Raw genomic sequence first — 144,179 nt, forward strand, 5'->3', positions numbered from 1 at the left:
CACCTTTTATATTTGTATCGTTTTCTTGCCTTTAACTCTCTCACATCCACAAAGTACCCTAGTTCGCCATCCCTGGGCCCTCCCCGAAACCTAGTTTGAGGAAGACGCTCAAGTGGGGAAACAGCAGGGTCGTATGTTGTGACACAGACGGGGACACCGCTGGGGTCCTCTGAGCAGAGGTCTGCCAGGGTGCCAGGGATGCGCGCGCGGGATGCCAGACTCCGCCGCGGAGCGCACAGTGCGCACGCGCGCCGCCTGAGGCTCCGCGCGCCCCCGGGTCTGCGGGCCCGCCGCCCGCCGCGCGCCTCTCGCGCGGAGGCCCCGCTCCCGCCCCGAGCGCCGAGGCCCCGCCCCGAGCGCCGAGGCCCCGCCCCCGCCCCGAGCGGCCGCCCCGCCCCCGGGAGAGGGCGGTGGGGCGCAGCGAGCGTGCGCGCGGCCCGCCCCGGGCGCGGGCGGAGGAGAGAAGGAGGGGCGCGCGCGGCGGCCAGCCCGCAGACGCCGGGAGCCGCGCAGCAGAGAAGAGCGCTGGCCGCGAGCCTGGGCGAGCCGGTACGGGGCCCGCGGGCTCGGGCGGGGGACAGCGGGCGGGCGGGACTTGGCGCCGAGCGGGCCCCGGGGGCCCTGGCCGGAGCGGACGGCCATGGGCCCGCGCGAGCCGGTTCTCCAGAAACTTTGTGCCTGCGTCCCCCACCTGCTCCCGGGCGCTTCTCGCATCTTCTGGTCGGCGGGGAGAGGAGAGGCCCGGCGCCCTCCGCCGCGACCCCTCCTCCCCGCCCGGCCCCGCCTCGCGGGCGCTCGGAGCACCCCCTACCCCGGCCGCCCACCCGGCTGCTCTCCTGCTGCGGCGGCGCCCGGGCCCGGGTCCCGGCCCTCGGCTCCTCGCGAGCATCCTCTCTGCTCCCCTCCCCCTCCCTGACCCCTCTGCTCCCCGGTCCAGCCATGGCCTCTCTCTGCCTCCTCGCCCCGCCGCCACCGTTCGCCCGCTCCGAGCCTCGGGAGCGTCGGCGGCTTCTTGCCTCTTCCGAAGGTTTCTGGTGCAGTGATAGAAGCAACTTGACTTTGAGCAATGCCGAGTATTCAACTTGAGGGTTTCTCTACGGTGGTGGATTGGTGTGCGCAGTGCCAGCGTTATCTTTTTATTTCTCATAAGTACCCTTGCTCCAAAGCGAAGTTGAGTTCTTGTTTGTGTGCGAGAGGAGTTAGTTGCATGTTGTATGTAGCTGCCTTCGCTCGATTGTATAACTATATTTTATTTAGGTGGATGTTGCCCATGGTACCAGCTAGTGTTATGGTAACTGGGCATCCCAGAGGCAAGGGAAGGAGGTGGGACTTTAAAATGCAGTTCTACTGTGTAGGAATTTTTTTTTTTTTTTTTTTTTTTAAGTACCTTGTTCTTTTCATCCAGGAAGACCTCAGGGCATTTAGCATGTGTGAACTAGCTGTTCTGTGTAGTTTTATGAGGGAGGTAGGTAAAAAGCAGTACCATCCTATTTTACAGATGTGAACATGGAGGCAAAAAGTCAAGTCCTGATTCTTTACTCATCTGAAAGAAATATAGACCAGAGTTCCTGGAATTCCTAGTCCATGAGGGATTCTTAGTCAGAAGTGTCATGGAATGTTGGAACAGACTCCCTGAGATTGTACAGAGCAGTTAAAAGCCACAGAGGCTGGAACTGTCAGCATCTCCAGGCTTGGGACTCAGCGGTGTCACAAAGTGAAGTGATACCAGACAAGTCATAGCTGCTCTCCGTGTTTCCTGCTCTTTACAGCCAGAGGAACAAAGGTGCTGTATTCTTTCCAAAGTTACCTGAACGTGTCTGGAAGCTCCGCTTTTCTTGAGCTGCATTTGGTGTTCCGTGATTGTTCCTTGTTGTGGACTCCTAAAGGCCGCCATTCTCGGGTTGCCTTTACAAATGCAGGGAAGGAGGCACCCCTCAGAAGGAATAGCTGCCTCTTCTTCACTAGGGACCCCTGAGCCTTCACACCAGGTGCAGGCTGAGGCAGGGACCCTGACCTGGGTGGGGGCAGAGGGTTGCCTGGTGGAGGCAGGAAGGCGCCCTGCACCGGTGGCTTGACACATGGGCCCTATTCCTGCCTCCAGCTCTGACTCATCTTCTGACGCTTGGGGGAGGAGAGGTAGATGCTTGATATTTTTGGCTTTCCCCCCATAAAACGGGAGACAGTTTCCTTCATTCCAAGGCTTTTAAACGTCAGTGTCCAACGTGTCTATGCTGAGGTCTCAGTTGAACTCTCACAGTGGTTGAATGTACGTATGATTTCTGCAATATTCTTTAATACAATGGTATAAATGTATATTCTTATTATTTAAAAAAAAACAAAAAACAACTGGCCAGGTGTGTAAGTCCAAGAAATCCTTTAAAACTTTAGCATTTTAAAATATTGGTTCTTAAGGAGGAATCTGTGCTAGATTATTTTGCGATTGGGATTTTATCTTAAGGCAAGGTGGGTTACAAAGACTTTTTCCCAATACCACAAGAATTAAACATTCTGTTCTAAAAAATTAAAACTTTACAGATAAGATTAAAACTTTTTTTCCAGCATCTGTCCCCAAAGTAATTGCTATGTATATTTTTATTGGTTTATGTGTGTTCTTTCAGACTTTGCTAAGCATTTTCTTGAATGTTTGTACAGAATGATTCTTTTTTCTGGTTTGCATAGTATGAAAACTTCTAGCTTTTTTATTTTTTTTTTTCTGAGTGACATTTTTAACTATTTTATTTTATTATTTGTAAGTATTAACTTTAAAACTGTCCTGTTTATAGATACTTGGTTTCTGTCTAGAACAGGTAGCTATGTGTTTTTAGTCCAGTTGGTTGTTAAGTTTTACTAACCCTGATAGCACTGTTAGTATTTTCTCCAGACAATAGGCAAATGAACTTCAAAACAGTTAAATCATTAAGATCCTTGGTGCTACTCTTGGTTGCAAAGGAAAACTTTGCCATTAAAAAAAAAAACTTCATGTATTTGTCTTTGCTTATGAGGAGGCGTAAAAGGGAGTGGAAGGCGAAGGGAGTTGCTGAAGCAACAGTCCTGGGTGTAAACTTAGCGAGTGTTTAAGATGATAGCTTTAGTTATTTATGAAAGCCTCATTGGGGTGAAGACAGAGAAAGGAAAACGTTAATGTTTTCCTTGAAAACCGTTCAAATCAGTAATTTCAGAAGATATTTGAGCTAAAACAAAATTCATGTCAGAGTCTATGGCTTCCTGGTGGTCCAGTAGTTAGGACCCTACAATTTTCCTGCCGAGTCCTGGGTCCAGTCCCTGATCAAGGAACTAAGATTTCACAGGTTGTTGGGCATGGCCAAAAAAAAAAAAAGAGTCTATGGGTTTATGTGTTAGACATTTATTGAGACTTCTGCTATATGAAAAGTTAAGTGCTGAATACTGGGGTAGAAGGCAAATAAGGTCGCTGACCTCATGAAACTGACAGGGCAGTAGTGATATTCCAAGCAGAAGGAGTCTGTCCCCAGATTGGCCAGAATTGTAAGGCTTCTGAATTCCTGAAAACCAACACTGTATTTATTTAACCTTTCTTAAGTTGTGAATAGTAACACACAAAAGGGTATAAAACATAAATGGATAACTTAATTATTTTAAGGAAAACACAGCTGTAACCATCTTGCAGGTCAGGAACTACACTCTTCCAGTGACCACCTCTCTCCTCGCTCTAGAGGTAACCTAGCCAGTAACTAGCTTCATTTTTGTGAGAATCATTTCCTTTCTTTTGTATAGTTTTTATCACCTGAATATATGTGTATTTAATTAGTTTATTTCATTTTTGGCTGCTCTGGGCCTTTGTCCCTGTGTAGTCTTTCCTTAGCTGCAGCCAGCAGGGGCTGCCTTCTTCATTGCATTGTGCAAGCTTCTTGTTGCAGCTTCTCGTTTCAGAACTTGGTCTCACGGTACGCGGGCTTTGGTAGTTGTGGCACACGAGCTTAGTTGCCCTGAGGCATGTAGAATCTTCCAGACCAGGGTTTGAACTCAGGTCCTGTGTGTTGGCAGGTGGATATTCTTATCCACTGTACTGCTAGGGAGGTCCTATCACCTAAATATTCATCTCTAGACAGTACAGTTTCATTTTGCCTGGTTGTCATCTTTATGCAAGTAGAATCAAAGTAGGTATTCTTGTAAATCCTTTTGTTGGGGGTGGCAGCCAATGTCGTATATATGTATATATGTGTGTGTATATATACATTCATATATGTATGTACACACGTATATGATTTTTTGGTTTAAATTCTTGCTGCATTACAGTTTTTTAAGATTCGTCCGTGTTGTCACCTGTGACTGTAATTGGTTCATATTTGTATAACTCCCCCACAGGTATCTGTTTGTCGTCTGCTGTTGATGGACATCTGGGTTATTTCTGTGCAGGGCAGTTTGAGTACTGCTGTGTCAGACGCGTGCATCCTCAGCTTTATTAGCTGAGGCCAATTTTCAAAGTGGTTGTACCAATTTACATTCCTCCAGTGGTGTCAGCCTTGAATTTATAACCCACTGTGCTTGCTGTTTAACCACAGTATGTTTGGATATTTCCTGACTGAATGAATAAGTGTCACAGAGGTGGTTTGATTTGATCCCTGGCCCTTCCTGCACCACTGTATTTTTATATACTTGCGTTTAATTGTATGATTTGAACTCAACATAACACCCAGCGCCAGAGATGGTTTTCCACTCTGTGTGGCTGAGAAATACACAATAGAATCCTTCTAAAGATCTTTTTTTCTCAGATAGATGTGTAGTTATAGGGCAATTTAAATATTGCAAAAGGAAGCATTAGAAATTGAGGTGTCTAGTAGTCTTCTAAAGGTTTTGGAAGACTTACCACTTGGGCCACGAGATGCCTTGCGGTGGTGAGGTGCGTCGTGCTGGAGAGGACTTGCTTGGCGCCCGGCCCTGAACCTGCAGGCTTAGCGTGTGACGTGCGCAGGAGCCCAGGCTAGTCCTTGTGAAAATACCGTCTGAGGGAGGCTTGGTACTCACATGCTTGTGTACACGTGCGGATCCCGAGAGGCACCAACGCGGGAGTGCCCTGGCAGTACCAAAGGAACCACAGCTGCTTTGCTACGAGAAGAGATGCTTTTACCATCTTTGAAATGTCCATTTCTCGAGGTCTCCCTTTGTACTGGACGGTAGTGGTAGTTCACAGCTGGGTTTGATAGTTCCTGCTCCCTGAGTAACCAGTTGCTGGGTTAACTTGGATCACTTGTGTTTGGTGTTGCTAGCTGGATTTAAAACTGGTGTGTGTGAGAGAGAGAGGAGGGGAGAGAAAGAGGAAGGATAGGGAGGTCATGGCAGGACAGTTATTAAATTATTAAGTCCAGGTGTGTGTTGAGCATCTAGCGTACCTGGTATTATCTGCTAACAGTCTGTTTCTGCCCTAGGGGCAGACTTACAGTTTCGTGGGTTTAGAAAACACCCTTCAACTGTCACCATGAAATTGACTGATAAACTAGCATCTGGGAAAAAAAAAAAAGAAAACAGGGCTTCCCCGATGGCTCAGCAGTAAAGACTCCGCCAGCCGTGCAGGAGACATGGGTTTGATCCCTGGGTCGGGAAGATCCCCTGGAGGAGGAAATGGCAACCCACTCCAGTATTTTCCTGGGAAAGTATCCCAGTCCATGGGATCACAAAGAGTCAGACACAACTGAGTGACTAAGCACACACACACACAAGAATGTAAGATTTGCAGTACTTTTTTATTTCTTCTGTAAGGCATCTTGGAAAATGGCTAAGTTGGTCCATTTTCAGTCTTTACAAATCATGCATACTTTTTCACTCATATACTAAATAAAGGGTTTCCCTCCCCCCGGAGATTCTCTAAAATAACCATAATTTTAAAAAACTACTTATATATAAATTAGAATTTTTTAAGAAAAGATACCATAGGGGGAAGATGAAAAGTAGAGTCAGAACCTCTTAGTCGTTAGTGATGGAGGAGATATCTTATTTGTGTTTTTTGATACCCTTTTCCAAAGGATGTAATTTACAGAGGAACTGCGTGTTCCCCCTGTTGCAGGGAGGAGGAGGAGCTCTGGTGCTGAGGTCAGGGCCCTCCCCGCTCACCTCATCACTTCCCATTCCTGCCTTTATGTTGACAGAGAGTGACCTCCCATCCAGTTTGGTCAGCTTTCCGCTACCATCTGGAGGCCTCCGTGGACAGAAGGGCCCTTTTGAAATTCACATACAGCTGCTGGGCCCACTGGTGCCTTGTCCCAGAACAGTTCCATCGTCAGTGGACCGTGGCAGGTCTTTTTGACTCCTTAGGTCTTCGAGTTTGTGGAGTGGCAGGAAAAAACTCTATAACAAGAGGGTGTTGCTTCTGTTGACTAGTAAACAGTGACCTAGCGGATAGAGCACCACAGGAGCCTTCCAGCCAGCAGCCCGTGAGTCTGTTGCAGGATTCTCATGCAGGCTCCTTAGGGCCACTTGGAAAAAGATTTCTTTGCCATCTACTGTGATGGCTTTATAACATAATTTCAGGGGTAGGCAGTTTTTTTTTTTTCTATGAAGGGTCAGATAGTACGTATTTTAGGCTTGCGGGTCATACAGTTTCTGTTGCAACTATTTAACTTGCTGTTTTAAACTTACCTTGTGATGCAAAAAAGCCGTAGTTAATAGGTAACGAATGAGCGTGGCTGTGCTCCAGTAAAAACTTGACTCATGAACACTGAAGTTTTAATCTCATACAGTTTTTGTGGGCCATGGAATGCGGTTCTTTTGAGTTCTCTGTTCATGGTTTAGAAATGTATTAACCATTCTTAGCTCATGGGCTGTAGAGAAAGAGATGGCTGACCAGACATGGCCCGCCTGCTACAGTTTGCTGGCCCCTGATTTGAACAAGAGTAGAGTTTAGGTTCGGGGGGGGTGGGGTGGGGGGGGCTTCCCAGGTGGCGCTAGTGGTAAAGGATCAGCCTGGCAATGCAAGAGACGCAGGTTCGATCCCTGGGTTGGGAAGATGCCCTGGAGAAGGAGACGGCAACCCGCTCCAGTATTGCTGGGATAATCCCATGGACAGAGGAGCCTGGCAGGCTACAGTTCATTGGGTCACCAAGAATCAGACACGACTGAGCATGCACACAGAATGAGGCTCATAGGCCATTGGATTCTCATTTAGCATGTGACTAGTAGTTAGTAGTATAATCTGCAAAGAACTGTCTGTATTATCTTTTTATATAAGACTATTTTTTGTTTAGCTCTGGCTGCACAGGGTCTTGGTTGCTGTGCGTGGGCTTCCTCTGTTTCGGTGGCAGAGCACAGGCTCCAGGGGGCACAGGCTCGGTGGTTGTGGCGCTTGGGCTTTGTTGCTCTGTGTCATGTGGCATCTTCCTGGACCAGGGATTGAACCCATGTCTCCTGCACTGGCAGGAGGATTCTTTATCATGGAGCCAGCAGGGAAGCCCAAGATTATTTCTTTAGGAGACAGGATAAGCCAAGGGAATAACTTCAGGATACTGTGTTCTTTGACTCCTGTTTAACTAAACATTTGATTTCTCCCTTTGCTCCAGAAAGGCTCAGACACACAGTTGCCCTCAGAATTCGGGAAGCCTGCTGTCCTTTGGCAGGGATATAGGGGTGTGTGTGGCATTATCAGGTTCCCTCCCTCCAGCTAATGCGAGAGACCTAACCTGGTTATCTTGTTCAGCTCAGGAACTCTCATAGATGCAGCTTCCCTAGTGGCTCAGCTGGTAAAGAATCCGTCTGCAAGGCAGGAGACCTGGGTTTGATCCCTGGGTTGGGCAGATTCCCTGGAGAAGGGAAAGGCTACTCACTCCAGTCATCTGGCCTGGAGAATCCCATGGACTATACAGTCCATGGGTCGCAAAGAGTCGGACACTACTGAGCGACTTTCACTTTTGGTTTATAAAGAAAAATGGGAGGTTAATTCATCAGTAGTTTACAAATGAAGTTAATTTGGTATAAAAGTACTAAAAATGTGGAATTTGGCCAGGAGTATGAAAAAGAACTCCCTGTGGGGAGAAAGTTGAGGCTCACAGCCTGAGTTTTAAAGATGTTGATATATCCAGTGAGACGTCAAATGGTGAGATGATCAGAGTGCTCAACTCTTCACTCTTGAGCTCTTAGTCCTATGAACTTTGTTCTAATTTTTAAATTCATTTTTGTCTTCTTTAAATTAATAATGAACTTCTAAGTGCTGAAATCGTATTTGTGAATGGACCTGAGATTTCATGATTCTGCTTTTCAAGGAATTTTGAGGCAAACTTATACTTACCTTGGGTGTAGTTGCTGGTTGTGGTTTTTCTCTTTTCTTTTTAATACTGTGGGTCGGGCTTTCCTGGTGGCTCAGACAGTAAAGAATCCACCTACAATCTGGGAGACCTGGAAAATCCCCTGGAGGAGGGCATGGCAACCCACTCCAACATTCTTGCCTGGAGAATCCCTGTGGACAGAGGAGCCTGACAGGCAAAGAGTTGGACACAACTCAGCGACTGAACAGCCCAGCTGAACACTGTGGGTGCAGATGTTCTAACCTTTGGAAATCAGAGTTTACCAGTTAACCAGGAATCTATGATTCATGTTTACTTTTTACCCCTTACTCTTTGAAGATTTAAAAGTATTATTTGTATAGGCTGTGGCATAAATTGGTTTCCAGTTATTACCAAGCAAGCTTAAATGTGATTGTGGAAATATTGCACCCATTTTCTTGGTTCAAGTTGATTAGATTTTTCACACCCAAAGACCGTCTCATACCACTTAGCGGTTTGGGATATTTTAGATGAATATCCATGTTATAGATAAAGCACAATCAGACTGACCTTACATCCCATAATTTCTGTCTTTCTGTAGTTTTTGCTTTCTTCCCTGGTGAGATGTACATTTTGGTAATCTTTAGATCAGTCAGTCTGTTGTGGTCAGATTGTATGACTCATCAACAGATGAACCACTCATGGAGAAGGGGCTCTGGTTCCAGTGGGGGTACTCACTCTCTGTGCAGAGTCTGGGGAAGCCTCTTGGCGTCCGTTCACCTCTGATTCTTCATCTGGGAACCGTGGCAGCACAGTGATACTGATCCCGAGAGGCTGAGCGTGCGCATGTGGCTTCCACAAAACGCACTCAAGTTTGCCTCAGCAAGTCCATGGAGGCAGGTTGATGAGACCTGTGCTTCTGGCCCTTGAGTGTGTGTACAGCTTACCTGGGATCTTGTTAAGCTGCAGAATCAGATTCCGCAGGTGTGGGATGGGGCCCGAGATTCTGCATTCACGCTCCAGGTTGATGGCTCCTGGGCCCTGGACCACATTTTGTGAGCAGTGATGGGCTATAGAAAAGGGCTGGTGTTCTTCATTTGGAATCTCCAAATACGGAGACTTCTTGCAAAGCAAGAACGGAACGGCGCCTGCTTTAAATGGGTTGGAGAAAAAGCCTGATGGTGTAATCTCTGAGACACTTGCCCGAGAAACAGCTCAGGCTTTCAGCACCACTGGCTGTTTTACTTTGTCTTGACCCTGTGCCTTCTCTGCATTGCTGCAGCACCCACTGTTTGCACCACTCATTAAATTCACTTAATGTTAGCCTATCTCTTATTGATACTCACCTGTTTTATGTGTGTATCTTGTGTCAGCTCTTGAAGATGATAAAATCCTTGCACAGGGTGATGTATATCCCTGTTCTGGTGACTCTTGGTGCATAACACACCTTTCCAAAACTCTGGTGTAAAAGTCATTTTTATTTTGCTCACAGATTCATGTAGGTCAAGAATTTGAACCTCATGTAGTGAGGACAACTTGTCTTTGCTCCACAGTATCTGGAGGTGACTTGATGATTGGGAGCTAGATTCACTGGGGTGTCTTTTTAAAAAAAAATTTTTTTTAATTTATTTCTTTGGCTTTGCTGGGTCTTGGCTGTAGCATGTGGGATCTAGTTTCCTGACCAGAGATGGAACCCAGGCCCCCTGCATTGGGAGTGTGAAGTCTTGGCCACTAGACCTCCAGGAAAGTCCCGAGAATCACTGAAGTGTCTTGACTCACATCTTTAGTAGTCGATCCTGGCTGTCAGCTGGGACGTCTGCTCGGCCGCTGGCTGGAACTCCCACAAGTGACCTCTCCACATGGTGACTCTGGCTTCTTTGCGCTGCCTCACAGCATGGCAGCTGGGTTCCCAGAGCACGTCTTAGGAGACCGAGGAGAGGTGTGTGGCTTGTTCACGATCTAGCCTCAGAAGCGTCATTTCCACTGTTCTATTTTGATTGAGTTGGTCACATGGGATGCAGGGTGTTATGTGGCCATTTTTGGCAAATGCATCTGCCACAGTCCCCAACAGCACTTGGAATAGTGTGGAACACCTGGCATGAACTCAGTAAATACTGTTGTGTGAATGAGTGACAAATAGCTTAAACATCCAGGGGGATGAGGACCAGATTAAAAAACTCAGTTCCAAATGGGAACAGGTTGTCCCTGGTCCACATACATGCATACTTTCACCTTTTATAGGTAGGTATTTATAGTCTCTTCTTATTCTGTTTCCAACATGAGAATCTGTGAGTTAATCGGTGGAGCTAAACTTCTGAAGTCTGTGTCTCTGTCACCATCGGCATGCTTTTTCCCTGCTCTCATTGAGTGGACTGCTCATGTATTCCTTTGGACTGTGGTCTGTTCCTTACCCAGCAGCTGGCTAGTGTCTTAAAATGATAAGCTTTTGTTAGGCTCGGTTCACGAGCTGGTTGGTGGTCCGCTGGAGGATATCGAGATGTCAGCCAGGCCACGACTACACAGGCAGTTGCCCTATAGCTACACTCTAGGGGAATATCTGTGGCCAAACTATCAAAATGCTGATCCTCAGATTCCTTACTTCTCTGTGTGTTATGTATATCTGTCCTCTTCCCAGCCATCGCATCAGTTAAATTATATGGCAGGAAAAGCAAAAACAACCCCTCCTCCCAATCTAAGATGTTTTGGCAAATTAGCTTTCCAAATTTAGCTCTCTAGATAAGTGAGAACAATTTGTGAATATCTTTTATTTCGTTTTAACATGAATGCAGCTCAGTATTTATTTGAATTTTATTCTCAATGTTTTATCAGAAAAAATTTTTTCCCCTTAAATTTTGCCACACTGTGATTTTTATTTGTAAGAGTTCACTCCCCCCCCCCCCAGTGGAACACACTTCTTTTATTTAATGTTTTTTTGAATATTTATATTTATTTGGCTCCGCCAGGTCTTCGTTATCACACATGGGATCTTTAGTTGTGGCATGCGAACTCTCAGCTGTGGCAAGGGGGATCTAGATCTCCGACCAGGGATCAAACCCAGGCCCCCTGCATCAGAGCACAGAGTCTTAGCCCCTGGACCACTAGGGAAGTCCCCCCAATGGAACACATTTCTGATTTAATAATGAAATATAATGAGAAAAGTAGTATTTATTTACTTACAGCAATGTAGGCTAATGCCTCTATTTTGATGACTTTGAAGTGAAGTGAAGTAGCTCAGTCGTGTCCGACTCTTTGCGAACCCGTGGACTGTAGGTCACCAGGCTCCTCCGTCCATGGGATTTCCCAGGCAAGAATACTGGAGTGGGTTGCCATTTCCTTCTCCAGGGGTTGATGACTTTAAGGGTTTGTTTGTTTTTTTTGAAAGTAGACATTTAATGGGAGAAGAAAATGTGATTACAGAGGCTTTTCATGTATTAAAAAAATAAAAAGTATAGGCCTCCAGTCTATATTACAAACCTCTGAAATTCCTAAAGCTAAAAATATCTTAGATCATTTTAAAGGGTCATCACTGGCACTATTGTGGCCATTTTTTTCTGTTTGTTCAAAAGAAGAAGAAAAAGCTGTAGATAGATCAGTTCTTTAACTCCTGATCCTAGTGGTCTTCTTGTCCTGATTCTTTTTTAAAGGTAGCTCTGTGGCAGTGGGATGGGTACTGTGAATACTGACTCCAGGTCGCCAGTCTGCACCCGCTCCAGGTTTAGATCCTGGCGTCCACCTCCAGGAGTGCTCCAGTTCAGGGACCAGGCAGTTGTTACCAGCTTATGCTTTACTGAGATTACCGTCCCCCTAGGCAGACACTAATTCTGCATTTTGTTTAGCACTTAGCCCTTTGATGTTCATTATTCAGAGAGCAGCATCATCCCTGACATTTCTTATAACTTGTTAAGAAAAAACAACTCTCTGGGGTTGGTTTAGGACAGCTCCTCCTTTTTGTCCTTCCCCTCACCCCCACTCTGCTGGCCCAGAAAGCATTGTTCCCTCTCAGAAGTAGATGCAGCTGAGCGCTGTGAACATCAGTGAATGAGTTGAACACCATGGACAGCGACGTGGACCTTCTTCGGCGTTCTCTCTGGTCATCCTTGTCCCAGAGACCCGGGCGCTGCAGTGGGAGCGGTGCTGCCCTCAGAGGGCACCTTGGACTCCCCGATCCCTCAAACGTGGTCAGTCTGGTACTCTCCCAGTAGACATCCTGTCCTCCCTGCACACATTCACTGAGTTGATTTTGACACACCTGTGATGTCACACCCATGTTTTCTTTTATTCATTTTGATCAGAATCTGCTCATCTTAGACATGAAGCAGACCAGGGCTTCTTGCTCTGCCTTCCCGGGGCCTGCTCCTTGCGGGGGTTCCCGCCTCTGCCATCAGGAGGGCTCTCTGGGACCTGGAGGGTGCGCTGTCTATGGCCCTGTTTCCGTCTCCTGGGCAGGAGGAGAAGCCGGAGCGGCTCCGCCTGTCTGGGTCAGTCTTTTCTGCATGGAGCCTTTGGTCTGCTTAGGCTGAGCTGAGGCCCCCTCACGCCCCGAAGGCACTGGTGGTGTGGGGCGCTGGAAGGGCGGGCGAGGAGACCGCAGCCACCCCCTTGGGCACCGTGAAGCCGTCTGTGGGCCTGAGCCAGGAGCCCAGACACCTGGGGTCTTTTCTCGTGACGAGCCCTGCGCCTTGTGCCCTCCCAGCTGAAGTCACCTCACCGTTTCCGAACCTTGGTCTCTTCTGCCAGAGGGTTTGGGAGGCTTGGTCAGAGGAGCATCTGAATACCCGTGCCCTCTGAGTGATCTCTGGCAGAAGTTGTTTTTCTGAACCTTGGACTCAGCTTTGGCATTTTAAGCAGGTTTTTGGCATGAGGCTGACTCGCAGCAGCGGGGAGGGAGCATCCTGTCTGTCTCGCTTGGATTCTGCCCTGAGGATTCACAATCTGCTTGCTTTTCCCTGCAGCACCAACTACCCTCTCACTGCCCAGCGAAGGAGGAGCTAACTGAGTGAGCTAGGCTTTCAGGCCACCCATCCCTTACCCACGGCCCTTGACAAAGACCTTTCTGCTGAAAGGGCCAGTGAGCCTGGGACCCCAGCCTCAGGAGGGCAAGTGGCTTCCCAAACAGGGTGATTATTTGGGAGACAGCAGGACATGAGTCCCTCTTAATCAGACAGTAACTGGATCACCTGGTTGGAAATTTGATCAGCATCTTCCACATTGAGGGTGGAGTTATCACCGGCAGTTCAGAAGCCTTCCTTGGTGTGTTTATAGTCGCGTGGTGACTTTGCTTTTTAAACTATTAGGATTCTGCCAGGGAGAGACTTGGAAGCTGCATGAGACTGCGCTCTGCTGCAGGATGGGCTGTTCTCCCCAAGTTCTGCCCGTTTCCATGTACATCTAAGACTCACGTCCACACTCATTTCCTCACACAACTGCTTCCTTGTTTGTCTTCTTGATGTGATTTCACCTACACACGACCCCTGGGTCGCTGGTTGGCCGATGTGGGCCCCACACGAGGGCTGGTTAGCTTGGGGGAGGCACTCCCTTGGAGCGAGCAAGGGCTGTTTCTGGAGAGACGCTGAGGGGTCAGCAGCGGCACTCAGTGCCGCAGTCTGGAAGGGGAGTCGGGGCGGCGCACCGCCACATCACCTCTGCGGGGGTGCCCAGTGTCCCCGAGCAGCAGCTGCGGCATCACCTGGGAAGTAAATGCCAGCTCTCGGGCCCCCTGTCCGGAACCACTAGGTCAGGGACTCTGGGGCCGGGGCTTGGCAGGCTGCTTCAGCAAGCCCTCCAGGTGATTCTGATGCTCGCCACGTGTGAGAACCTCTGCAGAACGTCACGTCAGCTTCAGGTAGACCACGTAACGATTCCATGTCTGTACATACTGCACAGGGGTCACCACAGTAAGTCTGTCACCGTAGGGAACAAAGTTTCCTTGTGGCAAGAACTTCTAAGATTATTCTTTTAGCAGCTTTCAAATATGCAGTACACCCTGATGATGGTCACCATGCTATATGTCACATCCCCAAGACTGACTGTAAAACCAGAAGTTTGTCTCTGTTCACCCTCTTCATCCATTTAATCCCCACTTCTGAGAACCAGCAATCTGTTCTCTGTGGCTTTGAGCTCTTTTTTCTAAGATTCCATGTGTAACTGCTGCCCTGCAATAAATTTGACTGACTTCACTTAGCATAATGCCCTCAAGATCCATCTATGTTGTTGTAAATGGCAAGATCTCCTCTTTCTTTATGGTTCATTAATATTCCATGGTATTTGTATATAATACCGCGTTTTCTTTATCCATTCAGCCATGCATGGACACATCAGATTGTTTCCATGTCTTGGTGGTGAACATGGGGATGCATCTATCTTCTTGAGTTAGTGTTTTTATTTTCGTTGGATAAATACCCAGAAATGGAATTGCTAGCTCATGTGGTAATCCTGTTTTTAACTTTCTAGGGACCCTCCATATGGTTTTCTGTAGTGGTTGCACCAACTTACATTTGCATAAATAGTGCACAGGGGTTTCTTTTTCTCCACATCCTTGCCAATACTTGTTATTTCTTGTCTTTTTGATAACAGCCATTATAAAAAGTGTGAAGTGAGATTTTGGTTTGTATTTCCCTGATAATTAGTGATGTTGAACCTTTTCATGTACCTGTTGACCATCTGTATTTCTTCTGTGGGAAAATGTCTATTCAACCCTCTGTCCATTTTAAAATTTGATTTTTTTTTTCTGTTGAATTGCATGCACTTTTTATAGTTTGGATCGTAACCTATTGGTCAAATCATTTGCAAAGGTTTTCTCCCATTCCATATGCTGCCTTTTTGTTTGTTTAGTTTCCTTTGCTGTGCAAGTGCTTTTTACTTTGTTGTCCACCTTGTTTATTTTTGCTTTTGTTGCCAAATCCAAAAAATCCCTACAAAGACCAACGTCAAGGAGCTTACCTCTGAGGTTTTCTTCTCAGAGTTTTATGGTTCTGTCCTTTTACTGTTGTGTGTCACACTGATCGATTTGCAGATGTTGTACCATCCTTGAATTCCTGGGATAAATTCCACCAGATCATTGTGTATGATCCTTTTAATGTATTCAGCCATATAGTTTGCTGATATTTTGTTGAGGAGTTTTCACATTAGGTTTATCAGAGATACTGGTCTGTAACTTTCTTGTGGTGTCCTTGTTTGGTATTGGTCTTAATGTTATGCTGGCCTTGTAGGATGAGTTCGGAAGTGTTTGCTCCTCTTCTGTGTTTTAGAAGAGTTTGAGGATTGGTACATATTCTGTAGATGTTTGGTAGAATTTACCGGAAAAGCTGTCTGTATCTTAAACTTTTGTTCATTGGTGGCACGGGGTTGTGTGTGTGTGGGGGTGTCGATTAGGGATTCAATCTTCTTCCTCGTTACTGCTCTGTTCAGCTTTTTTATTTCTTCATGATTCAGCCTTAGTGTATAATGACTCGTAGTCTCTTAATGATCCTCTGTATTTCTATTGTGTATCAGTTGTGAAACTTATTCCTTCATGTCTGATTTTGAGTCCTTTGTGTATGTGAGTCTAGCTAAAGATTTGCCAATTTTGTTTTTCTATTCAAGGAGTGGCCTCTTAGTTTCATTGATCTTTTCTATTGTCTTTTTTGTTTTTGTTTTTTGATCTTTTCTATTGTCTTTTTAAAAATGTGTATTTGGCTGCTTTGGGGCTTAGTTGCAGAACCCGATCTTTGGTCTCCGTGGCAGCATCTGGACTCCTGTTGCTGCGTGTGGGATCACATGTGGGATCAAGTTCCCTGACCAGGGATCACAGCCAAGCCCCCTGCAGCAGGAGGGAGCTCGGAGTCTTAGTCACTCAGCCACCAAGGAAGTCCCTCTTATCTTCCATAGTCTCTGTTTATTTCCACTCTGGTCTTTGTTACTTCTTTCCTTTTACAAACTTGGGACTTTGTTCTTTTTCTAGTCCCTTGAAGTGTCAAGTTCGACTCTCTGAGATCTTGTTTCTTGACGTGCAGGCATTTATCGTTATGAACTTCTTAGGACTGCTTTTGCTGTCTCCCCTAAGTTTTGGTATGCTGTATTTCCACTTTCATTTGTCACGGGTATGCTTTTATTTCTCTTTTGTTTTCTTCTATGACCCATTGGTTGTTCAGTAACATGTTGTGTATTCTCCACCTATTTGTGAATTTTCCAGTTTTCTTCTTGTGATGATTTCTAGTTTCAGACTGGTGTGATTGGAAAAGATGCTTGATGTGATTTCAGTCTTAAGTTTATTAAGAGTTGTTTTGTGGCCTAAATATATGATCTGTCTTGGAGATTGTTGCATGTGCACTTGACAAAAATATGTATTCTGCTGCTTTTGGATGAAATGTTCTGTATATATGTGTTAAGGTTACCTGGTCTAATGGGTTTGTTTAAAGCTGATGTGTCCTTACTGATATTCTGTCTGGATGATCTGTTCACTGATGAAAATGGAGTATAAAGTCCCATATTATTACATTACTGTCTATTTCTCCCTTGAGGTCTGTTAATATTGCTTTATATATTTAGATACTCCTATACTGAGTGCAGAAATATTTACAAATGTTTTATCCTTTTGTTGACACCCCCCCCTTTATCATTATGTAATGCTCTTCGTTATCTCTTTATTTTAAAGTCTTGTTTTGTCTAAGTATAGCTACCCCAGCTTTCTTTTGGTTTCCATTTGTGTGGAATATCTTTTCCCAGCCTCACTTTCAGTGTGTATCCTTACATCAGAGGTAGGCAGCGTGTCTGTTTAAAAAAAAAAAAAAAATCCATTCAGCCACTTTCTATCTTTTGATTGTAGAATTTAGTCCATTTACATTTAAAGTAATTATTGATAAGTATGTTCTTACTGCTATTTGGTTAATTGTTTTCTGACTGTTCTGTAGTTTCTCTGTTCTCTTGCTGTCCTTCTTTGTGGTTTGATGATTTTATCTATTTACTTACGGCTGCACTGGGCCTCCATTGCTGCCGGAGGGCTCTCTCTGGCTGTGGAGCAGGGGCTGCTCTCAGTTGAGCGTGCGGCTTCTCGTTGTGGCGGCTCTTCGTGTGGAGCACCAGCTCTCGGGCGCTCAGGCGTCAGTAGTTGCTGGGTGGGCTCAGTAGTTGTGGCCCACGGGCATAGCTGACCCGTGGCGTGTGGGATCTTCCTGGAGCAGGCTTGAAGCCATGTCTCCTGCGTTGGCAGGTGGATTCTTAACCCCTGGACCACCAGGGAAGTCCTGATGATTTTCTTTAGGAGTATGTTTAGATTCTTTATTTCTCAGATCTTTTGTGAATCTCCCATGAACAGGTTTTTGCTTTATGATTACCATGAGGGTTACACATAACTTATTAACAGTCTAAGTTTCAGTCATTCTAAAACTCTACATTTTTACTCCTCCATTCCCCACATTTTTTTTTTTGTTACGTTTTACACCATTTTATCTTGTATATCCCTCAACTATTATATTTTTGCTAGTGTATTTTTTTATTCTTCATACTGGCTTTATGAGTAACTCATCCATACTACCTTTATGTTTTATTTTTCTAAATTGTACTATATTTACCTCTACCAGTGAGATTTATATTTTCACATATTTCCCCACTACTGCTTAGTGGCCTTTATTTTTCAGCTTAAGAAAGTTGCCTTAATTCTTGTAAGGCCGGTTTAGTTTTTGCTAGTCTGGAAAGCTTGTTCTTTAAATTCTGAATGACAATTTTGCTGAGTGTTCTTGTCTGGAAGTGTTTTCTTTCAACATCTTGAATGTATCATGCCACTCCCTTCTGACCTGGAAAGTTTCTGCTGAAAAACTTGCTGGTAGTCTTCTGGTGGTTCCCTTGTATGTACCTTGTTGTTTTCTTCTGCTTTTATTAAGGTTTTCTTGTGTTTTCACTTTTAACAGTTTAATTATAATATGTCTTGGTATGGGTCCCTTTGAGGTTTGTTTGGAACTTTCCAAGCTTCCTGGATCTGAATGTGTTTTTGTTCCTAGGTTAGGGAATTTTTCAGCACTTTTTCTTTCTTCTCATGCTGTGCTTATTTGCCCTGTCGTGTCCAACTCCTTGCTACCCCATGGACTATGGCCCACCAGGCTCCTCTGTCCGTGGGGATTCTCCAGGCCAGAATACTGGAGTGGGTTGCTATGCCCTCCTCCAGGAGATCTTTGCAGCCCAGGGATTGAACCCAGGTCTCCCACATTGCAGGCAGATTCTTAACTGTCTGAGCCGCCAGGGAAGCCCGGGACTCCCGTAATGTAAATGTTTGTCTGCTTGATGTTATCGCACAAGTCCCTTAAGCAGTCTTCACTTTTTCCATTCTTTTTTCTTTTTACTGCTCTGTTGGCTTGAGTTTCACTGCCCTGTGTTTGAGTTCATTAATCCTTTTTAATGTCATCTAGTCTGATGTTGAACTCCTCGAGTGTATTTTTCAGTTAAATTATTGTATCCTTCAACTGTGATTTCTTCTTGGTACTTTCTTATATTTTCTCTTTGTTGAAGTTCATTCATTCTTTTCTCAAGTGAGCATCATTATGACCATGATTTTGAACTCTTTAAGAGGTAAATCATTTATCTCCATTTCTGTAAGCACATTTTCAGAGGTTTTATCTTGTTCTTTCATTTGGAACGTAGCCCTCTGCTACGTAGCCCTTCCTTTCTGGCCATTGGATAAAACAGCCACCTCTCCCAGTTTTGGAGGAGTGACGTTTTGGTTGTCTCTAAAATCTTTGTGATTGTCTGAGTAGCCTATTTTTAGTGACTCCCAGTAGTTGCAGGTGGGCCCCAAACTGGTCAAGAGTTCTATCAGGAAAGGTCTCAGTCACCAGCTTTTAAAGTGAGTAAACTCACAGGCTTGTGTGACCACTGGCATTAAGTCCCACTGTCCACCACAGCCAGGCGATCTAGAGGTGTTCCCTGGGCCACAGTCACAGAAATTGGGGTACCAGATGAGTATACAAGTCCCTTTCTAGAAGATACCAGAGAGTTGGAGTGAGACCAAGGGAGAACAAAAGACGGTGTCTGCTGACCTCTGCTCCCGTCCCCAGTGCGTGCCGAAGCAGAAGTGCCCCTTAGGCCGAAGCTCCCAGACAAGCAGCCAGGCCTCACAGAGAGACTGGGTGTGTTGATAGCTGAGCAGTGCCCGGGGCTGGAGCCAGCCCAGAGTCGTGTTTGCCCTCAGAGTAGGTGGGCAAGGAGTGTCCCCTGGGTGGGTGGCAGCCGCAGCGTCCAGGGCAGCGCACACACGGGTGCTCTGGAACGCAGCAGAGGGGAATGGCGAAGGTGGTGCTCACCCTCTGAGGTCTTTGGGGAGGATTACGGTAGCCTGCCCCACAGATTGCAGGCTATAATTATTGTTTAGAAACTGTTTTAAAATGTAAAATATGCACATGTCATATGACCCAGCACTTCCACTCCCTGGTGCCTCAGCTGGTAAAGAATCCGCCTGCAACGCGGGAGACCTGGGTTCAATCCCCGGGTTGGGAAGATCCCCTGGAGAAGGGAAAGGCTACCCACTCCAGTATTCTGGCCTGGAGAATTCTGTGGGCTATACCGTCCATGGGGTCGCAAAAAGCCTCCGACACAACTGAGAGACTTTCTCTTTCCATTCCTAGGTAGTTAACCAGGAGAAAGGAAGGTGTATATCCACACAAATACCTGTACGTTAATGTTGACATCAACTTCACTTGTGCTAGTCTAAAATTAGTATCAATAGATGAAAGAACTATGTCTGCACAATGGAATACTACTCAGCAATAAAAAGAAAGGAATGACCTATTAATAGACACAGTTTCATGGGTGAATGTGAAAATAATTATGCTGAGTGAAAGCCAGGCCAAACAGAAAAACCCTATATGGAATGAGTCCACTGTATAAGTCTAGAAAATGTAAACTATAGTGACAGAAAGTGCATCAGTGGTTGCTTGGGAATGGGGCTGGAGGGTGAGGGAGGGAGGAATTATAAAGGAGCATGAGGACATTCTGGGGGGTGATGGGTATGTTTATTATTTTGAGGTCATGGTGTCTTGAGTACGTGTGTCAAAACTCATCATTTTACATCAAATTGTATGTCAGTTATAGCTCCACAGAGCTGTAAAAAAAAAAAAAAAAAAAATTGTGTGATGGTTACCTGGGAAAGCCAGAGGGACAAATAGGAGGGGAACAAACTCTTTTCCATTATATGCATATTCTTCTCCATTATGGTTTATCACAGGAATATAGTTCCTTGTGCATATGCAGTAGCACCACGTTGTTTATCCAGCCTATATATAATATTGATAGCTTGCATCTGCTAATCCTAAACTCTCAGTCCTTCCCTCCCCCACACCCCGGCCTTTGTGACAAGTCTGTTCTCTGTATCTGAGTCTGTTTCTGTTTTGTAGATACATTTGTGTCCTATTTTAGATTCCACATATGAGTTATACCATATGGTATCTGTTTTTCTGACTTCACTTAATGTGATGATGATATCTAGGTCCATCCACATGGCTGCAAATGGCATTATTTTGTTATTTCTTTTTTATGGTTGAGTAATATTCCATAGTGTGTGTTTACCACATCTTTATCCATTCAACAGCCTTGGTTGTCTCCCATGTTTTGGCTATTGTTAACAGTGCTGTGAACACTGGGGTGTATGTATCTTTTCAAATTAGTTTTGTCTGGATATATGCCCAGGAGTGGGATTGCTGGAGTTAGACATGCCTTAGTGACTGAACCACACACCAGGTGGTAACTCGGGCTTCCCTGATAGCTCAGCAGGTAAAGAAAGATACACAGGAGACCTGGATTTGATCCCTGGGTGGGGAAGATGCCCCGGAGGAGGAAACGGCAACCCACTCCCGTATTCTTGCCTGAAAAACCCCATGGACAGAGGCGCCTGGCGGGCTACAGTCTGTGGGGTCACAGAGTCGGACAGGACTGAGTGACTAAGCGCACACGGTAACTCAGCCTAGTGCTTTGAGGAACCTCCCTACTGTTCTCCGTCGGGACCATACCAGTTTACATCCCCCCAGCAGTGTAGGAGGGCTCCCTTTTCTCCACACCCCCTTCTGCATTTATTTGTAAACTTTTAAATTATGTACATTCTGACTGGTGTGAGGTGGTACCTCATTGTAGTTTTGATTTGCATTTCTCTAATAATTAGCAATAAGCATCTCTTCATGTGCCTGCTGGTCATCTGTATGCCGTGTGGTATCTGGTATTAAAGTCTTCTGCCCATTTTTGGGTTGGGTTTGTTTTGTTACGAGTTGTATGAGCTGTTTATATATTTTGGAAATTAAGCCCTTGTCTGTTGCATCATTTGCAAATGTTTTCTCCCAGTCTGTAGGCTGTCTTCTCGTTTTATGGTTTCCCTTGCTGTGCAAAAGCTTGTAAGTTTGATTAGGTCCCATTTGTTTATTTTTGCTTTTATTTCTATTGCCTTGGGAGACTGACCTAAGAAAACATTGGTACTCTTTATGTCAGAGACTGTTTTCCCTGTGTTCTAGGAGTTTTATGGTGTCATGTCTTCTATTTAAGTCTTTAAGCCATTTTGAGTTTATTTTTGTGTGTGGTGTTCTCACTTCATTGATTTGCATGTGACTCAGGATCACATTTTTAATAATGCTGATTGGTGTTCATATGGTTGCATAAATGAGTAAGTCAGAGGGCCAACATGGACAAGAAAACAAAATGAAAGCAATTTCAGATCGCTCTCCAGCACCAGCACCTCTGGGGCTGACGTTCAATGGCTGAGGCCACCTCTGCAGCACTGCTCCTTGTGGAGCTGGCTGGCTCCTGGCACCCGGCTTGGCTGCTGCACCCAGCCCCACACTGCCGGCTTGGCTGCTGGCACAGGGAAGAGACTTGAGCTTCCTGTGCATTTCTTGCAGGCCCCGTGAGCAGAGCCTTACGTTTCAATGTGCTGTCTCTGAATCCTCCTCTCAAAAATTCATCTTTACCATGGCCAAAAGTGCACTTAACGACACATAACCCGTGGTGTGAAAAATATCAACAAAAAGCTGAGACTTGGGTTGATAGTTTTTCTTCTTCAAAATGTTTACCTGGCTGTGTTGGGTCTCAGCTGCGGCACATGAGCATATGAACTCAATTCTTTAAGTTGCAGCATGTGGGATCAAGTTCCCTGACTGGGGATCGAACCCAGGTCCCCTGCATTGGGATCACAGCGTCTGAGCCACTGGACCACCAGGGAAGTCCCAGGTTGATAGGTCTCACTGGCACATTCTTTAAATACACATGGAGATGTATTTAACATGCTTTCCACTTCCTAGCTTTATTCCAGTCAAACCCAGTTTCATAGTAAAAAAAAAAAACCTGGAGGATTTCTTTTGATGTTCCTGATTGACCACATTCCCACCTCCTTGTCTTTCTACAGATCTGATTTGTATCCAGTCTGATCAGCACTCCCTCACTTAAGACTTTCCAGACCCAGGACTCCAGAGGAACCAGACACCTCACGAGTGAGTAGCCCCAGCACCGCCTCTGTCTGTGGACCGGGGATGCTCTTCTGACTGGAATCACGCTGGGCAGCCCTACGGGTCCCTGGGTGGGGGATATGCACACTTCTCAGGGCACAGACTAAAGTGGTGTGAAAGACTGCATAGACATTGTTAAACTTTATTTCCAACACACATCTTAAGCCAGGGGGGGGCGATACATCTCGGAGATTAGAAAAATCTTGGGCTGAGGAAAGTGTATTTGGCCACATCCAGGGTCAGGTCAGCTAAAATGTTCATTAACTTAGATGAGTGAATTTTTGCTACCATGGCCTTGAAGTTACCTGTGATTGTTTCCACGGAAATGTCATAGTACAGGTATTCAGATGTCACAAATAATAAATATGATAGAGTTAGCTCTTTTAAATTATAAAGAGCTAAGGTGATCAATGTTCCGGGCTTTTCTATAACTGATCCAATTCAGTATCTCTTTAGTCCACAAAGCCCATTCATTGGAATATAATACCTAAAGCGGTATCATTTTTACACCTTTGTAAGATCTCTATGTCTAGAGTTAGGCTTATGAAAATATGGCCATCATAGCCGTGGGAGGTAGGCAGGAATATATGATAGAGCACAGCCTTAGGTGGGATCGGAAATTCTGATCTCCTCCTAATTACCACCTAACACCACTCCCCTCAGTAAAGAGCAGGACCCCACAAAGCTGTTATTCAGGGATTAGCTACACTTGTTTCTGTCTTTAACATTCCCTAAAATAGAAAGACTTTCTCTTTAGTGCCTTTAAAAAAAAAAATCACCAGTGTACTGCATTTTACATTGATTTTGCACATTGGCATCTTTGACTACCTTTCCTGTTAATCAATGAAAATGATTTGTCTCCATCCTGGGAAGAACACGCTATTATAGAAAATGACCATCTCCAATCCTCTCACCATCCCATTCCGCAGACACTGTAGAAGGCTGCGATGAATCAGTAGCATTTAGAGTACTGATGGATACCTGTATCTTGCAGGAAGGTGACTGTAACTTCCGATTCCTTGGTGGAGGAAAACAACACACTCTGGTCTTGCTTCCAACGATGCAAGTGTGATTGCTGGCGTCTTCATGAGCTCCAGAGGTCACAGCACGCTCCCCCGGACTCTCATGGCCCCCCGGATGATTTCCGAGGGAGACCTAGGAGGCATCGCGCAGATTACCTCCTCGCTCTTCCTGGGCAGAGGCAGCGTAGCCTCCAACCGGCACCTCCTCCAGGCGCGCGGCATCACCTGCATTGTGAACGCTACCATCGAGATCCCCAATTTCAACTGGCCCCAGTTTGAATACGTTAAAGTGCCTCTGGCTGACATGCCTCACGCCCCCATTGGACTGTACTTTGACACCGTGGCCGACAAGATCCACAGCGTGAGCCGGAAACACGGGGCCACCCTGGTGCACTGTGCTGCGGGGGTCAGCCGCTCGGCCACACTCTGCATCGCGTACCTGATGAAATTTCACAACGTGTGCCTGCTGGAGGCCTACAGCTGGGTCAAAGCCCGGAGGCCCGTCATCAGGCCCAACGTCGGCTTCTGGAGGCAGCTGATAGACTACGAGCGCCAGCTCTTTGGAAAGTCGACAGTTAAAATGGTACAGACACCTTATGGCATAGTGCCAGACGTTTACGAGAAGGAGTCCCGACACCTGATGCCTTACTGGGGGATCTGAGCCACCAGAGCCCGCAGCAGCCGCCCCTCGAGCAGTACCAGCACCTGCTACACGCCGTCTGCTCCCCTCCTCACCTTTCTTTCCAAGTGGTGGACAAATGCTCCTCCCTGAAGTGTTTTTTTTACACTGGGTGTTCATGTTTTATTTTGAGAGAGGGAGCGGAGGGGAGGAAGACACGGGGAATGCTCACATTGCTACTAACATTTTTAAAACTAACATTTTGGAATAGTGTTTATGAAAATCTTGAACCGGCTTTTAATCATTTTTAACAGTTTCAACAGTTTAATAAACTGTTTGGTTCTGCTGTGCTCTCAACCCCCTGCCTCTTGGCATCATGGGAGGAGCTCAGTGCAAAAATCACTTTGGACCCCCATTAACCCTTTAGATACAGGCTTTGCCCAGGCTGCCGACCAAACAAATGCTTAGGGAACACTGATACCAGCATCAGTCTCCACTGGATCAGCCCTACTCTTTCCTTTCCTTCTATTATTTAGTGACTCTGTCTAAGTTTAAAAAAAAAGAGCCTTTATTATTTAGCTGTTAAATAATTATAATGCAATCTGCTGCAAACACCCTCTTGGAATCAATGTGCCCCAGGAGTATATTAGCATTATTTTTAATAAATACATCTGCTTAACATATTGGAATTTTTACTAATGAGAATTTCAGGGTGTGTGTGTGTGTGTGTGTTGATGGACAAAAGACAGCTTTTGAGTAACCATTAAGGGTATGGCTCCTGTGATAATTATGAACGCTACTTAAAACAGACATCCCCTTGAGTCATGTCAGCATTTCCCATCCTTGCAGATGGGCGGATATTAACATCATTCACCATGCTGGGACAGTAGAGAAACAGCATCTCTTGGTAACCGGAGGGCACCAATGCGGTGAGTCCTCCATGAAAGAAAGTGTTTTTTAACAAAAGGTATGCCCCTTTGCCTGCCTACTGACTTACACAAAAATGCCCTAAACCAAACCTCAGCACAATGATAAACTAACACAATGGCTTCCTTTGTTGAAACTTGGAAATGTCACTGCTCCTCGTTAAGTCTGACAAGACAACAGGGAATAGGTACTCGTTTCTGCTAGTGTCTCTATTCCATGCCCCCGGGAAGCCGCTGGGAGTTCCCAGGTTGCCCCTTCCTTTTCTAGGAGAGCCACTTGTCCCAGCAACAGCTTGCTTTTACTTCATTTGCCAGGTAGGTTGTAGCCTGCTTATCCATAGAAAAATTTCCTAGCTTTTGGGTTTGTGTGGCAAGAAGCCCTACGTATAATGCCAGTAGCTGCATATTTATATAAATCATATTCTTCAGATTTTACCTGGTTTGTGGCAGTGGTCTCCCTCTGCATTCTAATTTTAAAATTTGCCCACTTTAAAAACATGTGCCATTATTGTCTGCATGGGAAAATTAAAATGCAATTAGTAGTTTCTGTAGGAAATCAGAGCAACCCATAAATGCCTTGGCAGCAGATGATCAAAAATCAATCAGAAGACAAAACAATCTACGGTTGTGGAGGCTGGGCTCCGACAATATGAAGGCACTCTAGGTCTGGTGGTCTCTGGAGAAACATCCAAAAATTACCTCTGTACATAGGAGGAATACACCTGGTGACAGATGTTCTTTGTAATTAAGAAAATTTCTCTGTAGAAATCCTGGCAAACACCAATGCTGGGACGCAGCTCAGAGAATTCTTAACACTTAGGTAGTCTAACACCTTTCTAATCTAAATGTCAGAGTTTATTAGCTAAAAGTCACAAAGGAAGGTGTGTGGCCTCCAAGGTGTGAGGGGAATTTTTGTAGTGATCCTTATAAAGGCCCTATCATTTTTTCTAAGCTTAAGAACACACTAGTCATTAAATAAAAAGCAATTAGAAGGCACCTGTAAATAAATTACATAGATGCACACCAAATATGTTCAGATAATTGAAAATAAGCAACCTCTATGAACTGCTAACCAGGAGCCGCAGGAAAAACAAAGCATAGATAATACCCTGCTACACCCTCTGCTGCTGCTGTCTCAAGCATGTCCAGACAAAAACCGCACAGTGAGCCTTAGACATTTAAAGGCAAAACACACCACCAGAACAGAGCTTGCTAATTGCCACTCAAGCAGGAGGAGCAGCGGCCTGCACAGTGCATTGTATGGAAGTGAGTAACCTTGGTTACTGTTTCCAAGGACACTGGGCTCTCGGCTAACAAGCATTGAGGTGAAGCTGAATGCAGTGTTGACTCATTTTAATAAACCTGCGTAAAGGAAATCAACACAACAGTATTCCACACTCCCCACATCTTTATTGGCAGATCTAATAAAGCATTTCGAATACTAAACAAGATACTGAAAGTAGTGAATACTCTTTGCAGCAAAGGCTTTTCGTTGATGCCTGCTGTATTTTTCCTCTGGCACCTCCCATGAAGTGACTAAACCTATTGTACTTGCTAAGGTCAGCAGTAACTATACTTACGAGTTTTATCTGAGGCGTTCTGGAATACATCTAGAAATGGAAACCTATCTAGTTAACAGGTGAGCACTGTCATCAATATGGACCACTGTGACAGAATAATAGTCCACACAGCGTTTCCAAAAATGTCTCTGCCGTGGAAATTCTGTCAAACTGGGAGACGTTTCTTGTTGCAAAGGTAGCTTGGTGACCATGGTCTATCATGGAATGTATAAGACCAATGAGAAGGCTGCTTGAATTTTGGTGCCATGTCGAAACGCAAGGCGCTGCTCAGGCTGAAGTGGAGCCCGGGGGCCCCAGGCAAAGTTTACTAGAAACCGGCCCACTTGTGTCGTCACTAACACCCACTGGCCCTGTGGAGGGCAAAGGTAACAACTCAGAGACAGCTGTTCTGGTTATTAGCAGCTGGAGATGGTATCATCCGCAACAGATGAGAAAAAACAGATTTACCTCATCAACACTTGTCTGTGCATCCTGGCATGCAGCCAGGCAAAGCAGAAGCCTCAACAGCTCGGGAATGAAAACGTTCTCTACCTTTCTTGGGGAGGGTGGAAGTAAAAGATGTAAGATGGAGCAAAATCGAATTGCCCCAAGTTTTGTCCTGTGGCGGGAAAAATGATCTAATTAATTATGTGAAGCAGCAATTATACAGACAAAACCAACTTTTCCAGTTTACAAACAAAAACTAAGTCTATGTCAGCTTAAGCCACACAAAGTGAACCACACAAGGTTCAAAATTGCTTCATAAGCATGTAATTCACAACCAAAATGTGTGTCCTAGATTGATGTGTTCTTCCCAGGAACAACACAGTCCTTACTACTTGACTTTTCCCCCCCCTGATTTTATGCATTCAGTTTAAGCGGCAAAGAAAATTCCCTATACCAGAGAGTATGACAGAGTTCCCGGTGACCCAGTGGTGTGGACTCCATGCTTTCACTGCTGAAGACTCATGTTCAATCCCTGGTAGGGAAGCTGCGATCCCACAAGCTACACAGTGAGGCAAAAAAAAAAAAAAAAACACCACACAACAGACAGCATGAGCCTTTTCCTCCTAAAATTCAGTGCTGGTTCTGAACAATTTCCTGCCATTGCTTCTAAGTCACGTGCCTCCACCACAAAGACACACCTTACTCTTCTCCTTGCTGGGCCATGAGCTCCATTGTCCAACCCTGGTCTCTCACAGTCCAATTTCTAGGTCTCTCACAGAAAAACGGACTGGTCCCTGTGCAGGCGTTTTTGGAAATCTGGACAGAGGCCTTTGCAAAGAGATTTCATTCAGCTGCCTTCCCAAACCTTGTTTGAAAAAAAATACCACGTTCACAGTCTGTGTGTGAGGGACACAAGGCTTTCAGTGAAGACCCCCAAGGGCAACGATATTCATCCAGATAGACCAAGATTCAGGTCTTGGTCCAAATGAACGTTCTCCACGGCGAAGTCCCCAGGTGTGCTTTGAAAGTTTTCTTGAAAGCTGACAGTCTTACAAATGCACCAACAGAGTGGAGAACTGGTTCTGTCGCGACACTAAAGTTGGTAAATCAACCCTTACCCAGTGGAGGTTGAAGCAGAAATTTTTGTTGTCCACTGGAGAGCAGAAATTTTTCTATAAAAAGAACATCTGTTTAATCACAATTTCTCCCTTTCTATTCATCCTAGATATTAACACTCAAAATGTGGCTAAATGCATTCTACTTCACAGAACAGAAAGTGTTCCAGATACACAAACACTGGCTCAAAATCCTTCTGACTCCAGTCCTAGAGCAAGAATTTATTTTTCTTCAAATGTCAATTCTTCACAGTTTCAATGCTGCAGCAGCAAATTATTCCTTAGATAAAGGCAATTGTGGTCCATATTTTAAAACATCTTAAGAGAACTAGAGATAAATTAGCAAACTTCCAGTGCCACGTGCAGTTTGGGTAGGGCAGTTTGGCATGAAATTCCAAAGACTGGCCCTGGGAACTTGGGGGCAAAGGTCGTCTGTGGGAAAGACAGAGGCTGAACAACCCTCCCCCCACCTCTTGAGGCTTTCCTCCTGATGGGGGGGCGGGGCTCCACAGCACTCACATTCCCTTTATTGGTCCAGGTCACCCCGGGCGGTGTGGTGGAAAAAAACCAACCCAGCTGGGTCCGTCACAGAGGCGCTGTCAGGCGCTCTCAGAGCAAATCAGGCAGGATCAGGCCGGGAGGTTTCGGCTCCACACAGTTGATCCAGAAGTTGGCACAGCTGGCGTGATACTGGTGTCCCCCGTACGCCAGCTTGAAGCTGTCGGTTTCCGAGTTGAACGCCTGCCAGGAAGAAACAGACACGGAGGGGGAGTGGTGAGGCTCCCTCCACGCCCGGGCGCTGACCGGCAGCCGGCAGGGACCCCGCTCCAGGACACAGAGGCTGAGGCCAGACTGGCACACACACGAAAGCTGAGCAGGTGGCTACAGGAATTCAAGCGAGAAAAGTTTTGTGCCGCTAATTAAAGGCATAAAAAAACAATCTTTACTGTTAAACCCAGTTTCAGCAAAAGGAGGCCAAATCTTTCCTAGAAAAGGCACACACAGGCTGTGGGGGGTTGGCAGGGGTCATGAAACGGGAACGAAAATAGCCAAGCGCCGATCATTTTGATCTCTTTGTGAAGAAGGAAGCCCTTCCCTGAGGCTGGCATTTGACTGTTACATGCCATCCCTGCGGTCTTGGAGGCTCATATAGCCCTATCATAGAGAAAACTCAGATTAAAATGGGTCTAATGTCACTGGGAGCTGAGAGCCGAACTGACATCATTAGAATGTCCAAATAGGTACAGGTCTTGTAAAAAAGATACCAAACACCGAAGAATGCTTTCCAAATGAATAATGCTTGCAGGTAAATTACAGCCAGGCAGGCCTAACCTCAACCACTTCCTGGGGTGTTTTCTTTTTTTCTTTTTTTTCCATTTATTTTTATTAGTTGGAGGCTAATTACTTTACACCTGGGGTGTTTTCTAAACGTCTACAAATAAACAAAACTCTAACCTCCCTGGCTCCCCAAATTTGTTTCCGTCTGCTAACAGCCAAGTGCTAAAGCTCTCTAACCTCCTCCTGCGTCACGATGACCTGGTCTTCCAGAAGCTGCCCTTTCTGTTACCCTGTTCCTCCCAGAGGAAAATAACCGCCACACCAGAAGCCGATACTGAGCCACAAAGCATGCACACAAGACGGAAGTGACCCGTGTGGACACGTTAGTTGACTGAATCAGACACTGTGGGAATGGAAAGGACTCAGCAAAGCATCCGTGATTGGAACAGCTCAGGATGACAGTGGAATCATTGAATTTGCCCTCCACATTCAAAATTAAGATGGGAGACACTAAGGTAACGAGTAAGTGGTTCATACTTTTTTAGGACGCTCTTCCGCAGGCTTCTCTTCTTTCTGAAATAATGTTGAAACCATAAGGTCAACAACATTCCCAGCACAGGGCCTCTGGCCTGCAGACAAGTCCTTACAGGTCGACCCTTTCCCCCGTGCCACCTTGCATGCAGACGGGGCTGCAGGCAGAAGGCAAACGAGCCCGCTCCACAGAGAGGCAAGACCTGATCCACTCCTGCAACAGCTCCCCGCACCGCCCCTGGGAGGAAGTCTCTGCTTCTGGGGTCCCACTTCGGGACCTGATCAGCTCCCCGCCTCTGGTCACAGACCACGCGGAGAACAGGGCCAGGTGGGGTTGTGCCCCGGGTCCTGTCGGGGACGTGCTCTGCCTTGGAAGTGGTGTGGGGGGAGGCGGTGACTTACCCGGCTCCTGGAGTCCACGTTCAAGAGGCACACCCCGCAAGCCAGCTCCTGAGCGTTTTTAATCCCAGGCCGGAGCATACAAGAGGAAAAATCCAGTGAATTTTCATCAGGCTGCGAGGACAAGACAAACGGGTAAGGAGACAGCAGTTCCCCACGCTGCTCTGCTCGGCTCTCTGACCCCGCCTCCCAGCAGGTCCAGCAGCAAGTTCAGTGAGCGCTCTACCTCCGCCAGCACGATCATTCCATTTCCCTGGGGATGTCAGGATGCGTGAAAAACAGTCCCTACCCTCAGAGCTCAGTTCAGGGTTGGGGCGAGGTGGGTATTGGGCAACACTGTGTGATGAGAGCCAGACTAGGGGTAAGAACCGAGGGCCAGAGCAGAGCGTGGAGGGGCTGGGGCACTGACCCAACTCAAGGGGAAAGAAGTGGGGTGGCAGAGAACACGTCCGAGAACTTACAGTCATCGGGGCTGAGTCCTGAGGGGGGTTTGCTGGGGGAGGGGTGGGGCAGGATGGGGGCGGTATTTATGTAGAATAAGCAGCATGGGCCTCTAAGGCCTCTAAGCAGAGAGGGTAGGAGGAGAAACCTAGGGGTGGGAGCCGAGCTTGTGGACAGAGGGAGGAGAGGAAGCTGAAGCACGAAGGCCTTGAAAGGAATATGAGGGGCTGAGACTTCATCCTGGAAAGCCTTAAGGGTTGTCACTGGATGCTGACAGGATGCGGTCTGCGCTCGGGACAGACCCCTCTGGCTGCAGTGCAGGCGATGAGCTGGGGGACTGGGTCTCATTCCAAGGCTGCTGTAGTGAGCCAGGAGACAGGTCCTGAAGGTCAGAACGGAGGGAGCAGCAGTGGAGAGAAATGGACACACGGGGAGCTGTTAAGGCCACAGAATCAACAGGCCTGGAGGACTGGGCATCTGATAGGATCCAACCTAACGAGGCGTGTGAGAGGAGAACGAGTTTGGGGGTGGAGACGGGGGAGAAGAGTCCAGGCTGGGACAAGCCAAGCCAAAGCTGCCTGCGGGACAGCGGAGCTCTGACGCTACATGAGCAGGCAGATGGATGCACAGGTCTAGCGCTCCAGAAAGAGGGAAATGGACATTACCGGCTAGAGAGAGTAAATATTGCACTGGCCAAAAAGTTCATTAAGAGTTTTTCCATAAAATGTTATAGGAAAACCCGAACGACCTCATATGCCAACCCAAGATAATAACAGCTAATAAGTCAAGCCCCTACCTATCCTAAGTAGGAAGCTAGGCTCTTTATATGCGTTATTTTTATTGCTTACCAAAAAAAAGTATGAAATATGGAATGTGTAGACTAAAGGTTAAAGCTGTTAATATCTTAGAAGTTATAATACATATCTATCATATGAAGCTTTTAATTCCTATTTATTTAAGAGAAATGCAAACACATTAACAAAAATCTTGTATGACAAATGTTCATAGCAGCTCTATTCATATTAGCCCAAACTGGAAACAGCTTGTATCGATAAACAAGAAAATGGATTTTAAAAGAACACAGCATATTAATACAATGAAATACAATGATAAAAGGGGATCAAACTGATACACACAACACAGATGAATTTTTACAACAAGCAATGTAAAAGAAGCTGGCGTAAGAACATATATAGTGCATAATTTCATTTATATTAGGTTCCAGAACAGGCAAATCTAGGATAACGGAAAGTTATAGAAAATAGATGGTTGTTTTGGGACTCAGATCAGAGGACTGGGAAGGGGCAAAGGGAACTTCAGCGGGTGACAAAGCACTCCATGTATCGATCGGGTGTGGGCTACATGGTCATGTGCATTTGTCAAACCTGACCCAACCATACATTTAAGATAGGAGCATTTCATTGTGTCTAAGTTATTCTGCAATTATGAAATACACTGAATAATAAAACAAGACAAAAACAACCAAAAAGACAAAGCAGAAAAATGAAACAAAAAGCCAGAATGGGAGAAAATATTTGCAAACAATGTGACTGACAGGGGCTTAATATCCAAAATATATCAACAGCTCACACAACTCAACAACAAATCAACCAAATCAAAAAATGGGCAGAGGACCTAAATAGACACTTCTTTAAACAAGATATACAGATGGCCAGCAGGCACATGAAAAGATGCTCAACATCACTAGTTATTAGATAAATGCAAATCAAAACCACAGTGAAGTCCCACCTCCCACCAGTCAGAATGCCCATTATTAAAAAGTCTACAAATAACAAACGCTGGAGAGACTGTGAAGAGAAGTGAAGCTTCCTGCGCCATTGGCAGGAATGTAAACTGGTGTGGCCACTATGGAGAACAGTGTGGGTGTTCCTCAAAAAGCTGAAAAGAGAGCTGCCATATGACCCAGCAATCCCACTCCTGGCCTTACACCCAGACAAAACTATAACTGGAAGATACATGCACCCCTACGTTCATAGCAGCGCTATGTGGAATAGCCAAGACATGGAAACCCCCACTGACAGATGAATGGGTAAAGAAGATGTGGCACATATATACAAGGCAATAAAAAAGAACACTAAAAAAAGAACAAAATAATGCCCACTGTAGCAACATGGATGGACCTAGAGACTGTTGTACTCAGTGAAGTCATAAAGGAAAGAGACAAATACCATATGATATCACTTACATGTGGAATCTAAAATATGACACAGATGAGCCTCTCTATGAAACAGAAACACAGACAGAATAGTCTGGCGGTTGCCAGGAGAGGGGGGACCGAGGAAGGGACAGAGTGGGAGGCTGAGGTTAGCAGACATAAGTTTTTATACCTAGAACGGATAAACAGGGTCTTTCTGTACAGCCCAGAGAACTATATTCAATATCCTATGAGAAACCATAATGGAAAAGAATATTAAACAAGAATGTATATATATATATAAGTGAGCCACTCTGCTGTACAGCAGAAATCAATATATTATAAATCAATTATATTTCAATATAAAAATCTAATCAAGAAAACAATATTTTGGATTGTTAATGGGTAAAAGTTAGGTATACCTGAACTAATTTATATTTCTTATATATGCCCTAGAGCAGAGTTTCTTAAACTTGGCACTACTGACATTTTAAGCTGGTTAAATCTTTGCTGCGGGGCCTGTCCTCTGCACACAGGATGTTTAGCAGAATCCCTGGCTAATTTGGGGACAAAACTGCCTCCTTCCCTGCTCAATTAAGAACTGTCTTTCCAAAGAGGAAGAGGTATGCATGCACATAAATATATACATACACACAAACCCACACACGTATGTAAGCTTATTATAAACTCTACTGATATGAAGAATGTGTAGCACACATTTTACAAATAATAAAATATACCATCCTTTTATTGCAAATTTCATATAGTATCTTTTTTTTTTTTTTAACTGCACCACACAGCACGTGGGATCTTAGTTGCACTGACAGTAAAAGAATAGAGTCTTAACCACTGGACTGCCAGGGAAGTTCTTCCCCCCACCCGCCCGCCCCCTTACTATCTTATTCTCACAAAATGCGTTCTTGGGTTTTTGCCCAACTCTTAGAGCAACAGTCAATCTCTGCCTGCTCTCCTGGAAGAGTGTTACCTCTGATGTAAATGGTCATGTTACTTCTGATGTGAAGGACAGGAGCTAGAGTGTCACCACTCAGACACACTTTGGAACTTCATGTGTCTGTCAAATACGTGAGTGACTTCTTTGCTGAATCAGATAATAGTTTTTGAATGCTGCAGAATCTTTACCCAACTTTTGGTTCTACTCACAACATAAGGGCTACACAAAGAGCATACTTGTAAAGTTTAACCTACATTAATATTTTCTCTGTATCACTTTAAATCTAGAAAATCAACATGTCAAGCCCTGGTTTGAAGCATCTGTGGATTTCCATGGTATAAGTACTCCTCCACGGTTGATTCTGAGCTACCAGTGCAGTGTCACTGAACACAGGGGTGGGAAGAGACGTGTGCAGCACCATCATATAGTATTTCCACGTAAGAAAACGGTGGGCTAGGGTGACCAACTTCCTGGTCTGTGCAAGACTCTCCCCATTGTATGGACTTCCTGGTGGTCCAGTGGATAAGAATCCACCTGCAACGCGGGGGACATGGATTCGATTCCTGGTCTGGGAAGATCCCACAGGCCAAAAGGCAATGAGGCCCATGTGCCACAACTACTGAGGCCTGCACCCCGCGGAGCCCGTGCTCCGCGACTAGAGACGCCACCCAGACAAGAGAGAGTAGCCCCCACTCGCTGCAACGAAGACCCAGCACAGCCAAAAATAAATAAATGACTTCTAAAAAATGACTGTTCCCATCTTAGCTCTGAGGAAATCCCTTGGTCCTGAGCAAACCAGGACAGTTGATTGTCCTTGGACAGACAGGAATAATCTCAAATGCTAAGGAACATGCTTTGTCACATGGGAAAGGAAGTGAGAATGAAGCAAGGCAATAGGAACAAAGTAAAAGGGTCATCTGTCCTGTCTTGAGAACCAGAAACAAATCAAGAGTGAGAAAGGTCTTAAGCCAGCAAGCTGGGCTCAGAAACACGTCTGAGTTTAGACTGCCCAGGTTCTGCAGCTGGATGCTTGATAACAGTCCGGAGTGATCACGCAAGGGGTGGCTTCAGTGAGAGAGAGACAAGGGCTTGTGGTCCAGATAGTGACGGATCTGGAGCCTGGCGAGTTGGCTTTGGTTTTTCTTCAAGAATACTGAGATGACCAGGATAACGGCAAATTTGATGATAAAATAATGGCTACATGTTCCATAGTTTCTTTAGGCTGAACCACGGAGGAGTCACCATACTGTCTTTGTATTTGCATAACTATATTATTTTTTCCCAGGGGAAAAAAAAGGGCTTCTCTCACCAGGAAAATGTGTAGATTATATATGATAGTTCCCCATTCCTTTCGAATGTGCCAGGTTCCACAAACATCTCAAACTAACCTGAGCTAAATCCATTCAGATCACACTTAGGGAGGGAAGCATGATAGACAGTTCTCAAAGAAGAGAAAGGGAGGTGGAAGGTTCAACTGTATGAACCTACTCCACTTTGGCCAAGTCAGAGGATAACTCTTTTTCTTTCTTAGTGCAATCATGACCTATTTGGTCAAACCGAGAAGCAGGTGGCACTGTCCCTTGTCTGTCGTCCAATTCTGTCCTTTGTAAAATGGCAACAATTTCACATGCCCTCCCTCTCTCCTTCCACTGGTGTAAGGATCCTCACAGATACATAAAAAGGGCGTTGGAAAGGATCGAATACTCTAAATGATTATCACAATTATTCACTTTGATAAATAAAATCTAACATGCTCTTTGAACTGGTTGAAAACACAGTAGCATGTCTGTAATCTACATTATAGACATTTATCATGTTACTGAAGAAGGCCTGTTTGAGAAATAATTAGAACCCAAGGAAACTAAATCCTGAAAAAAAAAAGTTAATAAAAGCCCTTTAATATATGTTTACCAAAGGAATAAAAGAAGCAAATGAAAAGGTCATATTGTAAACTCCAGCGAAAATCATAAGGCTCTGCATAAATTACTTTGTAGTCAAATTAATCTTTCAAATGACAAAATTAACCTTTATAAATACACATCTGTTAGCAAGGGGATTACTGTAGTCCGCAGTAACAGTGTGACAGCAATCAAAAGCCCTAATTCTAGAAGGAGGCATGCCCTCTACAGGCCACCTTGAATTGCGTGTCACCTACTTTAATTGGCAAGTGTGTCGTGTATTTAGCAAAGATTAAAAACCAGCGATATTATACTTGACCTGTATGCACTGACAAGTCCCAGAGGCAGGCTGGGATACATTGATATAATCCTGAATCTTTAGCCAATAATAAACTACTAAAACGGTATCCAAGAAAATCACTATTAAGGAAGAAGAGTTTGGTAGCAATTAGCATTCCTTACCAACAGCCTTATTCTCCTTCTCTGTCCCTCTGAATTAGACACGGCTGTGTGACTTGTCATGGTGTTAAGAGGCTGAGGATAAGTAATATGCTCACTTTTGGAAGGAAGTCTTTAAGACCAATGTGCTATTTGTCCTGTTCCCTTGATCCTCTCCTGGCGACCAGCGATGTTCCACTCGGTGAAGCTCTCTCAGCCCAGATGCTGGCGTAAGGAGGACATGGCATAGAGCCCCTCCAACCTGGGATGGAGATGGGACAGGAGCCGGGAATGAAGCTCTGTTGCTCTACACGGCTCTATTCCTCTACACGGCTAGAGAGGGTGGTGGTGGTGGTGGTGTTTGTTACCACCAAACTTAATCTGACTGAAATAAATCTATTCTCTTATAGTTCTGGAGGTCAGAAATCTAAAATGAGTTGGCAAGACTGCCTTTCTTATGGGAATTCTAGGGGAGGACACACATCTTCGTCTTTTCCAGTGTCTAGAGACTGCCTGCACACTCTGTGGATCACCGTTCCACCTGCAAAGCCAAGAGTGCAGCATCCGCCAGTCTCTCTTTTGACTGTGACATTGCTTTACAGCCATGAAATTAAAAGATGCTTGTTAATGGAAGAAAAGCCATGACAAGCCTAGACAGCATATTAAAATGGAGAGATACCATTTTGCCAGTAAGGTCCGTATAGTCAAAGCAAGGTTTTTCCAGTGGTCATGTATGGATGTGAGAGTTGGATCATAAAGAAGGCTGAGTGCCGAAGAATTGATGTTTTCAAACTGTGGTGTTGGAGAAGACTCTTCCAAGTCCCTTGGACAACAAGAACAAACAAGTCAATCCTAAAGAAAATCAACCATGAGTATTCACTGGAAGGACTGATGCTGAAGCTCCAATACTTTGGCCACCTCATGCAAAGAGTTGACTCATTGGAAAAGACCCTGATGCTAGGAAAGACTGAAGGCAGGAGGAGAAGGGGACCACCAGGAAAGTCCTCTTGTCTTCCTCTTATAAGGACCCTTGTCATGCCTCTGGGCCTGCCGAGATAATCCAGGCTAAGTTTCCCATTCAAAGACCCTGAATGTAATCACATCTGCAAAGTCCCTTCTACCACCTAAGGTAAAACATTCACAGGTTCTAGGGCTTAGAAGATGAACATCTTGGGTGTGGGGAGGCGTTATCCTGTCTACCACATCTACTTTCAGTCAAATAAAGATAATCTTGTGGACACATGATGACAATTTTGTCTCTAAAACACTATGCAGATTGGCAAGATGATAAAAATGCTATCATTATTAAAAAAAATTAACTGTTCGCCTGACATGCCACAGCAACAGGAAGTACTCTGAAATTCATTGCTTATTTCACATTAAAAGGAAGCAGGCAAGAATTTTATTAGACTGAGGGTAACAGTGGAATCACAGAGACTGGGTGACTTTCAGTTGACTAGAGGTCAGGAGACTAACAGTCCTGTCTCTTCTCATAGATTTCATACGGCAAAATAGATTTGTTTTGTTTTCCAGGACTGAAGTCTTGGTTACAAACCTACTGAACTTCAATCCACAACCACGAGATAAAACCTCAATAATTCACTCATCAGACGTCCCCGGTGGCACAGTGGATAGGAATCCACCTGCCGGTGCAGGGGACATGGGTTCAATCCTTGATCCAGGAAGACTCCACATGCTGCAGAGCAAATAAGCCCATGTGTCACAACTACCAAGCTGCGTGCTGCAACTACTGAAGCCCGAGTGTTTCAGAGCCTGTGCTCGGCAACGAGAATGGTGGGCTTCTCCGCCAGCATACTGAGAAGCCCACGCACCACAACTAGAGCGGAGACCCCGCTCTCAGCAACTAGAGAAAAGCCCTCGTGCAGCAACAAAGATCCACAGCAACCAAAAAAAAAAAAAAGTGATCACCTCACTACAATAGAGGATTTTTCTCTGAGAAAAGTTTCTTCATATCAGTGCTCAGAAGTACGCTTTCGCCACAAGAGGGAGTTTTAGTCCATGGATTACGGGAGCATTAAACAGAAAGGGACATGTAAAACTCTGCTGCTAGCGTTAACTTCCCGCTTAAAGAAATAACAAGGAGCCGCAATTTGGAGGTTGAGACTTGTGCTCTGCTTCCCTTAGCCCAAGCATCACTACTGCACCCAGAACTTTTTCACCTGGCAAAAGTAATGCAGTTTCCTTTTGATGCAGAGTCCCATAGAGTCTTTGTGGGAAGAAACAAGTCATTTTTTAATACTTTGGAAGCTGGGACTAACACAGGAGGAAAAGTGGTTTTGGGCAATGATTTACATTCAAATCCCAGGTTTGTGAGTTTCAGGCAAGTTTCATCTTTTCTGAGCTCCCATTTCTGCACTTGGAAAACTGGAGATTATGCTGACTTGATGGGATTATTACCAGGATTGAATGAGAAGGAATACAGCACAATGTCCAGCAGGTTCTAGGTGCAAAAGAAATAGTAACTACTGTATCAGTGTTATTGGAACCAAAGAACCTGGCTGTAGTGATTCAGCTCATTAAATAAAGCACAGAGCACGGGGACCTCCAGGGACGTCCCTCAGGGAAGTTTTAAGGACCGAAGACCTACCAGTTATCAAGAGCAAATGACATAGTGTATATAGTCAGGAGAAATATGAGTGGGGAATGATTACTTTTCACAGCTAACCTAGTGGAAAAAACAATTGTAACTGGAAGAGCACGGCTGACTGTGGAAACATACTCAGCACAGCCACGATGTGCGTGTACTTCTGTGCTGTCTAGTGGCAGACAGCCATCCTCCTGGGCCTAAAATAAAGCCAGGTAAACTCACTCACGCATCCAGATCCAGACATGGATGCTAGAAACGGATGTTCCTAGTGGGAGTCTGAAGGCGAGGGCATGAATGCCTGGCCACTCTTCCCCTTCACCTCCTCTTTCGCCATGTGGAGGGATTTAAAGCCACCGTAAGTGAGAAGGCAATACTCCCGGGCTAGGTGGGTGACTAATTCACAAAATCACAAAACCAAATTCTATGGCTCCTTCAAATAGGTCTGGGCAAAACTCATCCTTCATGTAAAAAATCAGAACATGGCTTATCTCTGAGTGGGGCGAAGACAACAACGGAGCATAAGGAAAGCTTCTGGGAAGATGTGCTATCTTGGATCTTGACCAGGCATGGGTTATGTGTGCCATGCATCTGTCAAAACCACTGAGTGGTACAACTAAGATTTTTGCACTTTACTAAGATTTTTGCATTTTACTAAGTATATATTTTATTAAAGAAGGAAAAAAGAAAAAAATTAAAGAAACCCAGGAGGGGCAATCAGAATCTTGAAGGCAAGCCTTTCTCATGAGCAAGATGTACAAGGATGAAACTGGCTTCCAAGTCACCCCGACAGCAGCTCCCTCAGAGCCGTAATCAAGGCTAAGATTCTCCCCAAATATCTTTTGCTCCAAACGGAAAAGGGCTAATACATAATGAACCTGCTTAACACACTTGGTCTTTCGTGATATCTTTCTTTAAAGAATTCACAGCAAAAAAACAAAAAAAAAGTCCTGCAATTGCAGCCACCTTTTTCCAACAGTACCAGAAGAGAGATTTGTACGGCAGTCTGGTCTTCAGTGTCACTTACAATAAGAAACCAACTGCCATCAAAACAAAGAAGCTTAAAATCTAAGTGGCAGGGGTACTCCTTTAAGCTCCTCTGCAGTCCTGAGATATTAACCGGGGAAAAAGTACACAGGAAATAACTTGACTGTTTACATCTAGTCACTGCCAAGACAGACTTCTGGTGTTTCATCTCTTTAACCCCGAAGCTAAGGAACAACTCATCTTCCACAAGAAGGCTTTTGCCTTTCTGCTTTCACCCGTCCAATTTGCCCATTTCAAGGAGGCAAGAGAGCACTGTGGTTGAAAAAGCAGACTTAGGACTCTTTCAAACTGAGTCCAGGTCTCATCAATATCTCTGTGCTTCAGTATCTTCATTTAATCAGGGGAGAATATTATCATCTACCCTCAAGACTGCTGTATTCATTATATCCATGTAAAGAGTCATGAATAGGGTCTGGTACACAGTAAGCACTCAGTAAATGTTGGCTAATGATGCTGACGATGTTTAGACTTATTATGGTCCACAGGAGTAGAGAGTTAGGAGCAGAAGATGGGTGAATTAGGAGACACCCAGACCCGCATATTCCTAATGTGTGGCTGTAGATCTTGCTGTTATAAAAACATGGAACAAATGGGTGTTGAGGTGAGACCTTTGTGAGACTGAATACAGAGGCTCTGATGAACTTTGATGCTAACAGCGCGAAGGAGACACACTGGATTTTATGACATCCCTCTCCATCTCACAGCCTCAAGGGCACCCACGTGCATCACTAGCCAATCAACTTCATTTGTGACTGGAGTTTGGAAATACTTTTTTAAAACGCCAGGGTTGGGACTTCCTGGTGGTCCAAGGGCTAAGACTCTGAGCTACTAATTCAGGGGGCCAGGGTTTGATCCCTGTCAGGGAACTGGATCTCGCATGCTGCAACAAAGATCAAAGATTCTGGGTGCCACAAATATAACCCAGCACAGCAAAAAAAAAAAAAAAAAAAACAAACAAAAACCGCCAGGGTTTTATGACCCACACACAAACCTATTACCATTCTGGCATATTTCCTTCCAGCACTGTAATAATAGTTCTGTGTTATTTCAAACTTTGCAATCCTGTAAAAAATGGCTATGTAACATCCTACTATGAAGATTCACACAATTACATTCTCCAGACTTGGATTTTTAGGTTATTTTCAATTTTTCACTTTTACAAAGAACAACTTGTACATTTGAGCTGTTTCTTTTTGTGAGTTTGTATGTAGAACCCTCTACCTTAGGGAGTTTTCCAAAAAGTGGAATTACTTAATCAACTGCTCTGGAGGTGTGTAAATCTTTTCATTCATTCAGCGTTTACTGGGTATTGACACAGTGCCTGGCACGTGCTCAGAGCAGACAGATGACCAACATGCGGTCCTGGTCCTTGTCCTCAATGCATTCCCAGGTGGGAGGGAAAGCGTGCTGCCAGACACCTTTTCTGGTGCCAGGCACCAATTTCTTAATGAATTAATTCCTAATGAATTCTCTAAGAAGCAGTCCAATTTTACCACATCAACATGCTTATGGCTCAAATAAATAAACTGAATCCCAAACTGGGTTTATTAGGAGGTAAAAAAACACACACCTTGTTTTAACTTGAATTATTGTCTACTGATTAGCTGTGCCTCCTCTTTTATGAATCACTTCATGTTTTTGCTCTGACTTTACTGGAAGCTGGTGTATTTCGCACTGATTTATATATTTTCTTTACTGAACAAAGACTTGAGGCCACTGTCAGTAAGGACTGCCACACTTTTTTTTTCTCCTTTACCATTTCATCTATTTTGCTCCCCACTTGGAATGACTTTCACTTACTGCAGCTAAGCCATTTGATCTACAAGGAAAGATTTCCTAAGAAACTACTCAATGAAACCTATTATTTTCTTTACTGAAAGGATGATTTTTGAAGATAATGTAGATGATGTTAGTTTCCTCTCTACGAGAATCCACGAAAGAAGTTTCTTTCAGGTATGAGTACCAGGAATAGTTACGCTTCCTGAGTAGCGGGTTTATTTTTCTGTTATGAACACAGTGAGTCACGGAACTGATCACGTCTTCTGTACATCAGTGCCTGGAAAGGGTCAACGGTACAGCTCACCACTAGCAAACGCCAACACTTTAAAAGCACACATTTTTGCACACAACTTCATCCCTGGCTTTATTTAACATTTCCTGCCTTCATTTTCCCTTTATTTTCCTTACCCATTTATTAAAAAAATTTAAACCAGTTATTAAAATAATGAGGTTTAAAATGCTTATCTTGTTTGAAAATAAAGGTAAGGTTCAAAAATATAAAACAAAAGATATGAAGTCCCACTAATCGCTACATAAGGACATATACTTTATATATGATATCACTTACATATGGAATCTAAAAAATATGAATGAATGTACACACAAAATGGACCCAAAGACATAGAAAACAAACTTATGGTTACCAGAAGAAAGAGGGAGGGGGGATGGACAAATCAGAGGAACAGGAAACTAACAGACACAAACCACTGAGAGCTACATAAAATAGTTAAGTGACAGGATTTACTGTATAGCACAGGGAAGGATACCCAATGTTGGGTAATAACCTAAAATGGAATATAAAGTGTAAAAAAAACAAAAACAAAACAAATCACTATGCTACATACCTGAAACTAACACAATACTGTAAAATCAACTATATTTTTCATTTCTGGCTGAACTATGCATACGGGATCTCGGTTCCCTGACAAGGGATTGAACCCACGTCCACTGCACTGGAAGTGCCAGGGAAGCCCCAGATCAACTACATCTCAGTTAAGCCAACAGGAAGAAAAAAGGGACACAGTCCTGATCTTAAGGAGCTGAGAAGCTAGTGGACAAGAAATAAGGAGACACAATTACCAAGAAGCGTGGGAAGTGCCTCCCTGACCAGAAGGTGCCATGGACACACAGGAAGGGGGCATCTAGCGCAGACTGAAGGCCTCTTGGGATGACTGCTCGGGAGATGACGCAGAGTCCCGAGGGAAAAGCGACCTAACAGAGAAAGACAGGCCAGGGCAGCCCAAGTGATGGAAAAGACCTTACACACTGAGCTAAGGAGTTTAAACTTGACCCTGAAGACCACGGAGAGTCACTGCAGGATTTCAAATGGGATATAAATGCCACAATCAGATTAGCATTTTAGCAAGACCCGTCTGATAGTGGTGTCTAGAACACACTGACTGTGGATTAAAAAATGAGCCGGTAACTGCAGCTATGCAGTCAGAAGTGGTAAGGGCCTGAATGATTTACCACATTAAAAAAAAGAGGTTTCCATTTTTATTATATTTTATTCCCATTGTTAACATATGAGAATGTGGTGAAGTTTTGCCAAACTCATTAAATTTAACCTCTTGAATTCAGTTTTCTGGAGGCATTTCTTATCATCAAATAAACAATTCTATCTCTTCTTTTCAAATATGCATACTTCAATTCTTATTGTATTGGCCACAATAGTATTTTTAAAAAATAATTATCCAAACAGTATGATTTTAAGTTATAAATCAAAAAATGGCCCAAGGGAATAAAATGAGAGATTTCCGAAATGATTCAAATGCTTTTGGAACTTAATATTACAAACCACAAGCAATGTAACAATGGTGAGGATGTGCCGCTGATGACAGACGGGCTGCTGGGCTACGTGGAGTTCTCCCGCCCAGCAGCGCGGCACAAAGAGAGCTGGTTGCTCTTAGAAATGGGGCACCTGGTTCAGTGTGAGGAAAGAAGGAAAGAAAATGTAATTACGCATTTATTCCAGCTGTGGAAGGAAGATAAATTTTACTATTGTGAAATAAAGGATATTATCTGAGACAAACTGAATTTGCATGAATATATAAAAATAAAATAGCTTTGCCCAGTGAAATATTAAAAAAAAAAAGGTGGAAGAAATAGAAGAGGCAAAAATTAACTGATATCATCTTATGCACCTATGCGTATGTGTGAATAAATCTATTACAAATATGAAATGTGTATGGTCAATAACAATATTTCACTGAACATATGGCCAAACGGTCAAAAGAGAGAGATGATCAGCTTACACACAATGGAAATAAAAATAGTAAATAATCATTTGAGACACTTGGATGGTCCCTTGGGAAATGAAAGAAATTTAAAAAGCACTTTCAGGGAATTGCTTACACACTTTTTAAACTAAGAAATGGACAAAGCTAGAATACAATGTAAGGAAATGTATACTTTTATGTACTGCTGTCAACTGGCCTCTAAGCTACCTGGAAATCCATATAACACATGGAACAACAGTTATACGCAGGCAGGCATGTGCATGTGCAGCCATGCACTCTGATTTCTTAAGTCCACTGGCAGAAACTGTACCATCAAAAGGGGAAACAGTCATTTGTTTAACGATATTCAGAGTAAAACTATTCACAGTGGGAAAAAATGAAAACAAATCAAGACCTTAAGAAAGTAAAATGGCTCAATGAACCACAGGATAGCAACAAGATGTCTCATACAGTCTTCTGTTTTACTTGGTCTAAAAAAAATTTTTTTGGCAGTATAGCTGATGTAGAATATTATATTAGTTTCATCTATATAACAGTGATTCACAATTTTAAAGGTTATATTCCAGTTATAGTTACTATAAAATATTGCCTATATTCCCTATGCTGTACCATATATCCTAGGAGCTTATTTATTTTATACATAGTAGTTTGTACCTATTAATCCCCTACTCCTATGTTGCCCCTCCCTGCTTCCCTCTCCTCACTGGTAACCACTAGTTTGTTCTCTATATCTGTGAGTCTGCTTCTTTTGTGGGACATTCACTAGTTCATTGTATTTTTTTTTTTGATTCCACATATAAGTGACGTTATTCTGTCTCAGTCTTTCTCTGACTTCTTTCACTTAGCATAATGCCCTTTCAGTCCACCCACATTGCTGCAGATGGTTAAATTTCACGGCTAAGTAGTATTCCATCTTCTTCATCCATTTATCTGTTGATGGACACTTAGGTTGCTTCTATGTCTTAGCTGCTGTAAATAGTGCTGGTAGGAACATTGAGGTGCATGTACCTTTTTGAATTAATATTAACATTTTTTTTAAAAGGACACTAATGGGGAAAAAACTAGAAACACAAAGGGAGAAACTCAAATCAATGCTTTGCAAAACAGTGACTTAAGGATATAGATAGAGAATATTTTCCTACACTCTCATTTAGGTACAACGGGCCTGGAAACCAACCTGGTGCTATTCAACTAACAGCACAAATGTCATTAAGATCTCCTTCCTTTATAACATAACCGGGTCCAGTAGGGACCGTCATCCTCCAATCAAAGGAACATACAGTCAGCTTTATGGTTTAGGTTTTTGCAAGGAAAGCAACTGCTGAATTGTCTTGTGGGCTTACCGTGAGTGTGGCAAGTGACATGAAGCCAATTAGGTTATTCCATACTTTATCGATGTCCTTTAGCAACTGCTGGAGTTTCTCGCTGCACACCGCAGTGGCTTTTATCCCCAGCTCCACACGTTTCGTCACCCTGTACACCTCCACAACACCTGACAGGGTAAGAGAGGACAGGGTTAGGTGCTGGAGTCAAGAGAAAGAGATCGACAAGACACAGTGGCCTTCCTGCTGGCTGACATTCTAGGTGAGACAGGGGCTGCATCGGGACAGATGTGAGCTTATTATTCCTTGGGATCAATCAACTTTTTTTTGGCCCACAACCCCCGGCATGTGGGATCTTACTTCTTTTACCAGGGATTGAACCTGCGCCCCCTGCATTGGAAGCGTGGAGTCTTTGTATTCATTTATCTATTTTTTAAAAAATTAATTTATTTAATTGGCGGCTAATTACTTTACAATATTATAGTGGTTTTTGCCATACATTGACATGAATCAGCCATGGGTGTACATGTGTGTACATGGGTGTACATCCTGAACCCCCCTCCCTCCTCCCTCCCCATCCCACCCCTCAGGGTCATCCCAGTGCACCAGCCCCGAGCACCCTGTCTCATGCATCGACTGGACTGGTGATCTGTTCCACACATGGTAACATACATGTTTCAATGCTATTCTCTCAGATCATCCCACCCTCGCCTTCTCCCACAGAGTCCAAAAGTCTGTTCTTTATATCTGTGTCTCTTTTGCTATCTCACATATAGGGTCATCGTTACCATCTTCCTAAATTCCACATATATGCATTAATATACTGTATTGGTGTTTTTCTTTCTGACTTACTTCACTCTGTATAGTAGGCTCCAGTTTCATTCACCTCATTAGAACTGATTCAAATGCATTCTTTTTAATTGCTGAATATTCCACTGTGTATATGTACCACAGCTTTCTTATGCATTCATCTGCCAATAGACATCTAGGTTGGGAAGCGTGGCGTCTTAACCACTGGATCTCCAGGGAAGCCCAGGAACCATCAGCTGTTAACGCTGCAGGACAAACTCCCTGGTAAGAGCACAGACTCTAGACTACACCTCGTGGATTCAAGCCCAAGCTCTGCCACTTACTAGCTGTGTAACCTCAGGCAGAAAGCAAACCTCTCAGGACTGCAGTTTCCTCATCTGTAACACTGGGATAACAGTACCTTCTCAAAGGGTGGTTGAAGAGGTTAAACTGGTTAAAACTGTAAAAGGCTTAGAACAGCAGACATTAACCAAATGTTAGCTATTTTTTTTCTGGCTTCTTTATGAGTCCATCTGTTTGAATTTGGGAAATACAGTTATACTCACTGAAAATGGGGACATTAACAGTTTAAAAGAATCACAATGTCAGGATCACTATAACGCAAAGGCACACCTTGCTTTACTGCACTTCCCTCTGTTGTGGCTTCTAGATACAAATATATGAATTTTTTTTTTTTTACAAACTGAAAGTTTGTGGTAACTGTGCATCAAGCAGGTCGATAAGCACCATTTTCCTGACAGCATCTGTTCACTTTGCTTCTCTGTCACATTTGGTAATTCTCACAGTAGTTCAAACATTCCCATTATCATCATATTCGCTATGGTGATCTGTGATCTATGATGTTACTGCTGTAGTTGTCTGGGGGCACCATGAAACACGCAGCAGATGTTCTGACTGCTCCACTGACCTGCTCCACCCACCCATCTCCTCCTCCGGCCTCCCTATTCCCTGAGACACAACAACATTGAAATTAGGTCAATTAACAACCCACTGATAGCCTCTAAGTGTTCAAGGCCAAGAGGAGTCTTATGTCTCTCACTTCAAACCAAAAACTAGCAATGATTAAGCTTAGTGAGAAAGGCATGTCGAAAGCCAAGATAGGCCAGAAGCAAGGTCTCTTGTGCCACCTAATCAACTTTCGAAAGAAAGGAAAAGTTCTTGAAAGAAATCAAAAGGGCTACTCTAGGGAACACACAAATGATAAGAAAGGAAAACAGCCTTATGTTGCTGATACGCAGAAAGTCTGAGTGCTCTCGAGAGATGATCACACCAGCTACAACATTCCCTTAAGCCAAAGCCTCATCCCAAACAAGGCCCTGACTCTTCAGTTCTATGAGGGCTGAGACGTAAGGAACCTGCAGAAGAAAAGTTTAAAGCCAGCAGAGGTTGCTCATGAAGCTTAAGGAAAGAAGCCATCTCCATAACATAAAGGGGCAAGGTAAAGCAGCAAGTGTTGATACAGAAGCTGCAGCAAGTTACCCAGAAGATCTAGCTCAGATAATTAACGAAGGTGGCTATACTAACCAACAGATTTTCAATGCAGACGAAATCGCTTTCTTATTGGAAGAAGATGCCATCCAGAAACCTTCATAGCTAGAGAGGAGAAGTCAATGCCTGCCTTCAAAGCTTTCAAGAACAGGCTGACTTTCCTGTTAGGAGCTAATGCAGTTGGGGACTTTAAGCTGAAGCCAATGCTCATTTACTATTTCAGAAATCCTTAGGAGCCTGAAGAATTATGCTACATCTACTTTGCCTGTGATCTCTTTATAAGTGGAACAACAAAGCCTGGATGATAACACATCTGTTCACAACATGGTTTACAGAATATTGTAAGCTCACTGTTGAGGCCTACTGCTCAGGAAAAAGAAAAAAAAGAAAAAGATTAAAATATGACTGCTCAGTGACAATACATCTGGTCACCCAAGATCTCTGATAAAGACATACAACAAGATTAATGTTTTCATGCCTGCTAGTAATAGAACATCCATCCTGCAGCTCATGGGTCAAGTAATAATTTCGATTTTCAAGTCTTAGTCTTTAGGAAATACATTTTGAGAGGTTATAGCTGCCACAGATAGTAATTCCTCTGGTAGATCTGGGGAAAGTAAATTGAAAACCTCCTGGAAAGGATTCACCATTCTAGATGTCATTAAGAACATCTAGGATTCATGGGAAGAGGTCACAATATCAACAAGAGGAATTTGGAAGAATTTGATTCTAATCCTCATGAAGTCTTCCTCCAAGACTTCAGTGGGGGAAGTAACCACAAACATGATGGGAGTAGCAAGGGAATTAGAATTAGAAGTGGACACTTTAGATGTGACTAATTTGCTACAATCTCATGATAAATCTTTAACAATGAGCAAAGAAAGTGGTGTCTTGGTGTGGAATCCACTCCTGGTGATGACTGTTAAAATGACAGCAAAGAACTTAGAATATTATATAAACTTAGCTGATAAAGCAATGCAGATTTCAAGAAGATTGACACCAATTCTGAAAAAAGTTCTCCTGTGGGTAAAATGCTATCAAACAGTATTGCATACTATATAGAGAAATTGTTCATCAATGAGAGAGTCCATTGGTGAAGCAAACTTCATTGCCTTATTTTAAGAAATGGCCACAGCCACCTCAACTTTCAGCAACTACCACCCTGATCTGCCAGCAGCCATCAACTTCAAGGCAAGAGCCTCTACCAGCAAAAATTATGGCTTGCTAAAGACTCAGATAGGTGATGGCTAGCCTTTTTTTATCAATATTTTTAATTTAAGGTTTTTCAGACATAATGCTACTGCACACTTAATGGACTACAGTCATAAGGTAAATGTAACTTTTCTATGAACTGGGGAACCAAAATATTCATGCAACTCGCTTCACTGAGCTATAAGCTTTACTGCAGTGATCTGGAATCAAACCTGCAATATCTCCCAGTGAAGTGAAAGTGAAAGTCGCTCAGCTGTGTCCAACTCTTTGCGACCCCATGGACTTTACAGTCCGTGGAATTCTCCAGGCCAGAATGCTGGAGTGGGTAGCCGTTCCCTTCTCCAGGGGAATCTTCCCAACCTAGGGATCAAACCCAGGTCTCCCACACTGCAGGTGGATTCTTTACCAGCTGAGCCACAAGGGAAGCTCAAGAATACTGGAGTGTGTAGCCTGTCCCTTCTCCAGGGAATCTTCCTGACCCAGGAATCGAACTGGCGTCTCCTGCATTGCAGGCCGATTCTTTACCAACTGAGCTATCAGGGAAGCCCCAATATCTCCCAGGTCTGCCTGTAATTAGGAAATACTTCACTCTTCTGAATGCCCAAAGATTTACAAAGTTTGTGGCTTGATGTGTATCTTTTATACACTTAACGACACAGGATGGTTCTTTTCCTGTGGTCTCTGAATTACGGCTGAATTCTTCCAGCAAGGATGAGAGATGCCAAGGTCTCCAAAGACTAAGGACAGCTGCCAGGCATAACCAAACCCCTCCCCCAGCCTGTTCCAGAGAGAACTAGAAGAATGCCAGGGGGTCTTCAGTGGTACACGCTCAGCCTATACACACCATTGCAGCTTGTCCTTCCTTCCTTCCTTCCCCAGGGGAAGGTTAGGAATTGCGGCCCACTCTGAGCCAAGTGAGGGGGTTTCTGAGTCAATCTTTCATACCAGGAAACTACTAGAGGGAAAGACAGGCACCCCATGAGCTGGTAAGCATTTGTTTATGAAGCAGAATTATGCCTGTCCGAGCAGGAAAGAGGAACAAGAGCAGGAGGCAGGAATAAGGAGAGCTCACAGCCCTTCAGAGGCACTCACCCAGAGAGTATACACGAGTGGCCACTGTGCGCCCAGCACTAGGTGAGGGGCTGGAAACCCAGCTGGCAGCAAAACACACCCAAATCTCCCCCTTCTTGGAGGTAGAGACAGACAGATAATAGATACAAATAACAGAAAGTAAAACATTTAAGATAGTAAATGTGACAGGGCTAGGGAGAAAATCAAGTGGGGAGACGGACAGCAAGTGACAGGGTGGGGAGAGGGAACACGGTTTTGAGTAAGAGGGGCAATAAGACCTTGGAAGGTGACATCTGAGCAAAGGTCTGAAGGTTAGGGACAGTCTAGTGCCTGTGGTTCTGGCTACAGGCAAACCCTGAGCAGGAGACGACCACTGAGGAGGACAGGGACTGAGATTTCACGTTGGACTGGGATGTGTGAGAGCTGAAGCCGGCCAGGAAGTTAAGGAATCTGTGAGGCTGGTAAGGGGTAGAAAGGCAGAATTCAACAGAGCATGGTAGAACTGATTGGGGCCCCAATAATTTAATTTTCTTTTTTAAACCAATGATTTAATTTTAATGCCTCGTCTAGTTCAGACTCTTTGATAAACTATTAACATGTGACTTTACATTGTATATAACAAGGACTGGGAAACCTGGCCAAAGAGACCTTAAGTCAAATAGTTGTTCCTGGGTAGGATTTAAGTGTCTTATCTATAAAAGCAGAAGCTACTTAGTGAAGTCCTATGAGGCTTGAGAGATCTAGATTAAACTACTTGACATAGGGACAACTGAAAAGCCTCCAAAGTGTCATGATTTTGAAGAAGTAAAATACGAAAGCACATACCTAGTAAGTATTCCATGCCTTGAGCTGACTGAATTACTTCTGTGCATACAGAGCTACTACTGATTCCATTTAAGGTATCATTGGCCTTCTTAATGACCTACAAAGAAATGAAATCACATCACCTTACATAACCAGGAAAAGTCATTACAAAGCAGCTTACTATTAGTAGAAAACCCAACGGAAAGCTGGGAAGTGTGAAAACACATGACTGATTGATGTATGTAGATGACTATGCTGAAACAAATCTGAGAATTTAATTCTGACATTGACGAACCAAGCCTCCGTTTTTTTTGGAAGTGGAAAGACAAAGGTTCTTAAGCTTAAATATTATTTTAACTTGGGCAGAGATAATGGTATCATTTTGTTACATCTTTAACTCAGTGACAGAGAGGGCACCGTAAGTCAAGTGAGCGGTGTCTGCCACAACAGGTGGGAAAGAAGCCTCACTGAAGACGTGTGACTTTCCACACAGGTCCCCCAAGAGCAAGGCCATCGAGGCAGAGCTCGCCCCGAGTCCATCCAAAGGAACCCAGAAGGCAAGATGACACAAGAGGCATATGTGGACGTGTGAACACATGGAAGAGACAGACTCACCTCCAGAGCACTCCCCAGACACCGCTGCCATTCATAGGCATACCTCTCATTCTCCTGTGAAATTTATAAAAAGAACTGCGTCAAGCAGGCAAGCCTGGAGTCCTACTTGTGACTTCTGTCAGGTCAGAGTCCTGAAGACTTACTTCCGTGTTTATGAAAACCACTAATCCAAGTGCAGTTGATCTTCTGAACCCACTAATGATGATTTTTATTGATAGTTCCTGATAACTATAACTTCTAAACACACTTCTTGTAAATCAGAGGGAAATGGTTTTTAGTGGATTCCCTTCGTAAACGCTGCCTCATTCGTTCCATTAACAGTGAAAGCTTCTTTAAAGGTATGTACCACATAGGAGTCTCACACGAGAGCCAGTATCAAACTACAGCTTCCTGCTCCACAGTCAGGAAGCTATATGTGTGAGTGAGCGCGGGTCTGACAAGGATGGGGAGGAGGATGCTAAGAGTGTTGGCTGGAGGAGGAAGCAGCATGGGACGAACGTTAACCGTGAGAGGATCCAGCACATCTGCCCTCTCTCTCTCTTTTTTTAATGTGGGCCAATTTTTAAATTAGCTACAATATTGCTTCTGATTTTCTTTTTTTTTTTTAATGTCTTGGTTTTTTGGCCATGAGTCATGTGGAATCTTAGCTCCCTGACCAGCAACTGAATCCACATCCCCTGCGCTGAATGGTCAAGTCTTAACCACTGGGCTTCCAGGAAGTCCTCCATGCCCCCACCCCCAGCACCGCCTTTTGAGGTTTTAACCACTAAGATGATAAAGTCCACATGCTCAAAAAGAATTCCCTGAAGAAACACTTCCCTCCTTGTGAGGTCTCAGGAATAATTCCACTTTTAGGGTCACTAACTACTCGCAGTGATGTCACATCTAGGAGGAATCTTCACCCAGGGCTAAGATCACTGTGCTCTCGCTTTAGTGACACATCTCATGCCCGAGGCCTTGGGATGGTCTGCCCCGCGTTCCCCCAGGTGACTGAGGCAAGGATTTCTCTCGGGGCCCTGGGTGCTCAGCCCCCGGGGACGAGGAGCCCGCTCACCTCCACCTCTCCCGTCAGGTCTTTGTACTTGTCACGGATGACGGGCAGGGCAGGCTTCTCACTCAGTGTGTTGGAGCGGTCCCTGAAAGGCTGCTCCAAAGCCGGAGAAGGAGAAGAGCGGCTTATTTCTTTATCACCAAGGCTTAGGCTCCTCTTGTGTGACCCTGGGGGAGATGGATGGCACAAAGGTGCTGATTACTCAGCTTAATCCAAGCAGAGGCTCTTCCTTGCTAACACAACGCTCCTCTCTAGATCCTGGTGTCAGGAGGGGGTCAGAATCACTTCTCATCTGGCCTGTCTGGCAAGCGACACGTTGAACCCTTTCCCTTGTTCTCTCATGCCTGAGTCCCCTGCCTTTAATTTTCTCCATTACGCTTCTTTAATCTGTCACAATACTTCCATAATTCTGAGTGTGGGATCACTGGAGTCTGGAGGACTAGGGTCTTTCTAACTATCAGTGTGCAAGAGTGTGGCTGCTTTTCCAATAATCACCTGTGGATTGGTACTGACTTCCTCCATCCTTCTCAATGAACAGAAATCAATGAGCCCTTCTGTCAGGGTGAGATTAAAACCAAAGGGGCAAACTCAAATGCCTTCAAAGGGCAGGCGGGCAGAGGAAGTGACTGAAGCAGGTTAGCTGGAGGGAAACGTGGTGGGAATCACATCGTCTGCTGGAGGGATGATGCGACTCAGCTCCTGCTGGTCATCAAGACGTGGGAAAGCAGGCCTAGGACTGTCAGATATTATGCCTTTCCAAGAAAAGCCAGAAATCCAGGTTGTGAAGTGTCACGGTTTTTATGCACCGGCAATTGCTTCACACATTAGAAATCCTTCAGTGTGGGTCAATCAAAACAGGTCTGCAAACTGGACCCAGGCATCAAGAGAAGAACTCACTGGCCCACACGGCGTCAAACCATTTCTCTGGCTCTTCTAACACAGCACACTTCTCCCCAAAACAAGCCAACAAACTGACCATGTGCTGCACTTAATTTTAACCCCCAAAGCTGTCATCTGATGAATACTGGTTTCAGTTCAGTCTCAGGGAAACCCTTTAACAGTCCTTTGTCACAGACTCTCATTTTAAACACTGGAAAACAGATTTCCTGCTAACCTAGGGACCAACTTCTTATTCTAAGAAAGAACTAACACTTAAACGCAGTGGAAGAAACCATGATGTAAAATCTGTGTTGAAAGCTACTCACCTTGAACAGAAAGGTCAAAGGTTGCTAGCTCACTTTTGATCATTTCTTCGCTGGATTTCATTTTGCCTTGTGAATTGGCCACTAAAAAGTCAAATTTGCTGATTTTGGGCTTCTCACTCTGAAACTCTCCGAAGTCATCTGCACATTCCTTGGGGGTGTCGTGAGAAGTGCTGCTGGAGGCCGGGCTCAGGCACGCGGCCTCTTGGCTCCGCTCGCCTACAGGCAGGTCTTGTCTGGCGAAATCCCTGAAGTCCCCGCTTTCATATTCCTTTGGCTCGCTGGCCTGTGGGATCACGTCCTTAAAATTGGCGAAAGCTGGAAAGGTGGTCTCTGGAAGGGGATCCTCGCTGGCGAAGGTTGTGACTTTGGAGAGAGATGTCACGGTGAGGTTTTCGGAACTGCCGAATGAAGTCTCTTTCTTTTGAAGAACTGAGGCGGCTGACGAGGCTCCGCTTCCTGCTGAGAGGACAAATGGGGACAGTTTTCTGCCCTGAGAGGCATCATCCCTGTCTGACCAGTCATAGCTCGTAAGTGTGCTCACTGCAAAATTGCTACTGTAGGTTCCAAAAGCAGCATATTTTAAGTCCTCTATATCTGAAAGGGAAATAAGACCCCACAATTAGAGGCAAGCTCACCATGTAGGCAAAATGCCCTAAACTCTGCAGAAGCAAAATATCTAGAGTCTTTGATTAGTTTCATGTGATATTGGAATTGACTAAATTTAGAGCTTGTACTAAAATTAAAGGAGCTGGGCTGTAAAATCTGATCTTTAAAAACCCACATTAGCCTTGAGCTGGCACTTATATTTAGTAATAAGGAGTCCTTTTCTTCCGATACGACAGTTTCTAAAAAAAAAAAAAGACAGGAGGTTCGTCCACCAATGTATATACTGTTTGATAGAAGGATAGGGTCATTTAACAAAATGTCCATTCACTTGTAAACTTGAAAATGTATTTACAATACTCCCTACCCAAACAAGTCTCTTACATTTTGACTTCACTGGAACATGTTCATTTATAACATGCTCACATGACATGTATATGACACACTAATTAAAAATTGACTATCTTGAAACTAAAGTTAACAAAAAATGTTATAGCTAACTTTTAATCAATTACTAGGAGTTTCTGTCTAGGCAAGGCCAAATATGAGATTTTAATTAAGTAGTTACTTACCCAGTTGTTATTTTGGTCACTATGGACGTCATACTGCTGTGATGGAGTATGAGGGAAAAAAAAAATCAATCTAAGCTATGGAGTATGAGGGGAAAAAAAAAAAAATCAATCTAAGCTAACTTTTGTCTCTAAACAAACAGAATCAAAGGTCTGGGTCCTCTTGGGCTCTTGTTTCTCTTTCAGCTATGTGTAACCACCTCATTAAAAAAGGAAAAGAAAGAAACGCTGGGGCAGAAGACTCATTTTACATGCTTAATATATATTTAAATAATTTAAGAGGTGGCACCAAACAGCAAAAAGAATATAGGTTTTTAATTCAGACAGACCTGCATTCAACTCCCAGCTGCGCCACCTACCACTTGTGTGACCCTAGGCGAGCTATTTAATATCTCAACTTTGGCTTGTTTATATGCAAAAAAAGAAAAAGACCAGGCACGTGGCAGGGCTGTGCTGTGACATTAATGACGGCGTGTGTAAAGGGACCAGCCCAGAGCCTAGTGAAAGTGAAGTCGCTCAGTCATGTCCAACTCTTTGGGACCCCTTGGACTTGTAGCCCACCAGGCTCCTCCGGCATGGAATTCTCCAGGCGAGAATAGTGGAGTGGGTTGCCATTTCCTTCTCCAGGGGATCTTCCCGACCCGGGGATTGAACCCGGGTCTCCCGCATGGTAGGCAGACGCTTTACTGTCTGAGCCACCAGGGCAGTCTCACAGAGCCTAGTGAGCAGAATAGCAATTATGATACAGCACAGTTGCCACCAGCCTCAATGTGAAATTTAGCTGCCTGCCTTAGGGCTTAAATAGAATTGTTTCAAAGTAAAATGCGACAAGTCAACCCATCACTTTGGTCGTCTCAGTAGGGAAAATTTCTTGCCCATTTTCTTGAAGCCAAACCAGCTGGGGCTGAGTCACATTGGTGTGGAGAAGCCACCTTTCCAGCACTAGGGTCCATTCAATCTGTCCAAGATACATTTGGTCTCATTTTGGTCACTGTCTACCAGGTGAGAAGGCCAAATGCAAGACTCCCTCTCCAACAACCAAAAGCAGGGCTTATGAGGAAAACGCTTGAAAAGTTCTGTGACCCAGATTCTAATAGCTCAGTTAACAGGTGAGCCAACACTGGGCCTCTTCGTTTCTCTTACACAGTGATGCTGCCTGGTTTATGAAAGGGAAGGGATTCCTGACATTGCTCCTCTAACAGTGCACCCCAAGTTTCTCTCTCAGTCCTATTAGGAAAAGGGCACTAACTTAATATAAACAGGAGGGGGAAGAAAGATTTAGGTGAAAACGTACAGTTCAGAATGAATGAAACAAGACTTTAGACAGAATGCCTTCTTAGTCTCTGGCTGTAGTGTTTGTTTTCCCCACTATTGAAAGGGATCAGAGGGTTCCCTGACTCAAATTAAGTGAAATTCAGTCAGAAGGCAGATGCAGTTAAACACAAGATGAGTGAGTCTGCAAAGGGTTCATTCAGAAGAATGTGTCACAACATAAAATTTTATTAGATCCTACCAGAAAGCTCTTTGAAGAAGCTATGTTATGAACTACTCCTAGAATCTCATCTACTAAATTGGTAACTATTTTCATAGAGACCAAAGATACATTTAATAAAAAGTTAAGCTCTTGTTCAACCACAACTAAGTTGCTATGGTAATAAAAAAGATCCTTTTGTGTAATTATGCAACAAGAAAAAAAAAGTTAAAAAAAAACAACCAGAAATTATTGTAATATAATCAGGTAAAAGGCATTATAAACACTAAGGGAATACCTTAGTTGAAGAGCTTTCAAGTATTTTGTGTAATACTTAAGGTCTTCAACAAATCTTATTTTTATTATGAATGATAAACACAACATTTTGCCTTTTGGAACAACTCACAGAAATGACCAAACAAAAGACTAAAATGGAAATATTTTGTATTCTAAAAAATAATGAAGAGTAATTATACAGGATATATGAAAGTTAAACCTCAAGGCTGATTTTTAAATTTTACTTTTGCTTATTTACTGGCTAGACAGTGTAAAAAAAAAAAATAAGTTACTAAAGTGCAATTCATTTGGACACAAAAGGAAGTGCTGCTATTACATAAGGAACATGAGAACACTGAATTCCTAAACCATAGCACTTTATAAGCAATATAAAAATGAATTGTATTTCCTGGCATGGTGAATATTAGTAAACCATTTTTTTTAATGTGGTAAATCAGTTCACTAAGCATAGGTTAAACCAAGAAAATTCTTCATTTCCCACATTAACAGTTCTGTTTTCTAAGCAATCAAATGATATGTATTACTGTATGTTGGTCTTAAAAACATTAAAGATTCTGCAAAACCTACAACATGAGTGATATTGTAACCACTGAAGTTACTGTAGGTGAGTTTTCAATTTGACAGCTGAATTCTGAAAACTGCAAGAGAAAAAGGAAAACAAAACAGAATGGATGCAATAAAAGGAACAGAGAATCACTACTGTATTTTCAATTCTACTGGAAAACTCTTCGGCTGTGCTGGATTGAACTGCAATTGCACACAGATAATGCACCAAATTGTGTGCTTTAATATACGTATTTGTTTGCAACCAGCAATGTCCTATTACCAAGCCAGAGGAATAAACTACACAATCTGCTTTCCATCATGGGTCTCAAATCAAGACATGGATTTCCTGCTTATGCTGGCAAGTAACCCCATCAGTCTCTCCCATAACCTCTATTCAAATCCCATCTGAATGGATGTTGTACATGAGAACAAGGTATTTCCTGGAACAAAGAATGTGAGCTGCCACTATAGAATGCAGAAGGCCTCACTGTTTTCCATGGATCTTTTCTAAAGCTGTAAGCATGTGCCCAGGTGATTAAGAGTTGTTAGCTTCTGAGAAAAGCATTTAGAAAAAGAAAAAAAAAAAAGAGAGATATATGTGCAAATTCCGCCACTCCTCAGTGTTTAACCAGCAATAAAAATGTTCATTGATTGGAGTAAGGAATTTCCAATACTGATTTAGTCCAAACTCCATTTTACCAAAGCAAATCATGAAATATTTATACACTTAAACTTCTGTCCATTTCTGGTCTTACTCTTCCTTCTGAGATCAGTCATATTCACATTCTCTGTTACTTGTAGAACCTGGTCTGACTGTATTGTCTTAAGTATCACACACCCAGATGGTGTTGTTAAAGAAAACAGGAATGAAAGTGATCCATAAAATGCTGCTGTATAATCGCCTTCCAGTATTTTCTAACCTGCATAGAAACCTACCATTCTTCATCTGTACAGACCCATGTAAATCTAAGGTTCAAGCGCTGTCAGGCTATCAGTAAGCACCTGCAGGCTTCTGGGTCGGTGTTTTAAGTTCAATTAAAAAAAAAAAAAAAAGGTAATCCTATGGATATTTTCAGTTGGAGGAGGCAGAAGTCCATGGAACAGTGCCAAGACAAACAGTGGAACATGGTCATCATTAAAAACACATTAAATGAGCACAGAAGATGGCAATTACAACTGGAGCCTTTTGGCCACGCAAGGGAGAGAGCAGCACCCAGGAGAACCTCTTAAGTATATCACCCCATATACAGTGACCCTATACAGCCAATGGGCCAACATTTTCCAAAACAACTTACGAAAAGCATTCATTCAACTGATGGAAAAATGAAGCTGGAAGCTCTTTAAAAATAAAATGGCTTGATTTTTTTCAGTTACTTTAGGATTTAGCCCAGCTTCTTTGATATTGATAAAATTATCACCATGTTCATCAGCTACTTTTAAAAAAATCAGTAGGGATTTTAATGAGAAAAACAGAGCAATTGTAAAATATAAATACACCTGAATAATTTCTCAGATACCGAGGTGTGAAGTCAAGCACTAATCACATCTCACTTTACCTGGCATGGAGGTAAACAAAATAGTATTTTTTGGATTGCTGGAACTTACAGAAGAGAATACAGTCCTTCAACTCTTTGTGACTTTATATTGTTATATGTATTATCAAAACTTTCTCCCTAAAAAGTAGTGTTACTTTTATTAATTGGCTCCATTTATGAATGTGATTATGTTTTATGCACAGTTATGTTCATTTTCTACAGCCTGATTTAAAGGAGAAAGGAGTTAAAAGCAGCCCCAGATGGACCATTCTACCACTAAACTCCACTGACAAAAGAATTCCTTCACCAAAGCCAAAAGACTGGCACAAGAAAATTCTAAACAAAAGGCAACAGATATTGCTAGATAGAAACTACACCAAAATCTTTCTTCCAAATTAGTTAGCACATATTATAATTAAAACATAATATGATTACACAAGGTTTTGCAAACCAAGTATTATTCAACTTGCTAAAGCATTATGCTCTGGAAAACATGATATTTTGAAGTGTAGACCCACATTTTCTTAGTCTCAATATGCAATCTCCGTGCCTCCCCCCCCACATGGCATACTTCAGGTACTGAAAGTAATCTCAGAGATTCTATTCAAAATCTTCACCTTCAATGGTTTAATTTCCTTTCTGACTCAATTTTTTAAAAGGAAGAGTCAAAACATAAGAAAAAAAAAATAAAACCATGCAAATAACTCCTTTTCCCCAAAGTTTTTCCCTATTATTATACTCCAAAATGGTAAAAAAAAAAAGAAAACAACCAAATTTGGCTTACTCTTGTGGCTGACTTTCATGGGTCTTTCCAAAAAAAGAAATTCTTTTCTTAAAAATGCAAAGAGCTAAGAACTCGCCTCATGGACTAAGTTAAAAAAGACCAAAGGAAGGTGGCTTCATAATACATTCTGAAGCTGGAAAGGTAATGCACTCTACAGTTAGAGGATGAAGTACCCAACTTCAAACTCAAATCAAATCCAGTCCTGGAGACTCCCTAGTATTAACAAGAACACTTTCCGTTGCAGAGATCATCAATCTAAATTTGGTTCACATATACTCTGTTCAGAAGTCCATCTCAATATCATTTGATAATTTAATTTATAGATACTCAGAGAAGGCAATGGCAAACCACTCCAGTACTCTTGCCTGGAAAATCCCATGGACGGAGGAGCCTGGTAGGCTGCAGTCCATGGGGTCACGAAGAGTCAGACACGACTGAGCGACTTCACTTTCCCTTTTCACTTTCATTCACTGGAGAAGGAAATGGCAATCCCCTCCAGTGTTCTTGCCTGGAGAATCCCAGGGACGGGGGACCCTGGTGGGCTGCCGTCTATGGGGTCGCACAGAGTCAGACACGACAGATGTGGCCCTCTTTCCCCAACACTAAACTGAGGTCTTTCCTTTCTCTTCTCAGTTTAACTCCTAGTTGAGGCAGCCACCAAGATGTTTACAAAGCAATACATCTACTCAGTTTTGTCACTAGAGGTAAGGAATAAAATTTCTAACATGTAATAATGTAAGGTTTATACTTTTTAAATGTTTTAAGTTATATTTTAATCCAGTGCCATGTTAAATAGTTATATCAGTGGAATTATAATAAGAGAAGGCTAAAATGTACCAATACTTTCTTAGGAAAAAGGTGTTTGAGGAAACAAAATAAACAAAAAGGAAAAAACCCTCTAACCACAGGAGGGTTTAAATTTGACATGGACCAGGTATTTTACTTTGGTCTAACCCTGGAGAAGTATAAATTACACACATCCCCACACTTTCAAAATATGCCAAAGAATTATTTATTAACGTAGGACTTACAGATCACAAAAGAGAGTGATACAGAAGAGCTGGAAAAAAAGTCATCAGAATAAGCATGCAGATCAGTATTTGCAGAGGAATATACCAAAGCAAGTTCGAAAAGGCACATTCACACAGAAAATGTCCCAATTGAAAAAAAAAGACATCAGAAAAGCAGCCAAAAAATAATAATAAGGCGCTGATTAAAATACAAAGATTTTCAATGTCAAAGAAGAGCTACTTTACAGGTAGGTAAGTAGGGAGCTACAGAAATCTTGCCAACCCTTTGACAGTGTCATAAAGAGGGTCAGCTCTTGCTGCCAGCGAAACCAGATGATCTCAATGACTGCACATCAAGCTGCTTTAGTGCTGAGAGATTCAATTTAGTTGGGGGTGGGGTGGGGGGTGGGGACAAAAGCAGCCTAGTTGAAATTATATGCAGCAAGGGCTCAAAGGGTTAAATGTAATAATACGCAGAGAAATCAGGCAATGTTATTAGTATTATCTACCTTCCATACAAAGAATCATAGCAGGAGTTAAAAGAGACAGTATCCCCTTCAGAGTTAAGTTAGGGTTTCCAAACAGGATTAAGGTCCAGAGATAAACTACTAGGTCTCATTCTCTCTTCGTCCGCTCACTTCTTATTTCTCCAACAAAATGTACCTTTTAATCCACAATCTGAGAGAGCAAGAGCTACTGTGGTCAAGATGAGGATAATGTAAAACCAAACTGCACTGGAGAAGTCTGTCATTTACCTTCTCCAATACATTCACGCAGCAGTTCTGGTCAAGAACAATACAGCTCATCGGTCAGACATCAACCCCTTTTACAACCACTCTAAAGGGATACTGCTCCTTTTGGACAGGAGGTTTACAGATCAAAAGGAGAGAACAATCCGCTTTTAAGAATATCCTCATATTGAAGAAACTTGGCTTGAACATTACAGGCTCCAAGCTGGGAATGTTCCAAACACACATAAAAGGACATGAGCACAGAAGATTATTTTAACAGGTCAATCAGAACAAGCTCAGTCACGAAACCAATCTCCCCTCCCAAAATGGGAAATAAAAAAAAAAAAGACATCCATCCCAAACCCAGATTAGACTCATCTCATAACGACATCTAGTTTGGCACTGTGAAAGAATAGAGACTCACTTTCAGAAAAATAGCTTCTAATTCGTAACTTCAGAGTCCAAAAGGCTAGTGTACATGTTATGAGATTTTAAAATAAAAAGTCACTATTATTGTTCAGAAAACAAAGTGCTTTGCAACCGACTGCTGTAACTTAAGCAGCTCATACAAAAAAGAGAAACAGAATCTCTCCAGCAAACAAAGAGCAGCAAAAAAGAAAAAAGAAAAGAAAAACATCTGAAGAAAAGTACATTAAAAAAACAAGTAGACAAGCAGGGGCACAAGTTGCCCTGCAGACAGCCCACTGCACTTGGCAAAGGCCTCAGCAAAGAGCCCGTGGAACACAGCACTCCTCCAATACCTTGCTCCCGATTCAGCACCCTGTTTAAGACCATTTCCAACCTCTCAATAGCCAAAGGATGGATGTAATTTTGTTTTCTGACTTGACCAATTTGATGTATGCAAAAGCCGTCATACTTTACAACTTCTGCCTGAATCTGTAAACTTGGGAGTGTCTTGTGTGTCTCTCTCTGGTTAAACAACAATGAACCCTTCACACATGTATGCATTTTTCTGGAATAATACAGTAATGCTGAGATATTTCTCATTATTAAAGGCCACAAAATAGGTGTATCTTTCTATATATACATCAAAGAACAAAACAAAATAAAGACTAGGACACTTGGGAATCTAGCTTTTCTGACAGGAAGTTGGACTAGAGAATCAACTGCTACACGTAAATCCACATGGAATTTAAACAGGGTTCCCTTCTAAGATGTTCTCAAACGTTTTCTGAGGAAGTTAGTAGTTACCCCATCCTACCGTCTAAGGTCTGTTACAATTTAATACTTAGAGTCACAGCATTAGCACTGAAAACCTTACCTGAATTCCACTAACACCTGGTGCCCTTCTCCTTGCCAGGCCCTGGCACGCAGGGTGCCCACACACAAGTTCTTGCCCTCTTCTTCTCTGGTAGGGATGTGGCAAACTGCAGGATCACTGGCTAGACATTTTTACTTACTTGGCCTAACACGAGTTGGTTTCTGCAAACCAAAAAGAATACTCTATGGGCAGCTGACAAACATACCCCGGAGAAGAAAAAAGGAGGAAACCCTGACCTCACTCACAGAAACAGAGGGACATGACTGACACCGCCAACGTCTTTATAACACTTCTGGCAATGTGCGGCTCATTTAGCAGTGGATTTTGATGTGCCTCGAACACCAAGCTGGTGTCAGGTTTCAAACGTCAAACTATTTTAGCTATCCAAGTTTCACTGTATTCATGGTAACCACATATCCGAGTAGCCAGAGAATCAAAAGCAACACTGCTTTAAGGGGACCGGCAATGAAGAGGTTAATTATCAGACATTCATAAAGGTTAAGAGCCAGAGCCTTCCTCTTCTGTAAATGAACACCCACAGAACCACCTCTGACATCTGCGTCACCATCACCAGAGCAATCTCACCAATTCCTCACCTGCGGCAGGAGGATGCTGGCCACTAACTGTCGGTAAATCCAAAGAGCTATCAGACATGACATGCTTAAGCTCTCCTCCCACATCAGCCAGTTTCATGTCAAACTGAACAGAGAGTGCGTCTTCTGAGTCCTCCTTGCCGACACTGCTGCCCCCGATGGAAGGGAGATCGAGGGACTTCACCGAAGCAGAGTCTTCTTTGGTGTGTCTGAAAGCCACCGCTTTCTCTCCCAGGGATTTGTCCGAGTTCATGGAGGAAAATTTACTGGAGTGGAAGTCAGCAAAATCATCATCGCTCTTGCCCGAAGAAGTGCTGTCTTTCTGCTCTTCACCACCTAGTCCAGATCCCTCCAGAGAGAGCTGTTTGAAGACGTCGTATTTCGTGGATGAGGCAGCAGAGTTTTGTCCACTCTTCCCTGTGATGCCTGTGCTGCTGGTCAGAGGACCAGGACTAGCTTCCTCTTTAAGGGCCTCATATTTGTCATCTGCCTTTTGCTCTGACGAAACAGAACTATTACTGAAGGCCATAAAATCTGCAAAGTCATCCTGTTCCCCAACAGAGGCTGGACTAGAATATTCCCCGAAAAGGTTGAATTCTCCAAAATCATCAGCCAAACTAGCAGTCTTAGTTGACACCAATGCTGTACTGGGTGCCGCAGACCCTGCTGGCTGGGGTCGTGTGGAAACGGATTTGGATACGCTGAATGCAGCTGAAAAGGACAATGGTTTCTCACTGCTGCAAGTAACTGAGGAAAACATATCTAGATCTGCTAAGTTCAGAGGATTTTTCACTTGTGTTTGTGGTTTCTGTTGGGTAGCTCCTGAGGGGAAGGTGGCTGGAAAAGGCTTGTCTTTTGCTGGTGGCTCTAGTGGTGAGATACTATCGGCGGTTTTAAAATCAGTGAAGCCATCGTCAGCCCCTGCAGATCTGAATTCTGCAAAGTTTTCTCCTGAAAGAAAAAACAACCAAATACAGAAGAATGCCGAGCTGAAAGGCACACGATGCAAAACATGTTAAGAACAAGCACATTACAGATGTTTGCCTCACGGGCTTCACATTATTTAATCATTAGTTTGATAGTACCCTACACCATGTATCCCTTTTGTATCCACACTGAAGGCTAGTGATAGAGAAATAAATAAAAATCAAACTGAACACACGTATCATATCATTTTCATTTTCTCATTTCAGTGTGTTAAGTCTGTACCAGGGCCTTCAACTGGCCGAAAGCATTGCTCTCAGGATGTTTCCTCACTATGGCTACCCAGCCAAGCCTCCAGGAGAATAAGAAATGGGCGCTGGAGGTTACTGAAGAGGGGTATATTAAAATCATGGCCCTTCAAAGATAAAATGTGTAACACAGTGATCAATCAGGGGAAAAAAAATCATGGTACCTATGAAATATTACAAAGAATCTTGCGTCAAATATTTAGGATGTACAAGACTCTGCTCAGTTAGGCACATAAAGCTTATGGTTAGATACTATGTGGTTTTGCTGAAGTATACAGAGGCATTAATTTGAAGGAAATTTGGTGACTGGACTAGAATATTCCCCGAAAAGGTTGAAAAGGCATCTATTTACTTGCAAAGCATTTTTTCTCAGGGCATATTATAAGGTATTGATAGCTTCTCCCCACGCCATGCAACAAATAAACTGAATCTTACCAAAAAAAAAAAAAAAAAAAAAATCTATGAGTACTTGGGTTTTTCTTGAAATCAGCCATCTCACGGTACCAATCAGCTCTTGTTCTTATTAAAATTCAAAGGGATCTGAACACCAATTCTGTTATTAAAAATTTTGAGGGTTGGATTTAAACTTTATGTTATACTGGGCTACTCTGGAGATAGAGTTACTGACAGAATTTATTTTTTTAGTTAGAGAAAATAGGTACTAAGGTATTTCTCAGAAATAATTAAACAGATACAGTTAAGATACAGGTAAAAATCTGGATCATGGTTCTTAGTAGGGTTTCTGTTCTTTATTATCACAGTCATGTTATCACTCGGGCTTCCCTGGTGGCTCAGACAGTAAAGACTCCACCTGCAGTGCAGGAGACCTGGGTTCAATCCCTGGGTTGGGAAGATCCCCTGGAGGAGGACATGGCAACCCACTCCAGTATGCTTGCCTGAAGAATCCTCATGGACAGGAGGAGCCTGATGGGCTACAGTCCATGGGGTCACAAAGAGTCAGACACAACTGAGCAATAAAGCACAGGAGAGCATGTAATCACTCAGGCGTGACATTAGGACGTTCAAACAATTTCCATTTTCTAATAGCACCTGAAGATCTCCCATAAAATCCATCAGGTTATACCAGGTAATGAAAACCAGAGGTAAACCAATTATAAATATAGCTATAGTAACATCACTTTTTAAAATCATATTTTTCCCTAAAAATGAGATAAAGAAGCACATAAACTAGAAAAATGTATATAAAATCAAAATATAGTTCTGAAAATTATCATGAAAATAATACAGGCTTTAAATATTCTGTGCTTGTAATATGATATATACTTTGATATATCATATGAAAAAAAGCATGGAAAATAATGGAAGCTTATTTTTTCTCCTAATCTGAGATACTTAACCAATCCACCAGCATAATTTATCAACACAGAGAAATCTGTTTACTATTACTAGGGAAATTTTAGAAAGAGAGGAAGGGCATTCAGAGTGTCTGTAGTTTATGTTTTCATACATACCATTAATAAAACTAAAGTCAATTTCACAAACTGACAGGAGCAGCAGATATAAAACTTAAAAAACTGCCCTAGAATTTTAGGCAAGTATATCACTGATAATATTTATTTCTGTAAAATAAAAAGGTAACAAGCAGCCAATTTTGTCACAGCCTAAATTTTTGATGTGCTGCTTTAAAATATTTGTGAAATTGACAAGTTTTGCTTGGTTATTTTGTAAAAGAAATCACCACAGCAAACTAAACTTACTGATGAATTGTAAATGTTTCCACTAGAAATGTAAGCTGGGTGAAAGGGTTAAAAAGAAATAAACATGGGTGGGTTTACATGTTCAAAAACACAGGAGATTTTTGGGCAAATGAATCAGTCACAGTCATTGGACGCCTACTTATCAGGAGGTGCATAAAGCATATGACTTCGTGGCTACCTTTTCAGTCCACTTCTGAATCCTCATTAAGTTTCCCTAACTGCTACTTTCTAGGCGCTAAAGACATTTCAAAAGATATCATTTTTTGCTAAAATTTAAACAAAAAGTGTCACTTCTCTATATAGTGTATTTTCTGCACCTACTTTAAGTTTATGGTTTAAACTATAGGGGTAGTAAAAAGGAAATATTATTAAACTCAGTCATTTGGCCTTAAGAAACTACACCTCTGCAGTAATGAAGCCAGTCCAACTTTTTTTTTAGTGGTTATATAATCGAATGACAAAGAACTACTGAAATAAAATTGCTAAATTCTACACAAAACTGATTACCTGACTGATAATAATATTTTAACCCTTTGTGTTACTACCTTCAACCCTTTGTGTTACTACCTTCTGTATTAAGTATTTTAAAAAATCAATCCACCTAATCAGTTTTCTACAAAGTTCGCCTTTAACACAAGAGCCCTAGTCAACTGCAAAAGTATTATAAGCCAACAAAGTTTCATTCCATGAGAGTCAGATGACCTTCAAGGAGGGTTAATTAAACGTCACACAATCATCTTCCTGTTTTACTTCAAATTTTTGCAGTCCAATGTATTCTTAACAAGAGTAGAATTAAAATATATTCTCCCAAAATGAACAAAGTTGGCATCACTACATGGAGAGCCTTAAAGATAAGACGGGAACGCAAGCATGACGACAGCCGTCTGGGAGTCTGTCAGGAAGGTACTGAGAAAGCAGTGGGGCGCCGCGGCGTTCCCCAGGAAGGACAGACATCACACAACCCTAACACCAGAGTATAGAGAGAACCGTGATGTTAACCCACGCTCTGTACTCCAAACTTGCCTTGGCCCATGAGTTGATGATAGCAACACTAGGAGTAAATGCCACATCAACAAACCTACGGTTCCTCTGGGGTTTATCTTTGGACTCCTAGTACCTAATACTAGCACCGAGGAAGAAAGCTATTACATTCTAAAGGCTTGAATGAAACCCAAGGAAACAGTTCTAGAACCTAAGAGCTGTAAAATATTGAAAATTTTTGAGATATTTAAGCAGTATACTTTCTATCGATAGTTTAAATTTCACATGTACACCTTATCCTTCTTGTAATTCCCTTCACCTCCCCGAACCCACCCCGTTACTTGGAGAGATAATTAGAACAAACGACTGTGGAAAGATGTTCCAAGTTTGAGTGTCCAATACAAAACGGTAGAATGTGGTACTGTCCCCAGGAAGAACTCCTCAGTAGAGGATATGAATTTCACAGCATGCGTGGGTTAAGCTTTGAAGGATATCATTTGACCTATAGATTATCTAAATCCTACACATGAAGTTTCTATCATTTTGCCACAAATAAAACTTTCAGTCTTTACATATATGGCTCTCAAATTATCACTCTAAATTCCCTTCCACTCTATTTAAGTCCTTCTATTAGAGATGGGAACCACATAGGCACACAAACCCCTCTCACTCTTTTCATTAAATGACAGCTAATTTTGAAAACCTTGAGGCACATAGACTGGTTGCTGCTGTCTTTTGCACAGTCCACAGATTGCCGCACTGCCAACAGCTCCAGTCTTATCGAACGTTAAAATAACTGAAAGTGGCCACAGGAGCCTAACATGACTTGAAGGCTTCCAGTGAAAGGGAATGCACTGTCTTCAAAGGAAATTGCATCAATTTGGGGTCTGCCCTAATTTTTAGAAAATGATTTCCAATAACTGAACCACATTTTGCCTTCTTGTAATTTCCAGAGCCACAAAACAAAACAAAAACACAGCCACAAACAGTAAAATAAAAGAACGTTTGGGATGTTACTGAAAGAGTCGTAAAAATCTCATATTAAACAATGAAATAATTCATCCATTTAAGGAATCAAAAACTTACCCAAAGATTTACTCTCTGCTGTCTGTTCGAGCTCTCTGAAAGCACTATATTTATCACCAGGCTCTATGATGAAAAGACAGAAGCTCAATTAAGGTTAGGAACCTTGAGATCACAACTCAAGGACATTTATCATAAAAGGTCACCACTAAAAACTAAGATTTACATTCACAGGTTCATGAATCTGTGAACTGCTTTTACCTCCAAAGGGAACAGTATTTTCAGAGGACTTGTCAGCTGCAATTCCTTTAAACACAGCATATTTATCCGTTGAAGCTGATGCTTTAGTTCCAGGAAGAGGCATCAACAAAGAAGGGGCACTACAAGGGAAAAAGAAATATTTCTTAATGACTAGAACATTGTCTCCCTATCATGTCATCAAGGAAGAACTTAAGAGTTAAAATGGTACACAGATACCTAGTAAGAACTTGTGGCTCCCTGCTTTAAAGAAACTATATATGTACACCACATATGACCAAAGACTTTTTTTTTTTCCTTGAAAAAAATAGACTGAAACAGCATTCAAGCAGTAATTCTTTCCTTGATTATGTGAAGAGGGGTCAGATCCATGCTGACCATCTAAATCATCTTTAAGCCATCAGATCCACTGGAATGGGACTCTCTGGTGGTCCAGCGGTTAAGAATCCGTCTGCCAATGCAGGGGACACAGGTTCCACACATGCCGCAAGGCAGCAAAGCTTGTGTGCCTCAACTCCTGGGCCCGCGCTCTAGAGCCTGAGTGCTGCAACTGCTGAAGCCCACACTCCTGAAGCCTGCGCTCTGCAACGAGACGCCACCGCGGTGAGAAGCCTGTGCGCTGCGACCAAGGGTCGCCTCCGCTCTCCGCTACTAGACAAAGCCCGTGCAGCAAGGAAGACCCAGCATAGCCAAAAAATTAATTAATTAATTAATTAAAGAAAAAACCCACTGGAGTGGCATTAGAAATAATTATTATACAACAACGACCACCTGCAATTTTAGATTTAGATCCATAAATCTGAGAAAGTGAACTGCTCCAAGTATGTAAACCCAGTAGTTTAAATTATGTTAACCTTCATGTAAATTATTCTCTCAAATGGGTTCAGAATGCAGAGGCGGAATAGTTAAGATAAAAATCTATTTCTGAAATGCTGTTCAACCAAGATGCAAACTGTCCCTCTTGATCACACTACATAGCTTACTGGCAGGAGTTCCCACCTCTGATAAGCAGCAGTAAGAGTTAATAAATTCAATCTGCATTATTACAAGGATCACATCAAGAAGTTCCAGAAGCTATCTTTGCAGCAAAACAACAATCACTTCAAAATTAGATAAAGATACTTTTGCCTGTGGACACATTTCCCTGCTGAATGGAAAAACAGTATAATGAGTAGTATCTGTGTGGGTAATTCTTGGATGGCTTAAAGACAGACTACAAAAGCTTTGCTTTTTTAATTTTCCTTATCAGACACTGGCAGCTCCCTGGAAGAACCACCTTTACATATGAATGACTACATTCCACTACTATTTTGTGTCATTCAATACCACCATACATGGCAAGTTATATAAATGGATTTCTATTGAGTTCTTTGCCCTGGAGCAAAAATCTTTCCACAGTCATTTAAATCTTCTTATCAGTGGCCTACAAGCAAGGTGAAAACCCAGCTCATACACAGGTGTGCTAATGGGCACCCACAGTGCTGGAGGAGTTAGTGCTACCAAATACTGTCATTTCATTCCACTACCAGACACCTGCTACATATTTGATCCAGCCAAATCTGTAATCATCATGAAAATGTTTATGCCAGTCATGTAACATGTTTCATGTTCCAAACATGGAAATGGTTATTAGTATTGTTTAATACTAACAAAAGGCACTCAGCGAGAGCAGCCTATTTTCTTAAAATTTAAGAACCTGCATTCTATTGAAAGATGAAACTTTAAATGATTTAGTCGCCAAAGTTTTCTGCTTTTTCTCTAGTTATCATTTAGGTTTTACAGTTACTCCAGGCAGCTGTGGTAGATGATTTTACCTAGTTGCTCACCATGCTAAATAAACCCATTTCAAAAGCAAAAGAAGGACTTCCCTGGTGGTCCAGGGGTTAAAAATCTGCCTGCCCCTGCCAATGCAGGGGACACGGGTTCAGTTCCTGATCTGGGAAGACCCCACATGCCATCAGGCAACTAAGCCTCTGCACCACAATTACTGAGTCTGTGCTCCTCAACGAGAAGCCACAGCAGTAAGAAGGCTGCACTCCGAACCCAGTGAGTAGACCCCACTCGCCACAAACAGAGAAGGCCATGCACAGCAACCAAGACCCAGCGCAGCCAAAGATATATACATTTTTAAAATAAATGAAAATTAAAAGCAAAAGAAAATAAGCCAACTGAAAACCCCAATGTGCCTTAATCCTTCTGAACTATTCTAGCATCAGCACCTCATGTCTGCTTTGTTTTACCATATGCGGGTTCCCCAGTGCCTGGCACACAGCAAGTATTTTCCAAATGGATAAATGAATGATGTTTTTCCCTTCCAGATGCCCTTTCGTGCCAGCTCTCCAGGACTCTGACATCCAGTTCAACATTGAGTTCAACCAATTTCTCAGATAAACCCTTCTCAAAACCTGTAACTCTAAACTGAGAGCATCTCTCATCATCTCACAACAGGATTACCATGGAAGCTGCATTTATCCCATACACAGTAGCAAGAATCACTTTCACCATGCCACTTATTTCTAAAACGCTTTACAGATTATGTCACAGATCATAAGGCAGTCCATAACCAGTGCCTGCTCTTAACTAATGTCATTTTTTCCCCCACAGACTAACGATACTCTCCGCTCCAGCCTATTTCTAACACTTTCATCTTCTCAGACCAACAATGCCTATTTTTTGGTTATAAATACTGCCCAAAGTGGTCTTACCTAGGCTTAACTCTTTATTTCATTACTTAACAAATAACCTTTTAAAATAATTCACAATATGGAATACAGATCATCGTTAAGATAGGGAATTCATTACACATGAACATACACACGACTGAAGGAGCAATTCTAAGAGAGTTTTATTAGACAATATAAATACCCAGATAAAGCTAAGCATCTTTAGAGCAGGAACTGTGCCTTTTGCTTCGGTATTTCCAGTGACTATCCCAATGTCTGGCACACAGCAGATGCTATGTAAATGTGTCTGAATGAATAAACAAACACTGAGTGTGAATTCTTAGACATAAACAAATGTTTTCATGCAAGAAAAGCATAGTAGTAGTCAAGCCAGAATTGAAGAAGAAAAACCTGCAAAGTATGACTATACATGACAGTAAACTATTATATGGAGATAATGCCACACAAAACTGCTAATACCCTACTAAACAGTTCAAGTCAGGGTACCATCTTAAAACTTTCTATGCTCAAATTTCATCTGCTGAAGAGTTTTCTCCCAGAGGAATGAATCATCAATTAGATAAATTCAGTTTGTAACCTCCATACTACAATATATTCATCCAACAAACCTTTATGAACTACATATAGTGGGCTAAGTAATACACACAGACACATGAAATCCTGTCGTCAGGCACCTACAGCTGAGGGAGGGGGAACAGTCAGGTAAACCAGTAATGGCAGTTAGGGAACAGATATTCACAAGCTGCCATGGCAATAGAGGAGGAGACACCCTGAACTCATCTTGGAGGTGGGGACTGACGAAGAAGGGTTTGTAAAACCTTCCTGTATTAAATCGATTTTTGACATGGAACTAGAATTAACTTTAGAGAGAGCTTCAGATGGAAGAAAACAGGATGTAAGAGGCCAGAAGCTTGAGAGAGCATGGTTAGTTCGGCGGTTCAGGTGTGGCTGGAGATACGCTGTGGGGAAACAGCAACAGTCAAGAGGGCTGGCAGAAGCCAGATCACACAGGGCCTTTCCCACACTGAGCAGGAGCGAGGAGGGGGTCAAAAACATGTTTCTGATTAGGTGACTGGATATGTGATTTAACACATTTTTATTTAGCTTTATAATGAATTGTTTTATGCAGGTAATTTGAGATGCCTTGGGTGTTCAGACATGTTAGACAAGAGCAGAACAGATCAAATCTGTGGGATTTCTCTGGTGGTCCAGTGGCTAGGATTCCAAGTTCCCAATGCAGAGGGCCCGGGTTTGATCCCTGGTCAGGGAACTAGATCCCAAAAGTTACAACTAAAGATTCCACGTGTCACAACTAAGATCTGGCAGAGCCAAATACATATATATTAAATATATATATATATATCAATTTGTGCACAGGAAGAGACCTGAGAAAGAAGGATTATGTGTTTACCACGTTAATAATACGTGTGTGGCTTGGAACTCCCAGTACTTTACAGTCACATCACTCATATGTTTCTTCTATGTGTTATTTACAAGTGTTTGATGTAGTTTTAAAATTAGGAAAATAATTCTTTACCTAATTTGTAATTCTCTACAATGCCTATTCCTAAGTTCTTTTAGTGTCTGCAGGAAGTGCTAAGAGATAATCAATTGGTTAAAACAGAAAAGATAAGTGAAATTGCACAAACAGGAATATAAGAGAAAGGGAATATGTATCCTGACAAAAACAAGTTCCCAAACAACCAAAGAAATTCACACTGCTTACTCAAAGCCTCATATGTGCTACTCGGTGGAAGAAGTATTTATTAATGAATACTTTTAAAAGATGATGGAGGGACTTCCCTGGTGGTCCAGTGGTTAAGAATCTGCCTGCCAATGCAGAGGACATGGGTTCGATCCCTTGTCAGGAAACCAAGACCCTATGTCTCTGGGCAACTAAGCCCATGCATCACAACTACTGAAGCCCATGTGCCCGAGAGCCCGTGCTCCACAAGAGAAGCCACCACCACAAGAAGCTCAAGCACTGCAACTAGAGAAAGCCCACATGAAGCAATGAAGATCCAGCAAAGCCAAAAATAAGTAAATGAATTTTTAAAAAATAATGGAGGGACCTCCTTGGCCTGTCAGTGGTTTAAGACTTTGCCCTCCAATGCAGGAGGTGGGGCTCAATCCCTGGTCAGGGAGCCAAGATTCTATGTGCCTTGTGGCCGAAAAACAAAGGCATAAAACAGAAGAAATGTTTTAACAAACGGAATAAAGACTTTAAGAATGGTCTATAACAAACAAACAAAAAAAGTCTTAAAAAAAGATGGAAAGGTGTCGACCACATCCTGAATCAGTTACTATGCCTAAAAGTTAAACTAGTACGTAAAACATCAGAAAAACATTTACGCAACTGTGGCTCAGATGGTAAAGAATCTGCCTACAATGCAGGAGACCTGGGTTCGATCCCTGGGTCAGAAAGATCCCCTGAAGAAGTGAATGGCTACCCACTCCAGTATTCTTGCCTGGAGCATGGCAGGCTACAGTCTACGGGGTCACAAAGAGTCAGACACAATTGAGCAACTAACATTTTCATGCAAACAGAAGTCTCAAGGCCTAAAAGCCATTGATTTCAACTTAAACATAAGAGAGACATGAATTTTTATATTTCATGTCTACTCATATTTCATTTTGAAATATATATTCATTTCAATTTCTAAATGATTTCTGTGGATAGTATGCAATACTGTATTAGTATATAGTATAGATTAGCAATAATATATACTATATTGCAACATGTTAAAATATGTACCCTGTCTATAAAGCATTTCAGCAGCTGAAGACCTGAATCTAATATAAGAATACAAAGTCATCCTTGCACAAATACACTCAGTTGTAATAAATCAGGTTTAGCACAAGTAGAAAGAAATACTGTCAAGTAGGTGTATACTGGGAGGAACGGTAGAAGCTGGAGGTGGACGAGGGGGAGAGAAGTTTGGAGAACAAAAGTATGAATAAAAGTGGGGATCATCTAGAAATCATGAGACTAAGGAGTCTTAATTCTTTTATTTATACTTAGGCTTCTTATTGTGGACTGCCTCTTTCTCAATTATTAAATACTATATTAGCGATATGCAACTCTTTTCTACCTGCTTCCATGCTGAGAATTACTTGATTTTGAAGAAGCTGGCAACTCTTGGAAATCACTGAATGAGTCATCAAGTGACCCCGACTTGGAAGCATCTTGAAAATCCTGAAAGTCGTCATCTTCTTGTTTGACCACCTAGGTTTACAGAGGACAATGAAACAGAAAACATCCAATAATAAAAAGCTAAATAACAAATCTTTAACCATCAACCTCAAAGACAACCTTTTAAAATGCTCCCATTTCAGTACAAATATCTAATTTCAGAAAAATACCCTTTAGACATAACATCTGCTCAACTGCTTAAGGCAGGAATGCTGCTTAGTACTTATAAACACTCTTGTAAAAATGGTAAAAGGCTGGTTTAAACTTAATTTATATAATTTTTAAATAGCTGAATCACATTTAATAGATTGAGAAACTGCCATCTTTACGAAACAGTTTAATCACATTTGTATATGATACAGTGATACAAGCCTGTTTTAATCTATCACATACACGTATAAACTGTGAACACTGACTCGTAATCCCATGCTCTAGGAAGTGAACACTGTTAACAGTTCATTTGTTTTATTGAAAAACAAGCTTGTACTATGTTGTTTTGCACGTAAATGAAATTATTTAACATGGACATCTTTTTCATGCAGTATATGTGCATCCACCACATTTATCTGAATAATCCAATAGTTTACCACTGTATAGATAAGCCAAAACTTATTTAACATTTTTCTTCTGATTGATAGATATGCAGCTATTTATAATTTTCACTCTAACAAACAATGCTACAACAAGTATTCTTATATATTTTTGCTCATTTGAGTTACTAGCTCTATGAGATGGATTCCTAATAGCATGACTGCTGGGTCAGAAGACATGAATATTTAGAATTTTGATAGCTATTGCCAAACGTGCCTTCCAAAAAGGCTGTACCAAAAAATCCTTTATCCCACATTTTTACTAACACTAAATATATGTTTAAAAATTTTTTTTGCTAAACTGAGAAATGAAAAATAAACTGAAACATCTTAATCAGGTTTAGCAGCTTTTTCAAAAAAACAGCTTAAGGATTTAACTAGCTTTATTAAACTTGATGTTTAAAATATATATGATAAAGAACTACACATTTTTAGCCAAAATTCAAGTATCTGAAGGCTTCAGAAATTCTTTTGCTTTTTAAATAATGAAAAATTCAATGTTGTATTGTTTTAACACTGCTTAATTTCCACTGCCAGTGTCCATCATAATCCAGCAATCTTTTCTACATTTCTTGGAAAACACACTTGCTCAGATTCACTTTCAGAGATAACTTGGAATACACACAGCCTCTTCATCTACCTGATTTGCAGGGTAAGCTGACATGAAGCCGCTGGAAGTCTGGGCTGCAGCTCCCCCGACTGGCCCAACAAGGTTAATGCCCATGACTGGCTGCCCGAGGGTGAGGGGCATGGAGCCTCCAGGGCCGGATGGCATCCCTGTGGGCTGACTCACAGCAGCTGGCAAAGTCACAGGAAAGCCACTTAACGTTGGAACAGGAGCCGCTGGAAACTGATTTAAAGCATCGGGACTCATGGCAGGAACACCCCTCTACACAGAACACGAGGAAAATGGGAACAATTCAGGAAACTGCAAATGACATACAGCTCAAATCTGACACAGAGACCTAAATGTAAAATCTGTGGCCTGGGGTGTTCTACTCTTGACTCTCCCCAAACTCAGGAATTTGACACAAGAAAATAAGTTATAAGGTTAATGTAAATCTAATATTTAGCAAAGAAATGGCCAACACACACTCATTCTGACATTTTCACTCTCTGACAAGTTTGGTTAATTCACTCTAATCAAATCTTTTACAATGATTTTGTAATATGAGAAAAACGGCTGCCAGACCGAATACACTTTAAGGAATTTTAGACAAGGACTTCAAAGGACAGAGAGAGTAACTTCATCTATTACTAACTTTCAATCTCAAAAGGATTAGAGTTAGGTCAGAGAATTTTAATATATTAAAGTCTTTAAACAAGAGAGTATTGTGCTAGCATGCATATCATATAAACTGTACATTCTGAAGAACTCCATCCTGAAAACAACCTAAATTTTAATGTCCAAAGAGTTCTATAAGTTGTAGAAAAAAGGATTTATATTCTCTCAGTTTATATTGAAAGTATAAACCTAACCTTCAAAAGAATGTCTACCTGTGTTACTGCTATCATGGCAAGAACGGTATAAAGTTCTTCTTTAGTCAGTTTTCCAGGTGTGGTTCGATTAGCTAAGGCCCATATCTGTCCAAGAGTTTCCCTGGGAAGTCCAGATGACATCAGGATGGGATAAAGTTTAGCAGTGTCTATTCCAGTTGGAGTCATTGTGGTTTCTAAAATTTTCTTATAGGCATCTATTAAAGGAAAGACCAGATTACAAATGTAAACATATTGCAAATAATTCACCTTTTTTGTTGTCATTGATGCTTATACATGAATAATCCTAAGTCAAACTGCTTTAACAGAACTGAAGCCACATCAAGGGCTTGAGTTGCTATAAAGATATTCAAGTGGAAATGTCCAGCAGACAATTAGGGTCTGGAGCTTAGAAGAGAGGCTGGAGCTTAGTTCTACAGATGAAGATTTTGGGTTAAAGGTAAGAGGGAGTCTTCTCACTAGGAGACAGTAACAGCAGTAAGACAGAGGTGGTATAAGCAGATGCTTTGGATTTTAAAAAAGAAGTTGTAATGATGGTGGAACTAATCTGCAAATATTAATAGCAGTGGGAAGCACAAATTATACCCATATCACCTTTCTTTTGTCCCAGTGAATCAGAGGCTATTAGAGAAAACATCATTGGGTAAGGTGTTTGGGAAAAGAGCATTCAGAGGAAGACACAGTTACAGTTGAAGTGAGAGAGGAGAGTAAGTGTTTGAAAAAAGGAAGGGTTCACTGGGGAGGCTTTCACAATAAAACGGTTTCCAAAGGACAAAATGGGAGAAGCTGTGAGGGGTAGAGTTGCTGTATAAAATACAGGATGCCAATATTGCATGGGGTATACTTATTCTAAACAATCATTTGCTGTTTATATAAAACTCAAATTTAACTGGATGTTCTGTATGCAAATTTGCTGAATCTGGCGACCCTAGTTAGAGGAGTTGATGGATGAAAGTAGGCTTAAGGTAGACAGAGAAAAATGTTTAAAAAGAAATTTTACATATAGCATTACATACGGATTAAAGGTCAGCAGGCGTACCACACGAACATATGCTTTTTAAATTTGATTTATTTGGCTCTGCCGGGTTTTCACTCCTGCAGGCGGGTTTCTTACTGCAGTGGCTTCTGCTGCTGCAGAACACGGGCTCTAGGGCATGCGGGCTTCAGCAGCTATGGCTCACGGGCTTAGCTGCTCCGTGGCATGTGGGATCCTCCCAGACCAGGGATGGAACCCATGTCCCCTGCATTGGCAGGCAGATTCTTAACCCCTGGATCACCAGGGAAGTCCACGAACACATATTTTGGCTAGGAAATTATGCATGTGTTTAAAAGCTTCAGTTGCTAAGTCATGTCTGACTCTTTGCAACCTTGTGGACTGCAGCACGCCAGGATTCCCTGTTCTTCACTATCTCCCAGAGTTTGCTCTAATCCATGTCCACTGAGTTGGTGATGCTATATTTTGATAGTGTCTTTTAAGACATAGTAAATCTAAGACAACCTTTTAGAAATAAAAGTTATATGATGGTCATTAAAACATTACAGCAAAAGACTTTTCCTTCATTTATGTAGTTATTTCATATATGAGGCAGTCATAAACACTAGCTGTATTTAATTTTCTGTACTCTTTCAGAAAAAATAGTTGTAATTTCTTCTGCATATTCTGTAGCCACTAAATAGTAAACACTTACAACTACATTACAACATTTGAAGTAAAATATCTAGATAGGAATCTTGGGCAAAAAAGCTCTTTTTACCTGGAACCAAACTCTCATTGTAAATCCAAGGAGGCATTCTGGGCTGAACAGGATCCTGTGACGGAAATACCCCTACACCTAGGAGATAAAGAACATCACCTAATGTATGTAATGGTCCATGCAACAGAAGCGGAAATCACACTGAGTCATGGCTTTTTATGAGAAGAGCGCTGGCTGGAGACACTAAAAAAAAGTCACCAATTCAACTAAAATTTGGTTTCTAAGCAACTCTTGTACATTAACCATGTCCTAAGGCATAAACTAAAAACATAAAACAAACAAAACAAAACAAAAAACCCTAAATGTACCAAATCAATACTCTGGATCATATGAGGCTTGTGCCATTCACATATATTACAAATTAAAGGCAAAAACATGACAGGCAATGGTTTAAAAATTACGTGTACAAGAAAAAAATTGCCCAAGCTTCACTTGCAGCTTTTAATAATGTTTCTTTGCAAAGTCTTATGTTTTAAAATCTCGAATATGACACTGCTGCCTCAGATGTAAAGCATTTTTATTTAAATTTTTTGTTTTTCACTTTGTCCTTTAAACAGCCTCCAAATGTTTGCCTCCCAGGTTGTCTACATTCATCTCTGCAAATTGAGTTTACAAAAATGTGGATCTTCAGGCAGCAGTGTGTATGGTTTATTTCAAAGAAGCAAAACTATATTTTCATTGGTGACTTTTCCAGTTAAATTTTAACTTTTCAACCTTAAGGAAGAACAGAAAGGTTAAGAGGGGAAAAAGTTTTTATAAAGTAAAAGAAGAAATTTTAAACCAGGAATGCTTTTGATTAAAAAACTGGTTATCAAAGATTTTTTCAAAAGGAGTAACAGTGTCTTGAAAGAATTCAGAGCAAAATCGTAGGGGTTAATTACAGAAAAGAATGCATTACATATATTTTAAGCAAAATTTCAATTAGCAAAATCAAGCAGCATTCATTTTAAGATTAAGGCTTAAGGTGTTAGCATTTGAGCGACATTTGGTTAAATGAACTTTTTGCTGAAAATTTCATGAGCTCACCACTCTCTTCAATGGACAGGTTTTGGTCTGAAGTCTTTTCTGCCTCTGCGGTAGTGGTACCACTTACACGTCCATCTACAGCACCCCCATTATTGGCCATTAAACTGGGACGGTTCTTTCTGGAACCTCGGCCTAGGGCTTTGTGCCCAACTTCAGAGGTATTTAATTTAATTTGTTCCTGCCCAGATGTACTTAAATCACAAGATACTAGGAGCTTCTCCTCCAAGGAAGAGCCTAAACAAACAGCATGAAGGATTATTTGTATATTATTGCAAGCTTCTAATTTTTCAACCATCTATTTCCACCCCCGGATTCTAAAGGGAAGGCCCTGCCACATATAATGTAAATTTTGAAATAATTCAAGCCCACACGTTTGTCCAGGACCTGAGATACTTCAGTGATTTTAGAGAACTTTACCATCATTACCTTCTTCGATTCTCAGGAATTCTGTGAGACAGTAGGTAGAATAGCATAGTGGAAGATGTATTATTTTAGAAATTTGGTGGCCTACGCAAGATACAGACACTTCTATAGACTATTGCCTATTTCTGCATCTGTCAATTGAGAAAGTGTGGACAAGAACATGTCAGCTAAGAGCCCTCTCGGCACTATTCTAAATCTCAAGACAGAGTAACTGCCCACCTCACCCCTCGTTCACACATGTTATTAAAACCGAGGTACAGAAATGTTCCAAGATTTGTCCAAGGACAAACTGATAGTAAATGGAGACCCTGGGCTTCTGAACCCCCATGTGCTTTATCACTGAACCAGAGAGTACTTTCTAAAGCAGCTTTTCCTGGCTCATCACTCTTAAGAAAATGATCGTGGGTATTTCCCCAGACAAGAGTCACCTTCTGAAGAAATCAGTTTGTTCTTAAAATTCTAAGGTGGCTTAAATGGATTCTAACTTCTTAGATAAACCTATCATTTAAAAGTGGGCATTTAATTTCTAAATATAGTTCAGTTACTCAGTCGTGTCCGACTCTGCGACCCCATGAACCACAGCACACCAGGCCTCCCTGTCCATCACTGACTCCCGGAGTTCACCCAAACCCATGTCCATCGAGTTGGTGATGCCATCCAACCATTTCATCCTCTGTCGTCCCCTTCTCCTCCTGACCTCAATCTTTCCCAGCATCAGGGTCTTTTCCAATGAGTCAGCTCTTCACATCAGGTGGCCAAAGTAATGGAGTTTCAGCTTCAACATCAGTCCTTCCAATGAACACCCAGGACTGATCTCCTTCAGGATGGACCGGTTGGATCTCCTTGCAGTCCAAGGGACTCTCAAAGAGTCTTCTCCAACACCACAGTTCAAAAGCATCAATTCTTTGGCGCTCAGCTTTCTTTATAGTCCAACTCTCACATCCATACATGACCACTGGAAAAACCAAAACCTTGACTAGACGGATCTTTGCTGGCAAAGTAATGTCTCTGCTTTTTAATGTGCTGTCTAGGTTGGTCATAACTTTCCTTCCAAGGAGTAAGCGTCTTTTAATTTCACTGCTGCAATCACCATCTGCAGTGATTTTGGAGCCCAGAAAAATAAAGTCAGCCACTCTTCTCCCATCTATTTGCCATGAAGTGATGGGACCAGATGCCATGATCTTAGTTTTCTGAACGTTGAGCTTTAAGCCAACTTTTTCACTCTCCTCTTTCACTTTCATCCAGAGGCTCTTTAGTTCTTCTTCACTTTCTGCCATAAGGGTGGTGTCATCTGCATATCTGAGGTTATTGATATTTCTCCTAGCAATCTTGATTCCAGCAATCTTGATTCCAGCTTGTGCTTCCTCCAGCCCAGCGTTTCTCATGATGTACTCTGCATATAAGTTAAAAAAGCAGCGTGACAGTATACAGCCTTGACGTACTCCTTTTCCTATTTGGAACCAGGCTATTGTTCCATGTCCAGTTCTCTTTTTCTTTTTTTTCCCATTTATTTTTATTAGTTGGAGGCTAATTACTTTACAATATTGTAGTGGTTTTTGCCATATATTGACATGAATCAGCCATGGATTTACATGTGTTCCCCATCCCAATCCCCCCTCCCACCTCCCTCCCCATCCCATCCTTCTGGGTCTTCCCAGTGCACCAGCCCTGAGCACTTGTCTCATGCATCCAACCTCGGATGGTGGTCTGTTTCACCCTTAACAGTATACTTGTTTCAACGCTATTCTCTCTGAACATCCCACCCTCGTCTTCTCCCACTGAGTCCGAAAGTCTCTTCTGTACATCTGTGTCTCTTTTTCTGTTTTGCATATTGGGTTATCGTTACCATCTTTTTAAATTCCATACATATGCATTAGTATACTGTATTGGTGTTTATCTTTCTGGCTTACTTCACTCTGTATAATGGGCCCCAGTTTCATCCATCTCATTAGAACTGATTCAAATGAATTCTTTTTAATGGCTGAGTAATATTCCATTGTGTATATGTACCACAGCTTCCTTATCCATTCGTCTGCTGACGGGCATCTAGGTTGCTTCCATGTCCTGGCAATTATAAGCAGTGCTGCGATGAACACTGGGGTACACGTGTCTCTTTCAGATCTGGTTTCCTCAGTGTGTATGCCCAGGAGTGGGATTGCTGGGTCATATGGCAGTTCTATTTCCAGTTTTTTAAGAAATCTCCACACTGTTCTCCATAGTGGCTGTACTAGTTTGCATTCCCACCAACAGTGTAAGAGGGTTCCCTTTCCTCCACACCCTCTCCAGCATTTATTGTTTGTAGACTTTTGGATAGCAGCCATCCTGCCATGTCCAGTGCTAACTGTTGCTTCCTGACCTGCATACAGGTTTCTCAAGAGGCAGGTCAGTGGTCTGGTATGCCCATATCTTTCAGAATTATCCACAGTTTATTGTGATCCACACAGTCAAAGGCTTTGGCATTAGTCAATAAAGCAGAAATAGATGTTTTTCTGGAACTCTCTTGCTTTTTCGATGATCCAGCAGATGTTGGCAATTTGGTTCCTCTGCCTTTTCTAAAACCAGCTTGAACATCTGGAAGTTCACAGTTCACGTATTGCTGAAGCGTGGCTTGGAGAATTTTAAGCATTACTTTATAAGCGTGTAAGATAAGTGCAACTGTGTGGTAGTTTGAGCATTCTTAGGCATTGCCTTTCTTTGGGATTGGAATGAAAACTGACCTTTTCCAGTCCTGTGGCCACTGCTGAGTTTTCCAAATTTGCTGGCATATTGAGTGAAGCACTTTCACAGCATCATCTTTCAGGATTTGAAATAGCTCAACTGGAATTCCATCACCTCCACTAGCTTTGTTCGTAGTGATGTTTCCTAAGGCCCATGGGGTTTTTAAAGTAATCTTTGATATTCTCATTTTGATATTAATTTCTCATTTAAATGTTTCTTCTCTGCAATCAGTCTCTGTGTTTTTTCAGTCTTTAACTTGATTGAGGCTTTCAAAGGCTAAGTTTTGGTAAATGTCACAGTGCACTTGAAGATACGTGGGTTTTGATATCGATTTCTAATATAATTTCACAGTGATAAGAGAACAGACTCTGTATCCTTTCAATACCTTTAGACCATGAAATTTTTGCACCTTGTTTTTTTTCATCTTGCTTTATGTCCCTGGATATGTTCCAATGTCTCCTGATTTACAGTTCAGGAAATACGAGCAGAGTTTGCATCCTGCTGTTGTATGAAAACCGTATAAATCTTAATTGTTGAACTGGTTCACAGTGCTTTTCAGGTCTACTATATACCTCTACTTTTCTGTCTATCCATTCTATTAATTTTTGAGAGCTTGATACTGAAACTTTAACAAAAATTTACTTAAAAATAATTGTAATATTTAGCGGAAATGTATGTAACTTTTTTCTATACTTTCCAAGTCTCCTGTAAATCTGTTAGCTTACTATCGTAATTTAAAAAATAATAATAAAAAATAGGTCCCAAATTTAGCAATAGAAGTTTCAAATCACTTTTTCAGAATGTGAGGTCCCCAGATTTAAAAAAAAAAAAAAACTAGATTCTTATCTAGAGTCTTATTTTGGTGAATTTCAATAGTACTCACATATTCAGGCCCATGTTTCTTTGCCAACATCACTGTATTATTCTACTTATGTAAGTGAAATAAATTTTCCTAGATTTTTCAAAATACTCTCATTAAGAGCTTAGGAGTTACCTGTTTCCTGCACACTGTGTGAGGCCGAAGCAGTAAAGAGACAAGGGATTTGCCCAGGGACGCCGTGTAAGGCACCAGACAGCAGACTCTGAGCTGGAGGGAGAGGCCGTGCGCCAGCCTTCTGTGCATGCACCTGGCCAGATGGGGTGGTGGGATGGAAAGACTGGAAAGGCTGGGGAGTGGACGGAGGCCCACATGAGGGAACTTCTACAGGCCCCTGCATAAAGTCACTGAACTCTTCTTCATCAAGAAAGGCAGGTGACGGGGAGACAGTTTTAGTAGAATGAGATGATGTGGGATAATCTGCAAAACGGAAAATGGCAATGAAACACACAGAAATGAAAATTAACAGGGGAAAAGAAACTGAGATGCAGTACAGCTCCAAAAGAATATACTGAAACATGAACAGTGGCGGTGACTAAGAAATAACATGTAACAACTGTCAAACGGAATCATACAATGAATGCAAAACACTTTGATGTCTATCTATAAAAAACTTTTTGGTCTTTTTAAAAATGAGGTTTTATAACTATTTTGCATTTGGTTCAAAAGCAAAAAACTGCAAAATTCAAAGTTTCTTTCCTTCATTAGAATAGCACTAATTTTTTTTCCTTGAGACCACGAGTAATTTACATCAAAGTGGTGATTACTTTTGAAACTCAACTCATCTGTTTATCTGGATAATATTTTCTCAAACTAATAGAGATAAGAAAATCTACCTATATGCTGCTGAATACATTTTAGAGGTATATGTTGATGACTAAACTTCATTAGGCCAGTAAAAAACAATGCATGACACATACTTATAATTTTTGATAAATCATGCCTAATTGATAGAGTTAGCATAGTTCATATTTCATATGAGGATGAAAGCTACTATATAGGGAATGAACAGGGAATGAAAATTACAGGGGCAACAAGAACATCAAACACATTACCAAAGTGATACTTTCTTGTGAGAAGCACCAAAATTAAGACACCATCAAGCGTTAAGTCAAACAACTTAGCAGCCAATTTAAAAAAAATAAACCCTAGCTAAGAGCTATGTTCAAAAGAACTCTGCCTCTAAAAGATACAAATGCCACCATGGCTTTTTACTGTCAAATATGAGATTCACTTATGTAATAAACCACAGGGATTAGGTTTAATGCAAGGCTCATTCACAATACTATTACTGTTGCTTCTTCACACTGCAAACTTTGAATTGCTATAAAATTTATTAATACTAAAGTCTAATGTCACAAAGAGCAGTCTTTTTTTTTTTAATAAAGCCCTCATTTGAAAAATGGGGACACTATGTGTTTCTCTTTTGGATCCATGAAATAAAACTTGGAAGCCTTAAAGTTCTATGAAAAATGCAATATAACTATAAAAAAATGAATAAAAAAGAAAAAAAGCCATGTCATAATGAATCCCAACCCTCCCAATAATGGTTACTGAGAATGTCTGAGAGTGTGTACTTCAGTTCTCAGTTTCGGTTCTCTGACCATTACTGGTAGAAAATAGCAATAATGGAAAACTGAGAGCTACTATGAATATTTTTAGATGGATCCTATTTGGGCTAAACCAATTTTTTTTTTTAGGCTATACCAATATTTCTTTGCATTTGACTGGAATTATTTTAATTCTATGTGGTATATATATTTGGCTTAAAAACTCATATATATATATATATATATAATTAATAAGAAGTATAAAAATTATGTGATACAGTTTGTATATCCACTACTTTAAGATAAACAGTCTATGGTGAAAATTAAAAGATGTCTTTGGTGGAAAAAGGCCAGAAACTCTTTAGGTGCTTTAGGCCTAGGTTTAAGATTCTAGCTGGAGAAGCTCTGGTAATTCCTTGGGTTTGCTTCAGAAAAAAATATTTTTCTAGCTAAGAATGAAGCAGTTAACTAGAAACAGCTAACTGCATGCATGCTGAATGAACTCAAGAGATTAACTGAACATCCAAACCCCAATTTATTATTTAACCTGTGAGGTTGTTAAACTATACTTGGTTGCCCAAATGAGGCATTCTATATGGCTAGAACAGTATGTGACCTGACAGTGACCATCCCTTCTCTGCTTTCTTCTCCTTTTTCTAAGCTCCACGCTGGGTCCAGTTTTACCATTCCAATGACTAGACTTCAGTGATTTACTGACTAGCTTATTCAGCTTATAATTTTCACCTTGAGGTATGCTTTTCCTTTCTGAACTCATTCTGATCACTAATATCCATTCCCTTTTCAATCTCAGTATATATTTTACTTTGGGGCACATTTTTTGTAATGATAACCTGAGTATATAATCTAACAAGTGAAATTAATGGAGAGAGGCAAAGCTGTCCCAGAAAGTCAAGAACTCATTACTGTGCCAACATTAGATTATTTCTTCCTGATATCACCTATAAAAGACACTATAAAGGTTTAAGATAAAATTTGTCAATGTGATATATGCTAGGAAAAAATAGTATTTAGCTGAATTATTTATGAAAACTATTCACCCATTAATGGTATGTTAATCTTGAAATTAGCTGAGAATAAAATGTCAAAATATCAAATTTTAAAAAAGGATGTGGTAACAGCTATGTGAAGATAAGATTCATTTCAACTGCTACATGTTTAACACCCGTGCAATCCCGCCCTCCGCGAATTTCCTTCACTCTGCTTTATCAGGCACTTTTCCTTTGCTTGTTTAATGATGACAAAATCAAAAGAATATAAAACATAATGAAATAAAAATAAAAACTACAAAGAAATGTATTTTCATTTCTACAAAGAAAAAACTAAAATTTCACAAGAAAATTATTAAATCCATGACTTTTTAAAAGAATCATTGATAAAATCTAAGTTTAATCACACTGAGTAAAACCTAAACTAGTTCACTAGTTCATAAAAAGTAAAATTAGTTTAAAATAATAAGAATGCAATAGTAAACTCATTTACTACATTTGTTTTGACTGAATGAACTTTACTAATGTTAACATACTCATTCATACAGAAGGTTTACAAGTAAAATTGACATACTGACATTTACTAGAAAACAAGAGATTTTTCCCTCCCAAGACAGTCATCGAGACCAGAGCTCTTACTCCACTATAAATTTTAAAACATCTAAATCTGTACTTAGCTTGAAGGAAGAATTTAACACTCACTCTCCACACACACACACCGGTCAATCAAAACCACAGGGACTTCAATCATCTTCCATCAAAAGAAAATTAAAATTAAAACTACCTGGTTTCTTAGGGTGTGATGCTGGAGTAGGGTGCATTTTAGCATCTCTGGAAAACCCATCTAAGTTTCCTTTTATGGCTTCCAAAGCATCATCTCTACTCTTCTCTCCTGTCTGAGAGACAATAAATGTATATGTATTTCTTCACTTACCCCCACACTTTGTCCTAAATCCACACAAGCTGAAAGAGAACTGTGGATATCCAACTATTTCCAATACTTTTACCACATACGTCAGGCAGTGAATTCTCCAAGTCAGAAAGACATTGACACACAGCAAAATAAAACAATATTCCACAGAATATTATTAAGAGGTCCATTTAAAAATACTTTAGGGCAGGGGTCCCCAACCTTTTTGGCACCAGGGGCCGGTTTGTGGAAGACAATTTCTCCACAGACGGGGAAGGGGACGGGAGGTGTGAAGGGTGGGGTGATGGGGAAGGCGGAGATTGTTTTAAGATAATTCAAGCAAGTGACACTTATTATGCACTTTATTTCTAGTACATCAGCTCCACTTCAGATCATCAGGAATTAGATCCCAAAGGCTGGGGACCCCTGCTTTAGGGTATAGGTGTTCGACATTAAGTCTCCAGTGTTAATGCTTCCCAAGAAAAGGTTATAAGCACTCCAAAGGGAGTACACACGGGTGGAGAAGATAATGACTGACATCTCATTCCCTTCAACAATAAAGTCTCTTCACAGAAAAAGAAAAGTTCTTCACTTTTGGGCTTAAGACAAAAGGAAAATCAATCAAACACACCTACAGCCTGGGCTGGTGTCCCGGTGACAAAACCCACTGAATGAGTGAGAAGAGGCGCGCGCAGGGGCTGTGCGGTGGGGTGGAGTACGTTACCTTGGGTTTCACACTACTCAGAAGTCTGAGCTTTTGCTTCTGCTCTTCAAACTGGCGTCTTTTTCTTTCTTCTTCTAAGAGCTTTTGCTGCTGTTCAAATCGTTTTCTGAAGGAAAAACCACCAGTAAAGAGCCAGCTTCGGGGATTATTGTTAGATTCACACTTCTTATACTAACAGTTTCAGCAATGTCATCTTGCATTTCTAGAACTAAAAACTTCACTGATGATTGATATCTAATTTTCTAAAGATAATCCTGTCTCCACTATATTAATTTCCAAATATATGAAATAAGTCTAAAAGATGATTCACCTAAATTATAGACGTGAACTTATTTCTTGTCTAATTTGCAACGGTAGGAGACAACATTCTACATTCAAAGTATATATAAACAAGCAGGGAGGTAGACAAAGTAAACACACTCCTTGCTCTGCATACAAAAAAGGAACTTCTACTTGGGGAGGCAGTATCGTACATGAGAAAGAGCAATGGCTCTGGCAATCAGGAGGCCTGCACTTGGGTCCAGATTTTTCCAGTAACTGTGTAGCCTGGGCTGACAAGTTGCTTATTTCTTTGGACTTCATCTTCCCCATATGTAACGTCAGTGGATTGAATTCTAGGATCTCTAAGGTCCCTTCTGGCTTTCAACTTTTACATAATAAGAGCATTTTAAAGAGCTTTAAGGGCACTGTGATTGTTTCCTCTTCAAATCTGCACTACACATTATTTGACCATTTTAAACTTAATTGCTATCATGCATCTTTATCCTTGCATCCTGAGGTTTCTTACTGCTGCTCCTCGGCAAACTGCTTCTGCATGTCTGGAGTGTACTGTGGGCCTGGAGGACGCATTCCCAGGAATGGTGCTTGCCCCAGGTAAGGCATTCCTCCTGCTGGTATTGGTCCCATTGGGATCCCTGCCTAGAAACAACAGACAAAGACTTAGGCTTAAAAAATACAATTTCTCCGCTTTTTTTTTTTTTGGCTGTGCTACACAGCATGTAGGATCAGTTCCCTGGCCAGGGATGGAACCTGTGCCCCCTGCAGTGGAAGCATGGTGTCTTAAACCACTGGATCGCCAGGGAAGTCCCCACAACTTTTTCTTTTAACTACTACAAAGAAAAACTTCTATATATAGCTTCTATAACTCTTCTTATTTTTAATTAACAAACTATATAAATGCATTTTTAATAAAGCACAGCTTCTTCTGTTTTTAAATCTTATTTATTTGTGATTGCTCTGGGTCTTCATTGCTGTGTGAGGACTTTCTCGAGTTGAGGCAAGCAGGGCTCCTTCAGTCGGTGGTGCGTGCGCTCCTCACCGTGGGAGCTTCCCTCACAGAGCACAGGCTCTAGGGTGCTTGGGCCTCAGCAGTCATGCCGACGGGCTCAACTGCCCAGCGCCACACGGAATCTTCCTGGACCAGGGAAGATGGAACCTGTGTCCCCTGCTTTGGCAGGCAGATTCTTAACCACTGGACCACAAGGGAAGTCCTGCATCGATTAATTTTAATAGAAGAGTCAAAGGACACAGGCTAGAAATGAAAAGCTCCCCTTAATATCTTGCCTCTTCCACTGCCTTCTTGTCTTCGAGACGACCATCACTGCTAACAGTCTGAGGATGTGTGTATAAAATCTTTCAGACTGGATGTCTAAGAAAGAGCACACACACACACACGTTATATCTGGTGAGCTCACTGATCCATACTCTTTGAGGTGTCGTATCTTACATGTCTTTTTATTTCTAGCAATAGGTAAGAGCTGGCATATGGCAGTTATTCCACAAATGAAATTAAACACGTATTTCCAATATGTATGATAGGATAATGAATATTTTGATATTCATTTTATACCCTTGGTATCCAAACTCTTACAGAAAAAAATAAATTTAATGAATACTAAATGACATATCAATATAATAGTATAAAGTTTACTGAAGTGTCCAGAAGAACAGCACTGCACAAGAGCTAAACACAAAACTTAATATGAATAGTGATGATGGTGACGATGTAAATGACGGTAACGGCTAATTTTTACCGAGTGAAAATGTCTCTATTCTTCAACCTTCTCCCTGAAAGGTTCCCCTTCAGTTCCCTAACTTGAAACTTGGCTGTCCCTGGAAGCCCTCTCACTTGGAGATTGCTACTTTTCTTCCAACATTTCCTGTAAATGGACAATATTCTCCTTGGTTCTAAGCCCCTTTTCTCTTTTCTTTCAAAAACCTGAACATATTTTAATTTCTTGCAATCAGACTTCATCATTTACTCTCCTACCCTGTTTATGCCATCTACTCTCTCACTCTTCAACTTCAAAACCTTGCTATGGTCCATTCTACTCTCAAGCTGCTCCTGGTTACGGTCAGTAATCATGTGGGTGACTCTAACACTGGCGTTTCAGGTCTCTCGTCACAATCATGTTCAACATACCACTCTAGCTTCCCATTCCGTGGTCATTGCTCTGCTCATCTGGCCCAGCAGCTGCATCATCTCCAAAATCTTGATTTTAAGCATGCCAATAATTGACCACCACTTTCTACTCTTCCAGTTCATGCTCTCCAGCAATTCATTTCATTAATACTTCCCTCCCATCCATTAATCTTTCCACTTTCCCACCATCCCCATCATGCTCATCATATCCTCACTTCTCTTCCTGCTCAGCTTAGACTCCAGGATTCAATATTAAACATCCCTGTAAACTTCTTTAGCTCCCCTACCTCTGGCTTCCTTGGTATGGTCACCTGGGACTTCATTCTTGTTAGTCAACTAATCACTTTCTCTTATCCTTATACCCAAACCACTTAATCTTACTGGAGAGAAAAACCTTGAAGAGTCACCTTAAAGTCTTTTTAAAAAATGTTTATTTTTGGCTGTGCTGGGTCTTTGCTGCTGTGAGGGCTTTTCTCTAGTTGTGGCGAGCAGGGGCTACTCTCTAGAGGCAGTGCACACACTTCTCGCCGAGGCGGCTTCTCCCGTTGTGGAGCACAGGCGTCAGTATCTGCAGCTCCCAGGCTCCAGAGCAAGGCGCAGTAGCTGTGGCACCTGGACCTGGGTGCTCCGAGGCATGTGGGGTCTTCCCAGACTAGGGACTGAATCCACATTGCCTGCACTGGTAGGTGGATTCTTTGCTGCTGAGCCGCCAGGAAAGCCCCATCTTAAATTTCTGCCTACAAATCTCAAATCGTTTCCCAACACAGGAGTCTTAGAGACTCCTACCTTGTAAGATTTCAATCCTTTGAGTTGCTTGAGATTTGCTATGGCCCAGCATATTTCAATTTCAATATTCCATGTTTGCTTAAAAAGAAGGTAGTTTTGCGGACTTCCTTGGTGGTCCAGTGATTAAGGCTCCATGCTCCCAAAGCAGGGGCATGAGTTCGATCCCTGGTCAGGGAACTAGGGTCCTGCATGCCACACTGTGTGGCCAAAAAAAGTGTCTTGCAATTGTTGGACACAGTATCCTATTATCCACTAATCAAGTTTGTTAAGAACCTTGTTTAAATGTGTATCTTTACTGATTGTGAACTTGTCTGTTTCTCCTTATTTTTCCATTAGTTTCTATCTTACACATTTTGGGGCCAGGTTATTAGGTGCATACAAACTAATATCTTTCTGACAAATTAAATCTATCAAAATGAAATGCCCTCTTTACCTTCAGGTTTGTAAGGCTTTTTGCCTTAAAAGTATATTTTGTCTGATTTTCCTTTAATAGAAATCATGTATTTCCCTCAAATTAAAAAAAAAAAAAGTATTTCTTTTGAACTTTTCCAAAATACCTTCTTGTTCTGAACCTTTACTGAGACCGTGGAAGACTGTTTTAAGGTCTAGAAGTAATACAATATGTGTAAAGTACCTGGAACACTGTTTAGCACATTATGAGTAAACAAACAGCAGCTATTATAAAATAATTATCTTTAACATTAGAAGTAATACTGATGACAGAATAGAATACTTTCAAAAACAGTAATGATTTCATTTTTTTCTGAAACAAGATTCTTCAAATACAGAATTAAACAACTAGATAAGAAAAAAAACACAATAGTTGTAATACAGATATCACTTTATTGTGTTCCTGCCGTATGTCAGCCATAGAACTAGTCATTTGTATACATAATTCTCAATATATGTAAGATCATCAGAATTAGAGATAATTCTAATAATGATTACTAAGATGACCTTAATAAGAACAAATACTTATGAAGTCTGTACTCAGTTCCAGGGACTTTTCTAAGTGCTTTACATGTATCAATTAATTGAACCCTTACAATAAACCTATGCAGTAGGTGCTCCTATTATTATCATTTTACAGATGAGGAAACTGAAGTAGAAAATAGTTAAGTATCTAACTCATTACTGGCAATGACAGAGCCAGGATTAGAACCAGGCAGCTTCTGGTTCCAAAATCCATTTTCTCCATCACTATGCTATGCTGCCTGTCCAGTTACCAACAACCACCACCAAATTCAGACTTAAAATTGTTTTAAATGTTTTTTTCTGTCTATTCATATGCTCAGACACATACCTGTTCAATGAATACTAGCAACCTGGCAAGTTTATGGTTTCCAGCACTTTACAACTAAAGTTACAAGTGACACTGCTTAACTGCTAACACTCTCTAAGTTCTGGATGGTGGCGGCCAGGCACACTCGTTTTTAATAACAGTGTGGTTCTCTCGCTGTTAAAAATTAGTGCCATGGTCCTAGTATTATATGTCTCCTTCTCTCAGTGTAATGTAATCAGTTCCTTGGTTTTTTTCCAGTTTCACTGAGATAATCTGACATGTAATATTGTATACGTTTAAGGTGGGTAACATGCTTATTTGATACACTTGTTTATGTATCGCAAAATGATTACCACCATAGCATTAACTAACACCTCTGTCATGTCACATCATTACCATTTCTTTTTTGTGGTAAGGGATTAAAATTTCTTTTTAAATTTTGACTTAGTTTACCCAAATCAAAACTTGTTCTTAGTTATGTTCAATAACATAGACCACAGAAGAAATCACTCAAATCAAACAGGCTGAAAGACAAAATGAGATATTCCACAATAATAATAAAGAATGAAAAAAGATGTTATTATCCGCATTGCCTTTCTAGTTACACAATTCTGTTCTTCGAGAAAATTCAAACTTCCTAAATGGCACTGTGTGTTTCTCCTACTCCTTAAAAGTAACTTTATACATGTCATACAGCCTAATTTTATGCTTTATTTTGAAATCTAGATAAACTGAAAAGTTAAGAGATACCATCCTTATCTATACAGTGAATGAATAACACAGCAAAAAGAAAAAAAAAACCCACTTAGAAATCTGAGATACGTTCAATAAACTATTAAAAAGACTAAAACATAAATAAGTTAACCCCCAAGTTGAAAGATACTCAAGGCTACTGAAGACCTGAGCAAGTGGAGAGATGCGACAGCAAGACTAAATGAGTGAAAATGTTAATTTCGATCAAAAGCCCTACAGGTTTTACATGGAATTTGACCAACTGACCTCAAAAATTCATACTGAAGGGGATGTGGTGTGGCCATGAATAGCCATAATTCTTTAAAACAACAACAGAGGCTCCACTCCACCAGATAAAGGCTTATCTTGGGTTAGAACACTTAAGACAGTAAGACATTTACTGATGCAGGTATAGACACATATAGCAATGAGACAAATGAAAGAGTTTAAAAACTAAATCAAAGCATATGAAGAAATTAGGCATTACAGGAGTAATCTTAGAAATCAAGAGGTGCAGAATGGGCTACTGATAAATGATTTGGGGGACAACCATCTATTCAAATAGAAAATAATAAAATTAGGCCCTTCAGCATCATACTGATACCCAAAGAACAGTTCCAGGTAGGTTAAAGACCTATATTTAAAATTTTTAATTTTTTAATTAGAAAATACAGGAGAAAATCAGTATTACCTCTGGGTTGGATTATGTCTTAGATGAGACACAAAAAACTCAAACCATAAAATAAATGATTTATCCATCAGACTTAACTTCTACAAAACATGACACCATTAACAAAGTTAATAAATAAGCCAAAGTCTAGAAGGACATACTGACAGCACAAATAACCACAAAGGTTAAAATCCAGAATACATAATGAACACTTATACAGAGTGAAGTAAGTCAGAAAGAAAAACATCAATACAGTATACTAACGTATATATATGGAATTTAGAAAGATGGTAACGATGACCCTATACGTGAGACAGCAGAAAAGACACAGATGTATAGAACAGTCTTTTGGACTCTGTGGGAGAAGGTGAGGGTGGGATGATTTGAGAGAATAGCATTGAAACATGTGTATTATCATATATGGAATAGATCGCCAGTCCAGGTTCGATGCATGAGACAGGGTGCTCCCGGCTGGTGCACTGGGCTGACCCTGAGGGATGGGATGGGGAGGGAGGCGGGAGGGAGGGTTCAGGATGGGGAACACATGTACACCCCTGGCTGATTCATGTCAGTGTATGGCAAAAACCACTACAATATCATAAAGTAATTAGCCTCCAATTAAAATAAATGAATTTAAAAAAAATCAATAAACTCAAAACAGGAAAAAATTGGGAGCAACTTAAATCTCCATCAACAGAAGAATATATATATATTTTCATGCAACATAATACTACATAGCAGCTGTGTGTGTGTGTGTGTGTGTGCACTCGGTCATGTCTGACTCTCTGCGACCCCACAGACAGTAGCCCGCCAGCTCCTCTGGAATTTTACAGGCAAGAATACTGGAGTTGGTTGCCATTTCTTTCTCTAGGGGATCTTTCCAACCTAGGGATCAAATCCATGTCTCTTGTGTTTCCTGCACTGGCAGGCAGATTCTTTACCACTATGCCACCTGGGAAGCCCCAGCAGCTATGTGAACACTTAAAAAAAAAAACTTTAATAATACAGTTATAATTTTCTTCCTCTATTTCCCCAGAGATTATCACTGTCACAAATTCACTTGTTTCCTTTTATTTCTGTATATGTTTATACAATTCATGAATGTCATAATCTCTATTCTCTAGGTTTTAATATTTTATGTAAGTATGTTTCCTTCTATATTTGACTTTTTTCATTTAACAATGGTTTTCTCCAAAGATTTATCCCAGTTATGGAATGATACTGATGAAAAATACAAAACGGTGCTGAAAGAAATTAAAGAAGTCATAAATAAATAGAAACATAATCCATATTTCATGGATTGGAAGACTTAATATTGTTAAAATGTTAATATTACCCAAAGCAATCTACAAAAGAAATCTCGATAAAAATCCCAATGAGATTTTTGCAGCAATAAAAAACCCATCCTAAAATTCATACACAATCTCAAGGGACCCCGAATAGCCAAACAATCTTGGAAAGGAACAACAAACCTGGAGGACTCAAGCTTCCTGATTTGGAAACCTCCTGCCAAGCTACAGCTTCAAAACAGTAATAGCACTGCCATAAAGCGGGCTTCCCTGGCGGCTCAGCTGGTGAAGAATCCGCCTGCAATGCAGACCTGGGTTTGATCCCTGGGATGGGGAAAACCCCCTGCAGAACTACCCACTCCAGTATTCTACCTGGAAAATTCCATAGTCTGTAGAATCCATGGGCTCGCGAAGAGTCGGACACAACTGAGCGGCTTGCACTCCACTTTCACTGGCATAAAATAAGGCATATAGACCAGTGGAAAAGAACAGAAAGTCGGAAATAAACTCTTGTACATATGGGTCAAATGATTTTTGATTAAGGTGCTATGACCATTCTCTGGGTAAACGACAGTCTTTCCCAACAAATGGTGGTCATCAACAAAACTGGGCCCTTAGCCAACACCATATACAAAAATTAACTCCAAATGGATCAAGAACCAAAATGTAAGACCTACAACAATAAAATTTGGGGGGGGGGGGGCAACGAGGATGGGATAATAATAAAACTCTTAGTAGAAAACATAGAACAGAAACTTCATAACACTGGATTTCACAATGATTTCTTGATTTCAGGCACAGTTAACAAAAGAATGAATAGACAACTTGGACTTCAAGAAAATTTTTAAAATGTGTACATTAACAGACACAACCCACAGAGTAAAAAGGTAACCCACTGAATGGGAGTTAATATTTGCAAATCACATATATGATAAGGGATTCATGTCCAAAATAAACAGAAAACTCCTAAAACTCAACAACAAAAAACTCAATTCAAAAATGGGCAAAGAATTTGAACAGACATTTCTCCAAAGATATTCAAGTGGCCAAGAAGCCCATGAAAAGATACTCAACATCACTAATCATGAGAAATGCAAATCAAAACTATGAGATTTCACCTCACACTCATTACCATGGATCCTATGGAAAAACACAGGATATGCAACTTAAAAGATTGAATCCTAATGTAGACTATGAACTTTAGTTCATCAAAATGTATCAATATTGGCTCACTAACTTCACTAATTACAACAAATGTACCACGCTAATATAGGATGTTGAGGAAACTGTATACTGGAGGAGGGAAGGAGGTATACTGGAAATTTCTGTGCTTTCCAGTCAACTTTTTTATAAAACTCCACAGTCAAATAATTAAAAACAACAACAAAAAACAAGTGTTGCAAGGATGTGGAAAAACTGAAACTCTTTTGTATTGTTGGTGGGAATAAAATGGTACGGCTTCTGTGGAAAATAGTATGGAGGTTCCTCAAAAAATCAAAATAGAATTACCATATGACTCAGCAATTCCATTTCTGTGAGTATATACCCCAAAGAATTGAGAACAGAGTCTAGAAGAGATACTGGTACATCCATATTCATAGCAACTTCATTCACAATAGCTAAAACATAGAAGCAACCCAAGTGTCCACAGACCAATGAAAGGATAAGCAAAATGTGGTATGTGTACACAATGGACGTTAGCCTTAAAAACGAAGCAAATTCTGCAATATGTTACAACACAGATAAACCTTGAGCATTCAGTTCAGTTGCTCAGTCATGTCTGACTCTTTGCAACCCCATGAATTGCAGCACGCCAGGCCTCCCTGTCCATCACCAACTCCCGGAGTTGACTCAAACTCATGCCCATCAAGTCGGTGATGCCATCCAGCCATCTGATCCTCTGTCGTCCCCTCCTCCTCCTGCCCCCAATCTTTCCCAGCATCAGGGTCTTTTCCAATGAGTCAGCTCTTCACATGAGGTGGCCAAAGTACTGGAGTTTCAGCTACAGCATCAGTCCTTCCAATGAACACCCAGGACTGATCTCCTTTAGGATGGACTGGTTGGATCTCCTTGCTGTCCAAGGGACTGTCAAGCGTCTTCTCCAACACCACAGTTCAAAAGCAGCAATTTTTCGGCGCTCAGCTTTCTTCACAGTCCAACTCTCACATCCACACATGACCACTGGAAAAACCATAGCCTTGACCAGACAGACCTTTGTTGACAAAGTAAAGTCTCTGCTTTTTAATATGCTGTCCAGGTTGGTCACAACTTTCCTTCCAAGGAGTAAGCGTCTTTTAATTTCATAGCTGTAATCACCATCTGCAGTGATTTTGGAGCCCAAAATAATAAAGTCTGACACTGTTTCCACTGTCTCCCCAGCTATTTCCCATGAGGTGATGGGACCAGATGCCATGATCTTAGTTTTCTGAATGTTGAGCTTTAAGCCAGCTTTTTCACTCTCCTCTTTCACTTTCATCAAGAGGCTTTTTAGTTCCTCTTCACTTTCTGCCATAAGGGTGGTGTCATCTGCATCTCTGAGGTTATTGATATTTCTCTCGGCAATCTTGAGTCCAGCTTGTGCTTCTTCCAGCCCAACTTTTCTCATGATGTACTCTGCATATAAGTTAAATAAGCAGGGTGACAATATAATGCCTTGACGTACTCCTTTTCCTATTTGGAACCAGTCTGTTGTTCCATGTCCAGTTCTAACTGTTGCTTCCTGACCTGCATACAGGTTTCTCAAGAGGCAGGTCAGGTGGTCTGGTATTCCCATCTCTTTCAGAATTATCCACAGTTTATTGCGAGCCACACAGTCGAAGGCTTTGGCGTAGTCAATAAAGCAGAAATAGATGTTTTTCTGGAACTCTCTTGCTTTTTCGATGATCCAGCGGATATTGGCAATTTGATCTCTGGTTCCTGTGCCTTTTCTAAAACCAGCTTGAACATCTGGAAGTTCTCCGTTCACGTATTGCTGAAGCATTATATTAGTGAAAATAAACCAGTCACAAAAAGACAAAGACTGTATGCTTCTACTTACATGAGGTACTTAAGAGTAGTTAAAATCACAAAGACCTAAAGTATAAGGGTGGATGCATGGGGTTGGAGGGAGGGAAGAATGGGGAGTTATCGTACAATAAGTATAGTTTTAGATTTACAAAATGAAAAGAGTTACAAGAATGGATGGTGGTAACGGCTGCATAACAATGTGAATATATTTAATACCACTAAACTGTACACTTAAAAATAGTTAACATGGTAAACTTTATGTGTATTTTACTGTAACAATGTTGGAGAAAACATGGGAGGAAGCATATTACACAGCTATCATCAATGGACTGGAACAGAGAACCTAGAAAAACACCCAGATAAATATGCCTAAGTGCCATGGTCGGCTATGCTGCCACTCTGACCTCAGACTTCCAGCCTCTAGAACTGGGAAAAATAAATTTCTGTTGTTTATAAGCTATCCAATCTCTCATATTTTGCTACAGTAGCCTGAACAGACTAAAAAACAAGACAAAAACTGACAGAAAATATCTGCAAACCACACATCCAACAAAGGACTAGTTATGCAGAATATATAAAGGTCTCTTGACACTCAACAGATGATAGCTTACGGTGAATGGTGTCAGTATTTGTGATCTGTGAAGGAGAAAATTACACTCTGGGACCCAAAAGACACAGTCTCAGTCACTCAAGAGCTTTGTGTAACAAAGTTTTTATTATAGTGAAAGGATAGAGTAAGCCTCCACCAAAAGACACTAGAAGCGGGTAGCAGAGTACCTGCCTCACTAGTTGAAACAGTGCTTTACATACTTTTCAACTGGCTGCTGAGAATAGATGAAAACAAGACTTCAAGGCTGTACAAGTTCCATTAGACCCTTTCCCAAGGCATACATCCTTGAGATAACTTCAGTACCAGTTTAGCCAGAAGGAACCTGTTCCAGGCAAGGTGTTTCTGGGCGAGACATATTGTTGCTGAGAAATAGGCTCCCAGGCAAGATTTGTTACAATTTTAATTATTAACATAGAGTCTAAGAAAAGCATTTCCACCAATAAGACATTGTGCTGTGTGATCATTAGCTCCTAAAGAAAGGCCAGCTCTTAGGCAAGATACACAGCTGCACAAGGCTTAAGGAAAGCAAGAGGGAGAAAGTTCACCTCCTCCTTAAAGGGCCCTGGACTGCGTAAGCTTTAACTCTCTCACAGTAAAACAACAACAACAAAAATCCAACAAGAAAATGGACCGGATAGGAACAGACACTTCTTTGAAGAGAATATAAGGACAGCAAGTAAGCACATGAAAATATGTCTAGCATCATTAAAGAAAAACCAATAATGGAGGCTGCACTCTGAATATATCTCTAGACCACAGGCTCACAGTCACATAACCAAATTGTAACACTGTTCTGATTTCCCTGAAATGCTGCCTGACCTTAAACAAAACCTTTCTTCATGTCAATGTGACCTCACAGTATTCTAGCTAATAAGCTACAAAAAAGTAAGCTTAGCAATGAAAAGGAAAGTAAATTTCTAGAAACTAATCACAGTAGAAAACAATGAATTCATTCATGTTTATAATGAACTGCTGGAATCACTTGTGGTTTGAGGTCTCCCTGTTCAGAAATAATTTGTTCCATGCCCAATAAAATATCCATATCAAGTAAAGCTCCCTGAATTTTCTTTTGACATTAGTCACAAGGTAAATGCAAATTAAAATCATGAGATATCACAACACACCTATCAAATGGCTAAAACACAAAATAACACCAAATGCTAGCAAGGATACAGAGAAACTGGATCACTCCTATATTGCCTGTGAGAATGTAAAAGAGTACAACCACTCTAGAAAATAGTTTAACAATTTCTTTAAAAACTAAACTTCCAAATACCATGCCATCTGGGCATTAATCCCAGAGAAATGAAGCCTTATGTTCAAAAATCTCTATCACAGCTAAAAAGTAAAAAGAGTCCAGATGTCCTTCAGTGGGTGAATGGTTAAGCAGACAATAGTATATCCAATAATGGAATATTACTCAATAATAAAAATGAAGGGAAATATTGATGCATGTAGCAACTTGGATGAATTTAAAGAGAATTATGCAGAGCAAAAAAAGCCAATCTCAAAAGATTACAGATTCAATTTAGGTAAAGCTGAAATCATATAATTACAGAAATGGGGAACATATATATAGTGATTGACAAGGGTTGGAGTGCATGAAGTGGGAGGGAGATGAATTTGGTTACAAAATGGCAACATGAGGAGATCCCTGGGGTGTTGGGAATGTTCTATATCTTGATACTATCAATGCCAACATCCAGCTGTTATATTATACTGTCATTCTCCAAGTAGTTACCACTGGGGGACTCTTTGTATTATTTCTTATATACACATGTACATATTTTACCTCAAAATTAAAATTTAACTAAAAATGGTTTACTGGCTCACAAATTGTTCATCATATATTTCATTCTTACCTCTACACTGGAAATAATTTGAATATTAACCTCAAAACGTATTCAAAATCTTGTTAAGTGTGTTCTTTTTATGAGTTCTGGGGAGTAGAGGGCTATGAGGCAACCAAGACTAATTTTCATCTTTGACTTTTACCTGTGTATCCTTCAAAGATTTAAGGGATGACTAAAGAATAAGACGGAGAAGGCAATGGCAACCCACTCCAGTACTCTTGCCTGGAAAATCCCATGGATGGAGGAGCCTGGTAGGCTGCAGTCCATGGGGTCGCTAGGAGTAGGACACAACCGAGTGACTTCAATTTCACTTTTCACTTTCATGCATTGGAGAAGGAAATGGCAACCCACTCCAGTGTTCTTGCCTGGAGAATCCCAGGGACGGGGGAGCCTGGTGGGCTGCCGTCTATGGGGTCGCACAGAGTCGGACACGACTGAAGCGACTTAGCAGCAGCAAAGAATAAGAGGTATTCTTCATACACATCTGTGGTTGGTTAAGGCTATGAAGTTTGGAGGGAAAAGGTAAGATTTCTGTGAGTTTCTCCTTTAAGAATAGTGAACAGCTTCCGAGTAGCATATAATACCTGCCAACAAGACTAAAGGTTAAGGAAAAAGATTTTGGATTCTTTATTTACTTAGGCCACATTGGGTCGTCATTGTTGCACACGGGCTGTCTCTAGTTGCAGCAAGTAAGGTCCACTCCTCTTTGCGGGATCTTCCTGGAGCAGGGATTAAACCCATGTTCCCTGTATTGGCAGGTGGATTCTTAACCACTGGACCACCAGGGAAGTCTCTCTACTTTAGAATCATTTAGAACCTCCTGATACTGAGGGAAATTATTTCAGTGGTATCAAACCTAGTAGTTCACTTATTTACTGCTGCTCTGTGTATTAGAGATCCTTACTGTTTTTGGTTATTTCAAACTCTTTAACACATTTCTCAGATAATTACATAAGTCAGAAGGGGCTTCCCAGGTGGTGCAGTGGTGAAGAATCCACCTGCCAATTCAGGAGGTGCATGTTCAATCCCTGGACACATGAAGATCCCCTGGAGAAGGAAATGGCAGCCTACTCCAGTATTCTTGCCTGGAGAAATTTCATGGACAGAAAGAATGGAGAGCCATAGTCATGGGGTCACAACTGAGCACACACACGCAAGTCAGAAAACAATATTTAGTGTGAAATTGATTTTAAAATTGTATCAATTGTTAAGATTTCAACAGGAAGCTTACAAAATCTTAATGAGAAACACACAGTATTCTTGGGTGGACTATTTACAATGACTTGCTGCCCTTACTATAAGAAGTTGGCACATCCCTATGTGGTGTGCATTCCTCCTGGTAGAGTCCCCACTGATTTTTGTTTGGGCCACGTTACCTTTGTAAGCAGAAGTGACTGGTAACTCCTACCTTTGAGAGAAAGCTTTAAGACACCACAGGGTTTGGTCATCTCTTCATTTATGCCAGGAGTCGGGGATGTCCTAGGTAAAGGTCTCATGATAAAGAACACGGAGCTGAGTCAGAGCCAACTCATCAACGGACATGTATCTCAAATGAGACATCTGTTTCTGTAAGTCACTGAGACTTAGGGATTTTTGTTTCTGCAGCATAACCTAGTGAAAGCTGAGTAACTTGAACTTAAACCCTACAAAAGCTTAATTTATTCCTATTTTCTTCCTACTGGAGATGAATAAAGAATGATTTGGGGATTTCCCCAGATGGTCCAGAGGTTAAGACTACACCTGCCAATGCAGAGGACACATATTTAATCCCTGGTCCAAGAAGATCCCACATGCCATGGGGCAACTAAGCCCCTGTGCCCCAACTACTGAGCACACGTGTGTAGAGCCCGTGCTCTGCAACAAGAGAAGCCACTGCAGTGAGAAGCCCATGCGCCGCAACTGGAGAAGAGCCCCCCCAGACATAACTGGGGAAAGCCTGCACGCAGCAACGAACAGCCAGCACAGCCAAAAATTTTACAAAAGCAAAAAAAAAAAAAAAAGATTTGAAAGTTTTCCTAAATCTTTACAAACATAGACACTTTATTTGCTTAAATGACTTCAACGTGACAATGGTTTAAACTTAAATTCTGATTAACTCAACATTATTTATAAGTTATATACATGTGCTCTTGTACAAATATATATGTAAAACATGCAGAAATAGAAAATTTTAAATTATTAGGTAAAAATGATATATATGGCACTTAAAATATTAGTGATACAAAATTCTTTCACTCTGGTTTATTTGTGAATGATTTTTTTCCCCCTTTTTTCTTTCTCCTTCTCCCTTTTTAAAAAATAATATTAACACTGAATTTCACCAAAGATTTGACTTCCGGATTCAGTTTCCTTGGTTTAAATGGATACCATGGCTGAAGAAGATAATTTACAAAGATATGGAAATCTAAATGGATATGGATAAAGCCCATTTCTTAGGCTGCACTAATTATATCATGATATTATCAATTCCACTCACCGATTCTAAACCAAAACAAAACAGAATCATTTACAAACCAGAATTATTTCCTTTAATCTACACTATCTGTGATCATGACCAGTTTATAAAGGAACACATGTTCAGCATGACAGCAGGAAAATTCTTTTTTAATTCCGTTGCAACTCTCAATCAGATTCCCATTTATGTCTCATTTTAAGTGTTACTTTCACCTAACACTTCGTTTTTTTTTAAATTGAAAACACAGAAAATTTGAAAGAACAGTATAAAATTAACATTTTGCTCTGTTTCTACACATCTTTACTTTTTTTTTGGTTGAGCCATTTACAGGTAAATTGTAGACATAATTTCCTTTTTTTCTAAATGAAGAGAAAGTAAACATGAAGTTTATCAACTCCAATGAGTAATAGCATCTAGCTGGCATTTGGTAATACTGTCTTGATTCACCATATTTATTTTTTGGTTATCCTCTGTTTATAACGAATGAGGTTTTCTATTTACTTAACAAGAAAAGACTCCTTTAAGAATTGTTTAAAAACATAACCAATTAAAAATATTAATTAAATAACACATGACAAAAAAAAAAAGCCCTCTCCTGTAATCAAAACAATAGAGTAGAAGGACATGTGCTCATCTTCTCCTGCAAGAGCATCAAAAACACACCTAGCTGCTGAACCACCGTTGACAGGAGGATGTTGTAACCCACCAAAAAAGAACACCCCGTGGCCAAGGACAAAGGAAAAGCCGCAAGTAGGAGGGGTGCAATCACGTGAAAATCAAATCCCATACCTGCCAGGTGGGCGACCCACAAACTGGAGAACAATGACGCCAAAGAAGGTACCACACTGTTGCAAAGCTTCGGGGCCCCACATCAGACTTTCCAACCTGAGGATCCAGCAAAGGGACAGGGAACCCCCAAGGAATCTGACTCTGGACAGTGGGATTTGATTACAGAACCTCCACAGGACTCGGCGAAACAGAGGCTCTTGGAGGGCACGAACAAAACCTTGTGCACACCAGGACCCAGGGGAAAGGAGCAGTGACCCACAGGCTGAGCCAGACCTGCCTGGAAGCGAGCGAGGGTCTCCCGTGGAGGCGTGGGCTGGCAGGGGCATATATTCACTTTATTTCAAGGAAGCCACCTAAGATGCAGACCACACTTATTTCTAAATATAACATTAAGCTCTGAGTATGTAGTTTGGTATGTAGATAATTAACAATAATTTTGTAAACACTGGCTAAAAAGAGGCAAGTACCTGCATAGCAATAGCTCCCTGGGACATCTGAGAGCTGTAATTCATCCCTATCATGCCTTGCATGTTAGGCTGCATGACCGAGACCATAGGAAATCCTTGCTGCTGCATCGGCATCAGCCCTGCTGAAAAACAAAGGTATTGTTAAGGTCAATGTGTTTTATTTACAGTTTACTTTTTTTTGGGTCTACTTTCTTAAAACCCTAAGTACCTAAAGGACTTGTTTGTTGGGAAGTGGCAGAGTAAAGAGGAAAAGGCACAGGCTCTGGCGTGAGACAGACTTGCTTTGAATTACTTAGCTCTGTGGTCTTGGGCAAGCTAACAAAACTTCATCTGTAAAATGAAGATAATAATACTTGTTGTACAGAATTTTTGCGCATACTTAAAAAACACACAATATGACCTATCTGGCCTTCAAGATGACCCCCCGGGATCTCTGTCTCTTGGCATTCATGTCCTTGTCCTTCCCTCCCACACTGAATAGGGTTGACCAGTATAACCAATGGGACACTGTGGAAACCAGGCTTGTTCTCAGTAACTGTGCAGCTTCATACTTGTTCTCTGGGATCAGCTGTTGGGAAAGCCACTGCCACATCACGAGAATACTCAAGCAGTCCTCGGGAGGATGGAGAATCCATGTGGCAAGAACTGAACCCTACTGCCAAAAGGCAGCACAAATTTGCCGTCTATGTGAATGAGCCATCTCAGAAATAGATCTTCCAGCCCCATCAAACCTTTAGATGACTACAGTCTTAGCTGACATCTTTACTGCAATCTCCTTGGTCCTGAGCCAAAATCACCCAGGGAGCTTACTCCCAGATACCTGACTCACAGACACAGTGTAGTTTACTATTTTAATAGTAAACTGTTTAAGTTTTGGGGTAATTTTCCATGCAGCAGCAAATAACTAGCAGTTAAGAGTTAACACTAATTAAGCCACTTTTAATACAAAAGTAGGTTAAGAGCATGAACTCTTGAAGCTGACTAAAAATATCACTTGCTAGGTTTGGGACCATGGGCAAACTTGCTTAACTTCTTTCTGTACCTTGATTTCACATTCACAAGACTGTTTAATACCTAATATGCTTAAAGAAATGGTACTTCTCCCTTACTTGTCACAAGTAATAAATGCTTCTGCTTTAAAAAAAAAAAAAAAGAAATGGTACTTCTCTTTTCTTTCCTTACATAGTTAATATAATACCACAAAACAGCTATCGGCATGCAAAGTATATAATGGATGAAAATATGATTTATAGTATAGTACCTCCCAAACTTTTCCAAAGTAATAGTCCCAAGAGGAGAATGAAAACTACATTCCTCCAGGGATTTAATAAATACTAAATGTCTACTATATTTTAGGCACCGTTCTAAATACTTGGTATGCAACAGAGAATAAAACAAAATCCCTACATAACCTGAACACAGATTTCATCCTAATTTTACACTGTACCACAGATCACATCCATGCTAGTTCTAGTATAAAGATTAAAAGAATCAAATTTTGATTAAAAAAATTAAAGGTCTGGTAAAGTCTACCATGTTTATCTAGTGGGTTGTGTGTACCTTCAAGGATATTTAGTTTAATATCAGAAGCATGCATATTACATTTGAGGTAACACTGATCAGTGGCATTATTCATTTATATTAATCATTTATTCAAATATTTGAAGCCCTACTCCACGTCAGATACCATTCTAGGTATGTAGCATTGGACAAAGTCAGGTCTTTACTCTCATGGAACTTACACTGTAACTGGGGTAGATAATAAAAAAAAATAAGTGGACATCAGGTGAGGGTAAGGGGTAAGAATGTCAGGGAGAAAAGTAGTTGCTATTTCACAGTCAGAAAAGGTTTCACCAAAAGGATGGCATTTAAGCAAAGACTTGAAAGAGTAGGGAGTGAGCCATGCGGGCACCAGGGAGGAGCATTCTAGACAAGGAACGCCAAACGCGAAGGCCTTGATGCATCACAGACAATGAGAATGCAGAGACTGGATATAGCACAGGAGGATGTTATCCCTCTGATGCCTTTGGACCTACAGTTTTATTTTCATAATTTAAGTCCTGAACAGGTAAGTCAAAGATATGGCATAACATTTAAAGGCACAGAAGTACATACAGTTGAAAAACAAGTCTTATTTCTCTCCTGTCTCCTATTCACCTTGGTGGCCACTCTTCTTGTCAGTTCCTTGTACAGACTTTCAGAAATAACCCATGTGTAATTTAAAGTCTTCAAAAGATCAAAAAGTGAACTCTAACACACTCTGTAAAAAAAAAAACCTCGAAAACAGCTGCAAATTCTAGAAGAAAAAAATATCAGGCAACCTTTTGGGCTCTATCCTTGTCCTGTTCCTCTGCTTCACATGTAGATATTTACTTGAAAGTTTATAAAAATGCAAAATGAGCCACAAAAATAAACACAAAATGCTGTGATGTCTTCCTAAACAACAGCATACCTCCTACCACTTGATCCAAATCTAGGACACATCTAATTACAGACAGCTTAAATAATGAATAAGCGTGAGTCCAGTGAAAAGAATACAACTGACCCTTGGAAAAATTTACCTGAAACTCAGCCTCTATCACTGATTATGAATGGAGACACCGACTACCTGCTACTGAGCTGCTCTTTATCACTGATCTCTACTGGTGACCTGGGAGTCTCTGTTTCTATAGCAGGCCTACCATAACCGGTCAACACTGGCTTTGTGAGAAGGGCCAGTTTTCAGAGAGGCCTGGACTGTGGAGAGGAAGTGGGTACACAGGAGTGGGAGAAGTGAGAAGACAGACAAGCATATTCTTCTGTCAATGTTGTGTCCCAGTGGTACAGCAACATGAGCTGAGATTATACCCCTTCACTACTGTATGCTTGAAGACAAAGCTAGAATAGATATTGGTGGGCCGGTGTCTGAAACTAAAAGAGAATGAATATACCTAGCAGACAAACTGCTAGAAACACAACTGAGACTTAAAATAGTTTAAACAGAAGCAGAATATATGATCACTTACGTACATGATTATAGTAAGATCAAATTCATGTACAGAAAACATGGGATAAAACAACTAAAGAGGTTCATTTATTCATTCCATAAGCACCTATAAAGACCTGACTATTTTCTATCAGCATGTGGGTGCTGGAGATACTCATGAGCATAAGGCAGACACAGCCCTTGCCCCACAGAGCTAACAATCTAGAAGACAGGAGAAAGTTGGCATTCAGAGAACTACAATTCATTTCATTTTTGTCCCTTGTTTAATATTCTTGTCTTAAAAGTCTCCTTCATCTCTGAGGTTAAATAACAACCTGTTGATTTGATAACTAAGTAAGTTTGGGAGAAATGAGGAATAATTTTTCTTATTTCCCAGATTACCCAATTTTTGAGAAATTTTAGGAGTAAGCTATCAGGTTCAAGACAACAAGAAAGTTTTACTCTCTTTGGCAGCAACAGAACTTTTTTTACTCATTTGGTGCCCAGGTTCAGAAACAAATAGTGAAAAATGAAAGCTGACAACACACACTTTCACATACCTTGAGGGGGTCTTAATCCACTGGCAACTGGAAACATGAAGCTGAAAACAGAACAAAGATACATCAGGACTGGGACTTCCCTGGAGGCCCAGTGGCTGAGAACCTGCCTTGCAATGCAGGGGATGTGGGTTTGATCCCTGCTGCAGAACCGAGACCCCACATGCCTAGGGGCAACTAAGCCTGCCTGTCCCAACTACTGAAGCAGCATGTCGCAACCGAGACCCGATGAATAATATTTTTAAAAAATATATGAGGATCTTCAAAGTGAAAAGATTTCAGATAAAACATGTAATATTTTACATAAATAAAACTGTAGCCAGGGCCCTGGTATCTGTTCCATGGTATAATAAAATATTGAATTATCCACCATCAAAACAGGTTGAGCATCCACAGTATGCATGACAGTCAGCAGGTCAGCCAAGGGGGAGAATTTTGAACCAGAAGAGGGAAGACTTTGAAACTGACCCTGGTTCCGTCACTGTGCGACTCCCCTGGATTCCGATCTCTCCATCCATAAAATGAGAGGGCTGGCTTAGATTCAATTCAGTGAACACTTATTGGGTGCCGATTACGTGAAAGGCCTGAATGAGCTCAGACTTGCTGAAGACACAGACAAGTAAATTTTAACATAGGACAGACCGTACTAAGGGCTGTGAGAGGGCCAGAATACTAACAGAAATGAGAAGAAAACAGACTAATTTGATGGGTGAAACCTTCGGAAGGTTTCTGGAGGTACCTCTTGAGCTGTATCTTAAAAGAAAGGCACGCTATACTACAATAGTTTGAACAGAAGCTCAGAGGCTGAAGCTCTAGGCGTGTTCAGCAAAATGATTTAGGCTCAACACAAGACACAGGATTGGAAAAGAAAGCAGACTGGAGAAGGCCTTTAAAATGTTTGATTCTGAATAGTACATAAAGTCAGATTTTTAAAAATTGTGGTAAAATATACATAATATAAAATTTTACCATTTTAACCATTAAGTGTAAAGTTCAGTGGCATTATGATGTTGTACAACCACCACCAAGATCCATTTCCACAACTTTTTCACCATCATAAACAGAAACTCTGTAGTCATTAAACAATACCTCCCCATTACTTTCTCCCCTCTCAACCCCTGGTAACCACTATTCTACTTCTTGGTTTGATGAATATGTCTATTCTAGCTACCTTAGATAGAATTATACAATACTGGTCCTTTTGCATCTGGCTTGTTTCACTTAGCATAACATTTTCAAGGTTCATCAAGTTGTAATATGTGTCAGAATTTCATTCCCTTTTATGGCTGGTTAATATTCCATTGTTTATACCACATTTTGCTTATCCAACTCATCTGTTGATGGACAGCTGGGTTGGCTGTTGTGAATAATGCTGTTATGAACACTGATGTACAAGTATTTCTTGAGAGTCCCTCTTTCAATTCTTTTGGGTCTCTACCTAGGAGTGGAGTTGCTGGGTCATATAGTAATTCTCTCGTTACTTTTTGAAAAACTGCCTGTTATCCACAGAAGCTGTGCCATTTTACATTCCCAAAGGACCAGAGTTCCAATTTTTCCACATCCTCCACCAACACTTATTTTCTGGATTTTTTGTTTGTTTATAATGATAGCTATCCTAATGAGTGTGAAACTACCTCACTGTGATTTGGATGTACATTTCCCTGATGTCAGAGGTTCTCAGCAGGGAAATGATCAGAAATGTGCTGTACGTTTCTCTGGTAATGAGGCATGCAGAGGAAGACTTGAAGTAACAAGAATCAGCTAAAGAAACTTAAAATAATAAGAAAAGGGCCATAACCAGGAATGGAAAAGAAGAGGTGAATGAAAGTTATTTAAAAGGAAGAATCAACAGGACTTAGCAACTACCTGGGTGGACAACAGTATTGAAGAAGCTGAAAGAACTGAAGATGCCTCTGAAATTCGGGGCCTGAGTGACTACAAGGACGAAGATGCTGTTCACTGCAGACAGGAACCCAATGTCAGCGGTGTGAGGAGTAAGGTGCTAGGAAGGTGTCCAAGAGGAGCAATCTAACAGGCCACCAGAGATCCAGATCAAGAGAAGGGTCTGCATCAACCTAGCTAGGCTCTTTTATTTATTTATTTTTTGGCCACATTTTGTGGCATGTGGGATCTTAGTTCTCTGACTAGGGATCAAATCCATGCCCCCTGAAGTGTAAGTACATAGTCTTATGTACTTAATCACTGGGCCACCAGTGATTAAGTAGGAAGTCCCCTAGGCTCTTTTAAATAAAGGTAAAAAGAGAAAAAAAATTAAGGTCTGATTGTGGATGAAGGAGTCAAAGGGATGTATATACATAGTGAGAAGACAACAAAAGACAACCTTGGAGAATTCTTAGTGAAAACTGTGTAGGGAATGGTCACTGAGAACGAAGGAAACTGACTATAACTGAAAGTTATAACTGGGGTAGGACCACATTTAAGGAAGGAGTCACCAGTGTCTAATGCTATCGAGAAGTTGATAAGAATGGGGGTTAATAAATAAATAATACTGTTTTAAAAAATTATGATCTTTGAGTGAACAGTTTCATTACAGGAGACAGGACCTTCAGAGATAAAGATTTAGGATACAAAAGATAAAGAGACTGAGAAACAAGGTCTTTGAGAGGAAAGGATTAACACAGCAAAAGGATGAAGGACTTCTTTCTCTGAGACCAGAGAGAAAGAAAATGGGACAAATACAGAGGAAGAAAAAATCCGAGTGGGAAAAGTCCTTAAATCTGGAAGATAAGAATCTGAAGGGGATTTCTGAGAGTCTTTATAGGCACATAGTGAGATCCAGGAATAGTATGCCAAATTTAGGTGTCTTTGCATTTTTTTATTGCATGACACCCCCCTCGACCCAGGAGAAGGGCTAAAACCCAAACTGCAGAGTCTTCTAACTTTAAAATACTTTGATCAAGAACTTTTTTGGTAAGGTGGTTTACAAATTTCTAGTTGGACATCTACCTGGTTACGTGTCAGATCTGGAACACCCACAAATTCTGCTGACAAGTGGGCCTGCACCCAAAGAGAGGCTTGAACGAAGAGTGAACAGCTTTTCTGAACGGCACACAAAATGTATTAGCTAAGCAATGTGTTAACTGGATAAAATGTTTAAACTGCAAGTTGAAAGTTGGCAGGACTGTTGTTTTTTTTTTAATCATACACTAAGATTTATAAACTGATGAGCAATGCATTTAAGAAGTCAACATGTTGAGACTTCAAATCAGTTTTAAAGATTACAAAGATTATAGACCTATAAAAGTTACTTTGAAAACATATACAAAAACTAAATGAAGGCTATTACTAGATAAAGAAGATGTAGTACATACATACAATGGACTATCACTCAGCAATAAAAAGGAAGAGAACTGGGTCATTTATAGAGACCTGGATGGACCCAGAGACTGTCACACAGCATAAAGTAAGTCAAAAAGAGAAAAACAAATATCATATATTAATGCATACATGTGGAATCTAGAAAAATGATACAGATGAACTTATCTGCAAAACAGAAATGGAGATCCTGGCATAGAGAACACAGGTATGAACACCAAGGGGGAGAAGGGAAGGGGTGGGAGGAATTGAGAGACAGGGATTGACATATATACACTACTGATACTATATATATAACTACAGAACCTACTGTATGGTTCAGGGAACCCTATTCAGTGCTCTGTGGTGACCTAAATAGGAAAGAAATCCAAGAAAGAGGGGACACATGTATACGTATAGCTGATTCACTTTGCTGTACAAGTAGAAACTGACATAACACTGTAAAGCAACTACATTTTAACAAAAATTAATAAAAATAAGAGTATTACTGACAAACATGACTTACTCCAATAATTATACAACAACCCAAACTACCTACTGACCTATGTACTACTCATAAGACTCTCTGAAATGTTTAGACGACTAACAGTCACCATACCTAAAGACCGGTAAGATACTGATAGACAGCAAAAGCTTGGCCAAAAACTGGGCAGCAAGATGACAAGCAATGTGATTTCCAAGATGAAACCACTATGCATTACTGAGGTCCTGGTATGAAAGCAGCACGGTGAGCTCTATTCATCACATGCCTATCTCACTCATCCTCCACTTTCCGCTACCTTCGCGACTAACCCAGATCAGCCTTCACTTCTCCCTGAAGCCTGGACTCAACAAGACTTCCCAGTGGATCACCCCACTGGCAGACTCTACGGCTTCTAATGCAGTTCATGTAGCACACGTGAGGCGCATCTCCTTAATGGATCATTTGATAAGGCTGCATGTGTGCATGCTAAGTCGCTTCAGTCCTGTCTGACTCTGTAAGACCCCATGGACTGTAGCCCGCCAGGCTCCTCTGTCCATGGGATTCTCCAGGCAAGAATGCTGGAGTGGGTTGCATGCCCTCCTCCAGGGGAACTTCCCGACTCAGGGAAAGAACCCACGTCTCTTACGTCTCCTGCACTGCCAGGCGGGTTCTTTACCACTAGCGCCACCTGGGAAGCCCTTGATAAGGCTGCTCCTGGGATTAAAACAATGTAGTGAGTCCTCCTTAAATCAAATTTCCTTAGTTTATATTCAAGGCCCGCTCCAGTTGTACCAGAACTTTTTCAGTTTTCTCTCACAACTCTTCCCTCCCACCCAGTGCCACAGTCCATCCACCCAGCCTGCCTGCTGTCCCCTACTGTTCACTAGGCCTTCCCATCGCCGTGACAATCTCTTGACCCTTTCCTCTTCCTCAAAATGAGGCCCAGCTGAAATAGCTCTTCTTTGCCTCCAATGATGCTTGAATCCACAAATATTTATAGAATGTTTTCTGTGTGTAGAATGTGCTACAGCAGTTGAAGATAAGATGAGGGGACCCTTAAGGAGCTTACAAAAGCAGGAAATGGACAGGCTTACAAATGATATCCCAGAAGCATACAGACTAACCAAGATTTTTCAACTTTTTTTCCCCTAATATACTTGACTTTAACTCTACAATTTATTCCAAGTAGCCCATTCAGGATACCAGTCAAAAGTAGGCTAACATTAATAAAGTTGCAAAATACCAGTGCTTTTTGCTTAGCCTCTTAGCAAACAGACAAGTACCTAAGAAATATAGTAAATTATGGTTAATGGATTTCCTCTATTAAAAGCTGACAGAGACTGCCTGGTTCTTTTTCTTTTTCCCTAAAATATACTTAGGTTGCAACCATAACATTAGCTTCTTCAGCCCTCACCACTGGTCTCTAAAAGCCGTACACTTTTAAAATTAAGCATAGTTTCTCAGCCTCAGAAAATCTCCAATACAGTAATACTTACCACACATTTTTCAATATAAAATTGAGTTATTCTCTCATATAGTCTCTAGTTTAATAACACATTACTACAACCAAATTTTAAATAGGAAACAAAAATTTTAAAGTTCTAACTTCTATCACAATTCAGGCCATATTTAGGAAAAAAGAATTGTACTCATGTTAAACTACAGACTAAAGGAAATGATCCACTCAACTTTCTACACCGAAGATGCCTTCATCTTCTCTGAAAAAAACAAAAATCCCAAATGAAAAACAAAATGACAACAAAAAAACCCCAAATCTGTGTGTAAAATGCCAAATTCTTTTATATTTCCCTAGAACTTGGTGCCATGATTTATCATATACTTGATTAAATTAATGCCACTCACAAACATTTTAGAAACAGTCCTGACGTTCAGAAAAGAGATTTACATATTTGTCTTCTCCAGCCAGTAATGAACTATGCTAAAAAAAATTAACAAATATGCTGAAAAACTAATGCAACAGTGAAAATCTGAAAACAGAAGGGGGGAAAAGCAGTCTTAAATCTAAAGCTAAAGACGTGTAGAGAAAATGAAAGATGGAGTCGCACACAGGTGGTTTATTTAACAGCAACTGCTTTTTTTTTCCCCTGGCATATATATATATATATATATGTATATATATATATATATATATATTATATATATATTACAAGCACCTGCAGGAGGTGATGACTTTAAAGGTTTCACACTGTGGTATTCATGACTCCAAAATTAAAACCCTGCATATAAAAAAACTAACACTTGGTTTTCCAAAAACAATTTGGGATGCTGAAGATAAAAAACTAAATTTATCTCCAAACGTGTATGAACCTTGGGTTCAAAACAAAGTCAGACTAGGTCATTAACAGAAATGGGATGAAAACGTCCCAGAATCAAGCATTTCCTTAAACGGTAAACTTGCCAGGTTGCACTCATTCATTTCTTTTATCGTTCTGGATATGAGAAGCACTGGCGATTAGCAGCTGAAATATGACAGAGAAAGCAAATTTGTTTAAGGATTAAGTAAAAGTCTGGAAGCTTTGTCCTTATAAGTGCCTACGTGCTGTTCAACAGTGAATTGGTGTTTATTGAGGAGACAGGTGTTAAGAATTACCTCTACAAGAGCTCTTTAACAAAAGCAAAGGTCTTCAGGTTTTCCTGTTTCTGGTATGTTAAGGAAGGACGAGACGGTGAAAGGCGAACAGTGTGCGGACACATACACACATACATCTTGGAAACACCTGTCCAGCTCTGTGAAAAGATCTTTCCGGGCCCCTGGTGAAGCCCTGGGAAAGGGAAGTGGCAGCTTCAGATCCAGCCGGGCTAGAAGCGAGGCGTCGGGGTCCCTCCTTGACCCACCCGGCCGGCTGCCAGCCGCGCCAAAGGGACCCTAGCCTCCTGCCAGAGCCCCCGAGCATAGAGGACAGGAGTCCGGCGCCCAGGCTCCATCCGCCCCTCCGGCCTAGGTTACCGGAGGACGACCCTTCTCCCGCAGCCCTAATTTCGAGGGAACAGGGGTCGGCGCGGGCGAAAACCGCCATAACCGCCGACCACCCGTGGCCGGTATGGGGCCCCTGCGTCGGCGGGGCGCGTCCTGGCCCAGCTCCTCACACCCACCTGCCTCCCCCGGCGGCCCCCGCGCCGGCTCCCGCGGCCCCGCCGCCGCCAGCTCCGCTTCCCGGCCGCAGCGCCATCTTGCTCCGGGCCCGCCGCCGCCACCTTCCCAGCAGCTGTCAGCTCCCGACAGCCACTTCCGGGGCGAGCGCCGGGCCCCACCTTGCCGCGGCCAGGGGCGACGGGGCGGGGCCGCGGGCCCACGTGACCCTCAGCGCCTGGGGGCGGGGCCTCGCCACCCCGTCACGTGACCCGGCCGCCGAAGAGGGGACTCCGCGTGTAATTCTGGTTCGGGGAGATGGGCGGGGCGGTCTGGGCGCGGTTCCAGGGGAGCTGATTCGTTCTTTGGGAAGGCTTTGTGTAAGGCACAGCTGGCCGAGCGGCAGGGAGTCGTCGTCGTTCCTGCGTTTGAAAAACCATCATCTTGGTTAATGGAAAGAATAGAGCGAGTCCAGTTTGAAAAACTGGATGGTGGGTACACGGTGTTCTTTTATAGCTACTTTTTACACAAAGGATAGTTGGAGCCTGAATGCCCCTTTGATAGCATCACAACGTCCATTAGTGATGAGCTCTACCTTTTCCCTGGAACTTGGAAGATTTTTTTTTTTGGTACCTGTCCTAAAAGCAGAAGCTGTTTAGTCACCTGGTAATCCGCGTTTTTCTTTTACTTACCATCGGGGCCAAAACGGTGGTGCATGGGAAGGTTTATCGCACCTAACCTATCTGGGCATATTTTTACTGTGATTTTTTTCCTAGTCAAACTACTGTAAAAGTTGAATGTAAACTTTTTGAAGCCTTGAGGTAGCGTTTGCTTATTAGCAAGTAACTGGTTTGTTGGGTTGAAGGAATCACAAGTTGGAATCAAGATTGCGGGGGTTGGGGGGGATATCGACAACCTCAGAAACGCAAATGATTGACAGAAAGTGAAGAAAAACTAAAGAGCCTCTTGATGAGGGTGAAAAAGGAGTGAAAAAGCTGGCTTGAAACTCAACATGAAAACAACTAAAGTCAGGACATCCAGCCCCATCACTTCATGGCAAATAGAAAGGGAAAAAGGGGAAAGTGCCACATTTTATTTTCTTGGACTCCAAAATCACCGCAGACAGTGCAGAAAGTGGTGGCAGCAGTGAAACTAAAGGACGCTTGCTCCTTGAAAGGAAATCAATGACAAACCTAGGCAGTGTGTTAAAAAGCAGAGACTTCATTCACTTTGCTGACAAAGGTTCGTGTAGTCAAAGCTATGGTTTTTCCAATAGTCATGTACGGGTGTGAGAGTTGGACCATAAAGGCTGAGCACGGAAGTAATTCGTTGGAATTGTGGTGCTGGAGAAGACTCTTTAGAGTCCCTTGGGCTGTAAGGAGATCAAACTAGCCAATCCCCAAGAAAATCAATCCTGAATATTTATTGGAAAGGCTGATGCTGAAGCTCCAATACTTTGGCTCCCCTGATGTGAAGAGCTGAGTCATTGCCAAAGGCTCTGGTGCTGGGAAAGAGTAAAGGCAAAGGGAGACGGGGGCAGCCAAGGATGAGATCGTTAGACAGCATCACCCACTCAATGGACATGAATCTGAGCAAACTCTGGGAGACACTGGAGGACAGGGGAGCCTGGCATGCTGCAGTCCTTGGGAATGCAGAGTCAGAGGCACTTAGCCACTGAACAAGTAACATTATAGTTAGCTTTATCTTTTACTCTTGCCTCAGGGCTTTTACAGGGAAACAGTTTGTAATAATAGTTATCGTTTATTGGGCACAAACCACTGGTTAGAAACGTTACTGTATTGTTTCAAATCCTCAGTGTCCCTAAGAGTTACTATTGGCAATTCACAGGTAAGAAAACCAAGGTTAAAAGAAGTTGTAATTCAGACCACACAGCTGCAAAACACGAGGACCAGGATCCAAGTCAAGTGTTTAACCTCAAAGTCCTTGCTCATTTCAACTACAGTGTGCTATTTGTTTCTTCCCGCATGTCCACAAATTTCATTCCTCCCCTTCTTTAGAAGGAACTGTGTAGCAGATGGTCCATTTGATATAAACTGATACATACAACCAAACTCCATATAAATCCATTGACAAATCAAGTTGATGTAGGCTTATGTAGCCACTTTAAAAGATGGGTGATTACACAGGAGAAACTACTTAAAAGAAAGTCAAATGAAGGGAGTATTTCAAGGATCATACAAGACATAATTTGTTTCTTCTGGGAACACTTTGTTCTCTTTTGCATGCTGGGTGCTACAAGACTCTGGCTGTCAGCCTCTCCTGACATTTCCAGTTCAGGTTAGGTGCTCTCATGTGATGCTTCAGCACTGTGGCCTTATATCTAACATGGCATTTACCACACTGTTTCTTTACTTTATCCCCACCACTACACTGTTAGGGCAGGGCCTGTGTTATGAAGCTTTGTATTCCTAACCAAACACATAATGTTTATTTAAAGAATATTTTTTTGTGACATGATGACATGTCAGGCACAGTGCTCAATGTTTCTAATCTTGAGACATAGTTGGTATTACCCTCGATTTCAGTAATAAAGAAAAAAAAAAGATTGGCAAGTAGGTGGCACCAGTACATCCACCTCCAGAATATATTGAGTCAAGGATCTGTTTGCAAGAACAAACAAAAACATCATAGGCTTGTTGAAGTATTTCTTGACCTCGCAGCAATAGGTCTCCACTTACATAAATTCTGAAGATGAACAATTTTTGTCCCATCTGAAATATTTTAAGTTGGAGTCTACCCATCCTGACTCTAGAATAAAAGACTGAATAAAGGAAATAAATGTTTAATTCAAATGTTGCCGAGGAAAGTTTATTATAGTGTTGATGACAATAACCAACATTCATGTCAGATGCCATTCCAAGTACCTTATATGTATGAAGTCAATTTTTTATTCCACTGTACAAAACTCAGTTCAGTCACTCAGTGGTGTCCAACTCTTTGCAACCCCATGGACTGCAGCACACCAGGCCTCCCTGTCCATTGCTAACTCCCAGAGTTTACTCAAACTTGTGTTCATTGAGTCAGTGATGCCATCTAACCATCTCATCTTCTGTCGACCCCGTCTCCTCCTGCCTTCAATCTTTCCCAGCATCAGGGTCTTTTCAAATGAGTCAGTTCTTCACAGCAGGTGGCCAAAGTACTGAAGTTTCAGCTTCAGCATCAGTCCTTCCAATGAACACTCAGGACTGATTTCCTTTAGGATGGACGGGTTGGATCTCCTTGCTGTCCAAGGGACTCTCAAGAGTCTTCTCCAACTCCAGAGTTCAAAAGCATCAATTCTTCAGCACTCAGCTTTCTTTATAGTCCAACTCTCACATCCATACATGACCACTGGAAAAACCATAGCTTTGACTAGCTGGACCTTTGTTAGCAAGGTAATGTCTCTCCTCTTTAATATGCTGTCTAGGTTGGTCATAACTTTCCTTCCAAGGAGTAAGCGTCTTTTAATTTCATGGCTGCAGTCACCATCTGCAGTGATTCTGAAGCCCCTCCAAAATAGTCTGTCACTGTTTCCTCATATACTTGCCATGAAGTGATGGGACCAGATGCCATGATCTTAGTTTTCTGAATGTTGAGTTTTAAGCCAAGTTTTTCACTCTCCTCTTTCACTTTCATCAAGAGGCTCTTTAGTTCTTTGGTTTCTACCGTAAGTGTGGTGTCATCTGCATCTCTGAGGTTATTGATATTTCTCCCGGCAATCTTGATTCCAGCTTGTGCTTCCTCCAGCCCAGCGTTTCTCATCATGTACTCTGCATATAAATAAGCAGGGTGACAGTATACAGCCTTGACGTGCTCCTTTCCTGATTTGGAACCAGTCTTGTTCCATGTCCAGTTCTAACTGTTGCTTCTTGATCTGCACACAGATTTCTCAGGAGGCAGGTCAGGTGGTCTGGTATTCCTATCTCTTGAACAATTTTCCACAGTTAGTTGTGATGAACAGTCAAAGGCTTTGGCATAGTCAATAAAGCAGAAGTAGATGTTTTCTGGAACTCTCTTGCTTTTTTGATGATCCAACAGATGTTGGCAATTTGATATCTGGTTCCTCTGCCTTTTCTAAATCTAGCTTGAACATCTGGAAGTTCACGGTTCACATACTGTTGAAGCCTGACTTGGAGAATTTTGAGCACTTACTTTGCTAACGTGTGAGATGAGTGCAATTGTGTGGTAGTTTGAGCATTCCTTGGGATTGGAATGAAAACTGACCTTTTCCAGTCCTGTGGCCACTGCTGAGTTTTCCAAATTTGCTGGCACATTGAGTGCAGCACTTTCACAGCATCATCTTTTAGGATTTGAAATAGCTCAACTGGAATTCCATTACCTCCACTAGCTTTGTTCATAGTGATGCTTCCTAAGGCCCACTTGTACAAAGCTAGCAATTGAGAAAAATCTGCATAAGTCAACAGTCTGTAGCACTTTATAATCATAATCCTTTACCCTTGGCATAGACTTGCATACTAACTGGAATGAAGGGCCATAAAGTCTCAGGAAAGATAAACTGTAGGAGAATTGTACCAGTGATGTTATCAAGCAACAGGGACATTCTACCTTACCAGGATAAAATGTTTATCAGTTTTCTAGCAAAGTCATCTTGAATGGAAAGAGACAGCTAAGAACATGGTTAAATGACAGAAAACAAAGTAACAAAAGTAGAAGTTGACCATATTCTGGTAGCTACAACGTTGTGACAGGTAAGGTCTGAGCTATGTTACTGATGAAGTAAAAAGATATTTAACAGACCAAAGAATTTAAAACCCTAGGGAACTTGAATAACCAGCCACATAAAAGGAATCTCGTGTGGAGAAAAGGGAATGCTCTTGCACTGTTGGTGGGAATATAAATTGATACAGCCACTATGGAAGACAGTATGGAGATTCCTTAAAAAAAAAAAAAACTAGGAATAAAACCACCATATGACCCAGCAGTCCCACTCCTAGGCATATACCCTGAGAAAACCAAAATTGAAAAAGACACGTATCCTATTGTTCACTGCAACACTATTTACAGTAGCTAGAACAAGGAAGCAACCTAGATGTCCATCAACAGATGAACGGATAAAGTTGTGGTACATATACATAATGGAATATTCAGTTCAGTCGCTCAGTTGTGTCCGACTCTGCAACCCCATGGACTGCAGCACACCAGGCCTCCCTGTCCATCATCAACTCCCAGAGTTTACTCAAACTCATGTCCATTGAGTTGGTGATGCCATCCAACCATCTCATCCTCTGTCATTCCCTCCTGCCCTCAATCTTTCCCAGCAATGGGTCTTTTCAAATGAGTCAGTTCTTCACAGCAGGTGGCCAAAGTACTGGAGTTTCAGCTTCAACATCAGTCCTTCCAATGAATATTCAGGACTGATTTCCTTTAGGATGGATGGGTTGGATCTCCTTGTGGTCCAAGGGACCCTCAAGAGTCTTCTCCAACACCACAGTTCAAAACCATCAATTCTTCGGTGCTCAGCTTTCTTTATAGTCCAACTCTCACATTCATACATGACTATTGGAAAATCCATAGCTTTGACTAGACGGATGTTTGTTGGCAATGTCTTTGCTTTTTAATATGCTGTCTAGGTTGGTCATAACTTTCCTTCCAAGGAGTCTTTTAATTTCATGGCTGCAATCACCATCTGCAGTGATTTTGGGGCCCAGAAAAATAAAGTCTGACACTGTTTCCATTGTTTCCTCATCTATTTGCCATGAGGTGATGGGACCAGTTGCCATGATCTTAGTTTCCTGAATGTTGAGCTTTAAGCCAACTTTTTCACTCTCCTCTTTCACTTTCATCAAGAGGCTCTTTAGTTCTTCACTTTCTGCCATAAGGGTGGTGTCACCTGCGTATCTGAGGTTATTGATGTTTCTCCCGGCAATCTTGATTCCAGCTCTGCTTCATCCAGTCCAGCATTTCTCATGATGTACTCTGCGTAAGTTAAATAAGCAGGGTGACAATATACAGTCTTGACATACTCCTTTCCCTATTTGGAACTAGCCTTTTGTTCCATGTCCAGTTCTGAGTAATGGAATATTACTCAGCCGTAAGAAGCAACACATTTGAGTCAGTTCTAATGAGGTGGATGAACCTAGAGCCTATCATACAGAGTAAAGTAAGTCAGAAAGAGAAACATAAATATCATATATCAACACATATACAGAATCTAGAAAAATGGTACTGAAGAATTTATTTGCAGGGCAGCAATGGAGAAACAGACATAGAGAATAGACTTACAGACATGAGGAGAGGGGAGGAGCTTGTGAGATGTACAGAGAGAGTATCATGGAAATTTATATTACCACATGTAAAATAGACAGCCAGTGGGAATTTGCTGTATGGGAGGAAAAAAGGAATCTCGTTGTTATGGCTCCTACTACAAAAAGCCATTAACAAATTTAGAAACAGCGAAATAGAGAGATGAGTAGGTTTATTCTTGGTAGACAGCTTATGTTGCCTCTTGTCCATTTCCCTCCCACCACACCCCAAAAAAAGTGGGTAGGAAGGGGAATTCAATCTCAAGACTTTACTTCGCAATGTGGTTCCAAATGCCTCTCCACAGCATATGCAACACGTTCCTTCATACTTGAAGGGAAAAATCCAGCTCACCACATTTGGGTGTTGTTACTTTTAGTATAAGCTCTGGTTCTTCTATAAGAAGTATCACTCTGGATTCAAACCACACAGATGTCAATGAATGTTTTTTCCACTGTATAATCATTTAAAAATCACCTATGAATTAAAACTTGACATGATACACTGAGAATTTAGGATCATTTTTCATTAGTCCCACATTCTTATGGTTGACTTCAAATGTTTGGTATGGGTGATTATAAGACAATATATTCCATGAAAAAAAAATTCATGCTGAAATTATAAAATCACATTTGTGATATAGTTCTTTTAAAAGTCTGTTTTTAACTTTTGTCCTCAGGAGCTTCTTTCTTCTTGCTGTTCTGACCAGTGACCTTTTTCCTGTGACAATGAAAGGAAAGCTGAATTAGAAATTTTAGATATATGTACTTTCCAAAACTCTACTAGTTTAATAAACATTTACTGAAACCTTCACCATCAAGTATGTGAGACATTAGGAACACAAAATTGTGTCTGCCCTTTAGAAAAACATATCCGCCTAAGTGAGACAGAAATACCACAATAAACTACATTACAACATGGCATAAAAGACAGATTCTGACCCAATAAAAAGAGTTCACATTGATTAAGTGCTAGACATTGTTACAAGTGCTTTATATGTATCAACTCAGATCTTCTAACTTATGAAGAAGATTCTATTAGTATCCTCATTATACAGATGTGGAAAATGAGGTAGAGTGGTTGAGTAACTTGCAGATCATCACACACTGATAATATTAGGATTGAACTCTGATATTCTGATTTTAGAGCTTGGCGAATGGTGAATGCCATCAACTAACTCTTAACACAAGAAAAAACTTTTGAGAAAACAAAAACAAAAAAATGTTTGAGAAACAACATTTGCATACTACAGAAGAGTAATGCAAATCAACTCACTTAATCCTTCACCAACAGTGAGTGGCAGAGTTATTATTTATATACCTATTTCCATTATATATAGGAGGAAAGAGGCTTAAAGATGTGATTTGTTTAAACTCACACAGGAAGAGGTGATATTAGAGCCAGTTCTTCTTGCTCCAAATCCAGTCTCCTCCACCCTCTACTACACCAGGGTGAGTTTGCAGTGCCTGAAGTGAGGTCCACTAGGCAACAGGATTTAGGTTTATTACTCAGTTGGGAAGCAGGGTCTGACAATATGGACTTAAGAGTAATCAGCATTGAGCTGAGGCCACAGGTGTGGGTAGGATCATTATAGCAACATCTGTAGTGGAAAGGTAAGCTGGTGTCAGATCAGCTCTTGTGTGTATGCTATGTTAAGAAGTATGGTTTTTAAATGTGAAGAAAATAAGACAACCAAAGCATCTTAAGCAGGGGCTAGGGACAGATTTATACCAAGTGTCCTCAAAGTCTTAGTGCAGCCGTAAGTTTTAATAACTTTGAGGCATAAAAAAATCAATTAAAATATAATTTAAAATATCAATATTTCTTATTACAGTTCAACAGAGCCACAATCTTATGTTCTAGTTGATTTTCCGTCTTTGTAAAAACTTTCCTCAGCTGCTAGTCAGTACCTGAAAGGATTGCACTTTCAATCCTAGCTTTATGATCACCCACGAATGAGGTTCTGATGTACATGCAACAATTCAGAAGCAGCTCATTGCAAGAAAAAGTCTAGTGAAGACAGATAAGGTGACAAAGCAGGGCAACCTCCTGTAGCAATGCACTAGTCTATTAATCCTCTACCAATCCACCCAGGAACTGTTGCCACAAAGACGAAAAATAAAAAATGCATCAAGAAGGCACAAAACTGATTAGGTACAAATTAATCTTTCCAGTGATGTATTTTCGTAAGGTTGTAACATTTATTCCTCCCAAGTTACTAAAGCTTAAAACCACTAAACCCTTGGGACACTCTTTACATGCCATGTACTGGGGTTGAACATGACTTCCCATAATTAATACAAAATGTCAGGCTGACTCTTTCACTCAGAAGGAAAGTGCAGGCCAGTCTTCTCACCTGAGTTCACCTTGTTCCTTCTACATGCCTAAATTTTACCTATCCCTGAAGATAATTCTACTTCTGTAAAATTTTTTGTAAACGACCAATTCATAATGATTTTTCCCTTCTCTAGCTTCTATTTTACTTAAAAATATTTTCTAACTATTTTTTTCATGTATACTAATCTCCTTTCCCTAACTTCAGGAAAGTGAAAGTGAAGTCGCTCAGTCGTGTCCGACTCTTTGCGACCCCATGAACTGTAGCCCGCCAGGCTCCTCTGTCCATGGGATTCTGCAGGCAAGAATACTGGAGTGGGTTGCCATTTCCTTCTCCAGGGGATCTTCCCAACCCAGGGATCCAACCCAGGTCTCCCGCATTGCAGGCAGATGCTTTATCCTCTGAGCCACCAACTTCAGGAAAGGGGTCTCATTTTGCATCCTTTGAACACCTTACTACATATTATGTATGCAGTACATATATAATACAGATATATGCAGTAAGGCTAAAGATGGACAGTAAGTACTTGGTAAATTCCCATATTTTATATATGTTATATTTTAACTGGTACTGACAGAATTTAAAGTGTCATTTTTCCTTAAACAGTGGAAAGAATAGTACTATGGAGAATATTTCAGTCTACCCCTATGAGATCATGGTTTCCCAGTAGTGACAGGCAAAAAGGGTAGTCCTGTGTACATTGTAATAAAAAGAAATATAAATAAATCTGCATATAATTTCATATGAATATGTAAATCATAAGTTTTATAATTTACATATAAATAAATTTATAATTTACCCAAATCATACTTTTCAGAGAGGTTTCAACATGCTTCAGTGTAAATCCTACTGAAATCCTGCCCAGAATACAAAGCTTCAAGAAAGATTCCATTGATGTGAGCTGACAGTCCTAACAAGTGGCCTCAGTAGTGTGTCCAGATGCAGGCTGTGTGGAGACAGTGCATGCATGTGTCTTAAGTCACTTCAGTCGTGTCCGACTCTTTGTGATCCCATGGACTGTAGCCCCTCAGGCTCCTCTGTCCATGGAATTTTCCAGGCAAGAATACTGGAGTGGGTTGCCATTTCCTTCTCCATAATGGACTATAGACCTATCAAATTTTACTTCTAAAAATCTATCCTAAGGAAAAATAATGCCCAAGTTATATGAATATGACAGAGTCAAACTAACTTTTACCATATACTTACCGTTTATCCTTAGTTTTTTCTAAAAAATATTTTGGAGTTGTACTAATGCTCTCCCTTTCCAAGGGCTTCTTAATCATCTTTTTCTTTTGTTTACTGGAAGTTACAAAGAGAAGAAAGAACTGATTAAGTGCAACTTACTTTAGAGAGCTAAAACTAAAACTAGTTTTGGTTCTTGGTCACAAAATTTGTTTATCTATTTACTGGTTTACAGTGACAACACTGTATCCACTTTAATATACTAGTTTACCTAATAGTATCCAGAGCATTAATCCAGAGAGATGATAAATTCAACCAATTTTTAAAAAGGCACTGATTATGATTAAAATATGTGTCACTCTCATATTGTCTCTGCCAATAAGCACTAGAGGCTCATTCTGGCCAATTAACTACTTTTTACTAGCTTTATGAATTAAAATCTAAGCATATTTCACTCACATTTAATAATATTTTAAAAATCTGAGTACTTAAAATTTCAAGGATGAAAAACTGACAGGGAAAGAACACACCGTATTCACAAATATTTAAGAGGAAAGTTTTTCCTTTAAAATGTTCTAAAATAGTAGCATTGATAGAACTATAATGTACAAGTGTGAAAGTAAGAATGTACATGCAAAGAGAGAAAAACTCCCAAGTAAATTTAAGACTGTACCTTAGTAGTTTCTGGAAACCTTTTATGTATTCTGGGACAGGACATCCAGCCTGCTGGATGACATTGGCAACACTGAAAAAGGTACCGGTAAACATAAATTTGTATCTTGTCAAACTGTTGTTTATGTACTTAAACCCTCTGCACAACAGAAGAGGAACTAAGAGTACACAAACAAGAAAGTAATCCAGTGAAGTGTTCTGGTAAATTATTACCAATTATTACCAGGAGCAATCATATCAGACTACTGAGAGAACAGTCTGCTGGACTGAAACCAACATACTGATGAATAATTTTAATAGCAGGTGCTTCTATGCAACATGCCCCAAGCCCTAGCCAGCATAGCCCAGTCTTGGAGGAAACATTGAAGTCAGAGTCACACTTTATTAAATCACAGGGCTTGGCTGACTCGAACTTCTCATGTACAGTCACTTATTCAATCCTTACAAGCTTTTGTAGTAAATATCATCATTATCCCCATTTCCCAGATGGAAAAGAAAACTGAAGTGCACACACTGACATGGGGGGTCATCAGAGTCACATGCTTAGAGTTGCTGAGGAAACTCAGGTGAATCAAGGCTGCTGGAATAGTCCCCTATGTATCACATCGGAGTCTGCTCATGACAAGACCAAGGTTGACAGAGCCAAGGCTCAGAAGGCACAAATCAAAATCTGTCACAACCGAGAAACAGGTCAATGTACAAACCACCTCCATCCACAGCTTGATTTCATCTGTTAGAAATATGAACTGCTGTCAGTTATCATCAGCCTAACATTTCTGTAGGCAGCCCAAGTGTAGGAAATATAACTCAGCCTTTACATTAACATCTATGATGATGGGCTATATTAAGATGAGATTCTAAAAATGCATCTATCATAGGTTACCCAGCTTCAAGGGGCTACAACTGAATAATATTGGAGTGTGTTACTAAAACAGTTTTTCCTCTACAACAGGTGACCTGGGACTAAAGTTAAAACTCCATCTGCTCCTAAGAGTAATGGGAGAATGCACCATGCTAAGAGATCATTTTGATTAGGCTGTAACGTAAGAGATTCAGGGATTAACTTTAACTATTCACTAATCCAAAAACCTTAATATAACCTTGTGATTAATATAAAGTGATGTTATTGGGACAATTCTGTGAGTCTGAAACTTAAACGAATATTCTCTTGTGAATACTTCCAAAATCTAACAATGGAAGGACAAAAACGAAGCCTTTTGATCATTTTTCTTTCATGGCTAACATTTGGTTGACTAATACCATAACAGAATTTGGGACACAGCCATTATGTAAATTACAGAATTTGGGACACAGCCATTTTGTAATTATCTATTAATTGTGTATAAGAATAATGAACCAATTTTGCCAGCTTAATGCTAAGCTATTTCTCCTAATTTACCTTCTTAATAATGGTTTATCATCTTCAGTGAAAAATGTAACAGCTTTTCCTTTATGCCCAGCTCTCCCAGTTCGACCTAAGAGAAATCAGACCATTAAAAAAACAAAAAAACTCATTTTTGAGGGGAATGGGACTTTCAAGATTCAAATATACAAGTCACTGGACTTTTACAGTACTGAAAATGAACATGCTGAAGGGACTCAGGTAGACGTGCTAAGACAGATGAGTGGGGGGTGGGGGTGGGGACACATGACTCACCTATCCTGTGAATATATTCCACTGAGCTGGTTGGAAAGTCATAGTTGATAACCAAGTTCACACCTTTAAAATCGATCCCTCTGGCCAGCAAGGCTGTACAAATGAGAACCCAGATTTTTCCTGCTCTGAAGCTGTGGACTGTGTTATCTCTCTGGTCAACAGAACATACAACAAATGTTTTAGTACCAGTCTGGGAATGAAAAACAAGTGCTTCATAAATGCTAGTGCTTAGTTGTTCTTTGTTGCTTTGAAAGTTTACATTTGACTTTACCTGTTGCTGTGTTCTGTCTGCATGAATAACATCCACGTTAATACCTTCATATATGAGCTCATGAAAAAGTTCTTTAGCCCTTTCAATGGACTGAACAAAAACAAGAACAGGTGGATTGAAACCCTAAAAGAAAGCACACATAACCCATAACTAAGAGTATAACTGCATCATTTCATAAGATTTTAATTCATTTCAATTTAGAAATTGCCAGATTTCTCAGACCTGTGGTCTAAGTCTGCCTCCATCTTCCTCAGCATCCATTCTCTACAATGGGCTTTTCCTACTCAAGGTGAGCAGTACTCTCCATTTTGTTCATTGTCTAATTAATCCTCCTTCACCTTTCTACAGCAATGGATGTCCACTCCTTGAAATAATCATGTTTGCTTCTGTGCCTCAGAGCATTTTTGTTCCTTCTTAAAATATAATAATTGTCACTTTAATCCATTATTTATCCTGACTGTGTGTATTCCCCAAAGCCTAGTCCCTGGTTCTCAGTTCTCTCAAAATAATCTTTATCTTATCAAGTTAGACAAAATTTAAGTTATAACTACTAGCTCTAAGCAAATGATTTTTACATTTTGTATCATCAAACCCTGTTTCTCTCTCAAACCAGCTTTCTATATTTTCAACTGTCAGCATTAGGACTTGACCTTGTTACTATGGTCCACACATCCTTTCAGAATCTAATGAAAGATATGAAGCTGTCTAATAGGCAACCAGACATTCACACAATTTCAGAAGGTTCACAAAACTCAAGTTCATACATGGCTAAAAATCCCTGGAGTATAATCCTATGTAAGTATCTGTGAAAACCTTCCATTTCCTATTGCCAAGTGATATCATTATTAGCAAAACTAACAAATATAGCACAATGTGCCAAGCACTATTCTAAGTACTATATTTGTATTAATTCAGTAATAAAACAAAAAACCCCACTCTAGTGTCCTACTCATGTAAGGCCCCAGTTCTACATGAAAGCAGCAGAGTGGTAGGGGGAGATTTCAATATGTAGGCATACTCTTACTTTATTGCACTTTGCAGATAATGGGTTTTTCATAAATCCAAGTTGTGTGGCTAACCCTATGTTCAAGCAAGTCTATTGACACCATTTTTTCCCCAACACCATTTGCCTACTTCTTGTCTCTGTACCAAAATTACATTTTGGTAATTCTTGCAATATTTCCAACTTTTTCATAATTATTATATTTGCCCTGGTGAGCTGTGATCAGTCCTCTTTGATGTTACTAATATGACACAATGAAGGTGATGGTTAGTAGGTTTAGCAATGAAGTATTTTTAATTAAGGTGTGTACATTGTTTACTTTTTTCCAGACAATGCCATTGCACACTTGACTACAGCATAGTGTAAATGCAACTTTCCTATGCACTGGGAAGTCCCCCAAATTCCTGTGACTCACTTAATTATGATATTGGCTTTACTGTGGTGGTCTGGAACTGAATGCCCAGTACCTTTAAGGTCTGCCAGTTCACAGATGTGGAAAAAGGAGGCTTTCAGGACATCAGTTAGGTCTTTTCCTAGCCTACCCTGAGCTGGGAACAGAAACTTAATTTTATTCTAAGAGGTGAGCCTCTCCCACTTGGGATGAGTTGCTCCAACGTGCTTCTTACTGATTTGCCACTGGATTACTAAACACGATGCAGGAAAACGTGCTCAGCCTCCCGTTAGTAATACAAGGCTTGGTGAACTTCATCAAAATTTGAAAATGCAGCCCAAATATACCTTTTTAACAAGTTCTCTCATGGCCAGTAGTTTTCCAGTCTCCGAACCAACAAAGAGAAGCTCTTGTTCTACCGTCTCTACTGCAGAATTCCTGAGGAAAAAAACATACCTTGCAGTTTGTGAGAGCCAATCTTTGTTTTTCCCCATAAATTTTAAATAAATGAAAAAATTTACACATAACTCCAACAGAATGACTTTTTCCATTGTCAATGTAAGTACCTAATTATTTATAAAGACAAAGTTTTTTGAAATTTACTTTTATCTAGAGAATAATTGCTTTACAATGTTGTGTTGGTTTCAGCCATTTAACAACGTCAATCAGTCAAGTATACATATGTCCTCTCCCTCCCTATCCTACCCCTCTTGGTTGTCATAGAACTCCCTGTGTTATACCAAAGTTTTTAAATTTTAGTTCAGTTCGGTTCAGTTCAGTCGCTCATTCGTGTCCAACTCTTTGCGACCCCATGAATCGTAGCACGCCAGGCCTCCTTGTCCATCACCAACTCCCGGAGTTTACTCAAACTTATGCCCATTGAGTCGGTGATGCCATCCAGCCATCTGATCCTCTGTCGTCCCCTTCTCCTCCTGCCCCCAATCCCTCCCAGCATCAGGGTCTTTTCCAATGAGTCAACTCTTCACATGAGGTGGCCAAAGTATTGGAGTTTCAGCTGCAGCATCAGTCCTTCCAATGAACACCCAGGACTGATCTCCTTCAGGATGGACTGGTTGGATCTCCTTGCAGTGCAAGGGACTCTCAAGAGTATTCTCCAACACGATAGTTCAAAGGCATTAATTTTTCGGCACTCAGCTTTCCTCACAGTCCAACTCTCACATCCATACATGACCACTGGAAAAACCATAACCTTGACCAGACGGACCTTTGTTGGCAAAGTAATGTCTCTAGCTTTTTAATATGCTATCTAGGTTGGTCATAACTTTCCTTCCAAGGAGTAAGCATCTTTTAATTTCATGGTTGCAATCACCATCTGCAGTGATTTTGGAGCCCAAAAAAATAAAGTCTGACACTGTTTCCACTGTCTCCCCATCTATTTTCCATGAAGTGATGGAACCAGATGCCATGATCTTAAGTTTTCTGAATGTTGAGCTTTAAGCCAAAGTCTCTGGTGATTCAGTTTCATATATATATACATATACACATACACACACACACACACTTTTTCAAATTCTTTTCCATTATAAGTAATTATATGTGGTTTATGTATTTTCCCTTTAGAAGTTTGCATCTGCTAATCCCAAACTCCTACTTTATCCCTCCCCCCTAATTTCCTCTTTGGTATTCGTAACTTTGTTTTCTATGTCCATAAGTCTGTTTCTGTTTTGTAAATAAGTTCCCTTGTATCATTTTTAGATTCTACACATAAGCGATATCATATTTATTACTCTGACTTACTTCACTTAGTATAATCTCTAGATCCATCCATGTTGCTGCAAATGGCATTATTTCATTCTTTTTTATGGCTGAGTAGCATTCCATGTGTGTGTATACACACACACACACATCACATCTCTATCCGTTTCTCTGTCAGTGGACATTTAGGCTATTTCCACATCTTGGCTTTTATAAATAGTGCTGCTATGAACACTGGGGTGCATGTATCTTTTCAAATTAGTTTCCTCTGGATATATGCCCAGGAGTAAGACTGATGTATCATATGGCAACTCTAATTTTAGTTTTCAAGGAACTCCACACTGTTCTCAGTAGTGGCTGTACCAATCTGCATTCCCACCAACAGTGCAGGAAGGCTCCCTTTTCTCCACACCCTCTCCAGCACTTATTCTTTGTAGCCTTTTTGATGATGGCCATTCTGACTGGTGTGAGGTGGTACCTCATTGTAGCTTTCATTTGCATTTCTCTAATAATTAGTAATGTTGAGCATCTTCTCACGTGCCTACTGGACATCTGGATGCCTTCTTCAGAGAAATGTCTATTTAAGTCTTTAAATGTTCTGTTCCGATTATTAAAATGTTATTTCAATTTAAAAAATAAAGACATAAAAAAGCTGCCCACAATTCTACCATTTTACAATAAACTTTGATATTTTGTTGTGTTCCAGTCATATATTTTCATGTTTCCAATTCCTTACAAAATCTTTCTAAAAGTAAAATTACTGGGTAAAATGAGAACATTTTAAAGGTTGCTTCATATGGCTAAATTTTTTTCATAATGTTAGCAAAGGCTTATTTATAGACAGACAGTTGGGAGTGAGGTATCTAAAGGTTTTATTAACACTGTATAAGCCAGTTACTACACCATGTATAAATACTTTTTCCATTCTGTTATCTTCCTTCAAAATTATATTTATGGTGAACCTGTTCTATTTTTCTTTTTATACACAGGAGTTTTAAGTTGGAAGTAGATAGGATATTCTTTATCACTTCATTTGGCTTTTTACTTAACATGGTATTATAAGCACTTCTTCTACAGCTATTATCTTCACTTTTACTATTTCTATTCTCCTGGCAACAATACTGGGTTGCCACTCCCTTCTCCAGGGAATCTTCCCGACCCAGCAACTGAACACAGGTCTCCTGCCTTACTGCTGAGGCACCAGGGAAGCTCCATTCCATTTCATGGGTTGCACTACAGTATATTAAGGGGCAGTATTATAATTTCATAAAACTTTTTTTCTATCATTTAGCATAAATGCACCTGAAAATATTTTTAAAAAGGAATTACAAATCAAGTGGCTCAGTAACATCAGCTTCCTTCTCTCAGCCCAACTGAGTTAAGCCATCAAAGAGATTAAATCCTCTGGGTGGCCACAGAACTCATGGTAATACTTTATGGAAGGGAAAAATCAACTAAATGCATGATGATAGTAATATCTGCATGACGATATGAGAATGTCCCTTTAGATTATTCTAACATAGAATATCCTTAATCAAACTTGACTTTAAAGAATATGTTTCTTTCAGTAAAACTCTTTTTATTAATCTTAGGCCACACAACCTGTCTCCTTTAGTCTAAAATAATGACTTTTTTTTTAATCAGTGTGATAATGGAAGAGGAATTACCTTGCTCCAATGGATACAGTAATGACGTTGTCCAAGTTCAGTCTGCACCACTGTTCAACATCATAGGCAAAAGTTGCACTGAACATAGCTCTCTTCACCTTGTGGGATGTACAGGCCAAGAAAATGGAAGCCAGCTGGTCTCTGAACCCAGTTTTGCCATCTTCAAACAGTTTATCTGATTCATCTACTACCAGCCATTCAACACTAAGAAACAACAACAAAAATTTGTGGTTTATTGAACTGAGAGATCCAGGACATGTCACTAAACTGCGGGGACACATGAAGAAGTCAAACCACAATGATGCTTCTCAGATCCACATACTGTACCAGAAAAAGGTACAAGAAAAATAAGCAATAAAAAGGTAAAAGAAGATCAACATAAATTAATGTACCTATTCCATTACCCCAAAGGATATGAAGTTCCACTGACAATGACAGAAGTTCCACTGGCATTGGTGATGGAGTTCCATCACCACTGCTGAAAGATGTGAAAATTTCTAGGGGAACTCTGTACTAATTGCTTATCAGAATCTGTTAACTTTATTCCAGACCAGATAGTTACTTTTTTCTCAGCACCAACACTGACTGAAAGCTGGCAGATAGCAAGCTCCAAAGGGCAATAATACAAGTATTATATTATAGTTGAAGACAAAATATAATCAAGTTAATGAAAAACACACATAAAAGACATTATTAAAGTAACATACTTTGTTAAGTCTATTCCTGGAGGATCTTGTTTTAATAAATAGATTAGTCGATTTGGAGTAGTCACAAGGATATCTGTAAGGAAAAACAAATGGTACAAATTGCAAAACAACATTCATCCGTCTTAAACTAGAGGATTAAGCCCCCTGTATTTCAGTTAATAACCTCAAGTGGGGATAAGTGCTGATATGCACTATACCAATAACACAACAAACTAATGTACATATTTTTTTAATACATCATAGCACAAACTACTAAGTCCTTACTCTCCTTTTATTTGACCTGCCTTCTTGGCCTCTAAGAGGCAGGAAAACAATAATCCAACACTCTGCTTTTCAAACATTCATTTGTTTTTCAGGAAAATACTTTCCTTAAATGGAACTTTATTCAGAAGCTCAAGATAAAAGCCAAGTAAAAGTTTCTCTGGTGGACGTTAAGAGTAGAGATGTAAGCCAGTCTGATCTGCAGAATATTCCCACGGCAGGTTAACCATCAATAGAATAAAGCAGGGATTCTCAGCCTCAGTACTACATTTTGATTCAGACAACTCCTTGCTGTAGGAGGCTATTCTGTGCATCGCAGCACGTGTAACAGCGTCACTGGCTTCTATCCCTCTACTAGTAGCACCTCTCCCCAGCTGTGACAAAGTATCTCCATATACTGCCAAATATCCTTGGGGTGGAGGGTGAGGTAGAGAACCCCTGGTATCTATTTATGTAACTACTGAGTGAGAGGAGATCTCTTTCAGCTTTTCTAAAAATCAAACTAACTACACTTTAAGAATTTTTAGGTGGCAATTCGGATATTTGTAATTTCCAAATCCCTTACATTTCAAGCATGAACTGAACTGAATTTACAACTTCCATCCTCTGGCACGCATGCTCAGTTGTGTCAGGCTCGCTGACCCCAGGGACTTGTCCATGGAATTTTCCAGACAAGAATACTAGAGTCAGTTGCCATTTCCTCCTCCAGGGGATCTTCCCAACCCAGGGATCGAGCCCGAGTCTCCTGCACTGGCAGGTGGATTCTTTACAATTGGTGCCACCTGGTAATCCCTTACCAAATTTCTTAGATGATTTAGGTCCAAATTTCTTGGCTGCAACTGCTGCTTTGTGGATCATGTGTATCCTGAATCCTGTTCCCTCGGATAGTTTTACTAACTCTCGGTGAATCTAAAACAGAAATGATAAAAACATCAGCTGCTGAAATACTTGGATAAGATGTATACTCACTTTTTTAGTATTTATAAAATAAATCTAGTATCAATCCATGAATACCTGAAAGTAACCTGGAATCTTGGCATTTTGGAACTCCAATGCCAAATAAGATTCATAGTTTCTTCAGGTCTAGTAAACCAGTTCCAAGAGAAAAAAAATCAAAACTCTTGAACTCTGTATTATTTTTAAGAATAGAGTACAGTTTCAAAACAGTTTCATACATGGCATGTATTTACATGTATTTACATCCCACTCTCACACTGGGAGAGTCGAATGGATCACAGTATAGTTTTACTTTCTCAAAAACTGAGATGAGGTTTCCTTTTTCTAGGTGAGAAAAAAAAGTTTTAAAGAGGAACTATATTTACAGACCACTTCCCTGGTGGTTCAGACAGTAAAGAATCTGCCTGCAATGCATATGACCCAGGTTCGATCCCTGGATCGGGAAGACCCCCTGGAAAAGGGAATGGCAACCCACTCCAGGATTCTTGCCTGGAGAATCCATGGACAGGGGAGCCTGGTGGACTACAGACCACGGACTTGCCGAGTTGGACTTGACTAAGTGACTAACACACATATGTTACAGTAGCCTTCCAACTACAAGGATCTTAGAGCATATACCAAAGTATAAATGCTAAGATCATCATATTTTAGAAAACTGTAAGACTTTATGCAGTAAGATACCAAGAAGTGTGCTTTGTACACAATACTTGACCATGATAAAGACACGGGCCTTACTCTTCTGGACCTTTCTATTACCCTCTAATAAGAAAGATGACTGGCAAACACAAACACATTCTCTTCAGAAACTACAGGTTATACCTGGCTGGCAAGTTCTCGTGTTGGTGATATAACCAGGGCTCTGAAGCCTTTATTTGTGGGTTGTTTCAGGTGCATTAAAATAGGAATGCTAAAAGCCAAAGTCTTTCCAGATCCAGTAGGAGCAGAAGCCAGCAGTTCTCGACCCTAAAAACAGAGTATATTAAGTACAAGGAAGAGTACATACATTTTTCAGTGCCAGTCAAATAATGCTACCAGCCATAAAAATAAAATCATATATAATAAGTCCAGACACTCACATTCCCATCATTCCTCTAACTTCTCCGATATTTGTTTTTCTTTTTAGTTTTTTTTTTTTTCATTTATTTTTTTAGTTGGAGGCTAATTACTTTACAGTATTGTGGTTTTTGCCACACATTGACATGAATCAGCCATGGATTTATGTGTTCCCCATCCCGATCCCCCCTTCCACCTCCCTCCCCATCTGATCCCTCTGGGTCTTCCCAGTGCACCAGCCCTGAACACTTGTCTCATGCATCCAACCTGGGCTGGTGATCTGTTTCACCCTTGATAGTTTACTTGTTTCAGTGCTATTCTCTCTGAACATCCCACCCTCGCCTTCTCCCACAGAGTCCCAAAGTCTGTTCTGTACATCTGTGTCTCTTTTTCTGTTTTGCACGATATTTGCTTTTCTAACATCACCCACCTCTGCTACCACCACCCCAATGGAGTTTCTGAGCATTATCACTAAAGTTAATTTGAACTGGGTAAAGAAAGCAGATAACTAAAATCCAGATAATTCACAACCATATTCCCATTATTTCTATTTTCCTTTTCCCTAAACCTCTTTATCAAAACAAAATCAGAAAACCAACTTTTGGTCCTGATATCTGCATTGCTCCATCCTCATGGAAAATTTTAATAAATAAATAAAGGACTAAAAGTAAAATAAAAAGTGGTGATAACACCAATGACAATCATTTATAGGTGACAATCTTCAAAAAGTCACTGTGCTTTTTAAAGCTTTCAGCTAAGATCACTACACATAGAACATTTTAATGAAAATTAAAAGCAAATTTGCTATAACGTCAGTCAAAAACATCCTTCAAATATATTCTTATTTCAGTTCCCAAAGAAAATGAAAAGGATTAATATGGATGAGATAGGAGGTAACTCATACCCTTTGGCTACTAGAACTGGGAGGCCGTCTTGGTTATGTGGTGACAAAAAAGCAGCTCTCACCACTACAAAAAGAAACTCAGAAAAACTTAATTTCAAAAATCTAAGTTAACTCATACTTCTGTCAACAGTGCATAAACAAATAACGGTATACTCATATAAGAAAATACTACTCAGCCTATCATATATCAGTAACAAATTGATATATGCAACATGGAGGATCTCAAAAAAGGTACATAGAGTGAAAGAAAGAAACCAGAGATTAAAGAATACATAATGAATGATTCCACTTATATAATAATTCTATAATACATGGCGGTAAGAACCAGAACAGGGCTTCCCTGGTGGCTAGCGGTAAAGAATCCACCTGGAATGTAGGAGACGTGGGTTTGATCCCTAAGTCGAGAAGATCCCCTAGAAAAGGAAATGGCAACCCAATCCAGTATTCTTGTCTGAGAAATCCCACAGACAGAGGAGCCTGGTGGGCTACAGTCCATGGGGCTGCAAAGAGTTGGACAGGACTGAGAGATTAAACAACATAAGGAAGCAGAAGAGTGCTCACCTCTGGGTGAGGGTGGGATGGGGACCGAAGGAAAAGGGTATGAAATTGCTGAAATTCACTAGACTGTGCACTTGACATCTATGTATTTTTTTAGTATTTAAATATAGTTCAATAATAAAAAGTATTGGGATATGGGAATTCCCTGGCAGTTCAGTGGTTAGGACTCTCTGCTTTCACTGCTGAGAGCCTGGGTTCAATACCTGGTTGGGGAACTAAGATCCCACAAGCTGCATGGCGCGACCAAAAACTTTTAAAGCACTGGGATTAAAAACAAAGTCAAGTTATATACAATAATTCAGTACCTCTGAAATACTTCTTAGATATTATAAACCAAATCATTGATGAATAAACAGAACATAGTCCCTATCCTCAGAAGATGAACACTTTTCGTTAAATGGAAAATGTTAGTTAGTGCAAACACACAGTAGTATAAAGTGTAAGATAAATGTTGCAAGAAAAAGAAAACACATGGAGAATTGGGTGTTAGGGGAAAGAGTGTTTGTTGGTAAATGAAAAAGATCACATAAAGCAGTAGTGATCAAGACAAACTGTATGGAGGCACAGGCATTAGAGATGGAGTTTAGAGGATGGCAAGGATTTCAACAAGGGGAAATAAGGCAGACAGGAAGATCTCAAAGACAGAGGAAAGAGAATGAATACACACACACACACACACTTCGAGGCCTTCACACTCACATGCAGCATAACTGGAATGGCTTGCATTTGGATTGGTGTAGGGATCTGGAAGCCTGCATCCAGAATGTTCTGAAGCAGTCGAGAATTGATTTTATATTCCTGGTCAAGTTGCTGAAATGTAGCAATTGGGTCAGGAAGATCAGTTCCTTGGACATGAATTTTATGTTTATTCCGGAAGAAGTTTAGCTGAAAAGCAAAACAAAGGGATTTGGTAAAATACATTGTCAGAAGTTGTAAAACAGTAATAAGTTTCTCAAATAAGCTTATATGAAGCCATCTAGCTAAATTCCAGGCCCTAAAAGAGACAGATACTACGAACAATTTCCACCCTTTCACAGAAGGATGACCTTCCTAACAATGAAACCTATCTATCCACACTTTCCACACTTAATGTGTCAATGCCATGAATAACATTATTCATATACATGTGCTACTGTCATAGTCACAATCTTATATAAACTGCTAGAAGACAGGCACTCAATCAATCTATTTGCTTTATATGGCACTTGGCACAAGAGCCAATGCTTTTTAACGATTTACCCTAAACTCTACTTATTAAGACTGAATGCCACTAAAAAAGTCAAGTGATGTTGATTTTTTTATTTTTTTGGTTTTTCCCACTCTCTGATCCAGACAGCCAAATTCTGGATTCGGGATTACCAAAGGAGCTGAACGATACTCCATCTGCAATACGGCGGGAGTGCAGCAAACTCAACAATGGCATATTTGTTGTCTCTTCTGAATTCCACTCCTCCTAATCCCAAGTTACAAAACAGGTTTCTTAAGAATTCCAACTCTCAAATCCCTGTCACGTGAAATTCTTCAAAACCAGGGAGTTTAACATAAAGGATAAAGTGGGCCAATTTTATGTTTATCAAAGGGAAATGAGAAATTTAAAAAATTTAATTCTAAACACATTATCAAATTTGACCCTGTTTAAGTTTCAAGATTTCAAGATACTTTCAAGAATTTTAAACTTTAAAAATTTCAGCCACAGTTCAAAGGCTACTTTAAATTTTCATTAAAGTAAAATCTAGACTACTATAAATAACCTTCTATCTTAACAAAATCATACTCACTTTGATGAACAGAAAAACCCAAGCACAGTGAAAAAGGCACAAGGCCAGAAAAACTATTAGGGCAAAAATATTTCTCTCACCTTTTCTTTTCTTAGCTGCTCTAACTTTCTTGAAGTTAGTTTATTTTCTCTTTTAACATTTTTATCTTCAATCTTTGCTTCCACAGATGATATCCACTGTATAGTAGAAACTTCTTCTTGAGAAGTAATTTCTAAAATATATTTTTTAAAAAAATTAAAAGATTTTAACTGCAACATTCTTAGGTGGCACAAATAGGCCACACCTTCACACTGAAAGAAAATGTAACAGTTGATACAACTAGACAGTTTTGGTAACTGGCCTAGCTGACTTTGAAGCTTACCTGGGAAAATAAATATGTAAGAATAGCTAAAAAATTCTAAGAATAGTAAAGACTACTTCTGGAATTTTTTGAAAATTTTTTCAACTTCACTGAGGCACAATAGACACAATAAACTGCATATATTTAAAGTATGCAATTTGAGGAGTTTTGACATATGTATATACCTGTTGGATTTCCCTGGTGGCTCAGTGGTAAAGAATCCACCTGCAATGCAGTAGACATGGGTTTGGTCCCTGACCTGCAAAGATCCCCTGGCAAAGGAAATGGCAACCACTCCAGTATTCTTGCCTGGGAAATCCCCTGGACAAGAGGAGCCTGGTGGACTACAGTCCATGCAGTTGCAAAAGAGCTGGACACAACTGAGTGGCCAAACAGTAACAATACACCTGTTAAACCATCAACACATTTAAGGCCATTTTCATCAGCTCCCAAAATTCCTTGTAGCCCCCTATAGTGCATTACTCCATTCCTAGACAACTACCTTTTTCTCTCATTGATTAATTAATTTTTTCCTGGAATCTTATATAAATGCAATCCTATAGTATGTACTAAATTTAGTCTGGCTTCTTTCACTTAGTATAGTTATCCTGAGATTCATCCATCCAATCTATGTTGGAGCATGTGTCGATAATTTTAAACCTTTTATTTACAGGGAGTATCCTACTGTATGGATATGCAATCTGTCTATCCTCCACTGTCCAAGGACATTTGGGTCATTTCACAGTTTTGGCTATTACAAACAAAGCTGCTATGAACACAAGTATACAAGTCTTTGTGAGAACACAGGTTTTCCTTTCTGTTGGGTAAATTCGAGGAGCAGAACAGGTGGATCACATGGTAAGTGTATGTTTATTATTATTATTTTTAATTCTTTTCCATTTCTACCAAAAAAGCCTACTAGAATTTTAATTGGATTTGCACTGATCCTATAGCTCACTTTAGGGAGAAAGTATCCAGTTGCTCAATCAATAAACATGGTATGCCGCACTACTCTACTGGGATTTGTAACAGTATTAGTCGCTCAGATGTGTACGACTCTGGTCCCCCAGGCTCCTTTGTCCATGGGACTTTCCAGGCAAGAATACTGGTGTGGGTTGCCATTCCCTTCTCCAGGGGATCTTCTCAACCCAGGGATTGAACCCGGGTCTCCTGAATTGCAGGCAGATTCTTTACTGTCTAAGCCACCACTGAAGCCCATTTATAACATAAGGCCACGTTAATTGAAACAAGCTTGTACTGGTCTATGAACACAGAATCAGAAGTAAATGAAATAGAACAGAACCCAAAGACCCAAATATATATGGGAAATAAGTTACAATAAAAGCTGTATCTAAATCCAATGGGGAGAAGATGGATTATCAATATATTAAGACAATCGGCTAGACATCTGAAAAAAAAATTAAATTAGTTCCTTATTCACTCCTTACACCAAATAAAATCCCAGAGGGCCAGAGATTTCAATATAACAAAATGAAACTACAAATAAGAAAGTATGGGAGAATTAAAAAAAAAAAATTAAGTTTAATGCTTAGGACACAAAAGCAAAAGCAAATTTTTGTAATTTGTGGAAAATTTCCTTTGTGGAAAAGATACAGTTAACACATAAAATGGCAAAAATAAATAAGATTATGACAGGATAAACTAGAAAATATGTGTAAACACAGTATGCTAGACTAGAGCTAACTTCTCTAACAAATTAAGAAGAAACAGATGAACAGTATAATAGAAAAAAGTGCAATACTACATAAGGAGGTAAATTATAAAAATAGAAAAAGAAAACTCTCATACACTGCTGGTGGGCATCACCAATTGGAATGATTTTTAAAAAATATAAAAAATTATGCTCACTTTTATGAGGAGACAGTTGGCATTAACAGACCTGAATTATTACTAATCCACAAGACCTTGAATTCTCCAATTAAAACTCTTTATGTTTATCCGAACTTGCTACTAAATGCTTACAGGACATATCTGTGTGTCTCTGGTTGCCAAATATTTGAATCTTTTTCCTAAGCTGGTGTCAAGTCTTTTTAGAATTCATCTTGATGGAAAGCTTTATTAAACTTGCTTGTAGCCAGGAAAGTAAAATGACTTTTATTGCAACACTGTCACCAAAAGTGTGGAAACAAAGTAAATGTTCCTAACACAGAAACTTCTCACATCAATTATGGAACATCCCTACAACATATAACGGGATACTATGCTATGGTTCAATGAACAAAGCAGTAGACTTCCTAATGATACCACGATTCTGGTGGACAATTCCCAAATATCTGAATTTAAAATAAGTTTATCTGTTAACTACGAAGTCCCACTTTTGAGAATTTATCAGAGAGATACACCCACATATACACACAAAGTAGAATAACATTTACTGCAACACTGTAAAAGCAAAAGCAGAGAAACAAGTTAAAGGCCCACCACTCAGGAACTTGTTAAATCAATAATGGAATGTATAATGGGATAAGATGCTGTATTAAAACAAACAAGGCAGCGCATTTCCTACTCATTCATAACAAATTCCAAGATAATACTGTTATATCTTGTTATAAAGGGGGTAGAGGGAAGGAAGGTTCAGAACAAAACAGCATATAGAGTATGCAATCATTCACGCTTTTTAAGTGAGGTATAAATACATGTCAATAGACTCTCTCTACAAAAATATCTAAGATAAACTGATTGAATAACTTTTAAAAATCATGTGTAAGTATTTATTTTACCAAAAAGGTAAAATGGCTGGGAAACTTAATAGATGAACAAGGAAAAAGACAAATATTCCTACAGTTGAGTACAGGAAAAAAAAGACCACCTTGTGAAAAATAGCCAAAGAATACAAACAAGCCACAAAACGTGAAATGTAAACATCCAGAAAAGCCTATGAGAAGATGCTCAATCTCACCAGTTATCAAGAAAATATAAATAAAAACATTTCACTCATTAGAATGGGGAGGAAAAAAAAAAAGACCAACAGTATTCAGCATTGTCACGGCTGTGGGAAGTCATTTTGCAGTTATCTGTTCAGAGGAAGAAGTGTGTGTGCCCTTTGACCCACTGAATCCACTTTGGGGATGCTAATTACAGAAATTACAGCACCTGTATAAAAAGATATGCTTACAAGTATCTTTACTGTAACAATACTTGTAATCACAAATACCTTGAAACAATTTAAATGCTATCAAATGACAAACAGCAATATATTGTCTGACATATAACCATAAGCTTCTACTATTTCTGTAAATGAAAAAAAAAAAAATTAGAGACAAAAACCATAAATCAAGCCCTAACCTGAAGTCATCATCTTCTTCTTTTTCCTGTTTTGCTCCCTCTTCCTTTCAATTTGGCTCTCTTCTTTTTTCTCTTCATCTTGTAGCTCCTGATGAGTTCTTAATGCTCCACAATCACCTGGGACAGACTTTTTGTTTCCAAAAAAGTCCAGTCCCTGTAGCACCTCCGAGGAATCAAAGTCATATTTCCTTTTTCCTATCTAAAACCCAAAAAATTTTAAATGAAATCTATGGACAGATTTGGCATTGTTATCACTCTAGCAGCATTGACAGTAAGGATGTGGGTACAATGACTCCCAATCTTTTTTGTCTTTCACCAAATATCTGTTGAGCTGACAAGAGTTCGGGAAAATGGAATCCAAGATGATACCTTTTCTGACCTTCTAACAGTAATAATAATAATCATAACAGCAACTAACACTGATAAGCATAACACTTATGCTTAATCTGCATAATTAACACTGCTTAACACTGCATAATCAGACAGATTTCTAAGCATGTTTAGATACATTAAATTCCTCCTTCCTTCAACAACCCTAACAAGGTAAACAGCAAAACAGATGAGAAAAATCGAGGCATTAACACGTTAAGTAACTTCACCACGGTCTCAAAACTGGTAACTGGAAGGCCCAGGATTTGAAATTGAATCATCTGGTTCGAGACTTCAAACTCTTAACAACTACACTATACCGTCAGAGAAAGAAGAAACACAGGTGAGGCACACACACAAAAATGTCTCTAGTCCCAATACCAAAGTTGATATTCAAGATTTTCCACAACTGGGCCCCAACTTCTCTCGATTTATCACTCACCACTTCCCTCTGTAAGAGCGCCCATTTCAAATCGTTCGTCTCATTACTTAATACGCCGTGGAGTAGCGGGAATAAAAAGAACCATGCCCACGCAAGCCAAAGCAAACGGGAAGATCACCAAGAAATAATCTGTTCTCTCCGTTTGGGGTTGTTGCTGTTTTTCAAATTCTTTTCCATCAGTTTTGGAAAAAGATAATTTTTGAGAGTAAGATTCTAAACGGTGCTTTGAATAAACTCAGAAGAACAGCCAGGGCGGTAGAGTGGAGGTGAAACATTTCCCGACTAGACCCAAGCAAGTCTAGGACAAGTAAACGGTTCATTCAGAAGGCTGCGGTAAGCTGAACGCCAAAGGAGGGGAAATGCCCCACAACCAGGCCTCGGGGTCTCCGAGTGCGGACTCCCCCAGCATTCGGCAATTTCTCCGGCTCCCACTCCTTACTCAGTTTCTCGCGCTTCTGCCCACAATACCTGGAATCGAGCTGCGTCCGCCGAGAAGCGTCTCAAGTCGAATTTGGCACCCGCGCCGAGCCGGCGAAACAGATCGTGAGCATCCATCTTCACCCAGAAAGCTCCGCGGTCTCACAAGCGCCTGCGCAGAGGACTTCCTCTCCCAGAAGGCCTAGGGCGAGCGGAAGTGGCTCGGGGAGAGGGCGGGGCCTCCTGGCTGTGAGAAGTCGGGAGGGTTTACTGACTTACGGTGTGATGTTATTTGTTTGATTAAAAAAAAATTTATCCAGATCTTCTTATGCCAGGCACTCACTGTTCTAGACTTTTAGGGATAGTTTGGTAAACAACACTCCACGAATCTCACCTCAGGAAACTTACATTTTGGTGGAGATAGAAGATGTTAACAAACAAGCAAAATAATTCCTGAATCAGAAGAATGATATGAGACAAGGGTAAGAATGGAAACAGGGAGGTCAGTCAAAGTAGAAATGATGGTGCTGGCTTGGACTAGGGTGGTATCTGAGCTGATGGAAGTAAATGGGTAAATTTGAGATATGTTTTGGAGGCAGATCTAAGTGCACCTAATGAATTTCATGTGAGTGAAAGGAAGGAATCACTGCTAGGTTTTTGTTTTAAAATCTGGGGTAAGTGACATGCCGATTACTGAGCTAGGAAAGACTGAAGGAAGAACAGCTATTTTGTGTGAGGATGAGGCCTGGAAGGTGGAAATTAATTGTTATGTTTTGGGTATGTTAAGATGCCTCATAGATTTCAAGTGGCGGTTAAGTCCAAGTGGGTAGTTGATTCCATGAGTCTGAAGCTCAGGGGAAAAGGTCAGGGCTAGAACAATAAATTTAGGAGTCATCAAAATGTAAATGGTACAATGGGATCATATCAAACAAGCATTTAACTTATTAATTGAGGTATACATATTCAACCATAGAGTGTGAGAAATATTTTAAATTGTGTGGCTCCTTTACATTCAAGAAAAGCAAATGTGGAGTAAGGAGGAGATGAGGGCTGAGAGTCTGCTGTACCCTCTGATGGAGTTGGTCCCTAATTCTCTCATAGCAGGAGCAGCTTGTTGTTCCAGTTGTGTCTGCTCTTTAAAAATAAGTATTTTTCGTGAAATGTGAAAGTTAAAGTACTTTTTTCATCTATTGCTCAATGAAAACAATTTATCTCAGCACAGGAGGGGAAACAAATTGACTGAGTTTTTAGGAAATGGAGTATTGGTCTTCAATTTGGCACATAAATATGGCCACAATCATATGTAAAATCAACTTGTATGAAACCACAACTGCTGTAGTTTATGTGTGATTTAAGAAATTTCCAAGAATAGTTACACTTAATGAGTTTTTTCTTTATGAGCTGACTTTACAACCCAATCCTTGTGTAAGTGGTGACAAACCTATATGTAAAAGCGTGATCATAAATGTAATCACTTAGATTCTGTGACTAGGGAAGAGAAGAGAACCCAGAACTGACCTTTAGTGTACTCCAGCATTTAGAGATCAGGTAGAGGGGAATGTAACTATAAAAATTTGAGAGGCAGTCAGTGACGTAGGAAGACAAGGAATGTGGTAATCTGGCAGCTAGACAAAAGTTTCAGAAAGAAGGTAGTGATCAGCTGTTTAAAAAACTGTTGAGAGGCTGAGCATGAACAAAAAAGATCACTGCATTTGGCAACATGGCAGTCCCTAGTGACCTGATAATTTCAGTGGCAGGGAGGATGGAAATGAATGAGTGGCTAGAGGTGGAGAACTGGAGACTGTGATGAAACCAACTCTTTCCAAAGGTTTAACTGAGAAGGAAAGCAGAGAAGTAGAGTAGTAA

General features: G+C 41.0%; 3 protein-coding genes across 15 annotated transcripts; 1 reads left to right on the forward strand and 2 right to left on the reverse strand.

The window, feature by feature from the left end:
• Nucleotides 1-444: 444 nt before the first annotated feature.
• Nucleotides 445-25,002, forward strand: DUSP14 (dual specificity phosphatase 14). 2 transcript variants are annotated; one of them, XM_061142742.1, is made up of 4 exons: nt 483-549; nt 1,499-1,783; nt 22,579-22,663; nt 23,673-25,002. In XM_061142742.1, exon 4 carries the CDS (start codon nt 23,765-23,767, stop codon nt 24,359-24,361), a length of 597 nt encoding a protein of 198 aa, XP_060998725.1. In that variant the 5' UTR covers nt 483-549; nt 1,499-1,783; nt 22,579-22,663; nt 23,673-23,764; the 3' UTR covers nt 24,362-25,002. The 2 variants fall into 2 exon arrangements, with proteins under 2 accessions (XP_060998724.1, XP_060998725.1); XM_061142741.1 differs by lacking the exon at nt 1,499-1,783 and having other exon boundaries at nt 445-549.
• Nucleotides 25,003-26,635: 1,633 nt separating this feature from the next.
• Nucleotides 26,636-114,182, reverse strand: SYNRG (synergin gamma). 11 transcript variants are annotated; one of them, XM_061142730.1, is made up of 23 exons: nt 114,090-114,182; nt 107,180-107,220; nt 103,655-103,773; nt 88,081-88,211; nt 87,294-87,399; nt 86,444-86,555; nt 83,220-83,522; nt 79,085-79,318; nt 78,059-78,136; nt 76,305-76,501; nt 75,448-75,696; nt 74,117-74,250; nt 68,344-68,462; nt 68,146-68,208; nt 63,132-64,079; nt 53,708-54,301; nt 52,506-52,669; nt 51,452-51,505; nt 50,858-50,954; nt 45,473-45,621; nt 30,578-30,688; nt 30,182-30,217; nt 26,636-29,107 (listed from the first exon to the last, which is right to left on the reverse strand). In XM_061142730.1, exons 1-23 carry the CDS (start codon nt 114,164-114,166, stop codon nt 28,976-28,978), a joined length of 4,248 nt encoding a protein of 1,415 aa, XP_060998713.1. In that variant the 5' UTR covers nt 114,167-114,182; the 3' UTR covers nt 26,636-28,975. The 11 variants fall into 11 exon arrangements, with proteins under 11 accessions (XP_060998713.1, XP_060998716.1, XP_060998715.1 ...); XM_061142733.1 differs by having other exon boundaries at nt 53,708-54,163; nt 103,655-103,776; XM_061142732.1 differs by having other exon boundaries at nt 53,708-54,166; nt 103,655-103,776.
• Nucleotides 114,183-120,485: 6,303 nt separating this feature from the next.
• On the reverse strand, nt 120,486-142,503 carry DDX52 (DExD-box helicase 52). 2 transcript variants are annotated; one of them, XM_061142743.1, is made up of 15 exons: nt 142,365-142,503; nt 141,086-141,284; nt 137,520-137,650; nt 136,361-136,546; nt 133,966-134,109; nt 132,987-133,098; nt 131,929-132,001; nt 131,222-131,425; nt 128,186-128,276; nt 126,445-126,567; nt 126,174-126,324; nt 125,916-125,991; nt 124,518-124,589; nt 123,869-123,961; nt 120,486-121,047 (listed from the first exon to the last, which is right to left on the reverse strand). In XM_061142743.1, exons 1-15 carry the CDS (start codon nt 142,449-142,451, stop codon nt 120,990-120,992), a joined length of 1,800 nt encoding a protein of 599 aa, XP_060998726.1. In that variant the 5' UTR covers nt 142,452-142,503; the 3' UTR covers nt 120,486-120,989. The 2 variants fall into 2 exon arrangements, with proteins under 2 accessions (XP_060998726.1, XP_060998727.1); XM_061142744.1 differs by lacking the exons at nt 120,486-121,047; nt 123,869-123,961 and having other exon boundaries at nt 124,518-125,186.
• Between the last annotated feature and the right edge of the window lie 1,676 nt (nt 142,504-144,179).

The sequence above is a fragment of the Dama dama genome, chromosome 5 (assembly GCF_033118175.1).
Source record: "Dama dama isolate Ldn47 chromosome 5, ASM3311817v1, whole genome shotgun sequence".
Classification (NCBI taxonomy): Eukaryota; Metazoa; Chordata; class Mammalia; order Artiodactyla; family Cervidae; genus Dama; species Dama dama.

What these genes read in the sequence shown, in the direction of transcription:
- SYNRG (XM_061142729.1), bottom strand. Translation starts at nt 114,166, where the DNA reads ATGGCGCTGCGGCCGGGAAGCGGAGCTGGCGGCGGCGGGGCCGCGGGA. An exon ending in ACACAGTGTGCAGGAAACAG is followed by an intron (nt 79,319 to 83,219) that starts GTAACTCCTAAG and finishes CTGTTTGTTTAG; the next exon opens with GCTCTTCCTTGGAGGAGAAG. An exon ending in TGTCACTTGCCACACTCACG is followed by an intron (nt 30,689 to 45,472) that starts GTAAGCCCACAA and finishes TTGTCCTCGCAG; the next exon opens with CCTGATGAAAATTCACTGGA.
- DUSP14 (XM_061142741.1), top strand. Translation starts at nt 23,765, where the DNA reads ATGAGCTCCAGAGGTCACAGCACGCTCCCCCGGACTCTCATGGCCCCC.
- DDX52 (XM_061142743.1), bottom strand. Translation starts at nt 142,451, where the DNA reads ATGGATGCTCACGATCTGTTTCGCCGGCTCGGCGCGGGTGCCAAATTC. An exon ending in TAAATCATCTAAGAAATTTG is followed by an intron (nt 132,002 to 132,986) that starts GTAAGGGATTAC and finishes TTTTCCTTACAG; the next exon opens with ATATCCTTGTGACTACTCCA. An exon ending in TGAGAGAACTTGTTAAAAAG is followed by an intron (nt 126,568 to 128,185) that starts GTATATTTGGGC and finishes GCTTTCTTTTAG; the next exon opens with GGTTTCAATCCACCTGTTCT.